The following is a 116,592-nucleotide window of genomic DNA, read 5'->3' on the forward strand; positions in this document are numbered from 1 at the left end:
AAGATCACCCCTCATCCTCCTGCGATCAAAGGACTAGAATCCCAGCATACTCAACCTCTCCCTATAGCTCTGGCCCTTCAAGTCCTGGCAACGTCCTCGTAAATCTTCTCTACCTTTTCCAACTACATCTTTCCAGTAATGTGGTGTCCAGAACAGAACGCAGTACTGTGAATGCAGTCTCGACAACGTCTTGTACAGCTGCAACAATGACCTCCCAACATCTAGAATCAATTAATCTTGCCCAACGAAGGGGTAGGTATGGGAGGTTTAGACTTTAGTTTAGAGGTACAGCACGTAAACAGACCCTTCAGCCCATTGAGTCCGTGCCGCCCAGCGTACACTAGCACTATCCTACACAGGAAGGACAATTTACGAATTTAGCAAAGCTATTTTATCAAAAAACGACACCTTTGGAAGTGAAAGGAAACCCATGCAAGTCACGGGGAGAATGTACATACTCCTGCAATCTCGGCCTCCCCACTGTCACATGTGCCTGGATTAAGGATTTCCTCACAAACCGGCCCCAGATTGTGAGACTGTGTGCTAAGCCCCCTCTTATACTGTCTCTACACCTACGACTGTAGTCCGGCCCACAACAACAACCGCATCGTCAAATTTGCTGACGACACTACTGTGGTCGGACTTATTTCAAAGGGAGACGAGGCAGCCTACAGAGAGGAAGTCCTGAAGTTGACAACCTGGTGCTCAGAAAACAATCTGGCTCTGAACACCAGGAAAACAAAAGAGCTCATTGTCGACTTCAGGAGGCACAGCACCGACTTAGTCCCCCTACACATTAACGGCGAGTTTGTGGAGAGGGTCAACACCTTCCGGTTTCTCGGCGTCCATATCGCTGCTGACATCTCCTGGACGGACAACACGACGGCGGTCATCAAGAAGGCTCAGCAGCGGCTGCACTTCCTGAGGGTCCTCAGGAAGCACAACCTGGACTCTAACCTGCTGCTGACCTTCTACCGCTCGTCCATCGAGAGCCTGCTGACATACTGCATTACAGCATGGTATGGCAGCTGCACCATGGCAGACAGGGAGAGGCTTCAGAGGGTAACCAGGACAGCGCAGAGGATCATTGGTTGCCCTCTCCCCTCCCTGATGGACATCTACACCTCCCGCTGCCTCAGCAGGGCAAAGAAGATCACCAAAGACAGCTCCCATCCTGCGTTTGGACTGTTCGACCTGCTGCCCTCTGGAAGGCGCTATAGGTGCATCAAATCCAGGACAAACAGACTCAGGAATAGCTGCTTCCCGAGAATTATATCTACCATAAATTCAAATCCACACATGCACTGACTACACCGCCCAACACGGACTTCCATCTGTATATATGTATGTAGCGCCGTAGAATTTGTGCACCTATTCCCCCCCCCCATCTCCCTTCTGTTTTGTTTTTCTGTTTCTTGTTTTTTGTGTAAAATTGTATGTATGCACTGAGTACGAGCAGCTTTCAGTTTCACTGTACATGTACAGTGACAATAAATGGCATATCAGAAGCGTACAGGAACAGGCTCTTCAGCCCACAATGCGTTTTAGTTTTAGAGATACAGTGCGGAAACCGCCCCACCGACCAGCGATCCCCGCATGCTAACACTATCCTAGGGATGATTTAAACTTCTACCAAGCCAATTCACCTACAAACGAGCAATTCAGATTCAATTTTCAATTTTAATTGTCATTGTCAGTGTACAGTACAGAGACAACGAAATGGGAGGAAACCGAAAATCTCAGAAAACCCATGTGGTCACGGGGAAAACGTACAAACTGCATACAGACAGCACCTGTAATCGGGATCCAACCCTGCTCCACCGCTGTAAGGCAGCAACTCCATCGTGCCGCCCACCAAAAGCTGCTGCTCCCTGACCGGCAGTCGAACCCGGGCTCTGACGGTGAGAGCGTCGAATCCTAACCACCAGACCAGGGGGCTCCAAACTATGGCCTGCGGGCCACAGCCGGCCCGCCACCAGATTTTTTCCGGACCCCAGCAAGCTCTTAATATGTTCCATGCGGCGGAAATTAGAGCACTCAGAGAAAGCCCACGCAGGTACAAACTACAGACAGCACCCAAAGTCAGGTTGAAGAGGTTACTAGGGAAATTGACGAGGGTAAAGCAGTGGATGTTGTCTATATGGACTTTAGTAAGGCCTTTGACAAGGTTCCTCATGGAAGGTTGGTTAAGAAGGTTCAACTGTTGGGTATAAATGCAGGAATAGCAAGATTGATTCAACAGTGGCTGAATGGGAGAAGCCAGAGGGTAATGGTGGATGGCTGTTTGTCGGGTTGGAGGCAGGTGACTAGTGGGGTGCCTCAGGGATCTGTGTTGGGTCCTTTGTTGTTTGTCATGTACATCAATGATCTGGATGAAGGTGTGGTAAATTGGATTTGTAAGTATGCAGATGATAACAAGATAGGGGGTGTTGTGGATAATGAAGAGGATTTCCAAAGTCTACAGAGTGATTTAGGCCATTTGGAAAAATGGGCTGAAAGATGGCAGATGGAGTTTAATGCTGATAAATGTGAGGTGCTACACCTTGGCAGGACAAATCAAAATAGGACGTACATGGTAAATGGTAGGGAATTGAAGAATACAGTTGAAGAGAGGGATGTGGGTATAACCGTGCATAGTTCCTTGAAGGTGGAATCTCATATAGATAGGGCGGTAAAGAAAGCTTTTGGTATGCTAGCCTTTATAAATCAGAGCATTGAGTATAGAAGCTGGGATGTAATGTTAAAATTGTACAAGGCACTGGTGAGACCAAATCTGGAGCATTGTGTACAATTTTTGGTCGCCCAATTATAGGAAGGATGTCAACAAAAAAATAGAGAGAGTACAGAGGAGATTTACTAGAATGTTGCCTGGGTTTCAACAACTAAGTTACAGAGATAGGTTGAATAAGTTAGGTCTTTATTCTCTGGAGCGCAGAAGGTTAAGGGGGGACCTGATAGAGGTCTTTAAAATGATGAGAGGGATAGACAGAGTTGATGTGGACAAGCTTTTCCCTTTGAGAATAGGGAAGATTCAAACAAGAGGACATGACTTCAGAATTAAGGGACAGAAGTTTAGGGGGAATATGAGGGGGAACTTCTTTACGCAGAGAGTGGTGGCGGTGTGGAATGAGCTCCCAGTGGAAGTGGTGGAGGCAGGTTCATTGGTATCATTTAAAAATAAATTGGATAGGCATATGGATGAGAAGGGAATGGAGGGTTATGGTATGAGTGCAGGCAGGTGGGACTAAGGGAAAAAAAAATTTGTTCGGCATGGACTTGTAGGGCTGAGATGGCCTGTTTCCGTGCTGTAATTGTTATATGGTTAACCTGGGTCTCTGCAGCAGCTCACAGCGCCAGGGGGTGATCCTTGAACAGACCCGGGGCTCCGCACTGACCTGGACCCTTTGACCAGGTCTCTGTTGATGCGTGCTGGTGCGGCCAGGGGAATTCCCCCTTCTCTCCCTCCCGCTCTCTTTTTCCCCCATCTTTCCCTCCCTCATTGTTCCCCTCCCTGTCTCCCTCCTCTCGATCTCTCTCCGTCTCCCTCTTCCCCCCTCCCCAGCTCTATGGAGATCGGCGGATCAGTAGCCTGTGTGTGTATGCATGATGGATGAGCATTTTGCGTGCATGGGTTTTTGTTAACATGCCTGAGTGTGTGTGAGAGAGGGAGATAGTGTGAGGGAGCCTGAATGTGTCTGTCGGTGTGTGTTATGTGGGAGTCCACGTGTGCGTTTCTGTGTGTGACATTTCTTTATTTTTTACCTACGGCCCACAAAAATGTACCCTCCTGCTGAAAAGTTTGGAGGCCCTGCACTAGACCACCAGAGAAGCTGCCCCTGAGGCAGATATTGTACTACTGCCTCTTGCAATTACTCATACTCATTCTCACCACTTTCCACAGCTACAACACACACTAGCTGAACAAATGTCTCCTCATCCCTAACTGCTAAGATTACAGCTTCAATATTCTGCCTACGTCTGCTCTCCCGATTCAGGCCACAGTGTGTCTAGGAGGAAGACAAAACACAGGCTGCATCTCTGGAGAACGTGGATAGGTGACGTTTTGGGTCGGGACCCTTCTTCACACTGATTGTCCATATCCCCACCTCAAACTTCACCTGTCCATGAAAGTTCACCTATCCATTCACGTTCTCCACAGACGCTGCCTGAGCCGCTGAGTTACTCCAGCACTTTGCGTCTTTTTTTCCCAGACCAGCACCTGCGGTTTCTTGTTTTTCCGGACCACCGTGTCCACATTCCCTCCCTTCTAGCGGTGAATCTGTGGAATTCGTTGGAGGCCAAGGCAATGGATATTTTTACAGTGGAGACGTAACTGATTTTTGATTAGTACAGGTGGGGGTGGGGGACTATGGGTAGACGGCAGGAGAATGGGGTTGAGAGGGAAAGATGGATCCGCCACGATTGAATGGTGGAGTAGACTGGATGGGCTAAATGGCCTAATTCTACTCCGACAACTTGTCATTATGCACACCTGCAATCTCCAGTCCTCTGTAGAACAGTACAGCATAGGAACAGGCCCTTGGGCCCACAGTGCCCATTCTGAATATAATACCAATTTTAATCTGCCTGCACATGATCTCTAACCTCCCAGAGGTCACTGTTTCGAGTGAGGCCACAAGCAAATTGGAGGATCGCCACCTCATATTTCACTTGGACAGCTTACAGCCCAGCGGTATGAACATTGATTTCACTAGTTTTAACTAACCTCATGGTGGAAGGAGCTGCAGATGCTGATTTAAAGTGAAGATAAATCACTAAAAGCTGAAGTAACACAGTGGGACAGGCAGCATCTCTGGAGAGAAGGAATGGAGAATGGTCTTGACCCGAAACGTCACCCATTCCTTCTCTCCAGAGATGCTGCATGTCCCGCTGAGTTACTCCAGCTTTATGTGTCTATCCTTGCACGCCCTCTCTACCCCCCTTCCCCACCCTAGATAACAAGGGAAATCAGGGTTAGAATCAAAACAAAAGATGAAGCATACAAATTAGCCAGAAAAAGCAGCCTACCAGAGGACTGGGAGAAATTCAGTCCAGCAGAGGAGGACGGGTTAATTAGGAAATGGAAAATAGATTATGATAGAAAACTGGCAGGGAACATAAAAATTGACTGCAAACGTTTTTATAGATATGTGAAGCGAAAAAGATTAGTCAAAACTAATGTATGTCCCTTGCAGTCAGAAACAGGTGAATTGATCATGGGGAACCAGGACATGGCAGACCAATTGAATAACTACTTTAGTTCTGTCTTCACTAAGGAAGACAAATAATCTGCCAGAAATAGCAGGGGACCGGGGTTCAAATGAGATGGAGGAACTGAGTGAAATCCAGGTTAGTCGGGAAGTGGTGTTAGGTAAATTGAATGGATTGAAGGCCGATAAATCCCCAGGGCCAGATAGGCTGCATCCCAGAGTACTTATGGAAGTAGCCCCAGAAATAGTGGATGCATTACTGATAATTTTTCAAAACTCTTTAGATTCTGGAGTAGTTCCTAAGGATTGAAGGGTGGCTAATGTAACCCCACTTTTTAAAAAGGGAGGGAGAGAGAAAATGCGGAATTACAGACCAGTTTAACATCGGTAGTGGGGAAAATGCTCTAGTCAGTTATTAAAGATGGGATAGCACATTTGGAAAGTGGTGAAATCATTGGACAAAGTCAGCATGGATTTATGAAAGGTAAATCATGTCTGACGAATCTTATAGAATTTTTCGAGGATGTAACTAGTAGAGTAGATAAGGGAGAACCAGTGGATGTGTTATATCTGGACTTTCAGAAGGCCTTCGACAAAGTCCCACATAAGAGATTAGTATGCAAACTTAAAGCACATGGTATTGGGGGTTCAGTATTGATGTGAATAGAGAACTGGCTGGCAGACAGGAAGCAAAGAATAGGAGTAAACGGGTCCTTTTCAGAATGGCAGGCAGTGACTAGTGGGGTACCACAAGGCTCAGTGCTGGGACCCCAGCTATTTACAATATATATTAATGATCTGGACGAGGGAATTGAATCCAACATCTCCATGTTTGCGGATGACACAAAGCTGGGGGGCAGTGTTAGCTGGGAGGACTGGTTAGCTGGGAACTTACAAAATTCTTAAGGGGTTGGACAGGCTAGATGCAGGAGGATTGTTCCCGATGTTGGGGAAGTCCAGGACAAGGGGTCACAGCTTAAGGATAAGGGGGAAATCCTTTAAAACCGAGATGAGAAGAACTTTTTTCACACAGAGAGTGGTGAATCTGTGGAACTCTCTGCCACAGAGGGTAGTTGAGGCCAGTTCATTGGCCATATTTAAGAGGGAGTTAGATGTGGCCCTTGTGGCTAAGGGGATCAGAGTGTATGGAGAGAAGGCAGGTACGATATACTGAGTTGGATGATCAGCCATCATATTGAATGGCGGTGCAGGCTCGAAGGGCCGACTGGCCTACTCCTGCACCTAATTTCTAGGAGGATGCTAGGAGGCTGCAAGGTGACTTGGATAGGTAACTTGGATAGAGTGGGCAAATGCATGGCAGATGCAGTATCATGTGGATAAATGCAAGGTTATCCACTTTGGTGGCAAAAACAGGAAAGTAGACTATTATCTGAATGGTGGCCGCTTAGGAAAAGGGGAGATGCAACGAGACCTGGGGGTCATGGTACACCAATCATTGAAAGTAGGCATGCAGGTGCAGCAGGCAGTGAAGAACGCAAATGGCAAGTGCTGGAGTTTCTCAGCAGGTCGGGCAGCATCTGGTCAGTTCCCTTCTTTAGACTTCTTCAGAGTTGGCAGGAGAGAGCTGGAAAAGACGTCGGGGCTAGACAAACCTTGGCAAGTGTTTAGTTTATTGTCACGTGTACCAGCATACAGTGAAGAGCTATTTTGTTGTGTGCTATCCAGTCAGTGGAAAGACAATAAATAATTACAATCAAGGCATCCACAGTGTACAGATACATGATAAGGGAATAATGTTTAGTGCAAGGTAAAGCCAGTGAGGTTAACAGCTCAGGACCACTCTCTAGCTGTTGGTAGGATGTTTCAGTTGCCTGATAACAGCTGGGAAGAAAACTACCTGTATCTAGAGGTGTGCGTTTTCACACTTCAATACCTCTTGCCCGATGGGAGAGGGGAGAAGAGAGAGTGGCCGGGGTGAGACTGGTCCTTGATTATGCTGCTTGCCTTGCCCTGCTGAGGCAGTGTGAGGAGGCAACGGAACTGAGGTGGGTGCACGGGTATTCATAAGTTGTAGGAACAGAATTAGGGCATTCGGCCCATCAAGTTTACTCCAAATCATTACTGATCTATCCTTCCCTCTCAACCCCATTCTCCCCTGACACATGTACTAATGAAGAATCTATTTCTGCCTTAAAAATACCCATTGACTTGGCCTCCACAGCCGACTGTGGCAATGAATTCCTCAGATTCACCGCCCTCTAAAGAAATTCATCCTCATCTCATTTCTAAAGGAACGTCCTTTAATTCTGAGACTATGACCTCTGGTCCTATACTCTCCCACCAGGGACACAGGATGCAATAGAGAGGTTGTTGTAGGTGCACACGGATCTCTGTCTCACCTGCATGGACTCCTGGGGTCCCTGGATGGAGGTCAGGGGAGGAGATATGGTTTAGAATACGTTCGAGATACAGCGCGGAAACAGGCTCTTCGGCCCACCAAGTCCACGCCAACCAGCGATCCCCTAACATTAACATTATCCCACACATTCTAGGGACAATTTACATTTACACCAAGTCAATTAACCTAACCTTCAAATCTGTACGTCTTTGGATGGTGGGAGGAAACCGGTGCACCCGGGGAAAACCTATGCAGGTCAAGGGGAGAACGTATACAAACTCCATACAGGCAGCACCCGAGGTCAGGATTGAACCCGGGTCCCTGATGCTGTGAGGCAGTAACTCTACAGCTGTGTCACCGTGCTGCCCAAAATAGGGACAGGTGTTGCATCTCCTGTGGTTGCAGAGGAAGGTGCCTGGGGAGGGGGTGGTTTGGGTGGGAAGGGACGAGTTGACCAGGGAGTTGTGGAGGTAACGGTCTCTGCGGAAAGGGGTGGAGATGGGAAGATGTGAGCGTTGAAGGTGATGGATCCATTCCCTCCACTGTCAGAGTGAGGTCATATATCGCTCACACCGCGGTATGAACATTGAACGGGTCTCGACCCGAAACATCACCCATTCCTTCTCTCTAGAGATGCTGCCTGTCCCGCTGAGTTACTCCATCATTTGTGTGTCTATCTTTGTTATGAATATTGACTTCTCTAACTTCAAGTAACCCTTGCTTTCCCCTCTTAGTTTAGTTTAGAGATACAGCGCGAAAACAGGCCCTTCGGCCCACCGAGTCTGTGCAGGCCAGCGATCCCCGCATCCTCCCCACACTATGGGGCAATTTACACATACACCAAGCCAATGAACCTACAAACCTGCACCCCTTCGGAATGTGGGAGGAAACCGTAGATCTCGGAGAAGACCCGCGCAGGTCACGGGGAGAACGTGCAAACTCCGCACAGACAGCACCCATGGTCGGGACCGAACCCAGGTCTCTGGTGCTGTAAGGCAGCAACTCTACCGCTGCACCACCGCGCTCCATCCTCATGGGCAGCTTCTCCTAGCGAACAATAACCCAATCTACATTTTCCTCGAAAATGTCTTGTTTTCACACCTTACACTTCCTTATCTCTGAGTCTCCCTCTCCCCTGACTCGCAGTCTGAACAAGGGTCTCGACCCGAAACGTCACCCAATCTTTTTATGCTGCCTGACCCGCTGAGTTACTCCAGCATTTTGTGTCTGCCTTTGGTGTAAACCAGCACCTGCAGTGCCTTCCTACACATTGCACCATGTGTACCACGGCCATTCACGTGGTGGCCTGCAGATGGCAGCACCCGACAAGACCTCTACTCCAGGACCAGCCCAATAGACCAGCAATGAGCCTAGACCCGGAATATCACCCATTCCTTCTCTCCAGGGATGCTGCTGCCTGGCCCGTTGAGTCACTCCAGCATTTTGTGCCGACAATGAGTCCTCTCAAGCCGGGCTCACTGGCAACAAAGAGTTAGATTTAGCTCTCAGGGCTAAGGGATTCAAGGGATATGGGGAGAAAGCAGGAACGGGGGTACTGATTTTGGATGATCAGCCATGATCATATTGAATGGCGGTCCTGGCTCGATGAGCTGAATGGCCTACTCCTGCGCCTATTTCCTATGTTTCTCACCCATATAATGTACACAAGCAGGGTTGGGAGTAACACTGTCATTGTGTTCCTGAGAAAACGTCAAAACTGCATTCCCTACCTCATCCCCCCCCACACACTCCCCCCCTTCCCTCCCCAGTCATCCCCCTCCCTCCCCCTCCCCACTCCTCCCCTTCCCTCCCTAGTCCTCCCCTTCCCTCCCTCCCTTCTCCTCCCCTTCCCTCCCTCCCGTCTCCCACTCCTCCTCTCCCCTTCCCTCCCGATGTCTCACCACCCCTTCCCTCCCCTCTCCCCTCCACACTCCACCCCTTCCCTCCACAGTCCTCCTCTCCCCACCCCATCCCTCATTACTCCTTCCCTATCCCTCTCCTTCCTGTCCCTCCCAACCCCACCTCCCCCCACCTCTCCCATCCTTAATCATCCCCACCCCTCCCTAATCCTCTACAATCCTCCTCCCCTCACCTCCTATTCCACTCCTCTCCTCCAGACCCTTCTAATCTCCACCCTTTCCCTCTGCAACCCTCCTCATTGAAAGGGTACAGAGAAGATTTACGAGGATGTTGCCAGGACTCGAGGGTCTGAGCTACAGGGGGAGGTTGAGCAGGACTCTATTCCTTGGAGCGCAGGAGGATGAGGTGATCTTATAGATGTGTATAAAACCATGAGAGGGATGGATAGGGTAAATGCACACTTTTACCCAGAGTAGAGGAATCGAGAACCAAAGGACATTGGTTTAAATTGACGGGGGGAAGATTTAATAGGAAGAGGGGTAACTTTTTCACACAGAGGGTGGGTGTATGGAACAAGCTGCCAGAGGAGGTCGTTGAAGCTGGGACTATCCCAATGTTTAAGAAACAGTTAGCCAGGTATGTTTGTCATGTTAGTATGTTAGACAATTAGACATGGACAGGACAGGTTTGGAGGTATATGGGCCAAACGCAGGCAGGTGGGACCAGTGTAGCTGGGCCATTGTTGGCCGGTGTGAGCAAGTTGGGCCGAAGGGCCTGTTTCCATGCTGTATCACTCTATGATATGATTTGACTGGATAGCAGAACAAAGTTTTTTACATGACACATGACATTAACAACCCGATTTCAACTCTAGTATCTTCCCCACTTCTCTGTTTCTAGTTGACCATGTGACACTGTAATGGTGGAAGGCGCTTTCAAAAATTGCTCCCTGTCATGTATAACTAACTCTGCAGGGCGGCACGGTGGCGCAGCGGTAGAGTTGAGGCCTCACAGCGCAAGAGACCCGGGTTCGATCCCGACTACAGGTGCTGTCTGTACGGAGTTTGTATATTCTCCCCGTGACCCGCGTGGGTTTTCTCCGGGTGCTCCAGTTTCCTCCCACACGTACAGGTTTGCCGGTTCATTGGCTTGGGTAAAATGTAAAATTGTCCCTAGTGTCTGTATAGGATAGTGTTAGCGCGCAGGAATCGCTGGTCGACACGGACTCGATGGGCCGAAGGGACTGTTGCCGCGCTACTAACCAGCTGCGCTTCCAGCTGTGGCAATTATTTTTACACTTTTATTCGAAAACATTGGAATTATTAGCACTTGAGAGAAATTTCAAACAAGACTAGAGGCAGCATCAGGGGTGAAGCAGTTGAAAGGCAAGGTACTGAGCTGGGATCTTTGCACAATGTTGTGTGGGCCAGTACACAGTCACAAACATAAAACACTCACGATTCATAGACTCAGCGCGGATATTTAAGGATGCCATTAAGCTGGAAAGGATGTATTAGACTTTAGACTCCGGAGAGCAATGCTAGAAACATAGAAAAATAGGTGCAGCAGTAGGCCGTTCGGCCCTTCGAGCCAGCACCGCAAATCAGCCATTCATTGCGATCACCCCCCATATTCTTTGCTGATGAACCATAAGAGCTAAATCTGACCTTGAAGACATCCAATGAATTGGCCCCATGCCTTCTGTGGCCAGAGATTCTCAACTCTCCATGAAATCCCTTCTCATCTCCGAAATAGGCCGGCCCCTAGACTGTGTGTGGCCCCTGGTTCTGGACTCCCCCAACATCGGGAACATTTTTCCTGCATCTAGCCTGTCCAATCCCTTTCTATAAAATCCTAAATTCCAACGAATACAAGCCCTTGACCCATTCTTTCAATGTGATAGAGACTGAAACCCTCTGAGGCCATTTGGAATTCCATAAATTGCGATCACGGCTGATCGTCTCCCTGCCTTCTCCCCATATCCCTTGACTCCACTGCCCATAAACTATCTTTTTCTAAATCCTCCAGTGACTTGGCCTCCACTGCCCTCTGTGGCAGGGAATTCCATAAATTCACAACTCCCGGGTGAAAACGTTTTTTTTATTCTAAGACCTCCCCTTTATTCTAAGACTGTGGCCCCTGGTTCTGGACTCGCCCAACATTTTTCCTGCATCTAGCTTGTCCAGTCCTTTTATAATTGTATATGTTTCTATAAGAAACCCACTCATCCTTCTAAACTCCAGTGAATACAAGCCTAGTCTTTTCAATCTTTCCTCATATGACATTCCCGCCATCCCAGGGATCAATCTCGCGAACCTACGCTGCACTGCCTCAATCACAAGGATACCCATCCTCAAATTAGGTGACCAAAACTGTACACAATACTCCAGGTGTGGTCTCACCAGAGCCCTATACAACTGCAGATGACGCTGCAGTGATAGCAGTGCTGAACTACTATCTACCTCTTTGGTGTCCCACGGACTATCCTTGACCGGATCCACTCAATGTTATTCCCTTATCATTGTAAATGGGTATTTTGTAACTAGGGAACAATACACAGAAGCCAATTCACCTACAGACCTGTACGTCTTTGGAATGTGAGAGGACACCCACACAGGTCACGGAGAGGTCTCCGCAAAGACAGCACCCTTGGTCGGGATGGAAGGCGGGTCTCTGGCGCTGCAAGGCAGCAACTCTGCCGCTGCCCATGTGTGGAAGGTGATACATATCCCCTGTCTCATTTTAAAGCTGCGCCCTCTCATATTTGGCATCTATCTCCTCTCTGTGGGGACAAGGGCTCTGACTGTCTACCCTGTGTCGTATGTGTATGTGACAAATAAACTTGACTTGACTTGACTGTCTCCGCCTCTCATGCTTTTATATCAGGTCTATCAGAAGAGTTTACGAGGAAGGTCTCCGCAACCTCCGCTGTTCTAGAGACAGCAATCTAGGTTTGTCCAAGATAGAGATACGAAATGCTGGCAGTACCCCTGGTCAGGATGGAACCCAGGTGAGTGTGGCTGTGAGGCAGCAACTCTGCCGCTGCGCCACCGAGCCGCCCATTGTAGGGGACAGGATAGTGAGGGCCAATATTGGCGCAGCAACACACCGGGGGGGGGGGGGGGGTGGGGGGGGGGGGGGGGGGGGGGGGGGGGGGGGGGGGGGGGGGGGGGGGGGGGGGCAATCTACAGGCGTGGCGGGGAACCGGAGCACCCGAAGGGAACCCTCGCAGATCACAGGGAGAACGTGTAAACTCCACACAGACAGGGAGTGTAGAGGGAGGGAGGGGAGTGTGGAGGGAGGGAGGGAGGGAGTATGGATGGGGGGGGGGGAGGGGAAGGAGGGGGCGGACGGAGGGAGGAGGGGGGGAGAGGGAGGGGAGAAGCGTGTAGAGGCAGGGGGGTATTTAGGGGATAGGGGGAGTGTGGAGGGAGGGGGTTTATTTAGGGGGGAGTGTGGAGGGAGGGAGGGGGACAGTGGAGGGAGTATGGGTGGAGAGAGTAGGGAGGGGAGGGAGGGAGGATGGGAGGGGGTAGAGGAGGGAGGGGGCATGTAGAGGGGAGGGGGTATTTAGGGGGGTGTGAGGGAGGGGAGGGTGTAAGGGGGGTGTGTGGAGGGAGGGAGTATGGAGGGAGGGGGGAGGGAGGGGGGGGAGCGGGGAGGGTCGTGTAGAGGGGAAGGAGGTATTTTAGGGGGGGGGTTGATTGAGGGAGGGAGGGAGGGGAGGGTACAAGGGGGAGGGGTGTGTAGAGGGAGGGGATAATCGCGCTATAAAGCCGGGTGTTTCCGGAGCGGCTCCAGTTGTAACGCGCTCCCTGTGCAGGTAAGCCCTCGGCCACGTCCCGTTACGGGATCGTCCGCGGGATCGAACGAACTGAAATAACCCAGAGAGGAGGGAAGGGGACGGGAGAGGCGAGAGTGGAGGAGGAGAGGAGAGGGGAGTAGGGGGAGCGGGGAGAAAATGGGTGAAGGGGAGGAGAGGAGTCGAAGGGAGGGGAGGGGAGAGAGGAGAGGAGAGGAGGAGGAGAGAGGGAGGGAGAGGGAGAGAGAAAGGGGGAGATGGGAGAGATGAGAGAGAGAGAGAGAGGGAGAGAGGGGGGGGGGGGAGAGAGAATGGGGGAGATGGGGAGAGAGGGAGATGGGGAGAGGGGGTGGGGAGGGGAGGGAGGGATGAGAGAGAGAGAGAGAGAGAGATGTGGAGAGAGAGGGAGGGAGACGGGGAGAGAGAGAGAGGGAGATGGGGACGGGAGAGGGGGGGGAGAGAGGGAGAGGGGGATGGGGAGAGAGGGAGATGAGGGAGATGGGGAGAGGGGGGGAGGGGGGGAGGGGGGGGGGGGGGGAAAGGGGTGGGGGGGAGGTTGGGGGGGGGGGGGGGGGGGGGGGAGAGGGGGAGATAGAGAGAGATTGATAGCCGGGGAGAGAGATGATGGGTTTGAGCAGAGGTTTACCAGAATGCTGCCTGGATTAGAGGATACCACTACTAGATTAGTGTGTAGGAAGGAACTGCAGATGCTGGTTTACACCGAATTGGTGGAGTAACTCCGCGGGTCAGATAGCCAACGATGTTTTGATCGGTCGTTTTCACACCATAGCCTTCCATATCTCTGATCTCCCTCTCCCCTGACTCACAGTCTGAAGAAGGGTCTCGACCTAAAATGTCGCCCACTATTTCTCTCCAGAGATGCTGCCTGTCCCGCTGAGTTACTCCAGCATTTCGTATTGATCCTGGAAAAACCTAGATTGCTTCTCTAGATCAGCGGAGATTGATGAGGGAGATAGTGATACAGCGTGGAAACCGGCCCTTCGGCCCATCTTGCCCACGCTGGCCAACATGTCCCATATACCCTAGTCCCACCTGCCTGCGTTTGGTCCATATCCCTCTAAACCTGTCCGATCCATGTACCTGTCTAAATGTTTCTTAAACGTTGGGATAGTCCCAGCCTCAACTACCTCACCTGGCATCTTGTTCCATACACCCACCACCCTTTGTGTGAAAATGTTACCCCTCAGATTCCTATTAAATCTTTTCCCCCTCATCTTAAATCTGTGTCCTCTGGTCCTCGATTCCCCAACTCTGGGCAAGAGACTGTGCGTCTACCCGATCTATTCCTTTCATGTTTTTGTACACCTCTATAAGATCACCCCTCATCCTCCTGCGCTCCAATGAATAGAGTCCCAGCCAACTCAACCTCTCCCTGTAGCTCAGACCCTCGAGTCCTGGCAACATCCTCGTAAATCTGTGCAGGTTTGTAAGTTAATTGGCTTCTGTATATTGTCCCTAGTGTGTAGGATGGTGCTAGTGTAGGGGAAGATCACTGGTCGGCACAGACTCGGTGGGCCGAAGGGCCCGTTTCCACAATGTGTCTCCAAACTAAACGAGATGAAACTTATCAGGGCTAAACTCCATCTGCCATTTCTCTGCCCACTCCATCAATGTGATCCATTCCAGGAAGAATGTGAAAGGGTGCGGAGAAGGTTTAACAGAATGATATTGGAAGGAAGTGCAGATGTTGATTTAAACCGTAGACAGACAAAAAAATCTGGAGTAACTCAGCGGGTCACGCAGCATCTCTGGAGAAAAAGAATAGGTGACGTTTCGGGTCGAGACCCTTCTTCAGACTGAGAGTCAGGGGAAAGGGAAACGAGAGATATAGATGGTGATGTAGAGAGATATAGAACAAATGAATTAAAGATATGCAAAAAGTGATAATGCTGGGTTGTAAACTGCCCAGAATGATACCTGGATTCAAGTGTATTCGCTACAAGGAGAGGGACAAACTTGAATTTATTTTCCCGGGTGCGTCGGAGATTGAAAGTTGAACTTATAAAAGTTTATACATTTGATGAGAGGCAAAGATATGGTGAAAAATAATCCCACGAAGACCTTTCATCTTTAGGGTATAGGAAGGAACGGCAGATGCAGGTTTAACCCGTAGATAGACAAAACAAGCTGGAGTAACTCAACGGGGCAGGTAGCATCTCTGGAGAGACGTATTGGGTGACGTTTTGGGTTGAGAAACATCTTCTGAGTTACTCCAGCATTATCTGTCGTTCTTCAGTCTTTAGAGCTTAGCTTTAAGGGGGAGAGGGAGAAGGAGATGTGCGCGGCAAGTTTTATTTTACACATAGGGTGGTGCTGGAGGCACATACGATAGTGGCGTTTAAGAGGCTTTTGGAGTTAGGAGGTAATGGAGGGATATGGATCACTTGCAGGCTGATAAGTGATGGCCTCGGCATCATGTTCAGCATGGACATTGTGGGCCGAAGGGCCTGCTCCTGTGTTGTACTATTCTATGTTTAGTTTAGTGTAGAGATACAGCGCGGAACCTTCGGCCCACTGAGTCCGTGCCGACCAGCGATTCCCGCACACTAACACTACCCTACACACACTAGGGACAATTTACAATTTACCGAAGTCAATTAACCTACAAATCTCTACGTCTTTGGCGTGTGGAAGGAAACCGAAGATCTTGGAGAAAATCATGGAGAGAACGCCATACAGACAGCGCCTGTAGTCGGGATCGAACCGGGGTCTCTGGTGTTGCAAGCGCTGTAAGGCAGCAACTCTACCGCCGCGCCACTGTAACACCCTTAGCCAAGGAATGGCAAATGCAGTTTAATGCAGATGAGCGGCACGGTGGCGCAGTGGTAGAGTTGCTGCCTCACAGCGCCAGATACCCCGGTTGGATCTCGACTACGGGTGCTGTCTGTACGGAGTTTGTATGTTCTCCCCGTGACCTGCGTGGGTTTTTTACGAGATTCTCTGCTTCCTCCCACAACCCAAAGACGTACAGGTATGTTGTAAGTGAAGCGGCTTGGTATAAGTGTAAATTGTCCCGAGTGTGTGTAGGATAGTGTTAGTGTGTGGGGGTCGCTGGTTGGCACATTTGGTGGCCAATGGGCCGGTTTCCGGGCTGTACAGTATCTCTAAAGAAAACTAAGCTACAGTGCGGGATGTTGCAATTTGGGAAGTTAAACCAGGGCAGGACCTTCACAGTGGTACAAGGTACAAGGTTGTGTTGGCAGAGCAGGGTACAAGTACATAGTTGTACATAGATGTAATGCTGAGGCTCAACAAGGTGCTGCTCAGAGAATTTGGAGTATTGTGAGCAATCTTGGCCACCATATCTGAGGAAGGATGTGCTGCCTCTGGATAGGATCCAGAGGAGGTCTATAAGAATGATCCCAGGAATGAGTGGGTTAACCTATAATGAGCGCTTGTCAGCACTGGGCCTGTACTTGCTGGAGTTTAGAAGGACGAGGGGACACCTCATTGAAACTTACTGAATAGTGAAAGGCTTGGATGGAGTAAACGTGGAGAGGATGTTCCCCTAGTGGGAGAGTCTAGGACTAGAGGTCGTAGCCTCAGAAGGAGATGAGGAGGAATTTCTTGTGTCAGGGGGTGGTGTTCTTTGCCAGAAGACTGTGGAGGCCAAGTCAGTGGATATTTTTTAGGCAGAGATAGATAGATTCTTGATTAGTACAGGTGTCAGAGGTTACAGGTGTTAGGCAGGGTAGATAGATCAGCCATGATTGAATGGCGGAGTAGACTTGATGGGCCGAATGGCCAAATTCTGCTCTACCACATGATATAGTTCCCAGAAAGTGGTTTTGCAGGTAGATAGAATGGTAAAGAGGACTTTTAGACACGTTGACCTCCATCAGTCAGGGAATTGAGTTTAGAAGATTGGAAATGATGTAACAGTTGTACAAGACGTTAGTGAGGCCACACTTGGAGTATTGTGTTCAGTTCTGGTCACCGTGCTGCAGGAAGGATACTGTTAAAGGTACAGAGAAGATTTATGAGGATGTTGCCGGGACTCGAGAGCCTTTGCTACAGGGAGAGGTTGGGCAGGCTCGTACTTTATTCCTTGAAGCACAGGAGGCTGAGGGGTGATCTTATTGAGGTGTATAATATCACGAGGGGAATTGATATGACAAATGCATATGGTCTTTTTTCCCCAGAGTAGAAGAATCAAGAATTAGAGGGTAAAGGTTTAAGGTGAGAGGGGCAAGATTTAATAGGAACCTGAGGGGCAAGTCTTTCACTCAGTAGGTGAGTAGGTGGGTGTAAGGAACGAGCTGTAAAGAAGTATTTGAGGCATGGACTATAACAACATTTGGACATGAACATGGAGAGGAAAGGTTTTGTGGGACTTGGGAGCTGGTGCAGGATTCCCAAAAAGTTAATCTGCAAGTCGAATCAGTATTAAAGAAAGCGAACTCATTTATTTCAAGAGGGCATGTTTACAAAAGCACGGATGTAATAATGAGGCTCTATAAGGCGCTGGTGAGGCCACATTTGGATTATTGTGAGCAATTTTGGGCACCACATCTGAGGAAGGATGTGCTGGCTCTGGAGAGGGTCCAGAGAAGGTTTACAAGAACGATCCCAGGAATTTGTGCGTTAACATATGTTGGATGGCTCTGGGTCTGAACTCGCTGGAGTTTAGAAGAATGAGGGGGGACCTCATTGAAACATACGGAATAGTCAAAGGCTTGGATAGAGTGGATGTGGAGAGGATGTTTAATCTAGTGAGAGAGTCTAGGAATTAAAGGACCTTCTTTTCGGAAGGAGATGAGGATACATTTCTTTAATCAGAGGGTGGTGAATCTGTGGAATTCCTTGCCACAGAAGGCTGTGGAGGCCAATGGATATTTTAAATAGATTCTTGATTATTATTGATTGTTTTAGATGTTGGTGAGACCGCATTGAGAATATTGTGTTCAGTTCTGGGCACCATGTTATAGGAAAGATATTGTCAAACTAGAAAGGCTTCAGAAAAGATTTACGAGGATGTTGCCAGGACTAGAGGGTGTGAGCTATAGGGAGAAGTTGAGTAGGCTGGGTCTCTATTCCATGGAGCGCAGGAGGGTGAGGGGAAATCTTATAGAGGTGTATAAAATCATGAGAGGAATAGATCGGCTAGACGCACAGGTAAATCGGGCAGATGCACAGAGTCTCTTGCCCAGAGTTGGGGATTCGAGGTCCAGAGGACATAGGTTCAACGTGAAGGGGAAAAGATTTAATAGGAATCTGAGGGGTAACTTTTTCACACAAAGGGTGGTGGGTGTATGGAACAAGCTGCCAGAGGAGGTAGTTGAGGCTGGGACTATCCCATCATTTAAGAAACAGTTAGACAGGTACATGGATAGGGCAGGTTTGGAGGGATATGGACTAAGTGCAGGCAAATAGGACAAGTGTAGCTGAGACATTGTTGGCCGGTGTGGGCAAGTTGGGCCGAAGGGCCTGTTTCCACACTGTATCACTCTATGACCCTATGACTCTATGATTAGTACAGGTGTCAGAAGGCAGGGGAATGGGGTTATGAGGGAGAGATAGATCAGCCATGATTGAATGGCAGAGTAGACTTGATGGGCCGAATGGCCCAATTCTACTCCTATCCCTTATGACATTATGACCTGGGCAAAATGCAGGCAAGTGGGACTGGTGTAGATGTGGCTTATTGGTCAGCAGGGTCAATTTGGGCCGAGTGGCCTGTTTCCGTGCACAGAGGTAGAGCTGCTGCCTCACAGCGCCAGAGACCTAGGTTCAATCCCGACTACGGGAGCTGTCAGTACGGAGTTTGTAGGTTCTGCCTGTGACCGTGTGGGTTTTCTCCGGGTGTTCCGGTTTTCTCCCACACTCCAAAGATGTACAGGTTTGGAGGTTAATTAGCTTGGTATAATGGTATCAATGTAAAATTGTGCCTTGTGTGTGTAGGATAGTGTTAGTGTGCCAGTCGGTGTGGACTCGGTGGGCTGAAGGGCCTGTTGCCACACTGTATCTCTAAACTAAACTAAACTAAACTAATTTGGACAGGTACATGGATAGGACAGGTTTAGAGGGATACGGGCCAAATGCTGGCAGGGGGACTAGTGTAGATGGGACATGTTGATGGGACATGTTGATGGGACCTAGTTTGAGGAAGGACATTCTTGCTATTGAGGGAGTGCAGCGAAGGTTCACCAGGTTAAATCCCGGGATGGCGGGACTGACATATGATGAAAGAATGGATCGACTGGGCATATTCACTGGAATTTAGAAGAATGAGAGGGAATCTTATAGAAACATCTAATATTGGACAGGCTAGATGCTGGAAAAATGTTCCCGATGTTGAGGGAGTCCAGAACCAGGGGTCACACACAGTTTAAGAATAAGGGGTCGGCCATTTAGGACTGAGATGAGGAAAAACTTTTTCACCCAGAGAGTTGTGAATGTGTGGAATTCTCTGCCACGGAGGCAGTGGAGGCCGATTCACTGGATGTATTCAAGAGAGTTTAATATAGCTCTTAGGGCTAACGGAATGAAGGGATATGGGGAAGAAAGCAGGAACGGGTGTAGATTTTGGATGATCAACCATGATCATATTGGATGGCGGTGCTGGTTCGAAGGGCCGAATGGCCTACTCTTGCACCTATTTTCTATGCTTCTATGTTGGTCGGCGTGGGCAAGTTGGGCCAGGGTCTGTTTCCACGCTGTATGACTGAACGTAACTCCAGCTCTTGGGCTAAAGGAAAGCTGTAGAGAGGGGATGGTGAGTATGAAAAGAGTCTCTACAGAACAATGAAACGGTGGCTTGTTTTTCTTGCCCTGTTGGGGTCCTGGTCTTATTAATAGATGTCAAAGCACGACGCCACGTGTAAAGGAACAGCCTGGGGTTTAATGAGCCCCTCGTTAGAGCCAAGGATATAGATCAAGGGAAACGTGGAAATAAAAGATCAGGATTGAGAACAGGTGTTCAGAAGAAAGCCAAGACTCTCATTTGCACCGAGCTTTTATGTGGTAAAGTTTCCAACTCTGCCTGTCCTTTCATGCCCCTGTCCCACTTAGGAAACTTGAACGGAAACCTCTGGAGACTTTGTGCCCCACCCAAGGTTTCCGTGCGGTTCCCGGAGGTTTTTGTCAGTCTCCCTACCTGCTTCCACTACCTGCAACCTCCGGCAACCACCTGCAACCTCCGGGTCTACATTCTACATTCTACATTCCATGTTTCCTGGGCACTCTTTTGGCTGAGTTTCGAAGTTAGGAGGTCACGTTGCAGTTGTATAAGACGTTGGGTGAGGCCGCATTTAGAGTATTGGGTTCAGTTCTGAGCAACGTGTAAATCCCACTTTCCTGCCTTCTCCCCATAACCCTTAACACCCGTTCGAAATAAAAATCTATCTATCTCTGCCTTCAAAATATCCACTGACTTGGCCTCCACAACCCTCTGTGGCAATGAGTTCCACAGATTCACCACCCTCTGACTAAAGAAGTTCCTCCTCACCTTTCTAAAACAGCACCCTTTAATTCTGAGGCTGTGACCTCTGGTCCCAGACTCTACCATCAGTGGAAACATCCTATTAATCTATCAAACCCACTCTAGCTATGCCTTTTGTTATTCTGTAAGTTTCAATGAGGTCTCCTCTTAACCTTCTAAACTCCAGCGAGTACAGGCCCAGTGCTGTCGAATGCTCATCATATGTTAACCCACTCATTCCTGGAATCATTCTTGTAAACCTCTCCGGAGCCAGCACATCCTTCCTCAGATATGGGGCCCAAATGTGCTCACAGTACGTCAAATGCGGCCTCACCAGCACCTTTGTAAAGCTTCATCGCAGGTGTCCTTTGACCTGTTACTGAGGTTGGGAAATCTCATGGTTTCTTGGCTTTCATTGTAAAGGGATTTAGTTACTGGAGGAAGGGAAGTTTGTTTAGTTTGAAGGGGCTGTCCCACTTTGCTGTCTTTTGCGCGCCATTTACGTGACCTGCTGGCGTGTGGGTAGAGTGTGGGTAACGTGTGGGTAGCGTGTAGGTAGCGTGTGGGTAGCACGGGACGGGCGCATGGAGTGGCGTGGACTTCGTCCTGCACAAAATCTTCGCGCGCCACCGGCCTGTTGCGTAACTGACGGCCAAGGTGGGACAGGCCCAAGACCCTGGCGCGGCGCAACGTCTCACCTCCAACAGCAGCAGAAGCAGCAGGCAAACGATCGCTGAGCTCGGCCTGGGGCTCACGGCTGTTGCGGAGCCGGATCCGCTCCCACTCCCACTCCCAGAGCGGAGCCAAGAAAATTGAAGATAGACACAAAATGCAGGAGTAACTCAGCGGGACCGGCAGCGTCTCTGGAGAGAAGCAATGGGTGACGTTTCGGGTCGATACCCTTCTTTCAGTCTGAAGAAGGGTCTCGACCCGAAACATCATCCGTTCCTTCCCTCCAGAGATGCTGCCGGTCCCGCTGAGTTACTCCAGCATTTTGTATCCATCTTCAAATGATGTCACACGGTCCGGACGGCTGTGCGGGCGAATGATGACTCTCGTGGGACCGGCACGCAACCGTCACTTACCGGCCTGTCGCAGGAGTGACGGCCCAAGTGGGACAGGCCCTTTGTTTTCAAGATGCAGTGTGGAAACAGGCCCTTCGGCCCACCAAATCCATGCTGACCATTGAAACCTGGAGTTTGGGCTTTCTCCCCGTACAGAGTTTCTACGATGTCCCCGTGACCTGCGTGGGTTTTCTCCGGGTGCTCCGGATTCCTCCTGCACTCCAAAGATGTACAGGTTTGTTGGTTAATTGGCATTGGTAAAATTATAACTTGTCCCTTGTGTGTGTAGGATAGTGTTAGTGTGCGGGGATCGCTGGTCGGCACAGACTCGGTGGGCCAAAGGGCCTGTTTCTGTGCTGTGTCTCTAAACTAAACTAAATTAACTAAACTAAACTAAACTTTCCAGCTTCTGTGCTTTCTGCCGGACGGGAGCGGGGAGAAGACGGAATGACAGGAGTGGGATAGGGACAAGTCTTTGATGATGTTCATAGCCATAGTCATAGAGTGATACAATGTGGAAACTGCCCCATCGGCCCAACATGCCAAGAGCTGGGAACTCGTAAAGACTTGTCGGCACTGAGCCTGCACTCGCTGGAGCTCAGAAGGATGAAGGGGCACCTCATTGAAACCCACGAATAGTGAAAGGCCTGGATAGAGTGGATGCGGAGAGGATGGTTCCACCAGTGGGAGAGTCTAGGACCAGAGGGCACAGCCTCAGAACTCCTTTAGGAAGGAGATGAGGAGGAATTTCTTTAAGGAGAGGGTGGTGAATCTGTGGAATTCATTGCCACAGACGGCTGTGGAGGCCAAGTCAGAGGATATTCTGAAGGCAGAGATGGTCTTGATTGGTACGGGTGTCAGGGGTTATGGGGAGAAGGCAGGAGAATTGCGTTGAGAGGGAAAGATAGACCAGCCATGATTGAATGGTGGAGTAGACTGGATGAGCCGAGTGGTCCAATTCTGCTGCTATGACTTTTTTTAGTTTAGTTTAGCTTTTGAGATACAGCGTGGAAATGGGCCCTTCGGTCCACCTCGACCGCATGGACCAGCAATCTCCGCACACTAACACTACCCTACAACCACTAGGGACAATTTATATTTATACCAAGCAAATTAACCTACAAACCAGCACGTCTTTGGAGTGTGGGAAGAAACCTGGAGTATTGTGTGCAGTTTTGGTCCCCTAATTTGAGGAAGGACGTTCTTGCTATTGAGGGAGTGCATCGTAGGTTTATAAGGTTAGTGGGGGGGGGGGGGGGGGGGGGGGGGAGGTGAGGGGGGGGGGGGGGGTTAGGAGAGCTGGAAGAGAGGAGGAGCAGAACATAGACCGGTGAGTGATAGGTGGATACAGATGAGGTGGGGTGTGTGTTGATAGGCAGATGGTTGAAAAAAGGCCAGAGATGATGAGATAAGGGTAGGTGAGGTGAGATTTGTGAAGCTGGAGGAAGGAATGTAGGTGGAAGGGGTGGGGGAATGGCGGGGAGAAATGGGTGCGAGTCCAGGTGGGGCACAGGGAAGTTCCTAGTGCAACCGCTGGAGTTTGTAGTGTGAAGTTTAGTTGGAACTAGTAGTGATGGTTTGCAAATTCACAAATTATAGAAATAGAATTAGGCCGTTCGGCCCATCGACCCTATTCTGCCATTCAATCATGGACTGAGATGAGGAAAAACTTTTTTCAGCCAGAGAGTTGTGAATCTGCGGAATTCTCTGCCAACTGAAGGCAGTGGAGGCCGATTCTCTGAATGTTTTCAAGAGGGAGTTAGATTTAGCTGTTAGGGCTAACGGAATCAAGGGATATGGGGAGAAAGCAGGAATGGGGTACTGATTGTGGATGATCAGCCGTGATCATATTGAATGGCGGTGCTGGCTGGAAGGGCTGAGTGGCCTCCTCCTGCACCTATGTGTCTATGTTCCAGTGTGGACCATGTCTTGTGTCTTTGCTCGCCAGGTGTCACGTGACGAGGTGTGATCACGTCTCCGACAGGCACCATGGCTTGGCGTTTGCTCGTCCCCACCGTGCTTGCTCTCGGCATCATCTTGCCTGGTAAGTGACTCCATCCCCCATTCCCTCCCCCCCCCCCCACCCCACCCCCCCCCCTCCCCAGATCTCATCCCAATCTAAGTCTCTCTCCCCCCCCCCCCCCCCCCCCCCCACAACCCCACCCCTCCCACAGCTTTGCCTTCAGGTTTAAGGCCATTGTTTGTTGTAAATGTTCCCTTCTGTCTGCTCCGCCTCTTCCCCTTCACAGCAACTGGAACTGGGATGGATTTCTAACTAGTTCTGATGAAAAGTCTTGTGTCCATTCATCTGCAGATTTCTTCCAGTATTTCCTACTATTTTTCATCAGTGATAGGAGCAGAATTAGGCCGTTCGGCCCATCAAGTCTATTGCCATTCTGTCGTGGCTGACCTATCATGGTTGATCTAACTCTCCCTCCTCACCCCATTCTCCTGCCTTCTCCCCATAACCTCTGACACCCGCACTAATCAAGAAACAGTCAATATATATCCACTGACTTGGCCTCCACAGCCTTCTGCGGCAAAAAATTCCACAGATTCACCACCCTCTGTCTAAAGAAACTCCTCCTCATCTCCTTCCTAAAGGAACATCTTTAATTCTGAGGCTGTGACCTCTGGTCCTAGACTCTCCCACTAGTGGAAACATCCTCTCCACATCCGGGATGTGGTGAAAGATTTTGTCATCCCCGGTAGATCAAAGCTGTTCCGGTTTATCTGTGGGGATCGGTAACGTGTGTACGGAGGGGATGAGGCAGAGGGTCACTTGTCCGGTCCTGCTCTGGGTAACACAAACCTCCCAAACATTCCTTGCAGATTGCACCCAAGCCATCAGCATCCTGGACCTCTTCACATCTGGTAAGGACCAGCCTTCACCTCTGGAGCAGGGATGGGGGAGGGGAGGGATGAAGGGACGGAGGGATGGAGGGAGAGATGGAGGGAGGGAGGGGTGGATAGGAGGGGGGGAAGTCGAAGGGAACAATGGAGGGAGGGAGTAAGGGAAGGAGGGGTGGGGGAGTGAGGGGGGAAGGGGAAGGGATGGAGGGGAGGGAGAGAGGGAGGGGGAGGGAGGGAGGGAGGTGAGGGAGGGAGGTGATGGAGTGGATGTGACTGTGGTGGGTGCCTGAGCTGTGAGTGGGCAGGGTGCAAGATTTTCTAATTTCAGTTTAGTTTGGAGATACAGCACGGAAACAGGCCCTTCGGCCCACCGAGTCCACACCGACCAGCGACACCCCCCCACACAAGCACCATCCTACACACACCAGGGACAATTTACAATTTTACCAAAGCCACTTAACCTACAAACCTGCATGTCTTTAGAGTGTGGGAGGAATCTGGAGCACCCGGAGAAAACCCACGCACGTTACGGGGAGAGCGTGCAAACTCCCTACACACAGCACCCGTGGCCAGGATCGAACCCGGGTCTCTGGCGCTGTGAGGCAGCAACTCTACCGCTGCACCACCGAGCCGTCTTGTTAAACCACAGAAACAGGCATTTGTTAGTTTGCTCCCTGTAAAACCCTGTATAATCATGAAATCATTGTTTGTAGGTTAATCGGCCCTTTGTAAATTGTCCCCTAGTGGGTAGGGAGCTGATGAGAAAGTAGTACTAGTGCGTACGGGTGATCGATGTTCGGCGTGGACATGATGGGCCGAAGGGCCTGTTTCCGTGCTGCATCTCTAAACTAAACAGAGAAGGAATGAATGGATGGGAGAAAAGAAGGGTCTTCGATTATTGTCAAGGCATCTTGAAGTTAAACTGAGTGTGTGGTGGAGTGTGTGTGTGTCTGTGGTGTCTGTATGTGTGTGGTGTGAGTGTGCCTGTTGTATGTGTATGTGTGTGTGTGTGTGTGTGTGTATGTGGTGGATGTAGTGTGTGTGTGAATGTGCCTGTAGTGAGTGGGGTATAGTCTGCCTGTAGTGTGGGTGTAGTCTACCTTTAGTGTACAAGAATGTTGCCTGGGTTTCAGAGAAAGGTTGAACAAGTTAGGTCTTTATTCATTGGAGCACAGAAGGTAAGGGGGAACTTGATAGAGGTCTTTAAAATGATGAGAGGGATAGACAGAGTTCACGTGGATAAGCTTTTTCCATTGAGAGTAGGGAAGATTCATGACTGGAGAATTAAGGGACAGAGGTTTAGGGGTAACATGAGGGGGAACTTCTTTACTCGGAGAGTGGTAGCTGTGTGGAATGAGCTTCCAGTGGAAGAGATGGAGGCAGGTTCGATTTTATAATTTAAAAATACATTTTATAGGTATACTACACTAAGTGGGACCCGTTGGGTCCCAGCATCACATGGGAGAGCTGGCCCTCCAACGCAATATTCCACCTCTCAACCAATTCCAATATTGGTGGCCAGTGGGGGTGGGGGATTTCTGGAGAACTAGTGGGCTGAAGGGACTGGTTTACAGAGGGCTAGTATGGACATTGTGGGCTGTTGTGCTGGCAGCTCACTCACTCACGGCTGGTGGGCTGGCAGCTGACTCACGGCTATTCCTTGAAATTCCATTTCAAGCAGGGTACAAGGCCACCAAATGCAAGTGCAGCTTCATACCATTTCAAGCAGGGTGCAAGGCCACTGAAGACAGCTAGTCGTGAACTCTCTCTCCAACATCCTGCAGAGACTGAGCCACGCCCACACTTTTGGGTTTTATAGTACCTCCCCTCCCACCAGAAGGGGCGTGGCCTTCATGGCATCATAGACAGGAGAGAGAATCTCAACATTTTTTAAACTCTAAAAACTCTTTTATTTTTCATCGATGGGAAAAATTCTCGGCACCTGATGAGCGGAGGGGGACTCTGAGTAAGATGGCTAAAAATCACAGCTGTACGTGGTAGCGTTTTCTTTCTAAAATCAATATAAAACGCAAACATAAGTGGTCAAGATTAGACTTTTAATTATACAGAAGGCAAGGCAACTTTAATTGGGCAAGGCAACTTTAATTGGGCAAGGCAACTTTAATTAGGCAAAGCAACTTTAATTAGGCAACACAGCTTCAGCATTTCCAACCCAAAGGCAACACAGCTTTAGTATTTCCAAACCATATTTCCAAAACCACAATAAGGGCACTGACAGGCCAGTAAAACCACTCACGGTTTAGTAGACAAGTGTTCAGTGTTACTCACTGCTCAGACTGAGAGACCCTCTCGCTTCCCCCATCTTGCAGAGACTGCCTGAGGCACTCAACACTTCCGGGTTTTATAGTCCCTCCGGAAGGGGCATGGCCTTCAGGAGAGAGAATCTCAACATTTTTTAAACACTAATAACTCTATTATTTTTCATCGTTGGGAAAAATCCTCTTGTCCTGCCCAGCTGTCCTGAGTAAGATGGCCAAAAATCACAGCCGTAAGTGGCAGCGTTTTTTGTAATATCAATATACAGAACAACAGGAAGTGGTCAAGATCAGACTTTAATAATATAGATGGACGGGAAAGGAATGGAGGGTTATGGTCTGAGTGCAGGTAGATGGGACTGGGGGAGAATACGTGTTCGGCACGGACTTGAAGGGCCGAGATGGCCTGTTTTCCGTGCTGTAATTGTTATATGGTTGTATGGTTATAGTGTGTAGTCTGCCTGTATTGTGTGGGGATGCAATTTAGTGTGTGGAGTGCAGTCTTCCTGTAGTGTGTGTTGTTGTGTGCACCCACACTCTATTACCCCTTGCACTCTGCCCTCTCCTCTCCCCTCTACTCTCTCTCCTCTTCCCTCCTCTCCTCTCCCCTCTCTCCTCTTCCCTCCTCTCCTCTCCCCTCTCTCCTTCCCTCCTCCTCCCTCCTCTCGTCTCCCCTCCTCTTCTCTCCCCTCTCCTGACCTCTCCCCGCTCTCTCCCCAGCAGTGAAGGGTGAGGAGGGGGTGAGGCTGGATTCTCGGGAGGCCGCGGACTTCCTGCAGAGTGGGTCGGGTCGATCCCGACGCCACGTCAAGTGGTACCAACAGAACCCGGACTTCCAGTCCTGGTACAAATACTACCAGACCATCGGGCACAATGAGGGGGTGAGTCAGGGGGCGGCCCGAGGATGGGGGGGAGTTCCGGGGTGATTCACGGGTCACACACACCCTTCCTCTCCCCCCCCTCCTCCCCTCCCCTCCTCTCCCCCTCCCCTCCCCTCACCTCCCTCCCCTCCCCTCCCCTTCCCCTCCTCCCTTCCCTCCCTTCCCGCTCCCCTCCACTCCCTCTCCCCCCTCTTCCCTCTCCCTCACCCTTTCCCCTCCATTTCCTTCCCCCTGCCCCTCCCTCCTTCCCCCTCCATTCCCCTCTCTTCACCCTCCTCTCTCTCCACTCCCCTCCCTCCGCACCTCCCCCACCCCTCCTCTCCTTTCTCCTCCCCTATAACGTTACTAATAGAAGTGTGCAAACTCAGGTAGGTAATGGAGAATAAATATAGTAAGTGGGAACGGTAACAGGCCCATCGGCCCACCGAGTCCATGCTAACCACTCCGAGATCTTCAGTTTCCTCCCACATTCCAAAGACATACAAGTTTGTAGGTTAATTGGCTTGGTAAAGATGTAACTTGTGTCGAGTGTGTGTGTGTGGGGTAGTGTTAATGTGCGGGGATCGTTGCTCAGCGTGGACTTAGTGGTTAACCAGTTCATGACTCAGGTAGGATTAATGGAGAATGGACCAATATACCAGTGTAACGTGGCCGAACTGGTAACAGAAACATAGGCAGGAGTAGGCCCATCGGCCCATTCGAGTCCATGCTAACCACTCTGAGATCTGATCATGGCTGATTCCAACTCAGTATCCCACCTGCCTTCTCTCCATAACCCCCTGATCCCCTTAGCCACAAGGGCCACATCTAACTCCCTCTTAATTAGCTTGGCCTCACCACCCTCTGTGGCAGAGAGTTCCAGAGATTCACCACTCTCTGTGTGAAGTTCTTCTCATGTTTTAAAGGATTTCCCCCTTATGTGCTGTGACCCCTTGTCCTGGTAGTCCCTAACATCGGAAACAATGTTCGGGCATCGCCTTCCAACCCCTTCAGCGTGGTAACTTAGTCTAGAGAGTATTAACCAGTTCTTTGATCCTAAGACATGTCCCAGGAATCATCTGCTGAACCGGCACTCCCTCTACACATTCCCGAGACGAAAACACCAGGTGTGGTCTCACCAACCCGCAGGCAGTAGAACCTCCCTGCTCCTGACTCAAATAGTGTGCAATGAAAGCTGGCATACCATTCGCTTTCTTTTGCCTGCTGGTGCATGACCTTCAATGACGTTGACACCCAGGTCTCGCTGCATCTCCCGAAGGACCACACTGTATCTCTCTATCATTCTATGCCTCTAATACAGGTGGTTGCATTACCAGCAGACCTCGTAAACCACAAAATCGTGCCCAATTATGACAAACGGGGAAAGGGGTGATGGGGGCGAGAGAATTTTCAGACTCGCAGTAGCGCAGAAACAGGCCCTTCAGCCCAATCTGCCCACCCCCGGCCAACATGTCCCATCTACATTAGTCCCACCTGCCTGCGTTTGGCCTATATCCCTCCAAACCTGTCCTATCCATGCACCTGTCTAATTTCTTCTTAAACGTTGCAATAATCCCTGCCTCAACTACCTCCCCCAGCAGCTTGTTCCATACACCCACCACCCTTTGTGTGAAAAAGTTACCGCTCAGATTCCTATTAAATCTTTTCCCCTTCACCTCAAACCTATGTCCTCTGGTCCTCGATTCCCCTACTCTGGGCAAGAGACTCTGTGCGTCTACCCGATCTATTCCTCTCATGATTTGATACACCTCTATAAGATCTCCCCTCATCCACCTGCTCTCCAAGGAATAGAGTCCCAGCCTAGATCTCTCCCTATAGCTCAGGACCACCTTGTCCTGGCAACATCCCCGCCCGGTCTCGATCCCGACTATTCTCCCTGTGACCTGCATGGGTTTCCTCTGAGATATTTGGTTTCCTCCCACACAAAGACATACAGGTTTGAAGATTAATTTGGCTTTTGTAAAAATTGTAAATTGTCCCTAGTGTGTGGAGGATAGTGTTAATGTGCTGGGATCGCTGGTGGTCTCCATGCTCCATGCTGTATCTCTAAACTAAACTAAACTAAACTAAAGTTTAAAAAAAGTGAAGAAAGCAAATGGTATGTTAGCATTCATAGCAAAAGGATTTGAGTATAACAGCAGGGAGGTTCTACTGCAGTTGTACAGGGTCTTGGCGAGACCACACCTGGAGTATTGCGCACAGTTTTGGTCTCCACAATCTGAAGAAAGACATTCTTGCCATAGAAGGAGTACAGAGAAGGTTCACCAGACTGATTCCTGGGATGGCAGGACTTTCATATGAAGAAAGACTGGATAGACTCGGCTTGTACTCACTAGAATTTAGAAGATTGAGGGGGCTGATCTTATAGAAACTTACAAAATTCTTGAGGGCTTGGACAGGCTAGATGCAGGAAGATTTTTCCCGATGTTGGGGAAGTCCAGAACAAGGGGTCACAGTTTAAGGATAAGGGGGGAGTATTTTAGGACCGAGATGAGTAAATCATTTTTTACACAGAGAGTGGTGAATCTGTGGAATTCTCTGCCACAGAAGGTAGTTGAGGCCAGTTCATTGGCTATATTTAAGAGGGAGTTAGATGTGGCCCTTGTGACTAAAGGGATTAGGGGGTATGGAGAGAAGGCAGGGATGGGATACTGAGTTGGATGATCAGCCATGATCATATTGAATATCGGTGCAGGCTCGAAGGGCAGAATGGCCTCTACTCCTGCACCTATTTTCTATGATTCTATGTTTCTAAATCTCCATTATTGAGGTATGTCCTTTTAGTCTGAGACTGTGCCCTCTGGCCCTAGACTCTCCCACTAGTGGAAACATCCTCTCCACATCCGCTCTGTCCAGGCCTTTCATTATCTCATCACAACTCAACCCCATCTCTCCAGCAGCTCATGAACTAGCCTCACAGACAAGGACATCCTTCCTTGCCTAGCGAGATCAAAATTGCAATTGTCCATTTGTAGCAAGAGATTTAAGGGTGGCATGATCCGCTGAATTCGCAGCGACCAGCGATCCCTGCACACGACCATTATCCTACACACACTCGGGCCAATGTACGATATTACTGATGGCAAATGTCTTTGGACTGTGGGAGGAAACCGGAGCACCCGGAGAAAACCCACGCAGGTCAAAGATATCTAGAAACAAGAAACAGCAAATGCTGGTTTACCAAGGAAAGACAAAAGCACTGGAGTACCTCAGCGGGTCAGGCAGCATCCCTTGAGAAAATGGATAGGTGACATTTCGGGTAGGACCCTTCTTTAGACTGATTGATCACCTTCCGACCCGAAACCTCAGCTTTCTGTGTTCTCCAGAGATGTTGCCTGACCCACCGGGTCACTCCAGCACTTTGTGCCTTTCCTACTTAAAAGTTCCAATGGAAATTGATATGCAGAAAAAAAGCTGTCTTGGAAAAAAAGCTGTTTCCATGTAACCTCCCAGTAGCAATCAGACTGTATTGCCTCCCAAGAACACAGTTTGTCAGTTTCACCGTGGGAGGTCATTCGAATTGACAAGCGATTGGATTTATTGACACTAATGCAATGGGACTCTATTAAACAATGTAATACATGACTTCAATCTGACCCAAAACATCGCCTGTCCATTCCATACACAGATACTGCCTGACCCGCTGAGTCACTCCGGCGTTTTGTGCCTTAACTCAGGATTCCAGCACCTGCAGTTCCTTCAAGGAGACAACGAGTAGGGAACAGGGGGGATGGGGAGTGTAGAGAAGGGGCGAGGGGGATAGGGGAGGGGAGTGCAAGAAGGAAGATGATGGAGACAGATATGTGTGTGTTGCTCAGACCACACCAGTTGTGCATGATCCCATTTCCCCATCCACTCCCCACACACTAGGGGAGGGGAGCAATTTTACAGAGGGGCCCGATTAACCTACAAACCCCCACGGGAACGTCTTTGGGATGCGGGAGGAAACCGGAGCACCCTCTCCGGAGGAAACCCACGCGGTCACGGGTAGAACGCGCAAACTCCGCACACACACACACACACACACACACACACACACACACACACACACACACACCACACACACACACACACACACACACACACACACACACACACACACACACACACACACACACACACACACACACACACACACACACACACACACACACACACACACCACACACACACACACACACACACACACACACACACACACACACACACACACACACACACACACACACACACACACACACACACACACACACACACACACACACACACACACACACACACACACACACACACACACACACACACACACACACACACACACACACACACACACACACACACACACACCACACACACACACACACACACACACACACACACACACACACACACACACACACACACACCACACACACACACACACACACACACACACACACACACACACACACACACACACACACACACACACACACACACACACACACACACCCAGACAGCTCAGAGGTCGGGCCCCACCGAGTCCGCACCAACCAGCGATCACCGTGCACTAGTCCTGTCCCACTCACACTAGGGACAACTTACAGAAGCCATCGAACCTACAAAAACACGCACGTAGTTGGGATGAAACCCACGCAGCTCACGGGGAGAGTATGTGAACTCTGTACAGAGAGCACCCGTGGTCGGGATCGAACTCTGGCCTCTGGTGCTGTAGTCTAGTTTAGTTTAGTTTAGTTTAGTTGAGAAATACAGCGCGGAAACAGGCCCTTCGGCCCACCGAGCCTGCGCCGACCAGCGATCCCCGCACATTAACACTACTAGGGCCAATTTACACTTATACCAAGTCGAGTAACCTGCAAGTCTTTGGAGTGTGGGAGAAAACCAAAGAACTCGGAGAAAACCCACGCGGTCACGGGGAGAATGTACAAACTCCGTACAGACAGCGCCCGTGGTCGGGATCGAACCTGGGTCCCCTGTGCTGTGAGGCAGTAACTCTACCACTGCGCCACTGTGCCGTTCCTGTTGCATTACCAACTACGCCACTGTGTTTTTTTTTAACTTCTAACCCTCCCCACCCCCCTTCCCTCCCTCCCTCCCCCTCCCTCCCTCCCCCTCCCCCCTCCCCCTCCCCCCTCCCTCCCCCCCCCCTCCCCCTTTTCCCTCCCCCTCCCTCCTCCGCCCCTCCTCTCCCGCTCCCTCTCCCCCTCCCTCCCCCCTCCCCTCTCCTCCCCTCCCTCCCTCCCCCCCTCCCTCTCTCCTCCCTCCCTCCCTCCCCCACACTCCCCCCCCCCCCCTCTCCCCTCCCCCCCCTCCTCCCTCCCTCCCCCCCCCCCCCCCCCCCCCCCCCCCCCTCCCCTCTCTCTCTCCCTCTCCCCCACCTCTGCATCTCTCTCTATCTATCTCTCCCTCCCTCCCTCCCTCTCACTCCCTTTCTCCAGCTCTACGAGATTGACCGTATCCGACTGACCTACCAGCACATGAGGCACTTGGAGAGTGTGTACGGGAAAGATGCCCCTTACTACCAGCATACGCTGGGCATGGGGCCCGGCCCCAGCAAGCCCAAGGGCCCCTGCGACCCCAAGAAGGACGGGGGCTGCAAGCGGCCCTCGATGGGGCCCACTCCCCACCCCCCCCCCGCCCCCAAGGCCCAGCACCGGCCCCACGGCCCGATCCCTTGCAACCCGCAGGACCCCGCCTGCCTGCTCCAGTACGTCTACCGTTTCCTGGGGCCCGCCCAGGGTGGCCACCCTCCCTCCACGCCCCACCAAGACCAGCAGGACCAGGAGGACCAGGAGGATGAGGAGGAGGAAGAGGAGGAGGATGACGAGGTGGACCCCTACGATCCACGTTACCACGGCTACTACGGGGACCCCCGCTCATACTACGGCCCAAACTATCCACATGGATCTCCTTCCAAACCAAAGCCAAATCCGTACAGTTCCCCAGATCCATACAACCCCAATCCCGACCCTTATAATCCCTATCCTTATAACCCCAACCCTAATCCTTACAATTCCCCAAATACAAATCCATATGACTCCCCGAGACCCTACGACTCTTCCAATCCCTACGGATCGCCCAACAACTACCCCTACCCCAACCCCTACAATAGCCCTTACAGCGCTCCCTATGGATCCCCCTATGGGTCTCCCTACAAGCCCCCCTACCACGAGGATGAGGATGAGGATGACGAGTATTAGTTTGGGCGCACGTTGCCAGGCTACGAGACATTTGGGGGGCAGAGACGGGGCAGAGACGGGGGCACCCTTCCCTGCAGCTCTCCACCCGATATCACCTTTACTATAATGGCCAGAGAGGGGGCCTCCTAATCCCAGTTAAACCCCACCGAACATAGAATTGTATCGGCACGGCAAAAGGCCCTTCGGCCCACAATGTGCGTGCCCAACATCCCCTCTCCCCACCTCTTAACCCGCCTTCCATAAGCTCGGCTACTGTCCAACTCACCTCCACCCCACGGCGGACATTAGACTTTGTCCCTGGAACTGATGCGCTACAATGCTGAGAACTATATTCTGCACTCTGTATCTTCCCCTTTGCTCCACCTATTGTACATGTGTTTGACGCAATTGTATATATGTATGGTATTATCCGATCCGTTTGGATAGCACGCAGATGCTTATCGCTGTTACTTGGTACACGTGGTAATATTAAACCTAGACTTAAGCGCGATGCCGAGTTAAACTAATCTCTGCCTGCACGTGATACATATCCCGGCCTTTCCCTGCATATCCATTCAGACGTTAAGGGAATGGGCTCGGTGAAACATAGAAACATAGAAAATAGGTGCAGGAGTAGGCCATTCGGCCCTTTGAGCCTGCACCGCCATTCAAAATGATCATGGCTGATCATCCAACTCAGTATCCCGTAACTGCCTTCTCTCCATACCCCCTGATCCCTTTAGCCACAAGGGCCACATCTAACTCCCTCTTAAATATAGCCAATGAACTGTGTGGCCTCAACTACCTTCTGTGGCAGGGAATTCCACAGATTCACCACTCTCTGTGTGAAAAATGTTTTTCTCATCTCAGTCCTAAAAGATTTCCCCCTTATCTTTAAACTGTGACCCCTTGTTCTGGACTTCCCCAACTTCGGGAACAATCTTATTGCATCTAGCCTGTCCAACCCCTTAAGAATTTTGTAAGTTTCTATAAGAGCCCCCCTCAATCTTCTAAATTCTAGCGAGTACAAGCCAAGTCTATCCAGTCTTTCTTCATATGAAAGTCCTGCCATCCCAGGAATCAGTCTGGTGTACTTTCTCTGTACTCCCTCTATGGCAAGAATGTCTTTCCTCAGATTAGGAGACCAAAACTGTACGCAATACTCCAGGTGTGGTCTCACCAAGACCCTGGACAACTGCAGTAGAACCTCCCTGCATGAAAGATCAGCCATGATCCTGTGGGATAATCCAGCAGGAATAATGGGTTAAATGGCCTTAACCTGCCTCTGATGTTCTCTAGTTTAGAGGTACAGCATGGAAACAGGCCCTTCGTCCCACCGAGTCTGTGCTAACCAGTGATCCCCGCACACCAACACTACCCTGCACACACTAGGGACAGTTTCAACTTATACCAAGCCAACCTGTACACCTCTGGAGTGTGGGAGGAAACCAAAGCTCTCGAAGAAAACCCCCAGGTCTCAAGCGCTGCAAGCGCGGTAAGGCAGCAACTCCACCACTGCGCCCCCGTGCCATCACATATTGTTATATCACATTAGAATTAGGCTCCAACACTTGCCCATCAGAGTCACAGAGCAGCCCAGCACGGAAAGAGGCCCTTCGGCCCACCTGGTCCGTGCTGCCCAAGTTGGCATTCATACCTTTTAGGAGCATAATTAGGCCATTTGGCCCATCCACTCCACGTTCAATCATGGCTGATCTATCTTTTCCTCTCAACCCCCATTCTCCTGCCTTCTCCCCATAACAATAGACAATACACAATAGGTGCAATAGTAGGCCATTCGGCCCTTCTGATCATCCCCAATCAGTACCCTGTTCCTGCCTTCTCCCCATATCCCCTGACTCCACTATCTTTAAGAGCCCTATCGAGCTCTCTCTTGAAAGTATCCAGAGAACCGCTCTCCTCTGAGGCAGAGAATTCCACAGACTCACAACTCTCTGCGTGAAAAACTCTAACCCCTGGCACCCGTACCAATCAAGAACCTGTCAATTTCCGCTTTAAAAATATCCATTGATTAACCTCCTGTGGCAAAAAAAATCCACAGATTCACCACCCTCTGACTGAAGAAATTCCTCCTCATCTTTCTAAAGCCCATTCTTGTCGAGTCCCATTTGCCTACATTTGGCCCATAGCTCTCTAACCCCATCCTAACCATATATCTGTCCAAATGTCTTCTAGAAGTTAAAAAAATATTTGATATTTTATAATTTTGGTTTCATTGATTTTAAGTAACTGTTACTAGATTTTAGTTACTGGTTTAGTTTTGTTATCAGTAAACTGCCGTGCCAAAACAAAACGCTATGAAAACTGAGAAGATTTTGACTGAATTATCAATTCACATTATATTATATTAAATATGGGTGAAAAATCCAAATGTTTGACCAATTTTCTGCCTTGGATGTAAAAGATCACAAGTGATAGGAGCAGAATTAGGCCATTCGGCCCATCAAGTCTACTCCGCCATTCAATCATGGCTGATCTATCTCTCACACCTAACCCCATTCTCCTGCCTTCTCCCCATAACCCTTGACACCCAAACTAATCACGCTGCACTCCCTCAATAGCAAGAATGTCCTTCCTCAAATTAGGAGACCAAAACTGCAACAATACTCCAGGTGCGGTCTCACCAGGGCCCCGAACAACAGCAGTAGGACCTCTTTGCTCCTAAACTCAAATCCTCTCGCAATTAAGGTCAACATGCCATTAGCTGACTCCACTGCCTGCTGTACCTGCATGCTTACTGATGTACAAGGACACCCAGGTCTCGTAGCACCTTCTCTTTTCCTACTGTGACACCATTCAGATAATAATCTGCCTTCCTGTTCTTGCCACCAAAGTGGATAACCTCACATTTATCCACATTATACTGCATCTGCCATGCATCTGCCCAGTCACCCTGCAGCCCCATAGCATCCTCCTCGCAGCTTACTGCGCAACACAGCTTTGTGTCATCCGCAAACTTGGATTTCATTCTCTCATTTAAATCATTAATATCTATTGTAAATAACTGAGGTCCCAGCACTGAGTCTTGCAGCACCCCACTAGTCACTGCCTGCCAGTCATTGCTGTAGCCTTTCACTATACGGTATGTTTCAATGAGGTGTCCCCTCATCCTTCTGAACTCCAGCCAACAAGCATTCATCTTCTAATGCGGGGCAATAGACAATTTCTTTCTCCACTGCCTGCTGTACCTGCATGCTTATTCTCAGTGACTGATGTACAAGTCAGACAGAAGCAGGGACAATCACCTTGACAGAGGATGTGGGAGGAAACCAGAGCCCCTTGAGGAAATCCACGTGGACACAGGGAGATCATGCAAACTCCACATAGACAGCACCCCAATTTAGTTCAGCAGGACAGGCGGCATCTCTGGAGAGCAGGAATGGGTGACGTTTCGGGTCAAGACCCTTCCTCAGACGGTCATCATCCATTCCTTCTCACCAGAGATGCTGCCCGTCCTGCGGAGTTGCTCCAGTGGGACGGGCAGCTCCTAACTTCGGTTTAAACCCAGCAGTTCCTTCCAACACACCCCAGTTTAGTTTCTTTGTTTAGAGATACAGCGTGGCCCACCGAATCCGCGCCATCAAACGATCCCCGCACGCTAACACCACCTTACACTGCACACTGGGGACAATTTTACATCAACTGCGGACCTACACCTCTTTCGAGCGTGGGAGGAAACCGAAGATCTCGGAGAAAATCCATGCAGGTCATGGGGAGAACGTACAAACTCGGTACAGACAAGCACCAGTGGTCGGGATCGAACCCTGCTCTCTGGAGCAGTGAGGCAACAACTCTACTGCTGAGCCACCGTGGCGTACGGATGCGCTTTCTTTGATCTACCTCCAGGATGAGCTATTGGCTGAGTCACCTTTGGTCAATGGTCATATTATTGTTACTTGCATCAGGTTCAGTGAAATACATTTGTTGCTGACAGATCAGCAAGACTATGCTTGTGCATAAACACAATCACCCCCAGCCAGGCCTGTGTATACAGAACAACACACACAGTCCATATATTAGAGGCTCCATTTTACGATATGATACATAGTCAGTTTTTCGGAGCCCCGCGCGATGTTGGGACCATAGAAACATAGACATAGAAAATAGAAGCAGGAATAGGCCACTCGGCCCTTCAAGCCTGCACCGCCATTCAATATGATCATGGCTGATCATCCAACTCGGTATCCCATCCCTGCCCCTGCCTTTTCTCTGTCGGGTCTCCGTTGTTGTTGGGGCCTAGCACCGTGGAGCGGCCTCCAACCGGAACGACCTGGGGCTCCAGTCGCGGAGGTGCAGAATTACCATCATCCTGGCCGAGTTCGGAGCGGCGGTGGCGCGCTGCTGCGGCCCAACCCAGGAGATTCGGGGGCTCCAGCCGCCGGCCCGGTGGACGGTGACACTGGGAGCCCGCGGGTCCCTGGTGGGAGACCGCTTTTCGGGGCTTTCACAATGGCGACTTCTCCCGCCCGAGTTGCGGGGTTGAGGATGACCTGGAGCGGGGCCTTGCATCACCCGGCGCTACTTTAAATGGCCGCGGGACTTGTTAGCGCACGCCGGGGGCTTGGGGGCTCCAACACCAACACACCGGGGGCTCTGGGGCCTCCAACACCAACACACCGGGGGCTCCAACACCAAGACCGGAGCGCGGCCTTGCATCACCCGGCGCGGCTTTATAATTGCCGCGGGACTTATTTACCATTGCCCACCGGGGGCTTTGACTCTGACATCGGGAGGAGAACAAGGAGTGCAGGGGAGAGATAGACTTTGCCTTTCATCACAGTGAGGAGGAGATTCACTGTGATGGGTGTTTGTGTAAATTGTGTTGTGTCTTGGTTCTTCTTGTTGTGTGTATGACTGCAGAAACCAAATTTCGTTTGTACCTCTGGGTTCAAATGACAACAAATAAATTGTATTGTATTGTATTGAATATGTGCGTCCATCTGTGTGTGTGCATGTCTGTCTGTATCAGGGTGCGTGTGTGTCTTGTCTGTGTGTATGTATACAGTGACAGGATGCATCTGGCTGTGTGTGAGTGTGCCTGTGTGTCTTTATATGTGTATTTGGCTTTGTATGTGTGTCTCTATGTGTGTATGTGTCTTTGTGTATGCCTTTATGTGTGTAAGTGGCTTTGTGCGTGTGTCTTTATGTGTGTGGGCCTATGTGTGTATGTGCCCTGGTGTGTATGTGCCTCTGTGTGTGTGTGTGCGTCTCTTTATGTGTGTGTGTATGTCTTTGGTGTCTCTATGTCTGGTGCTATCGAAACAGCCTGGAGCTCAATGCTCTTAAGACAGTGGAATTGATTGTAGACTTTAGAAGAGCTCCCCCTCTCCTCGGCCCACTCACCATCAACACCACAGTCACATCTGTGGAGTCTTTTAAATTCCTGGGAGCCATCATCTCCAAGGAACCTTAAGTGGGGGGCTACCATCGATTCCACAAGGCCCAACAGAGGATGTACTTCCTACGGCAGCTGAGGAAGCACAATCTGCCACTGGCAATGATGGTCCAATTCTACACGGCCATCATAGAGTCTGTTCTCACCTTCTCCATCATGGTCTGGTTTGGCTCAGCCACCAAGCACGACACCTGGAGGCTGCAGCGAATCGTCCGATCAGCTGAGAAGGTTATTGGCTGCAACCTTCCCTCCATTAATGAACTATACACTGCAAGGGCCAGGAAGCGAGCGGGCAAGATCATCTCTGACCCCTCTCACCCTGGCCACATACTCTTTGAATCACTTCCCTCTGGAAGGCGACTCCGGACTGTCAAAGCTACCACAGCCAGACATAAAATCAGCTATTTCCCCCACGAGTAGTTGCTCTACTCAACAGCCAAAAATCTGTAGCCTCCTTTTGCTCTGGTATTTTGTGCACATGTTTAATCAATAATATTTTATTATTAATGTTTAATGTGTCATTCCTAACTGTTACTGTATGTCATGTTGTCACTTGCAGGCGGAGAACCAAGGCAAATTCCTTGTATGTCAAAATTTGGCCAATAAACTTATTCATTCATTCATTGTGTGTATGTCTTTATATATGTATGTATCTTTGTGTGTGTGTGTGTCTTTATGTGTGTATGTTTATCTTTATGTGTGTATGTTTATGTGTGTATGTGGTTTTGTGTGCGTGTGTTTGTGGCTTTGTGTGTGTGTGTGTTTATGTGTGTGTGTGTGTGTGTGTGTGTGTGTGTGTGTGTGTGTGTTGTGTGTGTGTGTGTGTGTGTGTGTGTGTGTGTGTGTGTGTGTGTGTGTGTGTGTGTGTGTGTGTGTGTGTGTGTCTTTGTGTGTGTGTTTTTGTGTGTGTGTGTGTGTGTGTGTGTGTGTGTGTGTGTAGGTGTGTGTGTGTGTATGTGTGTGTGTGTGCATGTGTGTGTGTTGTTTGTGTGTGTGTGTGTGTGTTTATGTGTGTGTGTGTGTGTATATGTTTGGGGCTTTGTGTGTGTGTATGTGGTTTTGTGTTTATGTATGTGTTTTTGTGTGTTTGTGTTCGCTTGTGTGTGTGTGTGTGTGTGTGTGTGTGTGTGTGTGTGTGTGTGTGGTGTGTGTGTGACGCATGTCACTGTGTGTGTGTTTGTGGGCTTTGTTTGTGTGTATGTGGCTTGTGTGTGTTTGTGTATGTGGCTTGTGTGTGAGTGTGTGTTTGTGTGCGTGTGTGTGTGTGTTTGTGGCTTTGTGTGTGCGTGTGTGTTTATGTGTGTATGTGTTTTTGTGTGCGTGTGTCTGTTTCTTTGTGTCTGTGCATGTGGGTGTATGCATGTCTGTGTGTCTGTCTGTGTATGTGTGTCCAGTAACAGGATCTGGCGGTGTGTGTGTGTGTGTGTGTGTGTGCGTGTATGTGCAGAGAGGATGCAATGGTGGAGCTGCAGTCAGGGAATGTGACGCTTTCACTGCAACTTGTATCAACTTTATTACTCCTGCATGTGGGCCAGGCGTATAACACGGAACTCCACGCCTGCTCTACGGGTACACAGACACACACACACAGAACATACGTGTGCATGTGCATATTCACACACACACACACACTCACAGTCAGATGTAACCAGTCATTCAAAACAATCATAGACACAACACACACACACACACACACACACACACACACACACACACACACACACACACACACACACACACACACACACACACACACACATATCCTGTAACTGGCCATACATACACAGACCACACACACACATACACACACACACACAGACAAGACTTGCATACACACTCAGACAAAGACACAAAGTCACAGACGCGCGCACACACACACATACCCTGTCAATGGACATATACACACACACACAGAAAAGACATATACACAGACATAGACACACAGTCAGATATATCCTGCAACTTGACACACACACACTCAGATGCACACAACGACACACAGGCATGGCACACACACACACACACACACACACACACACACACACACACACACACACACACACACACACACACACACACACACACACACGGCCAGATGTAACATGTTACAAACAAGGAGGCAGCAGAGCCAGAGGGCAACAGGGGGCAAACAACGTGCGGAGCTGGAGCGGCACGGGGGCATCAGCCTCTCTCCAAAGAGCACTCGGGCAGCGGGGAGGGGGTAGGTATGAGGGGAGTAGTTTGATGGGAGGGAGGGGAGTGGTTTGATGGGAGAGGGTAGCAGTGGAGCTGGGAGGGGACGGGGGTGTCTCAGACTTCAGGCGGCTGACATGCCCACCCAACAGAGGCCCGATGGGGAGGGAGACGGGGATGGGGACGGGGAGACAGGGGAGGGATACAGAACAGTCTCAGTGACTCAGAAGAAGAGGCCCCGCATACGACGGCCAATGCCCTGGCGATCGTACAGGATGTTGAACTTGTTGACAAACTGGTTCATGGTGTTGCAGGTCTTGGTGATGGTGCCCAGGTACGCCATCAAGCCCACGTCGTTACATTGCTGTGGAAGAGAGGGGGAGATATTGTACATTGAGGATTACAGCACAGGAACAGGGCGGCACGGTGGCGCAGCGGTAGAGTTGCTGCCTCACAGCGCTAAAGACCAGGCTTCCATCCTGACTACGGGTGCTGTCTGTACGGAGTTTGTACATTCTCCCTGTGACATGCGTGGGTTTTCTCCAAGGTCATCGGTTTCTTCCAAAGACAGGTTTGTAGGTTAATTGGCTTGGTATATATGTAAATTGTCCCTGGTGTGTGTGTGTGTGTAGGGGTAATGTCAATGTGCGGTCGGTGTGGACTCAGTGGGCCAAAAAGCCTGTTTCCGCAGTGTATCTCTCAACTAAAGCTAAACAAAACAGGCCCTTTGGACTACAAGACTCGTGCCAAACTCAATGTCAAGTTAAACAAATGCCCTTTCCCTGCATGTGTTCCTTTGAAAGTGGCATAACAGGCAGACATGGTGGTCAAATGTTGGTGAGGCTGCATTAGGGTATTGTGTTCAGTTCTGGGCACCTCAGACAACTTAACCATCCTACCAACAACTAGAGAGCAGTTCTGAACGACCATCTACCTCATTGGTGACCCTCGGACTATCTTTGATCGGACGTAACTGGCTTTATCACGCACTTTATTCATGTTATTCCCTTTATCATGTATCTGTGCACATTGGGCGGCTCGATTGTAATCATGTATTGTCTTTCCGCTGACTGGTTGGCACGCAGCAAAAGCTTTTCACTGTGTCTCGGTGCACGTGACAATAAACTAAACTCAAACTCATATTGTGCGATGGGTTTGGACAGGCATTACGGTTAGCATAGCCACAGTGGGCCGAAGGGCCTGTTCCTGTGCTGTTGCATGTCCATTGAGTGGTGGTTAGTTTAGTTTATTGTCACGTGCACCGGGGTACAGTGAAAAGCTTTTGTTGCATGCTAACCAGTTAGCGGAAAGACAATACATGACTACAGTCTGAAGAAGGGTTTTGGCCCGAAACGTTGCCTGTTTCCTTCGCTCCATAGATGCCGCCTCACCTGCTGAGTTTCTCCAGCATTTCTGTCTACCTTCGATTTTCCAGCATCTGCAGTTCCTTCTTAAACATGATTACAATCGTGCCGTTTACAATGTATAGATGCATCACAAAGGAATAACGTTTAGTGCATGGTAAAACCAGCAAAGTCCGATCAAAGATAGTCCCATGGTCACCATTGAGGTAGATAGTAGTTCAGGACCTCTCTCTGGTTGTGGTAGGATGGTTCAGTTGCCTGATAACAGCTGGGAAGAAACTGTCCCTGAATCTGGAGGTGTGCGTTTTCACACTTCTGTACCTTTTGCCCGGTGGGAGAGGGGAGAAGAGGGAGTGGCCAGGATGCGACTGGTCCTTGATGATGCTGCTGGCCTTGCCGAGGCAGTGTGAGGTGTAGACGGAGTCAATGGAAGGGAGGTTGGTTTGTGTGACGGTCTGGGCTGCGTCCACAGCTCGCTGCAATATCTTGCCGTCTTGGATGGAGCTGTTCCCAAACCAAGCTGCGATGCATCCCGATAAAATGTTTCCGTGGTGTATCTGTACAAAGTTGCTGAGCGTTGCTGGGGACATGCCGAACTTTTTAGTTTAGGTTATTGTCACGTATACCGGAGTACATTGAAGAACTAGAGAGGGACTATGCACTGCCCACCGGCACCAAGGGGGATTTCTTGGATTGATGGCCCTTCGGCCCAACTTGCCCACACCGGCCAACATGTCCCAGCTACACTAGTGTTCAAGAAGGATCTGCAGATGCTGGAAAATCGAAGGTAGACAAAATTGCTGGATAAACCCAGCGGGTACGGCAGCATCTATGGAGCGAAGGAAATAGGCAACGTTTTGGGCCGAAACCCTTCTTCAGACTGAAAAAGGGTTTCAGCCCGAAACGTTGCCTATTTCCTTCGCTCCATAGATGCTGCCTTACCCGCTGAGTCTCACCAGCAATTTTGTCTACCAATTACACTAGTCTCACCTGCCTGCGTTTGGCCCATATCCCTCCAAACCTGTCCTATCCATGTACCTGTCTAACTGTTTCTTAAATGTTGGGATAGCCCTAGCCTCAACTACCTCCTCTGGCACCTCTTTCATTGCACCCACTGTGTGAAAAGGTTACATCTCAGTTTCTCATTAAATCTTTCCCCTTCAACCTTTGTCCTCTGGTCCTCGATTTCCCAACTCTGGGTACGAGATTCCGTGCATCTATCTGATTTATTCCTCTAAAGGATTGTAATATAGTTGTTGAAGAGTGTAAAATGTTGGGAATATTAGTTTAGATAATTGGGTAATTTTGTATTATGGTGGTGGGTTTGTTTGGTATTGTTTTGTATTCTATATATTATAACAATAATTGATTAAATTTAGCTTTAGTTTACTTTAGAGACACAGCACGTAAAAAACAGGCCCTTCGGCCCACCGAGTCTGCACCGACCAGCGATCCCCACACACTAACACCATCCTACACACATTTGGGGCAATTTACACATGCACAAAGCCAATTAACGTACAAATCTGTACGTCTTTGTAGTGTTGGAGGAGACCGAAGATCTGGGAGAAAGCCCACACAGGTCACGGGGAGAACGTACAAACTCCGTACAGACAACAACCGTAGTCGGGATTGAACCCTGGTCTCTGGCGCTGCAAGCGCTGTAAAGGGCCTGCCCCACGAGCATGCGACCTGCATGCGGCAAGCGCGACCAAACCGGAAGCGGGGACCGCGCGGAGGTCGAGTGAGTGACGTGAAGTTCGAGCGAAGTCCGCGGGAAGTTCGCGCGTGACATACGGCGTCTAGACGCTGCGTATGGCGTCGAGGCGGTGCATACGCTGTCGAGGCGGCTGCGGGCCTGCGTTGCCGTGCGGAGGTTTTGAACACGGTCAGTTTTTCGGAGCCCCGTGCGATGTCGGGACCAGCTCCGCACAACTCCATACGGCTCCGGCGATCGAAGTGGGACCGGCCCCGCGAGGCCGTACGGCTCAAGCGACCACGTTAGGTTGCGCTTGCCGCATGGAGCCGCATGCTCGTGGGACAGGCCCTTAAGATCGCAACTCTACCGCTGGCCAGATTTTATTTTAAAATTAATTTTTGTTTAAATAATATAGATTTTTTAAACGGCATAAAGTTATTCGTGCAGCGAGCTGAGACTCACATCGTAGAAGTCGGTCTTGAACTTGTCGGTGCTGAGCACGGGCAGGCGGTGGCACAGGGCATAGGCCTCTCGCAGGATCTCGTGGTTGAACGGCACTTCACCTGTCGGAGACAGCGAGAGGGGACATGGTTCCACAGGGAGCGACACACACAAACATCAAACACAGCCAGCCAGCACCGCCATTCAATATCATCATGGCTGATCATCCAAAATCCGTACCCCCATAATCCCTTCATTCTATTCGCCCTAATGCCCCTGTCCCACTTAGCAAACCTGAGCGGAAACCTCTGGAGACTTTGCGCCCCACCCAAGGTTTCCGTGCAGTTCCCGGAGGTTGCAGGTGGTTGCCGGAGGTTGCAGGTAGTGGAAGCAGGTAGAAGAGACTGACAAAAACCTCCGGGAACCGCACGGAAACCTTGGGTGGGGCACAAAGTCTCCAGAGGTTTCCGTTCAGGTTTCCTGTGGGACAGGGGCTCAAGAGTCTGAAGAAGGGGCTCGGCAAAGAAAGACACGAAACGCTGGAGTAACTCAGCGGGACAGGCAGCATCTCTGGAGAGAAGGAATGGGTGACGTTTCGGGTCGAGGGCACTCTTCAGAAGAAGACATTTCTCAACCCGAAGCGTCACGCATTCCTTCTCACCAGAGATGCCGCCTCTCCCGCTGAGTTACTCCAGCTTTTTGTGTGTCTGAAGAAGGATGGCCCAGAGAAAACCCACGCACAAACTCCGTACGGACAGCACCCCTAGTCAGGATCGAACCCGGGTCTCTGGCGCTGTAAAGCACCAACTGCTGAGAGTTGCTGGGGACATGCCGCACTTGGTAGTTTAGGTGTATCGAGGTACAGTGAAAAGCTTTTGTTGCGCGCTAACCAGTCAGCAGAAAGGGTGATGGGGAGAAGGCAGGAGAATGAGGTTGAAAGGTAGATCAGCCATGATTGAATGGCGGAGTAGACTCGATGGGCTGAATGGCAAATGGATGCAAACTCCACGGAGACAGTACCCGAAGTTAGGATGGCGAACCGCGTTCCTGGAGGTACGAGACGGCGGGTGTACCAGCCACCCCACAGTGCCCCCCCATCAGCCTTTGGTCCGCAGGGAGAGCAGGGTGGGTGAGTGGGTGGTGGATCGCCTACCTGACTCCACGGCCTTGACGTACTCCAGGATCACCCGCACCCGACTGTGCAGCATTTTGATGGCGCTGTGCTGGGCGATGAGGTGTTCGGCCACTGTGAGCGGGGGGGGGGGGGCAGAAAGGAGAGAATTCTGAGTATCAGGAGGTGGGGGCGGTGAGTCGCAGGAGTATCTGCGGCACGAACGGTGGGAGTCCCGGTACGCTGCCGGGACTGAGGCTCGGCGACGCTGAAGAGGACCCAGCAGCGGTCGAGATCGAGGTCGGGCCCGGATGTTCGAGTTCGCGGTAAACGACCTTAGAAATGTAACCGCATTCGGCCGACAGCCGTCACCTGTCCGTGTAGCCACACATCATCCAGGCCGGGGAGGTCGGGCAGTCCAGGGCGAGGCTACGAGGTGGTCGGATGCAACGCTGAGAACAAAGGAGGACTCGGAGTACAGGGGTCCACCGAGAACAAGGCAGGACCCGACGTGGGGGGCGGGGGAGGTGGTCATCGAGAACAAACGGGGACTACTGGCTAATTAATGGAAAGCTTTCTAACTTTGTTGGTGCCCTGTAGGTGGCGACTCTTCGCATACCTTGTGTACTGGCCCTATCTACTATTCTTATTCTTGCATTCGATATTGCTATAGAAACATAGAAAATAGGTGCAGGAGTAGGCCATTCGGCCCTTCGAGCCTGCACCGCCATTCAATATGATCATGGCTGATCATCCACTCAGTATCCTGTACCTGCCTTCTCTCCATACCCCCTGATCCCTTTAGCCACAAGAGCCACATCTAACTCCCTCTTAAATATAGCCAATGAACTGGCCTCAACTACATTCTGTGGCAGAGAATTCCAGAGATTCAACACTTTCTGTGTAAAAAATGTTTTTCTCATCTCGGTCCTAAAAGATTTCCCTCTTATCCTTAAACTGTGACCCGTTGTTCTGGACTTCCCCAACATCGGGAACAATCTTCCTGCAACTAGCCTGTCCAACCCCTTAAGAATTTTGTAAGTTTCTATAAGATCCCCCCTCAATCTTCTGAATTCCAGCGTGTACAAGCCGAGTCTAGCAGTCTTTCTTCATATGAAAGTCCTGCCATCCCAGGAATCAGTCTGGTGAACCTTCTCTGTACTCCCTCTATGGCAAGAATGTCTTTCCTCAGATTAGGAGACCAAAACTGTACGCAATACTCCAGGTGTGGTCTCACCAAGACCCTGTACAACTGCAGTAGAACCTCTCTGCTCTTATACTCAAATCCTTTTGCTATGAATGCTAACATACCATTTGCTTTCTTCACTGCCTGCTGCACCTGCATTCCTATTTTCAATGACTGGTGTACCATGACACCCAGGTCTCGTTGCATCTCCCCTTTTCCTAATCGGCCACTGTACTGTATCTAGGTTAATGGAGTCAAGATCCACTTGATAGAGCGGATGTAGATAGGATGTTTCCACTAGTGGGAGAGTCTAGGACCGGAGGTCAAAGCCTTGAAAATACAGGGCGCTCTTTTAGAAAGGAGGTGAGGAGGAACTTCTTTAGTCAGAGGGCAGTTAATCTGTGGAACTCATTGCCACAGAGGGCTGTGGAGGGCAAGTCAGTGGATATTTTTAAGGCAGAGATAGACAAATTCTTGATTAGAACGGGTGTCAAGGGCTAAATGGAGAAGGCGGGAAAATGGGGTTGAAAGGTAGATCAGCCATGATCGAATGGCGCAGATTCAATCGGCCGAATGGCCTAATTCTACATTGATAATGTGAACTATGTGGCAATAAATAAAGCTGGATACTGTGGAGCAGATTCGATGGGCCAAATGGCCTAATTCTGCTCCGACGTCTTATAGCACTGACCATGGGAAGTGTTGAAGGACAGGAGTTAGAGTCATAGAGACAAGCAGCGTGGAAACAGGCCCTTCAGCCCAGCCTGCTCATGCTCACCAACATGTCCCACTCCAAAGACGTACAGATGTATAGGTTCATTGGCTTTGGTAAAAAATTTAAATGATCCCTAGTGTGCTGTAGGATAGTGTTCATGTGCAGGGATCGCTGGTCAGCGCGGACTCGGTGGTCCGAAAGGCCTGTTTCTGTGCTGTATCTCTAAACTAAACTAAACACTACTCCCACCTGCCTGCATTTGGCCCATATACCACAAAACCTATACTATCCCTATACCTGTCTGAATGTGTAGGAAGGACTACAGATGCTGGTTTACACCGAAGGTGGACACAAAATGCTGGAGAAACTCAGCGGGACAGGCAGCATCTCTGGAGAGAAGGAATTGGTGGCGTTTTGGGTCGAGGCCCTTCTTCAGATGGGTAAAGGTGGATAAAGATTTGAAGAAGGGTCCAGCCTATCTACCTGTGATGCCACTTTCAGGGAACTATGTTCCTGTACTCCTAGATCCCTCTGCTCTACAACTCTCCTCAGTGACCTCCTGCCCAACCGATCAAGATCCTGCTGCAATTTGTGACAACCATTGTCACTGTCTCAATACTTTTGTATCGAAAGGTTAGCCAGTGGTCGGGCAGGTGAGTTGAGGATTAGTTGATCGAACTTCATGCAGAGGAAGTTTGAGGTGTTGCATTTTGAAAATACTAACATGGGCAGGACCGACACAATGAATGACAATAGACAATAGGTGCAGGATGAGGCCATTCGGCCCTTCAAGCCAGCACCGCCATTCACTGTGATCATGGCTGATCATCCACAATCAGTACCCCGTTCCTGCCTTCTCCCCATATCCCCTGACTCTGCTATCTTTAAGAGCCCTATCCAACTCTCTCTTGAAAGCATCCAGAGAATTGGCCTCCACTGCCTTTTGAGGCAGAGAATTCCACAGATTCACAACCCTCTGTGTGAAAAAGTTTTTCCTCATCTCCGTTGTAAGTGGCTTATCCTTTATTCTTAAACTGTGGCCCCTGGTTCTGGACTCACCCAACGTCGGGAACAATGGTAGGGCTCTGGGGAGTGTTGAGGAGCAGAGGGATTGGGGAGTGCAGGTACTTGGTCCCATGAAAGTGGGGTCAGAGGTAGACAAGGTGGTCAACAAGGCTTTTGGCACATTAGCCTTCATTGGTCAGAGTATTGAGTAGAGAAGTGTTCTCAGGGATGCCCATCCTCGCCCCATCCACCGACCCCCCACCTCCCCGTGCCACTCCGCGCCGGGCAGCCGTTACCTGTGGAGTTCTCGCCCGTGCCAGTGGCTGTCATGCGGGCCACGTGGTCGACCCCGATGCGTTCAGCCTCCTCGGTGGCCAGCGTGTAGGTCAGCTCGGCAAACAGCACAGTGGCCTGGACACAGGGCAGAAACAGGTCTGAGTGCACGGCTCATTCACCGACAGGAAATGTTCTAAAGAAGCTAATTAGAGTCATAGAGTGATACAGCGTGGAAACAGGCCCTTCGGCCCAACCTGCCCACCATGTCCCAGCTTCACCATATAACCATATAACAATTACAGCACGGAAACAGGTCATCTCGACCCTTCTAGTCCGTGCCGAACACATAATCTCCCCTAGGTTCATCTACCTGCACTCAGACCATAACCCTCCATTCCCTTCCCATCCATATAACTATCCAATTTATTTTTAAATGATAAAAACGAACCTGCCTCCACCACCTTCACTGGAAGCTCATTCCACACAGCTACCACTCTCTGAGTAAAGAAGTTCCCCCTCATGTTACCCCTAAACTTCAGTCCCTTAATTCTGAAGTCATGTCCCCTTATTTGAATCTTCCCTACTCTCAGTGGGAAAAGCTTTTCCACGTCAACTCTGTCTATCCCTCTCATCATTTTAAAAACCTCTATCAAGTCCCCCCTTAACCTTCTAACCTTCACTGCCTGCGTTTGATCCCGCCAAACCTAGTTATGTTTAGCTTGTTATGTTTTGTTTAGTTTAGTTTTAGAGATACAGCGCGGAAACAGACTATTTTGGCCCACTAAGTTCCACACCGACCAACGATCCCCGCACACTAACACCGTCCCACACACACACACGGGACAATTTACTTTTACACCGAGCCAATTAACCTACAAACCTGCATGTCTTTAGAGTGTGGGAGGAAACCGAAGATCTCAGAGAAAACCTAATGCAGGTAACGGGGAGAACGTGCAAACTCCGTCCAGACAGCACCCGTGGTCGGGATTGAACCTGGGTCTCTGGCGCTGTAAGGCAGCAGCTTTACCGCTACGCCACTGTGCCACCATTATGGAAGGCATTAAATCCAGTCTACATAGTGATAAACCCACTTGACCCACTGCAGTTCACCTACCGCCACAACAGGGCCACAGACAATGCTATCGCCCTGGCCTTGCACTCATCCCTAGAACACCTGGATAAGAGAGACACCTACGTCAGAAGACAGCTCAGCTCTGCCTTTAACCAAAGATCCTATAGCGAGCAAGATAGTCCACTCGACGAAAAAGACGTAGTAGGGTCATGGGTAATCTTCGGCGCCATTTCCGTAACCGGCTTCCGTCTCCGCACTCGTATCCAAAGATCCGAGTCTGGCCCGGATCAGCACGGCTGGGACACCAGGGTGAAGTTGCGGGGAGGTTTACAATGTTTTTTTATTTAATGTAGTCCGAAATAAAGTTTATCTATAGATATAAAAATCTGGAGAAATATATATGTGTGTGTTATATGATTATATACATCTATATCACATTCATATACGTGTGTATGTGTGTTCTTTCCTACACAATCTAATCAGTTGTATGGTCGCTGAATAAAACCATCCTTAAGTTATACATCGTTTGTAAATCTTGCTCAAAACAAATTTTATTTTGTTAAATACTTCATTTAGATAACCCAACCATTACAGACAGATCTCATCCACTCTCTGGCTATTGGGAAGACCAGACCCATTTTATTGTTGAGAAACAATTCCAAAGACACAAAAAAACATTAAGGAACATTGCAAGAGAGCAACTGCAATCTTCATATTGCTATTATTTTTCCAAATACTGCAGTTGTGAACAGTGTGATTAGATGAATTACAGAGTATTACAAAAATCAACTCAAACACAGCACATGAGCCATTTAAAAACAAACGTTTAAAAAAAACATTAAAAAATGAAATTAACAGAATCGTAATTTATAAACATATTAATCTTTAACAAAAAATAACAGAATTATGAATTAACAGAATTATGAATTATGAATCTAACCCTATATCACACACATAAACTGTTCCCCTGCAATGCTGATTACACTGCAAGAGGGATAACCAAAGTCGGGTCGGGATTACTGAAATGGCCGATGAAATGGCCCACGTTCCGCTCCGTTGCGTACTACACGTCAGCCCATTGGATTTAGCAGGGGTGGACTACCTTACTCGCTATAGGATCTTTGCCTTTAACATCATCCAAAGTTATCACCAAACTCGCGGGACTTGGTTTCAGTACTCGTCTCTGCAACTGGATCCTCGACTTCCTGACCAACTGACCCCAATCAGTGAGGATTGGGGACAAGTCCACAATAATCCTCAAGACTGGTGCCCCATAAGGACGTGTTCTCAGCCCCCTTCTTTACCCCTTGTACACCCACGACTGTACAGCTATGTACAAATCTAATTCAAGTTTCAGATTCGCAGACGGCACCACCATTGTGGGCCGGATGTCAAATAATGATGAGACGGAGAAAAGGAAGGAGATTGAGAACCTCATGTACTAGTGTCGAGACAATGACCTTTATCTCAATGTCAGCAAGGCAAAGGAGATGGTGACCAACGTCAGGTCGTGAAGCGGTTCACACGCCCCAGTCTACATTGATGGCACCAAAGTAGAGATGATTGAAAACTACAAACTCGTCGGAGTGAATATCACCAACACCTTCTCCTGGACCACCCACATTCAAGCAACGACCAAGAAAGCACACCAACGCTTCGACTCCCTCAGAAGGCTTAGGAAGTTTGGCATGTCCCCTACAACTCTCACCAACTTCTACAGATGCACCATGGAAAGCATTTAATCAAGACGCATCACAGCTTGGCTTGCGAACAGCTCCATCCAAGACCGCAAGAAATTGCAGCAAATGGTGGCCTCAGCCCAGTCTGTCACACAAACCAACCTCCCTTCTACTGACTCCATTTATACCTCGGCAAGGCCAGCAGCAGAGTCGCACCCTCTTCTCGCCTCTCCCATCAGGCAAGAGGTACAGCAGTATAGAAATGCGCACCTCCAGATTCAGGGACAGTTTCTTCATCAGGCAACTAAGCGATCCTACCACAACCAGACTGCAGTGCTGAACTACTATCTACCTCATCGGTGACCCTCGGACTATCCTTAATTGGACTTGACTGGCTTTATCTTGCAAACAATGTTATTCCCTTATCCTGTATCTGTACACTGTGAATGGCTCGATTGTAATCATGCATTGTCTTTCCGCTGACTGGTTAGCACGCAACAAATGCTTTTCTCTCCGAGCTTTCCCCTTATCTCCTTCCTGTCAATTTTGGGCACCATATCTGAGGAAGGATGTGCTGGCTCTGATCCCAGGAATGAGTAGGTTAACCTATGAGGAGCATTTGTCAGCACTGGGCCTGTACTCGCTGGGGCTTAGACGAATGAGGGGGGAACTCATTAAAACACACAGAATAGTGAAAGGCTTGGATAGAGTGGATGTGGAGAGGATGTTTCCACTAGTGGGAGAGTCCAGCACCTCTAGTCATAGCCTCAGAATTAAAGGACGTTCTTCTAGGAAGGAGGAATTTCTTTCGTCAGAGGGTAGTGAATCTGTGGAATGCTTTGCCACAGAAGGCTGTGGAGGCCAAGTCAGTGGATATTTTTAAGGCAGAGATAGATAGATTCTTGATTAGTACAGGTGTCAGGGGTTATGGGTGGAAAGCAGGAGAGAGGGGATAGGGGGGAGATCAAGGAAGATTTGATCTCTTGAATGGCTATTGAATGGCGACTGATAGTCCGAATGGCTTAATTCTTCTCCAATCACTTTTGACAAAGGCCAGAGATGGGGAGAAGAAAAGAGGCCGTAAGATGAAGAGAGGAGGGAGGAGGCATGAAAAGTGAAGCCTGAGGAAGCGAAGCAGGTGGAAGGGGAAGGGGAAGGGGAGAGGAGGTGAGACAGTGGAAGAAGTGTGTGGCACATTGGCGCAGCGGTAGAGTTGCTGCCTTGTGGCTCCAGAGACTCGGGTTCAATCCTGGCTTCGGGTGCTTGTCTATACAGAGTTTGTACGTTCTCTCCGTGACCACCAAGATTTTCGGTTTCCTCCTACACTCCAGAGACGTGCAGGTTTGAAGGTTAATGGGCTTTGGCATAAATGTAAAATTGTCCCTAGTGTGTGTAGGGTAGTGTTAGCGTGCGGGGGTCGCTGGTCGGCGCTGACTTGGTGGGCCGAGGAGCCTGTTTCCGCACTGTATCTCTAAACTAAACTAAATCCAGCGTAGGAGAGAACTGCAGATGCTGGTTTAAATCGTAGACACAACATGCTGGAGTAACTCAGTGGGACAGGCAGCAAGCATCTCTGGAGAGAAGGAATGGGTGACGTTTCGGGTCAAGGCCTTGCTTCAGGTGGGGCACAGCAAAGGGGGGCGGAGGAGGGGAGTCGGAGGGAAGGGGGTGGGGTGTTGTTGATTCGTTACCTAATTTTACCAAGCCCTTACCTCATTCTCAAAGATAGAACATTGAGCAACAGGCACAGATGGAGGGGCATGGTACAACTTGCAGAGACACAGAACGGAAACCAAAGCCAACTTGGGGCAGCCAACGCCAAGGCTCTGTGGGGAAGGACCACAGTCTAGGGTCATTGCTGGACATTGTAGGCAGGGAACGGGTGGGATGTACCTAAAACAAGTTGGTTTTAGTTTAGTTTATTGTCACGTGTACCGAGGTACAGTGAAAAGCCTTTGTTGCGTGCTAACCAGTCGGTGGAAACACAAAACATGATTACAATCGAGGCGTACACAGTGCATACGATAGGATAGGATAGAACTTAATTTATCCTAGCAGGGAAATTGAGCAGCCAACAGTCATAAAACACAAAGTACATGAAACATGAAATTTAAAGTGACGAGAGGAAAGGATTGGGGCTGTGCAAAGATTTGGGGGGTGTGAGGGGGGCGGAAACAGTCTACCCCATGACAGAAGGAGGAGGAGTTGTACAGTTTGAGAGCCACAGCAGAGAAGGATCTCCTGTGGCGTTCTGGGCTGCATCTTGGTGGAACCTGTCTGTTGCTGAAGGGTGAGCTTAGCATAGAGACATAGAAAATAGGTGCATGAGGAGGCCATTCGGCCCTTCGAGCCAGCACCACCATTCATTGTGATCATGGCTGATCGTCCCCTATCAATAACCCGTGCCTGCTTTCTCCCCATATCCCTTGACTCCACTAGCCCCTAGAGCTCTATCTAACTCTCTCTTAAATCCATCCAGTGACTTGGCCTCCACTGCCCTCTGTGGCAGGGAATTCCATAAATTCACAACTCTCTGGGTGAAAAAGTTTTCTCGCACCTCAGTCTTAAATGACCTCCCTTTTATTCTAAGAAGCTGTATTGTCCAGGCTCATCCTCCCCTCCAAGACCACCTCCCGTGAACCCAACTCTGCCTCCAAGATGGAGACAGCCTTCCTGATGAGTTTGTTAATCCTATGTAATACACGATAAGGGAATAACGTTTAGTGCAAGGTAAAGCCAGTAAAGTCCGATCAAGGATTGTCCAAGGGCCAATGTGGGGACATCACCGCAGGGGGCCACATGAGTGGCAAGGGTGCTGGGTATAATGTGTAGGAAGGAACTGCAGGTACTGGTTTAAACCGAAGATAGACACAAAATGCTGGAGTAACACAGGCAGCATCTCTGGAGCGAAGTGTAGGTTCGTTCACCAGGTTAATTCCCGGGATGGCTGGACTGACATGATGAAAGAATGGGTCACCTGGGCTTACATTCACTGGAATTACGAAGGATGAGAGGGGATCTTATAGAAACATATAACATTCTTAAAGGATTGGGCAGACTAGATGCAGGAAGAATGTTCCCCATGTTGGGTGAGTCCAGAACCAGGGACACAGTTTAAGAACAAGGGGTAGGCCATTTGGGACTGAGATGGGGAAAAACGTTTTCACCCAGAGAGTTGTGAATCTGTGGAATTCGCTGCTGCAGAAGGCAGTGGAGGCCGATTCACCGGATATTTTCAAGAGAGAGTTAGATTTAGATCAAGGGATGTGGGGAAAAAGCCACATTTTGTATGATCAGCCATAATCATATTGAATGGTGGTGCTGGCTCGAAGGGTTGAATGGCCTACTCCTGCACCTATTTTCTATGTTTCCATGAATGGGTGACGTTTCGGGTCGTGACCCTTCTTCAGACTGAACATCACAGAAAAGGGAAACGAGAGAGATATAGACGATGATGTCGAGAGACATGGAACAAATGAATGGAAGATGTCCAAAAAAAAGTACAATGATAAAGGAAACAGGCCATTGTTAGCTGTTTGCTAGGTGAGAACGAGAAGCTGGTGTGACTTGGGTGAGGAACATTCAGCCTCTGAGAATGTCTGGAGAGTTTTAGCACAGTTCTTCTGTAAAGTATGTTTTTAAAAATCTGAATATAGTTTATTTTTGTATTTTTTAAACAAATAATGAATTCACTGACCTCTCCGACGATGATATCAATGACAGACTCGTAGACGCTGACTGGAAGCTGCAAGATAAGAGAGAGACGCCAAGGGTTTAATACGACCAGTCTTTTTTTTCTGCAGCCAAGTTCTTCCCAATTAAGGGTTACAAGGCGAGATCACGCTGTGCTGCCTTCAGAACAGAAACCTGGCTTCAATTTTCAATCTGGTACCTTTTTATACTTCCTGTAATTACCTGCTGCCAACAATATCAAAGGCAGCACACCCCCCCCCCCCCCACCCCCCCTCCGGGTTCCTTGTATTCAAACATCCCCCACTTTAAAAAAAAATTCCACGATCCTCCTCCGTCCATGTTCCACTTGTTTGGAGTTTTTTACAGAACCGTGGCATAGAAACATAGGTGCAGGAGTAGGCCATTCAGCCCTTCGAGCCAGCACCGCCATTCAATATGATCATGGCTGATCTAGCCCTGTCCCACGGTACGAGTTCATTCCAAGAGCTCCCCCGAGTTTAAAAAAGAATCAAACTCGTGGTAAGCACGGAGAATGAACGTAGCAGTACGTCGGAGCTCGGGGACGTCTCTTACCGCTAACGCTAACGGCAGGTACTCGGGAAGACTCACTAACGGCAGGTAAGCACGGGAAGACTCGTGAAGATTTTTGAACATGATGAAAAATGTCCACGAGAGCCCCGACTACCGACGAGTGGCCGTTACCATAAATCTCCGAGTTCGAATCAGGGCAAACTCGGGAGAACTCTTGGAATGAACTCGTACCGTGGGCCAGGGGTTTTAATCAGTAGCTCATTCCTGCTTTTTCCCCATATCCTCTGATTCCTTTAGCCTTGAGAGCTATATCTAACTTGAAAACATCCAGTGAATTGGCCTCCACTGCCTTCTGAATTCCACAGATTCACAACTCTCAGGGTGAAAACGTTTTTCCTCATCTCAGTCCTAAATAGCCTACCACTTATTCTTAAACTGTGTGACCCCTGGTTCTGGACTCCACCAACATGGGGAACATTTTTCCTGCATCTAGCCCATCCAATCCCTTAAGAATTTTATATGTTTCTATAAGATTCCCTCTCACCCTTCTACATTCCAATGAATACAAGTCCAGTCAATCCATTCTTTCATCATACTGTATACCAGTCCTGCCATTCTGGGAGCTAACCTGGTGAACCTACGCTGTACTCCCACAATAGCAAGAATGTCTTTCCACAAATTAGACCAGAACTGCGCTCAATACTCCAAGTGTGGTCTCACCAGGGCCGTGTACAACTGCAGTAGGACCTCCTAATAATAATAATAATAGAGTTTGGGCAAGATGGGGGCACAACCGGAGTTTGCAGCGGCCTCTCCCAGTGAAAGTTTCGGTGTTTTCGCGGGTTTTTGGAGCGAGTGGTGTGTATGAGAGTGTGTGTCGGAGGAGTGTGTGTATGTGTGTAAATACGAGCGACAGGTTCTTTTAAAAATCGGCAACAAGGCTTCTTGTTGCAACATTACCTTACGGAGCGTCCTGGTGGAGCTGAGACTTCTGCGTCACGTAGGCCCATGGAGGCGTGTAGGCCCACGGAGGTGTGTAGGCCCACGGAGGTGTGCAGGCCCATGTGTTCAGGCCCATGGAGGTGTGCAGGCCCATGGAGGTGTGCAGGCCCATGGAGGTGTGCAGGCCCATGGAGGTGTGTAGGCCCATGGAGGTGTGTAGGCCCACGGAGGTGTGTAGGCCCACGGAGGTGTGCAGGCCCACGGAGGTGTGTAGGCCCACGGAGGTGTGTAGGCCCACGGAGGTGTGTAGGCCCACGGAGGTGTGCAGGCCCACGGAGGTGTGCAGGCCCATGGAGGTGTGCAGGCCCATGGAGGTGTGCAGGCCCACGGAGGTGTGTAGACCCACGGAGGTGTGTAGGCCCACGGAGGTGAATAGGCCCACGGAGGTGTGTAGGCCTACGGAGGTTGGTAGGCCCATGGGGGTGTGTAGGCCCACGGAGGTGTGTAGGCCCACGGAGGTGTGCAGGCCCACGGAGGTGTGTAGGCCCACGGAGGTGTGCAGGCCCACGGAGGTGTGTAGGCCCACGGAGGTGTGTAGGCCCACGGAGGTGCGTAGGCCCACGGAGGTGTGCAGGCCCACGGAGGTGTGTAGGCCCATGGAGGTGTGTAGGCCCATGGAGGTGCATAGGCCCACGGAGGTGTGTAGGCCCACGGAGGTGTGTAGGCCCACGGAGGTGTGCAGGCCCACGGAGGTGTGCAGGCCCACGGAGGTGTGTAGGCCCACGGAGGTGTGTAGGCCCACGGAGGTGTGGCGGCCCACGGACGTGTGTAGGCCCACGGAAGGGTGTAGGCCCACGGAGGTGTGTAGGCCCACGGGGTGTGTAGGCCCACGGAGGTGTGTAGGCCCATGGAGGTGCATAGGCCCACGGAGGTGTGTAGGCCCACGGAGGTGTGTAGGCCCACGGAGGTGTGCAGGCCCACGGAGGTGTGCAGGCCCATGGAGGTGCATAGGCCCACGGAGGTGTGTAGGCCCACGGAGGTGTGTAGGCCCACGGAGGGGTGTAGGCCCATGGAGGTGTGTAGGCCCACGGAGGTGTGTAGGCCCAGGTGTGTAGACCCACGGAGGTGTGTAGGCCCACGGAGGTGTGTAGACCCACGGAGGTGTGTAGGCCCACGGAGGTGTGTAGGCCCACGGAGGTGTGTAGGCCCACGGAGGAGTGTAGGCACATGGAGGTGTGTAGGCCCATGGAGGTGCGTAGGCCCACGGAGGTGTGTAGGCCCACGGAGGTGTGTAGACCCACGGAGGTGTGTAGGCCCACGGAGGTGTGCAGGCCCATGGAGGTGTGTAGACCCACGGAGGTGTGTAGGCCCACGGAGGTGTGTAGGCCCATGGAGGTGCGTAGGCCCACGGAGGTGTGTAGACCCACGGAGGTGTGCAGGCCCATGGAGGTGCATAGGCCCACGGAGGTGTGTAGACCCACGGAGGTATGCAGGCCCATGGCGGTGTGTAGGCCCACGGAGGTACGTAGGCCCATGGAGGTGTGCAGGCCCATGGAGGGAGGTGTGCAGGCCCATGGCGGTGTGTAGGCCCACGGAGGTGTGTAGACGCATGGAGGTGTGCAGGCCCATGGCGGTGTGTAGGCCCACATGGAGGTGTGCAGGCCCATGGCGGTGTGTAGGGCCACGGAGGTACGTAGGCCCATGGAGGTGTGCAGGCCCATGGCGGTGTGTAGGCCCACGGAGGTACGTAGGCCCATGGCGGTGTGTAGGCCCACGGAGGTGTGTAGACCCATGGAGGTGTGCAGGCCCACGGAGGTGCGTAGGCCCACGGAGGTGTGTAGACCCACGGAGGTGTGTAGACCCACGGAGGTATGCAGGCCCATGGCGGTGTGTAGGCCCACGGAGGTACGTAGGCCCATGGAGGTGTGCAGGCCCATGGCGGTGTGTAGGCCCACGGAGGTACGTAGGCCCATGGAGGTGTGCAGGCCCACGGAGGGATGCAGGCCCATGGCGGTGTGTAGGCCCACGGAGGTACGTAGGCCCATGGAGGTGTGCAGGCCCACGGAGGTGTGCAGGCCCACTGAGAGCCGCGGCTGCACCCGCACCTGGAACAACGCTGGTGGGGAAACATCGCAAGCGGTGTAGCAGGGGGCAGAAGCGGGGGAAGCGCGCAGGAGCCTACGCTAGGCTAAACGCGAACCCTCACAAACCAGCAGTGCCTACAGTCATGTTGGCAAATGTCCGCTCCCTCGACAACAAGATGGACTACCTCAGAGCGTGTAGAGCAGTGGTTCCCAACGTGTGGCGTACGCCCCACAGGCGGGCAATTTGATTTTTAAGGGGGGCAATTGAGCACGACTGAGGAGGCCTGGGTCCAAATTTTCAATTTTTATTTTTTTGGATTTTCCATCAGGTAAATCCCATGGAGGTGTGTAGGCCCATGGAGGTGTGTAGACCCACGGAGGTGTGTAGGCCCACGGAGGTGTGTAGACCCACGGAGGTGTGTAGGCCCACGGAGGTGTGTAGGCCCATGGAGGTGTGTGTAGGCCCATGGAGGTGTGTAGGCCCATGGAGGTGTGTAGGCCCATGGAGGTGCGTAGGCCCACGGAGGTGTGTAGGCCCACGGAGGTGTGTAGACCCACGGAGGTGTGTAGGCCCACGGAGGTGTGCAGGCCCACGGAGGTGTGTAGACCCACGGAGGTGTGTAGGCCCACGGAGGTGTGTAGGCCCATGGAGGTGTGTAGGCCCATGGAGGTGTGTAGACCCACGGAGGTGTGCAGGCCCATGGAGGTGCATAGGCCCACGGAGGTGTGTAGACCCACGGAGGTATGGAGGCCCACGGCGGTGTGTAGGCCCACGGAGGTACGTAGGCCCATGGAGGTGTGCAGGCCCATGGCGGTGTGTAGACCCATGGAGGTGTGCAGGCCCATGGCGGTGTGTAGGCCCACGGAGGTGTGTAGGCCCATGGAGGTGTGCAGGCCCATGGCGGTGTGTAGGCCCACGGAGGTACGTAGGCCCATGGAGGTGTGCAGGCCCATGGCGGTGTGTAGGGCCACGGAGGTACGTAGGCCCATGGAGGTGTGCAGGCCCATGGCGGTGTGTAGGCCCACGGAGGTACGTAGGCCCATGGCGGTGTGTAGGCCCACGGAGGTGTGTAGACCCATGGAGGTGTGCAGGCCCATGGAGGTGCATAGGCCCACGGAGGTGTGTAGACCCACGGAGGTGGGTAGACCCACGGAGGTATGCAGGCCCATGGCGGTGTGTAGGCCCACGGAGGTGGGCAGGCCCATGGAGGTGTGCAGGCCCATGGCGGTGTGTAGGCCCACGGAGGTACGTAGGCCCATGGAGGTGTGCAGGCCCACGGAGGTATGCAGGCCCATGGCGGTGTGTAGGCCCACGGAGGTACGTAGGCCCATGGAGGTGTGCAGGCCCACGGAGGTGTGCAGGCCCACTGAGAGCCGCGGCTGCACCCGCACCTGGAACAACGCTGGTGGGGAAACATCGCAAGCGGTGTAGCAGGGGGCAGAAGCGGGGGAAGCGCGCAGGAGCCTACGCTAGGCTAAACGCGAACCCTCACAAACCAGCAGTGCCTACAGTCATGTTGGCAAATGTCCGCTCCCTCGACAACAAGATGGACTACCTCAGAGCGTGTAGAGCAGTGGTTCCCAACGTGTGGCGTACGCCCCACAGGCGGGCAATTTGATTTTTAAGGGGGGCAATTGAGCACGACTGAGGAGGCCTGGGTCCAAATTTTCAATTTTTATTTTTTTGGATTTTCCATCAGGTAAACATATGTAGTTTATGTTTCAGATGTTATTTTTAGTACATAATTTATTTTGGGTAAAAAAGGTCTTTATTGTGTAGTTATTACATAATCACCACAATGTTCTTTTGAAGCTTGTTTAAACCAAGGTATTGGCGTTTTAAGCTTCTTCAGCTGAAACGGAGTTCACTTTTTAAATTATAAGAATTATATATCACCACATGGGGGGGGGGGCATCAGGATTTTAGAGGTGATTAGGTGGGGCATGGCCAAAAAAAGGTTGGGAACCACTGGTGTAGAGCCTCCCAACGAAGCGTGAAGAACTGCTGTGTCTACGTTAACGCAGACCTGGCTGAATCAGAACATCACAGACGCTGCGATCCAGTTGGAGGGACTTATGCTATACAGAGCTGATAGAGTAGCTTCACTAGCTGGTAAGGCAAGAGGAGGGGGTTAAAAACAGCACCCAGACACGTGCACTACTGCCATCTCCCAGTGACCAGTCGCTCAGGCTGTCCGCAGCCGGAGTTAAAAAGGCCTTTGCCAGCATCAACCCACGCAAAGCTGCAGGGCCGGACAACATTCCTGGATGTGGTTTAAGAGACTGCGCCGAGCAACTGAAAGATGTCTTCACAGACATTTTTAACATCTCACTCAGCCAGGCAGTAGTGCCCAACTGTCTTAAGAGTGCCACCATCGTCCCTGTCCCGAAGAAATCAAACCCAGCCTGCCATAATGACTTTCGACCAGTGGCTCTAACACCCATAGTAATGAAGTGGTTATGCAGCATATCAAAAATAGTCTACCTGCCGACCTAGAGCCACTGCAGTTCGCTTACAGAGCCAACCGATCCACAGAGGACGCAGTCTCAACAACACTGAACCTCGTACTGTCACACCTTGATCGGAAAAATACTTATGCCAGGATCCTCTTCATAGACCTCAGCTCTGCTTTTAACACAATCATTCCGCAGCAGCTGGTGGAGAAGTTGGAGCTATTGTGGGTTGATGCTGGCACATGTAACTGGGTCCTGAACTTTCTATCGCAACGGCAGCAGACAGTCAGGGTGGGCAGTAGGACATCAAAAACCATAGCCGTGAGCACTGGCTCACCCCAAGGCTGTGTCCTAAGCCCCCTGCTGTTTAGTCTGCTTACACACGACTGTACTGCTAGACTCAACAACAACTTCATCAACAAGTTCGCAGATGACACAACAGTGGTGGGTCTCATCAGTGACAATGATGAGTCGGCGTACAGGATGGAGGTGGAGCTACTCACAGGTTGGTGCAAATCCCACAACCTCATTCTCAACGTGGGAAAAACTAAGGAGATGGTGGTTGACTTCAGGAGGGCGGGAAAACAACACCATACACCTCTGCACATCGATGGAGCTGATGTGGAAAGGGTCAGCAGTGTGAAGTTCCTAGGACTCCACCTGTCAGATGACCTGACGTCCACGGCCAACACCACAGCACTGGTCACGCGAGCCCACCAGCGACTACACCCTCTCCGAAGACTACGTAAAGCAGGTCTCCCCACTACACACCTACGGACTTTTTATAGGGGGACAATCGAGAGCACATTAACCTACGGCATCACTTCCTGGTTCGGGAGCTGCAAGGCGTACGAACGGCACCAACTAGACAGGATTGTGAAGACCGCCAGCAGGATTATTGGTGCTCCACTCCCTTTCCTGCTGGACATATACAGGAAGAGATGTATCAGCAGAGCCATCTCCATCATCAAAGACCCCTACCACCCATCGCATCACATATTCTCCATCCAGCCATCTGGGAAGAGGTACAGGAGCATTAGCTGCAAAACCAGCAGGATGCTCCTCAGCTTCTTCCCGCAGGCTATAAGACTGATAAACGGACTTTGCCCCCTGCCAAAGTATCGCGCACCAACCACCAACCTGGACACAGTGCAGCAGAGCCACTGTCGTGCCGCTGCCGATCGGAACGCCTGTTGATGTTTAGTAGAGAATAGAGTGTTTAATTTGTTCATGATATATGTATTTTTATTTCTATTTATTTTTTACTGCACTCTGAATGGACACTGGTTGAGCAACGTTTTTTTGTTTCCTCTGGGTATGTGAGTACTCAGGAAATGACAATAAAGATATACTATACTATAATAATATATTTTATTGTCATTGCACATCAGTGCAACGAGATTTGGTATGCAGCTTCCAACTGATGTAAAAAAAACCCCAAAAAAACTATGCGACGTGACCATCTGAGGGAGACAGTCCAGGGGGGTGGGGGGCACTCAGCAGGGCCGGTTCAGAGCCGCTATAGCTCTGGGAATAAAGTGTTTCTGAGTCTGGAGGTTCGGGCGTAGAAGGCCTTGTAACGTCTGCCGGAGGGAAGTAGTTCGAACAGTCCATTACAAGGGTGTGAGGAGTCTTTATGTCCTTGCTCCTATACTCAAATCCTTGCTCCTATACTCAAATCCTCTCGCAATGAAGGCCAACATGCCATTAGCTTTCTTCACTGACTGCTGTACCTGCATGATTACTTTCAGAGACTGATGTACAAGAACACCCAGGTCTCGTTACCATTCAGATTTAAGCCCAGTCGATCCATTCTTTCATCATATGTGGATGACTGGGCCATGCCTAGTCAGTACTTACTGACATTCCTCAGCGCGCACTTTGCCAGGTTGCTGTAGAGTCCAAGAGTGTGGAAACAGGCCCTTCGGCCCAACTTGGCCACGCCGACCAACAATCACCCCGTACACCAATCCCATCCTACACTCTAGGGGCATTTTCCGAAGGCCATCTACACATTACTTTTGAAGATGGATGACAAAATGCTCGAGTGACTCAGTGGGAGAGGCAGCACCTCTAGAGACAAGGAAGGGGTGACGTTCTGGCTCAAGACCCTGCTTCAGACTGGATCGGTGGTTGGCGCGGACTCGGTGGGCTGAAGGGCCTGTTTCCATTTGGGTCGAGTCTGAAGAAGGGTCTTGACCCAAAACGTCACCTATTCCTTCTCTCCAGAGATGCTGCCTCTCCCGCTGAGTTACTCCAGCATTTTGCGTCTATCTTCAGTGTAAACCAGCATCTTCCTACACTTTACTTTAGACTTTGGAGATACAGCGCGGACACAGGCCCTTCGGCCCAACTTGCCCACGTCGACTAACATGCCCCATCTACACTTTACTTTAGACTTTGGAGATACGGCATAAAAGCAGGCCCTTCGACCCACTGAGATGCTGCTGAACTCAGCGGGCGGGCAGCATCTCTGGAGAGAAGAAATGGGTGACATTTCGTCTTAAATCCTTTTCCATTTACCCATGCCATTTGCTTTCCACTGACTGCAGTATCTGATGACCTTTCAGATCCTGATGTACAAGTGCCCAGGTCTCGTTACCATTCAGATTTAAGCCCAGTCGATCCATTCTTTCATCATATGTGGATGACTGGGCCATGCCTAGTCAGTACTTACTGACATTCCTCAGCGCGCACTTTGCCAGGTTGCTGTAGAGTCCTAGAGTGTGGAAACAGGCCCTTCGGCCCAACTTGGCCACGCCGACCAACAATCACCCCGTACACCAATCCCATCCTACACTCTAGGGGCATTTTCCGAAGGCCATCTACACATTACTTTTGAAGATGGATGACAAAATGCTCGAGTGACTCAGTGGGAGAGGCAGCACCTCTAGAGACAAGGAAGGGGTGACGTTCTGGCTCGAGACCCTGCTTCAGACTGGATCGGTGGTTGGCGTGGACTCGGTGGGCTGAAGGGCCTGTTTCCATTTGGGTCGAGTCTGAAGAAGGGTCTTGACCCAAAACGTCACCCATTCCTTCTCTCCAGAGATGCTGCCTCTCCCGCTGAGTTACTCCAGCATTTTGCGTCTATCTTCAGTGTAAACCAGCATCTGCTGTTCCTTCCTACACTTTACTTTAGACTTTGGAGATACGGCATAAAAGCAGGCCCTTCGACCCACTGAGATGCTGCTGAACTCAGCGGGCAGGCAGCATCTCTGGAGAGAAGAAATGGGTGACATTTCGTCTTAAATCCTTTTCCATTTACCCATGTTTGGGCCATATCCATCTGAACCTTTCCTATCCTCGTACAGTGCCCTCCATAATGTTTGGGACAAAGACCCATCATTTATTTATTTGCCTCTGTACTCCACAATTTGAGATTTGTAATAGAAAAAAAATCACATGTGGTTAAAGTGTACATTGTCAGATTTTATTGAAGGCTCTTTTTATAGATTTTGGTTTCACCATGTAGAAATTACAATTCTATGGACTGTGTTCATACATAGTCCCCCATCTCAGGGCACCATAATGTTTGGGACACATGGTTTCACAGGCGTTAGTAACTGCTCAGGTGTGTTTAATTGCCTCCTTAATGCAGGTATAAGAGAGCTCTCAGCACCTAGTCTTTCCTCCAGTCTTTGGAAACTTTTATTGCTGTTTATCAACATGAGGACCAAAGTTGAGCCAATGAAAGTCAACAATGCCAATATGAGACTGGGAAACAAGAATAAAACTGTTAGAGACATCAGCCAAACCTTGGGCTTACCAAAATCAACTGTTTGGAACAGCATTAAGAAGAAAGAGAGCACTGGTGAGCTTATTAATTGCAAAGGGACTGGCAGGCCAAGGAAGACCTCTCTCTATATGGCAGAAGAATTCTCTCTATAATAAAGAAAAATCCCCAAACACCTGTCCGACAGATCAGAAACACTCTTCAGGAGTCAGGTGTGGATTTGTCAATGACCACTGTCTGCAGAAGACTTCATGAACAGAAATATAGAGGCTTACTACAAGATGCAAACCACTGGCTAGCCGCGAAAATAGGATGACCAGGTTAGTTTGCCAAGAAGTTCTTAAAAGAGCAACCACATTTTTGGAAAAAGGTCTTGTGGATAGATGAGACAAAGATTAACATATCAGAGTGATGGCAAGGGCAAAGTATGGAGGAGAAAAGGAATTGCCCAATATACAAAGTGTACCACCTCCGTGTTATGGCTTGGGCATGTATGGCTGCTGAAGGTACTGGCTCACTTATCTTCATTGATGATACAACTGCTGATGGTAGTAGCATAATGAATTCTGAAGTGTATAGACACATCCAATCTGCTCATGTTCAAACAAATGCCTCAATACTCATTGGCCGGCGGTTCATTCTACAGCAAGACAATGATCCCAAACATACTGCTAAAGCAACAAAATAATTTTTCAAAGCTAAAAAATGGTCAATTCTTGAGTGGCCAAGTCAATCGCCCGATCTGAATCCAATTGAGCATGCCTTTTATATGCTGAAGAGAAAACTGAAGGGGACTAGTCCCCAAAACAAGCATAAGCTAAAGATGGCTGCAATACAGGCCTGGCAGAGCATCACCAGAGAAGACACCCAGCAACTGGTGATGTCCATGAATCGCAGACTTCAAGCAGTCATTGCATGCAAAGGATATGCAACAAAATACTAAACATGACTACTTTCATTCACATGACATTGCTGTGTCCCAAACATTATGGTGCCCTGAAATGGGGAACTATGTATAAACACTGCTGTAAATTCTACATGGTGAAACCAAAATGTATAAAAATGGCCTTTATTAAAATCGGACAACGTGCACTTTAACCACATGTGATTTTTTCTATTACAAATCTCAAATTGTGGAGCAGAGGCAAATAAATAAATGATGGGTCTTTGTCCCAAATATTATGGAGGGCACTATACATGAAACATGAAATTAATGTGACCAGTGAAAAGGATCTGTGCAAAGATTGAGGGGGGGAGGGGAGCTGCATCAGCATCTGTTGCTGAAGCTGCTCCTCAGGATGACCAGTGTGTCATGGCGGGGATGAGCTGTATTGTCTAGGATGCTCTGCAGTTTGAGGAGCATCCTCCCCTCCGAGATCACCTTAGTTAGTTAGTTACTCCAGAATTTTGTGTGTTTTTTCAGTGTAAACCAGCACCTGCAGTTCCTTCCTGCTCCTCTAGCTGCTCGTTCCATATGCCCGCCACCCTCTGTGTGAAAAAGCAGCCCCTCACATGCCTGTTAAATCTCTCCATGCTCACTTTAAACCTACGGTTCTGGATTGCCCTACTTTGATTGAGTTTACGATGATGTCCCTTTTCAGCCTTTCAGCATTTTTTATTAAATTCCCTCCCACTGAAGACCTAGGCTTTAACGGGAAACAAAAATACTCTTTCAGCGCCAGCCATAACGCAAAATCCACAACATGTCCCACTGATTTCCTCGCCAAGATGTGGCGTGAACAACTGCTTGTTGTGCTGTGGAATGGGGTGGAGAAGGAACACCCATTGTTTTACTCCAGGCAAACCGCAGGTATAAAATATTTACAAAGACGCGCTGTCTATTACAAACAGCTGAGGTGCAGCTGTAATCGGCAGCATCTGTGCCAAGCAAAGCACAAAGGGCCAGAGGAGGCCAGCGGGTCAGGCAGCATCTGTGGAAGGAATGGGGCAGGCGACGTTTCAGGTTGGAAGAGACACAGAACGCTGGAGTAAAGGGCCTGCCCCACGAGCATGCGACTCCATGCGGCAAGCGCGACCTAAAGGGCCGGTCCCACCAGCATGCGCCTGCATGCGGCAAGTGCGACCTAACCAGAAGCGGGGGCCGCGCGGAGGTCGAGTGAGTGACTTGAAGTTCGAGCGAAGTCCGCGGGAAGTTCGCGCGTGACGTACGGTGTTGAGGCGGCTGCGGGCCGGCAGGCTGTTGCCGCGCGGAATTTTTAAACACGGTCTGTTTTTCGGTGCCCCGTGCGATGTCGGGACCAGCTCCGCACAAATCGGCTCCGGCGATTGAAGTGGGACCGGCCCCGCGAGGCCGTACGGCTCAAGTGACCACGTTAGGTTGCACTTGTCGCATAGAGTCGCTTAGGTCGCGCTTGCTGCATGGAGTCGCATGCTCGTGGAACAGGCCCTAAATCATGAGAGGAATAGATCGGGTAAATGCACTGAATCTCTTGCCCAGAGTAAGGGAATCGAGGACCAGAGGACACAGGTTCAAGGTGAAGGGGAAAAGATTTAATAGGAAACTGAGGGGGTAACATTTTCACACAGAGGGTGGTGGGTGTATGGAACGAGCTGCCGCAGGAGGTAGTTGAGGCAGGGACTATCCCAACGTTTAAAAAACAGTTAGACAGACACATGCACAGGACAAGTTTGGAGGGATATGGACCAAACGCAGGCAGGTGGGACTAGTGTAGCTGGGACATGTTGTCCAGTGTGGGCAAGTTGGGCTGAAGGGCCTGTTTCCACACTCTATGACTCCAGAACTCAGCGGGACAGGCAGCGTCGCTGGAGAGGGAATGAGTGCCGTTTCGGGTCGAGACCCTTCTCCCTGCTTCAGACTTGCGGAGAAGAGACAAGGAGGTTTATGAGAATGATCCCAGGAATGAGAGGGTTAACATAGGTTGAGCTTTTGACGGCGCTGGGCCTCCACTCGCTGGAGTTTAGAAGGATGAAGGGAGACCTCATTGAAACTTACAGAATAGCGAAAGACCTGGATAGAGTGGATGTGGAGAGGATGTTTCAACTAGTGGGAGAGTGTAGGACCAGAGGGCACGGCCTCAGAATAAAAGGATGGACGTTTAGGAAGGAGATGAGGAGGAATTTCTTTAGTCAGAGGATGGTGAATCTGTGGAATTCATTGCCACAGATGGCTGTGGGGGCCAAGACAATAGATGTTTTTAAGGTGGAGATTGACATGGTGTCAATTGGTTGGTACGGGTGTCAGAGGTTATGGGGAGAAGGCAGGAGAATGGGGTTGAGAGGGAGAGATAGATCAGTCATGATTGAATGGCGGAGTAGACTAAAGGGGCCAAATGTTGAGGCAATCTTTCGCTGCTGATTCTCCACTGACTGGTTAGCACACAACAAAAGCCTTTCACTGTTGCTCGGTACACATGACAATAAACTAAACAGAACTGTCACCTCCATACAATAGCAATGTCACTCTCCTCCTCCTGACCCGATTTACCGGGTGTGGAAGTTGTTCACTTTAGGATACTGCAGCCACAGTCTTTCCACTACCAGGATAGCATGCAACAAAAAGGCTTTTCACGGTACCTCGGTAATAAAGGGCAGTGAATCTGTGATATTCATTGCCACAGACGGCTGTGGAGGCCAAGTCATTGGGTAATTGTGAAGCAGAGATTGACAGATTATCGATTACAAAGGTTGTCAAAGGTTATGGGGAGAAGGCAGGAGAATGGGTTGAGAGGGAAAGATAGATCAGCCATGATCGATGGGCAGAGTAGACTCGATGAGCCAAATGGCTTAATTCTGCCGTCAGGTGCTGGTTTAAATCGAAGATAGACACAAAATGCTGGAGTAACTCAGCGAGACAGGTAGCATCTCTGGAGAGAAGGAATGGGTGACGTTTCGGGTCGAGTCTGAAGAATTGTCTCGACCCGAAACGTCACCCATTCCTTCTCTCCAGAGATGCTGCCTGTCCCGCTGAGTTACTCCAGCATTTTGTGTCTATCTTCGGCTTAATTCTGCTCCAGTATATTACGGTCAAAAGGGCACCACGTAAATTTGCTCTTTTTAAAAAAATGGGGTTGTCCAAAAAACACAAACTTGGCCAAAAACTCAAACTTTCCAGTCAATAAAAAATAATAATTGTACTATGGCACAAGATTTTGGCTGCAGATTTTGCAATTAATGCATACATTGTTGGTTTAAAGGGGCTGTCATTGAGGGAAAGAAAGAGTTCTACATTCTAGGACGGCACGGTGGTGCAGCGGAAGAGATACAGCATGGAAACAGGCTCTTCGGCCCACCGAGTTCGGGCTGATCACCCCGTACACTAGCACTATCCTACACACTAGGGACAACTTACACATTACAGAAGCCAATTAGAACATAAAAATTAGGTGCAGGAGTAGGCCATTCGGCCCTTCGAGCCTGCACCGCCATTCAATATGATCATGGCTGATCATCCAACTCAGTATCCCGTACCTGCCTTCTCTCCATACCCCCTGATCCCCTTACATCTAACTCCCTCTTAAATATAGCCAATGAACTGGCCTCAACTACCCTCTGTTGCAGAGAGTTCCAGAGATTCACCACTCTCTGTGTGAAAATAGCCTGCAAACCCATACGTTTTGAGTATAGGAGCAGGGAGGTTCTACTGCAGTTGTACAGGGTCTTAGTGACACCACACCTGGAGTATTGTGTACAGTTTTAGTCTCCTAATCAGAGGAAGGACATTCTTGCCATAGAGGGAGTACAGAGAAGGTTCACCAGACTGATTCCTGGGATGTCAGGACTTTCATATGAAGAAAGACTGGATAGACTCGGCTTGTACTCGCTAGAATTTAGAAGATTGAGGGGGGATCTTATGGAAACTTACAAAATTCTTAAGAGGTTGGACAGGCAGATGCAGGAAGATTATTCCCGATGTTGGGGAAGTCCAGAACAAGGTGTCACAGTTTAAGGATAAAGGGGAAATCATTTTTTACACAGAGAGTGGTGAATCTCTGGAATTCTCTGCCACAGAATGTGTAGTTGAGGCCAGTTCATTGGCTATATTTAAGAGGGAGTTAGATGTGGCCCTAGTGGCTAAAGGGATCAGGGGAGAGAAGGCAGGTACAGGATACTGAGTTGGATGATCAGCCATGATCATATTGAATGGCGGTGCAGGCTCAAAGGATCGAATGGCCTACTTCTGCACCTATTTTCTATGTTTCTATGTCTTTGAAGTGTGGGAGGAAACTGGAGCACCCGGAGAAAACCCACACAGGTCACGGTGAGAATGTGCAAACTCCGTACAGTCGCCAGGATCATCCATTGTCAGGATCGAACCCGGGTCTCTGGCGCTGTAAGGCAACACTGGTGCGGCACGTTGGCGCAGCGGAAGAGTTACTGCCTTACCGTGCCAGGGAGCCAGGTTTGATCCTGACTGCGGGTGCTGGTTGTGCGGAGTTTGCATGTTCTCCTTGTGACCACGTGGGTTTTCTCCTGATGCTCTGGTTTCTTCCCACACTCCAAAGACGTACAATTTTGTAGGATAATTGGCTTTGTAAATTGTCGCCAGATAGAACTAGTGTATGGGTTGATGGCTGATCAGCGCGGACTTGGTGGGTCAAAGGGCCTGTTTCCTCACTGTATCTCCGGAGCCCCGTGAGAAAGCCCAAGTGGTCACTCCATTCAGGCAGCACCCGTAGTCAGGATTGCTCGGGTCTCTGGCACTGTAAGGCAGCAACTCTACTCTTTGTTTCTGCATCTATCTGTCCAAATGTCTTTCATAAAAGTCGATAATGTATTAGCTTCTACAACTTCCTCTGACAGATGTAGAATAAATTGCAAAATGAATCACCAGGGGGCAGTGTCAATGGGATGTCACCAGGTTACGTAAAATAGCACAATGGGATTTAATGATGGACAAAACGTAAATGCATCTAGATTAAAAACAGGAAAAACAGAAATTTAATGAAGAATAGTCTGCACAGTGAAAAAAGGCGATCAGAAGTAGTGGGTTTAATATGGGGTTGTTGAACATAAAGTCCTAGAGTCATTCAGTGTGGAAATAGGCCCTTCGGCCCAACATGCCCCATCTACAGGACACAAAGTGCTGGAGTAACTCAACGGGCCAGGCAGCATCTCTGGAGAACATGGATAGGTGACGTCTTGGGTCAAGATCCTTCTTCAGCCTCATTAGTTAGCACGCAACAAAAGTTTTTCACTGTACCTCGGTAAACGTGAAAATAAACTAAACGTATCTAAACTTGGACCCACGTGGTCACGTTTGGCCTATATCCCTCAAAATCTTTCCTATCCTTGTACTTGTCCAAATGTCTTTTAAATGTTATTAAAGTCCCTGCCTCAACTACCTCCTCTGGCAGTTCGTTCCATTCACCTACCACCTTCTGTGTGAAAAAGTTGCCCCACAGGTTCCTATTAAATCTTTCCCCTCTCTCACCTTCAACCCATGTCCTCTGGTCCTTCATCCCCCTAAATAAGACACTCTGTGAATTCATCCTTCTTCAGACTCGACCTGAAACATCACCTATTCCTTTTCTCTAGAGATGCTGTCTGTCCCGCTGAGTTACTCCTGCGTTTTGTCTATCTTCGGTTTAAACCAGCATCTGCAGTTCCTTCCAGCACAACCTACAAAACCCTTTGGAGTGTGGGAGGAAACCGAAGATCTAGGAGAAAACCCACGCAGGTCACCTTGTGAAGGTACAAACTCCGTACAGACAGCACCCGTAGTCAGGATTGAAGCCTGGCCTCTGGCGCTGTAAGGCAGCAGCTCTACCCGCTGCGCCACCGTGCCGCCCTGACACAGCGCTGATTAATACAGTGGGATTTTGACAAGGGGCAAGGGGCCCAACTTGCCCACACCGACCAACATGTCCCATCTACACTAGACCCACTGCAGCCCCCCTGCAGGAACTATACATCAGGAGGTGCAACTCCAGAGCCAACAAGATCATGGGAGACCCCTTCCACCCCAGCAACGGACTGTTCCAGCTGCTACGGTCAGGCAAACGCCTCCGTTGCCATGCTGTGAGAACGGAGAGGACGAGGAGTTTCTTCCCAGAGGACATTAGGACTGTAAACTCCTATCTCTCCAGGGACTAACTTTACTGTACCATTTTACTGTTCTGTGGTGTCTTTTTTAAATGGTTGTTTTTTCCTTTCTCTTCCCTCCCACAAATATGTAATATGTGGATATGTGATTCTGTTCCATTCTGTCTGTAGTTTGTTTGCTTGTTTTTTTGCACAGTTCGCGAGCATTGCCACTTTTCATTTCACTGCACATCTCGTATGTGTATGTGACGAATAAACTTGACTTGACTTGACTTGACTTGCGTTTGACACTTAGTTAAATCCTTAGTTTAGGTTTGTTTAGTTTAGAGATACTGCATGGAAACCGGCCCTTCATCCACGCCGACTAGCGATCACCTCGTACACTAGCATTATGCTACACACTAGGGACAATTCACAATTTTACCAAAGTCAATTAACTTACAAACCTGTATGTTTACAAGTTCTCAAGTTATAGGAGTAGAATTAGTCCATTCGGCCCATCGAGTCTACTCAAGAGTGATTTATTGTCATATGTCCCAGGTAGGACAATGAAATTCTTACTTGCTGCAGCACAACAGAATATGTGGGGTGGGAGATTGCAACCTTCACGAGGTCCACCCTGTTTCGCCGAATGCAATCAACCTGGCGTGCACAATCAAGTAAGATCAAATAGAACAAGTGGTCCTACAACATTAGGCTGTGCACGCTATACGCAAGAAGAACAGAATATGTAAACATAGTACAGAACAGAAGAAAAATAGTGTGTATATATACACACATACTCAATAAACAAAACAAATATAGTGCAATAATAATAATAGTGTGTTGTAGTTCAGAGCTTATTTGTTGTGGTGACAATGCCATGCTTTAAACGAGATGTTCAACTTACGTCTGTGTGTTTCGTCATGGGGTTTAGCTTCAGGAAGAGTGGGCTTTCAATGATTTCACACACCTGCGGAGGACAGAGAGGAGAGACAGGGATGAGCGGAAAGTTGATCAACAGAGAAGAGAGAATCCCTCACATTTAGCAGCTGCCCGTATCTTCACAGCGACATAGTAATTAGCACCAAACATTCTATTACCACATGGTGACGCAACAGTAGAGTTGCTGCCTTAAGGGCCTGTCCCACCAGCATGCGACTACATGCGGCAAGCGCGACCTAACGTGGTCGCTTGAACCGTACGGCCTCGCGGGGCCGGTTCCACTTCGATCGCCTGAGGCATATGGAGTTGTGCGGAGCTGGTCCCGACATCGCGCGGAGCTCCGAAAAACTGACACTGTCCAAAAATTCCGCGCGACAACGGCCTGCCGGCCCGTAGCCGCATTGAGGCCGTACACACCGCCTCGACACCGTACGCAGTGTCTTGACGGCGTTGCGCGATGATGTCACCGCCCCGGTGTGCCGTTGCGTGATGACGTCACCGCCCGACGTCCAAATTCAGTCGGCCCGCCTCCTGCCCAGCTGATTGTTGAGTGTGATGTCGGAACCACCCCCGCACAACTCCAGGCGGCTCCGCAGTTGGAAGTGGGACCGGCCCCGCGAGGCCGTACGCCTCAAGCCACCACTTTTGGTCGCGCCAGACGCCTGCAACCGCATGCTGGTGGGACAGGTCCTTAATAGCGCTTACAATGTCAGAGACCCGACAGGTGCACAGTGTCTGTACAGAGTTTGTACGTTTAGTTTAGTTTAGAGATACAGCGCAGAGACAGGCCCTACGGCCCACCCAGTCTGCACAGACCAGCGACCCCCGCACACTAACACCATCCTACACACACTAGGGACAATTTTACACTTATACCAAGGCAACTAAACTACAAACCTGCATGTCTTTGGAGTGCCGGGTGGAACCAAATATCTCGGCGAAAACCCACGCAGGTCACAGGGAGAACGTACAAACTCCATAGAGACAGCACCCGTAGTCGGGATCGAACCCGGGTCTCCGGCGCTGTAAGGCAGCAACTCTACCGCTGTGCCACTGTGCCGGCCCAGTACGTTCTCCCCGTGACCTGTGTGGGTTTTCTCCGAGTTCTTCGGTTTCCTCCCACACTCCAAAGACGTGCAGGTTTGTTGGTAAATTGGCTTGGTGTAAATGGTGTAAATTCCTCTCTCGTGTGTGGAGGAATTGAACTGCCAACAGTCATAAAACACAAGATACATTAAATTAAAGTGATGAGTGGAAAGGATTGGGGATGTGCAAGGATTGGGGTGGGGTGGTGGGGGGTGGAGGGGAAGTCAGTCTACCCCATGTCAGAAGGGGGTGAAGTTGTACAGTTTGATAGCCACAGGGAAGAACGATCTCTTTCAGTGTGTCAACCAGATGCTAGATTCGAAGATGGGTCCTGATCCGAAACATCGTCTGTCCATTCCCTCCGCAGATGCTGCCTGGCCTGCTGAGTTTCCCCATTACGTCATGTTTATGTTCAAGATGCCTGCATCTGCAGTTCCTTGTGCCTCCTTATATTATGTCATAACTCAGCGGGACAGGCAGCATCTCTGGAGAGAAGGGATGAGTGACGTTTCGGGTCAGGACCCTTTTTGTGTCAGCCTTGGTTGGCTAAATGCAATGGTTCCCAACCTGGGTAGACAAAAATGCTAGAGAAACTCAGCGGGTGAGGCAGCATCTATGGAGCGAAGGAATAGGTGACGTTTCGGGTCACGAGACTGTGGGAGGAAACAAAAGATCTCGGAGAAAACCCACGCGGGTCACGGGGAGAACGAACAAACTCCATACAGACAGCACCCGTAATCAGGATCGAACCCGGGTCTCCGGCGCTGCATTCGCTGCAAGGCAGCAACTCGACCGCTACGCCACCGTGACCGCTACCCTAACCGCGCTGTACCTTTGAAACCTAAAGTAAACATCAAAAGACTATGTAACTGTCTTCCATCCGATTACATACTACAGTAGACTGACCTGCTTGTGAACATGGATATCAGATTCATCTGGAGGACCACCAGTGGTATACCAGCCCAGGAACTCCATGTCCTTGAATACCTGCTTGACTGGAGGAGGAAGAAAATCAATCAATGACTGGAAGATCGCAGACAAAATGATTTAATGTTTAAGTTTACTACTGTCATGTGTGCTGAGGTACAGTGAAAAGCTTTGCTCTGCAAGGTATGTGTACATAGAAACATAGAAATTAGGTGCAGGAGTAGGCCATTCGGCCCATACAGCCTGCACCGCCATTTAATATGATCATGGCTGATCATCCAACTCACTCTCCCGTACCTGCCTTCTCTTCATACCCTCAGATCCCCTTAGCCACAAGGGCCACACCTAACTCCCTCTTAAATATAGCCAATGAACTGGCCTCGACTACCCTCTGCGGCAGAGAGTTCCAGAGATTCGCCACTCTCTGTGTGAAAAAAATTCTTATCATCTCGTTTTTAAAGGATTTCCCCCTTATCCTTAAGCTGTGACCCCTTGTCCTGGACTTCCCCAACATCGGGAGCAATCTTCCTGCATCTAGCCTGTCCAACCCCTTAAGAATTTTGTAAGTTTCTATAAGATCCCCTCTCAATCTCCTAAATTCTAGAGAGTATAAACCAAGTCTATCCAGTCTTTCTTCATAAGACAGTCCTGACATCCCAGGAATCAGTCTGGTGAACCTTCTCTGCACTCCCTACATAATCATGAGAGGAATAGATCGGGTAGACGCACAGAGTCTCTTGCCCAGAGTGGGAGAATCGAGAACCAGAGGTCATAGGATTAGGGTGAGGGGGGAAAGATTTAATAGGAACCTGAGGGGTATCTTTTTCACGCAAGGGTGGTGGGTGTATGGAATGAGCTATCGGAGGAGGTAGTTGAGGCAGTAAAGAGACACAGAACAAATGAATGAAAGATGCGCAAATAAACTGATACAGGCCATTGTTAGCTGGGGACAAGGTGAAAATGAGTTGCAGACAATGAGACTCAACAAGAAGATTTTGAAGCTGGTACGACTTGGGTGGGGGAATGGAGAGCAGGGTAACGCAAGGCTTACTTGAACTTAGATAAAACAATATTACTACCACCACGTTGTAAGCTGCCCAAGCAAAATATGAGGTGCTGTTCCTCCATTTTGCAGAGTAGGTTAATCGAGAAGCATAGAAACGTAGAAAATAGGTGCAGGAGTAGACCATTCGGCCCTTCAACCAGCACTGCCATTTAATATGATCATGGCTGATCATCCTAAATAAGTACCTCATTCCAGCTTTTTTCCCCATAGCCCTAAGAGCTAAATCTAACTCTCTCTTGAAAACATCCAATGAATTGGCCTCCACTGCCTTCTGTGGCAGAAAATTCCACCGATTCACAACTCTCTGGGTGCAAAAGTTTTTCCTCACCTCAGTCCTAAATAGCCTACCCCTTATTCTTAAACTGTGACCCCTGGTTCTGGACTCCCCCAACATTGGGAACATTTTTCATGCATCTATTCTGTCCAATCCTCTAAGAATTGTATATGTTTCTATAAGATTCCCTCTCATCCTTCTAAATTCCAGTCTAAATCCCCAGTCGACCCATTCTTTCATCATGTGTCAGTCCCGCCAACCCGGGAATTAACCTGGTGAACCGACGCTGCACTCCCTCAATAGCAATAATGTCCTTCCTCAAATCAGGTACCCAAAATTGCACACAATACTCCAGGTGCGGTCTCACCAGGGACATGTACAACTGCAGTAGGATCTCCTTGCTCCTAAACTTATATCCTCTTGCAATGAAGGCCAACATGCCATTAGCTTTCTTCACTGCCTGCTGTACCTGCATGCTTACTTTCAGTAACTGATTATACAAGCACACACATTGCACCTCCCCTGTTCTTGCCACCAAAGTGGATAACCTCACATTTATTTACATTATACTGCATCTGCCCATTCACCTAACCTATCCGTCAGTCTGCAGCCTCATAGCATCCTCCTCTCAGCTCACACTGCCACCCAGCTTTGTGTCATTCGCAAACTTAGAGATGTTACATTTAATTCCCTCGTCTAAATCGTTAATATATATTGTAAACAACTGGGGTCCCAGCACCGAGTCTTGCGGCACCCCACTAGTCACTGCCTGCCTTCTGAAAAGGACCCGTTAATTCCTACTCTTTGCTTCCTGTCTGCCAACCAGTTCTCTATCCATGTCTCAATACCCTACCCCCAATAACATGTGCTCTAATTTTGCACACTGCTCTGTTGAGTGGGACCTTGTCAAAAGCTTTTTGAAAGACCAGATACACCACATCCACTGGCTCTCCCTTATCCATTCTACTTGTTACATCCTCAAAACATTCCATAAGATTAGTCAAGCATGATTTCCCCTTCATGAATCCATGCTGACTTTGAACAGGTACATGGATAGGACAGATCTTTGGCGATATGGGCCAAATGTGGGCAGGTGGGGCTAGTGAAGATGGGGCATCTTGGTTGATATGGGCAAGTTGGGCCAAAGGTCCTGTTTCCACACTGTAGGACTCTATATGACCCCACATAGTCCTCGTGTTACGCAGACCCTCAGGATCATCCTCGGTGATCAGTTGAAGTCGAGTATGGTTGTCCTCTTGGTGGGAGCTTCCTGTGGGTCTCGAGATGGCTGAAGAGGCCAATCCTGAGCCAGAAACTGGGAATCCCCAACCAAGCCACAGAACCTACGTCCTCTGGTTCTTAATTCCCCTACACTGGGTAAAAGCCTCTGTGCATTCGCCCCACCTATCTGTTGTGTTACCTGGCGTGTTGAGGGCAGAACGCCAAGGGAAGCTGACAGAATCGGGACTCGAGATTGCCAGAGCCTTAAAACAGGGCACAGTGGCATAGCTGTAGAGTTGCTGCCTCACAGCGCCAGAGACCCAGGTTTGATTCTGACTACGGGTGTTGTCTGTACGGAGTTTGCACGTTCTCCCCGTGACCTGCATGAGTTTTCTTTGGGTGTTCCGGTTTCCTCCCACACTACAAAGACGTACAGGTTTGTAGGTTAATTGGCATTGGTAAAAATTGTAAAATGAACCCTAGTGTGTGTAGGATAGTGTTAGTGTGCGGGGATCGCTGATCGGTGCGAACTCGGTGGGCCGAAGGCCTTGTTTTCACGCGGTATCTCCAAACTAAACTGTTGGGGGGAATGCGATGTGCTGAAGTTAAATTCTCACATTGTTCCTCCTTGGTGTAGTAATATTCTTTATCGATGATGATCTTCTCCTCCACCGTGTGTGAGAGAAGCTCAAACGAGTTCATCACTTCGATGTTTCTGCCTTCTTGCTTCCCGATCAGTGCCCCGATTACTGAAAGCACAAGAACAGCAGATTCACAACCGATAGATGGGGTGAATGCACAGAGGCTTTTACCCAGAGTAGGGGAATCAGAAACCAGAGGACAAAGAACAGAGGTACAAGGGGGCTGGAGTAAGCAGAAACCCAGCCCCGAGCAACTCAGTGACTTGGACAGCATCTCTGGAGAGAAGGAATGGGTGACGTTTCGTGTCGAGAGTGGGGGTGGGGGAAGAGGGAAACGAGAGATATGAAAGGGGATAAATGAAAGAAAGGTATGAAAAGAACAAACCAAAGCCAGCCAGATGATCAATCAAAGGTGGAGCCTACAAGAATGATCCCAGGAATGTGGATTAACGTATGATGAGTGTTTGTTGGCATCAGGCCTGTGCTCGCTGGAGTTTAGAAGAATGAGGAGGGGGAACTTATTTAAACGTACAGAATAGTGAAAGGCTTGGATATAGTGGATGCGGAGAGGAAGTTTCCACTAGTGGGAGAGTCTAGGACCAGAGGTCATAGCCTCAGAATTAAAGGACGTCTTTTAGGAAGGCGATGAGGCGAAATTTCTATAGTTAGAGGGTGGTGAATCTGTGGAATTCATTGCCACAGACGGCTGTGGAGGCCAAGTCAGTAGATATCTTTAAGGCAGAGATAGATAGATTCTTGATTAGTACAGATGTCAGAGGTTATGGGTAGAAGGCAGGAGAATGGGGTTAGGAGGGAGAGATAGATCAGCCATGATTGAATGGCGGAGTAGACTTGATGGGCCGAATGGCCTAATTCTACTTCTATTCATTGTTGGCTGTGGAGAAGGTGATAATGGCAGGATACAAACAGAGAAACTAATCAGGATGACAGTGAAAGTAGTAGGAGGACCAGGGTGGGGGTGGAGAGAGGGGGATGCAAGGGTTACTTGAAGTTGTAAGCTGCCCAAGCAAAATATGAGATGCTGTTCCTCCAATTTGCGTTTAGCCTCACTGACAATGGAGGAGACTGAGGACAGACAGGTCTGTGTAGGAATGGGAAGGAGAATTAAAGCGTCCAGCAACCGGGAGAGCAGGTTTGTTCACGCAAAACGATCGCCCATTCTGCGTTTGGTCTCGCCGATGTATAGTCCACATCTTGAACAACGGATACAGTAGATGAGGTTGGAGGAGGTGCAAGTGAACCTCTGCCTCACCCGAAAGGACTGTTGAGGTCCCTGGACAGTGTCGAGGGAGGAGGTATAACGACAGGTGTTGCATCTTCTGCGGTTGCAGGGGAAGGTACCTGGGGAGGGGGTGGTTTGGGTAGGATGGGATGAGTAAACCAGGGAGTTGCGGAGGGAACGGTCTCTGCAGAAGGTGGAAAGGGGTGGAGATGGGAAAATGTGGCTAGTGGTGGGATCCCCTTGGAGTTTGCGGAAATTTCGGAGGATTATGTGTTGTGTGCGATGGTTGATGGGGTGGAAGGTAAGGACTAGTGGTACTTTGTCTCTGTTGCGACTAGGGGGAGGGGGATCAAGGGCGGAGCTGCGGGGTGCCGAGGAGACACAAATGAGGGCCTCATCTATGATGGGAGGGGGGAACCCCCGTTCCCTAAAGAATGAGGACATCTTGGATGTTCTAGTATGGAACACCTCATCTTGGGCGCAGATGTGGCGTAGACTGAGGAATTGGGAGTAGGGGATGGAGGGGGTAGGGGATTATCTGAATGGTGTCAGATTTGGAGAAGGGGAGGTGCAACGAGACCTGGGTGTGCTTGTACATCAGTCACTGAAAGTAAGCATGCAGGTACAGCAGGCAGTGAAGAAAGCTAATGGCATGTTGGCCTTCATTGTGAGAGGATTTGAGTCTTGAAGCAAGGAGGTCCTCCTGCAGTTGCACAGGGCCCTGGTGAGACTGGAATATTGTGTGCAACTTTGGTCTCCTAATTTGGGGAAGGACATTATTGCTATTGAGTGAGTGCCGCGTAGGTTCACCAGGTTAATTCCCGGGATGGCGGGACTGACAAATGATGAAAGAATGGGACGACTGGGCTTGTATTCACTGGAATTCAGAAGGATGAGAGGATATCTTATAGAAACATATAAAATTCTTAAAGGATTGGACGGGCTAGATGCAGGAAAATTGTTCCCGATGTTGGGGGGAATCCAGAACCGGGGGTCACAGTTTAAGAATAAGGGGTAAGCCATTGAGGACTGAGATGAGGAAAAAACTTTCACCCAGAGAGTTGTGAATCTGTGCAATTCTCTGCCACAGAAGCCAGTGGAGGACAATTCACTGGCTCTTTTCAACAGAGAATTAGATTTAGCTTTAGGGCTAAAGGAATCAAGCGATATGGGGAAAAAACAGGAACGGGGTACTGATTTTAGATAATCAGCCATGATCATATTGAATGGCGGTGCTGGCTGGAAGGGCCAAATGGCCTACTCCTGCACCTATTTTCTATGTTCCCCCTGTGACCTTGTGGGTTTCCTCCGGTTCCGGTTTCCTCCCACATCCCAAAGATGTGTAGGTTTGTTGGTAAATCCGCTTCTGTAAATTGTCCCGTAGTGTGTAGATTGAAAATGGGCAGCAGGGCTTGTTTCTGTGCTGTAGTTCTAAATTACGTGCTGCGTATTCTCGATAGCTTATGTGATTTGTCTACCAGATATGGTAGATAAGGGTGTCTTCTCAGTCTCCCAATATTTAAAAAGTACAGGTTCACCACCGATTTTTCAACAACATATTATAACACGAGGAATCAAATATAGGAGCAAAGAGGTCCTTCTGCAGTTGTACAGAGCCCCCCAGTGAGCCACACCAGGAGTATTGTGTGCAGTTTTCGTCCCCTAATTTGAGGAAGGACATTCTTGCTATTGAGGGAGTGCAGCGTAGGTTTACAAGGTTAAATACCGGGATGGCGGGACTGCCATATGCTGAGAGAATGGAGCAGCTGGGCTTGTACCATCTGGAGTTTGGAAGGATGAGAGGAGATCTCATTGAAACATATAAGATTGTTAAGGGCTTGGACACGCTAGAGGCAGGAAACATGTTCCTGATGGTACACAAAAAAGCTGGAGAAACTCAGCGGGTGCAGCAGCATTTATGGAGCGAAGGAAATAGGCAACGTTTCGGGCCGAAACCCTTCTTCAGACATGTTCCTGATGATGGGGGAGTCTAGAACCAGGGGCCATAGTTTAAGAATAAGGAGTAAGCCATTTAGGACGGAGACGAGGAAACACTTTTTCTCACAGAGAGTGGTGAGTCTGTGGAATTCTCTGCCTCAGAGGGCAGTGGAGGAAGGTTCTCTAGATGCTGTAAAGAGAGAGGTAGATAGGGCTCTTAGTCAGGGGATATGGGGAGAAGGCAGGAAAGAGGTACTGATTGGTGATGATCAGCCATGATCACATTGCATGGGGGTGCTGGTTCGAAGGGCCAAATGGTCTACTCCTGCACCTATTGTCTACTGTATAACCTCCTTCAATCTGAACAAAATTACACAGAGAGCGCGCTTGAAATCCCCCCTGGATGACCCACTGATGAAAACGTGGCACCTGGGCCGGGCCGGGTGAGGCAGCTGTTCTCGACCCCATCGTGGTTTCCGTGGCCCCGTTGATCGAATTTGGGTGGGGCTCTGGTGGGGCTCTGCAATGGCTAGCCGGAGCCATTGGAACGTTTTTTCGGAGGCCGTGACCTCTGTTGGTCCGGCATCACGGATAAACCGACAAGGCTCTGGACCCAAGGGGGGCGTAATATCGGTGGTGGACTTGTATTAATTTTTTCCTCCATTCTTTTTTTCCCCATCAACGTTGAAGCTGATTTTCCGTTGTTATTTCCCACCTGGCTGGGACTCTATTCCTTGGAGCGCAGGAGGATGAGGAGTGATCTTATAGAGGTGTATAAAATCAAGAGAGGAATAGGTCGGGTGGACTCGTGGCGGAGATGTCGAGGACCAGCGGACATAGGTTTAAGATGAGGGGGAAAAGATTTAATAGGAAACTGAGGGGCAACTTTTTCACACAAAGGGTGGTGGGTGTATGGAACGAGCTGCCAGAGGAGGTAGTTGAGGCTGGGACTATCCCTACGTTTAAGAAATAGTTGGACAAGTACATGGATAGGACAGGTTTGGAGGTATATGGGCCAAACGCAGGCAGGTGGGACTAGTGTAGATGGGGCATGTTGGTTGACGTGGGAAAGTTGGGCCGATAGATGGGAAGGGAATGGAGGGTTATGGTCTGAGCGCAGGTATATGGGACTAGGGGAGATTATGTGTTCGGCACGGACTAGAAGGGTCGAGATGGCCTGTTTCCGTGCTGTAATTGTTATATGGTTATATGATAGGCCTGTTTCCACTCAGTATCACTCTATGACCGGCGTTGGAACTCAAGTTGCTGCAGTTCTGTACACCCAACCCAAGGCTCACCTCCCACCAGTTTCACACAACCTACCCTGAATTGGTCTGCCTTCCTGCGATCGCATCCGGATCCAGTGGTCGGAGATGTTGAGGATGACCAACGGGTGCAGCGCCACCGAGACGCTGCCCGTCACTCCCGAAGCCATCACGCTCGGCGTTGCTGCAGTGGGAAGGAACGAGAATGAAGAGAATCGAGAATGCTCATTCTTCCATAAAATCATCCCACGGAGGCCGCGGGGGGGAAGCTCCATCGTGGAGGCCACGGGGGAAGCTCCGAGGTGGGGACAACGCGAGGGAGCTCCGAGTTGAAGACTGCAGGCGAGAGCACCGAGGTGGGGACCACAGGGGGGGGGGTGTGAGAAGCTTCATTGTGGAGACCGCGGGGAAGCTCCGAGGTAGGGACCACGCGAGGGTGCTCCGAGTTGGAGACTGTGGGCGAGAGCTCCGAGGTGGGGACCGCGGTGGGTGGGAGCTCCTAGTTGGAGACCGCAGGGGGAGCTCTGACGTGGAGACCGTTTGCAAACCTCCACGAGAAGAGCTGACTGGCTTGCGGAAAGGCCACATGCGAGGGCAGTGGCGCTCTGCTACCATGATGCACGATTCGGAAATAAAGCAGTGGGGCTTAAAGAATTGGTGACGCAAATGCGAGTTTATGCAAGTTGCCTGTTATAGCTCAACCACTGATGTTCCGGCAACTGGTGGTCTGGCAGCTCCTTTAATCCGGACTAAATTACGAGCGCGCACTTGAAACCCACCACAAAGCCCCCGTGGAGATGTGGCACCTAGGCCGGGTGAGGTGGCCGATCTCAACCTCATCGATTTCCGCGGGCAATTAGCGGGTCAAATCTAACTGCAGCCTCTGTTAGTCGGGCAAAACGGATAATCCAGATGCTCTCTGGCGGTGGACCTGTACATAAGTTGGGGAGTGTCTATACAGATAAATCTTTCCCCGAGGTGGCACCAAAGGTAGATAAATGGTGAAGATGTGTTTTGGCACATTGGTCTTCATCAGCTAAGGTATTGGGACATAATGTTACAATTTCAGTGTGTAAGGCCGCAATTTGAGTGCTGTGTTCATTTCTGATATCGAGGGAAGTCATTCACCTTGATAGACGCTGAGAAGATTTACGAGGATGTTGCCAGGACTCGAGGAAGGTTGCTTCTCGAACTGGAGGCCCATGACTAGTGATGTGCCTTAGGTTTTAGTGCTGGGCCCATTACTGTTTGTCGTCAATATTAATGATTTTGATGAGAATGTACATGGCAAGATTAACAAGTTTGCAGATGATACAAAAGTGGTTGGTTTTAACATGGACCTACATAGTGAATGGTCGGGCAGGTGCATGGTTCCTTGATGGTGGCGTTGCAGGTAGGGTGGTCAAAAAGGCATTTGGCACATTGGCCTTTATAAGTCAGAGCATTGAGTTCAGAAGAAGATTTGAGGAAAGGTCTCAACCCAAAACGTCACCCATTCCTTCGCTCCAGAGATGCTGCCTGTCCCACTGAGATTGAGAGGGGATCTTATAGAAACTTACAAAATTCTTAAGGGGTTGGACAGGCTAGATGCAGGAAGATTGTTCCCGATGTTGGGGAAGTCCAGGACAAGGGGTCACAGCTTAAGGATAAGGGGGAAATCCTTTAAAACCGAGATGAGAAGAACTTTTTTCACACAGAGAGTGGTGAATCTCTGGAACTCTCTGCCACAGAGGGTAGTTGAGGCCAGTTCATTGCCTATATTTAAGAGGGAGTTAGATGTGGCCCTTGTGGCTAAGGGGATTAGAGGGTATGGAGAGAAGGCAGGTACAGGATACTGAGTTGGATGATCAGCCATGATCATATTGAATGGCGGTGCAGGCTCGAAGGACCGAATGGCCTACTCCTGCACCTAATTTCTATGTTTCTATATTTCCTCTGCCTGTTCCTTTCGCCATAGCAACAGGGAAGGCGGCCAATCAGACCGGCCCGTTTCCGGTCCTCCCACCGCCTGCTCCCGGTCCTCCCACCGCCCCTTTCCGCTCTCCCCGCGGCCTGGCCGCCATGGGGACCTCTCCCGCCCGCCCCGGACTGCGCCGTTCCCCTCCCGGCCGCCTCCCCCCCGTCGCCGGGCGGTCACCAGCGGGGTCGGAGCCCCCGGGCGGCGCGGACACAGCGCGACTCACCCGCCGGCTCCACCTCCATCCCGTTCGTCGCCATAACGCCCGGCGGCACCCCGCACGCATGCGCCGCGTTCCCAGTTGACGTCACACGCAGAGCCGGCGTGACCAATCAGACGAGACGTCGCCGCCATGTTGGTAAAGGTCACCGTTGATGGTGAAGGTAGCCATCTTGGTATAGGCGGCCATTTTAGTAAAGGCAGCCATGTTCGTGACGGCCGCCATGTTAGTAAAGGCCGCCATAGTAGTAAAACCCTGTAGATGCTGGGAATCTAAGTCGAAATCAGTTCCTGTGGATGCTGGGAATCTGAGGCAAAATCTTGCACACGCTAGGAATAAGAGGCAAAGATGAATCCTGCAGATACTTGGTATTTGAGGCAAAAACAAATCCTGCAGGTGCTGAAAGACTAAGTCAAAGAACAAATCCAGCAGATGCCAGAAATATGAGGCAAAAATAAATCCTGCAGATGCTGGAAATCTGAGTTTAAATATCCCGTAGGTTCGGTGTAAAGGTAAAATGTCCCGAGTGTATGTGGGATAGTGTTAATGTGTTAGGATCATTGGTGGGCCGAATGGGCTGTTTCCGCACTGTGTCTCTAAACTAAAACTAAACACTAAAAACTAAAAGTTGGAGTGACACATAGTCATACAGCATTCAAATGAGCCCTTCTACTAAACTTGCCCACACCGGCCAACATGCCTGGCCTACACTAGTCCCACCTGCCTGTGTTTGTTCCGAATCCCTCCAAACCTGTCCTATCCATGTAGGTTGACAAAAATGCTGGAGAAACTCATTGGGTGAGGCAGCATCTATGGAGCGAAGGAAATAGGCAACGTTTCAGGCCAAAACCCTTCTTCAGACTGATGTGAGGGTGGAGGAGGGGGGGGGGGGGGGGGGGGGATAGAGGGAGGGGAGGGGGAGGGGGGGAGGGTGAAGGGAGGGTGAACCAGGGGGGGGGGAGGGTGAAGGTGTAACAATAGGATTGTTTATTTAAGTACTGTTGTACGGGGGACTGTTTTAGAGGTGACACTGGGCTTGTGGCCCAGTTGCAGATAAGGGTACAGAGGCAGATGGATGAACTGCACAAAGCCAATAAAGTTCAAGTAAGCAAAGCTGCTTTAATCATCCATTATGTATCGTCCAGATAGAGACAGAACATAATGAAACAAAGGGGAGGGGGAAGAAAGGAAGAGGTGGAACCAGTGGGCTGAGGGAGAGCTGAGAAGGGGAGGAGAAAGTAAGGACAACCTGAAATTAGAGAAGTCAATGTTCATACCGCTGGGGTGTAAACTGCCCAAGCGAAATATGAGGTGCTGCTGCTCCAATTTACGGTGATCCTCCCTCTGGCCATGGTGGAGGCCGAGGACAGGAGGGTCAGATTCGGAATGGGAGGGGGAGTTGAAGTGCTGAGCCACCGGGAGATCAGGTTGGTTATTGCAACCGGGCGAAGGCGTTCGGCGAAACGATCGGCAAGCCTACGCTTGGTCTCACCGATGTAGAGCAGCTGACACCCAGAGCAGCGGATGCAGTAGATCAGGTTGGAGGAGGTGCAGGTGAACTTCTGCCGCCCCTGGAAAGACTGCTTGGGTCCTTGAATGGAGTCAAGGGGGGAGGTAAAGCGACAAGTGTAGCATTTCTTGCGGTTGCAAGGGAAAGTGCCCGGAGAGGGGGTGGTTTGGGTGGGAAGGGACGAATTGACCAGGGAGTTACGGAGGGAGCGGTCTCTGTGGAAAGCACAGACGGGACGAGATGGGAAAATTGCAAAAATTCTATCCATGTACCTGTCCAAATGATTAAATCTTATCTATCTATCTATCTATCTATCTATCTATCTATCTATCTATCTATCTATCTATCTATCTATCTATGCTGTACAACACCGATCCCTGCTGGAGCAAGGTAGGAAGGGCAATCAGTGAAGACAGTGTTGGAGTAAGTAGGCGGCTCAGGCAGTATCTCTGGAGAACGTGGAATTGGCGAGGTTTCAGGCTGGGACACATCTTCAGTCTGTTCCGTGTTCGTGCCCGAGAGAGATTCCTTGTGTGAAGGGCAGCAAAGCAGTGGGACCAAAAGCTGCCTTTCCCTGACCGGGAATCGAACCCGGGCCGCGGCGGTGAGAGCGCCGAATCCTAACCACTAGACCACCAGGGAAGCTGCCACTGAGGCAGACATTGTACTACTTCCTCTTGCAATTACTCACACTCATTCTCACCACTTGCCACACCAAAAACACACACTAACTGAACAAATGTCTCCTCATCCCTAACTCAACTCTATGGGGCTTTGCTAAGATTACAGCCGCAATATTGAGGGAGAGGGAGTGAGGGGAGGGGGGAGAGAAGATGGGGGCGGAGAGGAGGGAAGAGCGGGAGGCGGGAGGGGGGGGGGGGGGGGAGTTAAAGAGAGATGGGGGAGGTGTTGAGGGGGAGAGAGGGTAGAGGAGATGGCGAGTCAAGAGTGAGTAAGAAAATGGAGGGGTGGGAGGGGAAGAGATAGGGGCGGGATAGGGGTGTGTGTGGTGAGCATGGAGTATAGAGAGGGGAGCCGGGGAGGAGGGGAGAGAGAGGATGAGAGGGGGTGGGGAGAAACAGAGGGTAGTGGAGAGAAGGGAGACGGTGGGAGAGGCATGGATTGGGGAGGGGAAGGGAGATGGATGGAGAGGGAGGTGGGGAGTGGAGGAGAGGGGGAGAGGAGTGGGGAGAGAGGACAGGGTGAGAGTGCGACAGGGCGACCATGAGTAAATGGCTCTGTCATTGAAATCTGTGTACATTGTCAGAGATGACGCAGGGGATTGGAGATGCAGGAATCTTCAGCAACACAACACACAAACTGCCGGAGGAAGCAGTTCGGGGAGGCAGAGGAACAGGGGGTGTTTCAGGAGGAGTGCCCTGCCTCTCACAGAGCTGCCTCCAGCAGTGAAGGATGCCCCAGGGGAGAACCAACACCATGCCGTCTGGTGCCTTCAGAAGGTCTGGTGTGTGGGTGGAGATGGAAGGAGAAGTTAGACACAAAAAGCTGGAGTAATTCATCGGGACAGGTAGCATCGCATGAGAGAAAGAATGGATGATGTTTTGAGTCAAGACCGGTCTTATACACCAGTTTAAAAAAAACCCATCATGTTTATTCCTTGAAATTACTTAAGTCATAGAGTGATACAGCATTCAACAGGCCCTTTGACCCAACTTGCCCACACCGACCAACATGCCCTCACCTCCCCTTCAATTCCTCTCCCCATCACCCCCCTCTTCCCTCAATATTGCAGCTGTAATATTGGCAGAGCCCCATAGAGTTGAGTTAGGGATGAGGAGACACTTGTTCAGCTAGTGTGTGTTGCAGGTGTGGAAAGTGGTGAGAATGAGTGTGAATAATTGCAAGAGGAAGTAGTACAATGTCTGCCTCAGTGGCAGCTTCCCTGGTGGTCTAGTGGTTAGGATTCGGCGCTCTCACCGCCGCGGCCCGGGTTCGATTCCCGGTCAGGGAAAGGCAGCTTTTGGTCCCACTGCTTTGCTGCCCTTCACACAAGGAATCTCTCTGGTGCCAGAACAAGGGAGAGACTGAAGAAGGGTCCCAACCCGAAACGTCACTTATTTCACTTTCTCCACAGATGCTGCCTTCGCCGCTGAGTCTTTCTTTGTGTCTCTCTTCACTTACTGCACCTCCCTCCTTGCACCAGCAGGAGTCGGCGTTGTACAGCATCGCTCTGTAAACACCACACCACAACACAACACCATTCAAATCGTCACACAGCGTGGAAACAGGCCCTATGTCCCATCTGCACTAGTCCCACCTGCCTGTGGTTGGCCCATATCCCTTTAAACCTGTCCAATCCGTGTACCTGTCTAATTGCTTCTTCAGTGTTGTGATAGTCCCTGCCTCAACTCCCTCCTCCGGCAGCCCGTTCAATACACCAACCACCCTCAATGTAAATAAAAGTCATGTTATTTTATATTGGTGAATCTTTCCACTTCACCTTGAACCCATGGAGTCTTGTTCTTGATTCCTCTCAAGAGATTTAGTGCATCTACCCAATCTATTCCTCTCCTGATTTTATACACTTCCATTAGATCACCCCTCATCCTCCTGTGATCCAGAGAATAAAGCCCTAGCCTGCTCAACCTCTCACTATAGCTCAGGCCATCAAGTCCTGGCAACATCCTCGTAAATGTGCTCTGCACCTTTTCCAGCTTGACAACATCTTTCCAACAAAATCTGCAGTTCCTTGAGTCCCACCGAAAGCTTTCATAAGTTTGTTAATGTTAGGAGCAGAATTAAGCCATTCGGCCCATCAAGTCAACTCAGCCATTCAATCACGGCTGATCTATCTTTCCCTCCTAATCCCATTCTCCTGCCTTCTCCCCATAACCCCTGACACCCGAACTAATCGAGAATCTGACAATCTCCACCTTATAAATATCCATTGGCCTGGCCTCCCCTGCCTTCTGTGGCAATTAATTCAAATATATTGATCCATTTATTTATTTATCATTTTTTATCATCTGTTTTTTTATCTGTCTTTTTCACCCACACATTTAATCAATCAATTAATTAATTAATCAACCATTAAATGATTACACAATTAAATAATTGATTATTCCCCCTCCTCAGGTCCATTTCCATTCCACAGATGCTGCTTGACCCGTTGAGTTACTCCAGTACTTTGTGTCTGCCTTTCGGGTTGTGGTGTTAACAGAGCGGTGGTGCACAACGCTGGAGCAAGGCGGGAGGTGCAGTCAGTAAAGATGGACAAGACACAAAGTGCTGGAGTAACTCCGTGGCTCAGGCAGCATCTGTGGACAACGTGGAATAGGCGATGATTCGGAGCCCGGGACCCTTCTTCAGTCTGTGCCGTGTTCTGGAGCAGGAAGATTTGGCCCTTTGGTCCAACTTGCCCACACTGACCAACATGCCCCCCCCGCCCCCTTCAATTACTCTCCCCATCACCCCCCTCAATATTGCAGCTGTCATCTTAGCAGAGCCCCATAGAGTTGTTAGGGACGAGGAAACATTTGTTCAGCTAGTGTGTAAGGCAGGTGTGGAAAATGGTGAGAATGAGTGTGAGGAAGTAGTACAATGTCTGCCTCAGTGGCAGCTTCCCTGGTGGTCTAGTGGTTAGGATTCGGCGCTCTCACCGCCGCGGCCCGGGTTCGATTCCCGGTCAGGGAAAGGCAGTTTTTGGTCCCACTGCTTTGTTGCCCTTCACACAAGGAATCTTCCTGCCTATTCCACGTTGTCCACAGATGCTGCCAGAGCCGCGGAATTACTCCAGCACTTTGTGTCTTGTCCGTCTTTACTGACTGCACCTCCCGCTTTGCTCCAGCAGGGGTCGGCGCTTTTCAGCACCGCTCTATTAACACCACAACCCGAAAGACAGACACAAAGTACTGGAGTAACTCAGCGGGTCAAGCAGCATCTGTGGAATGGAAATGGACCTGAGGGAGGGGGGAATAATCAATTATTGAATTGGGTAATCATTTAATCAATTGGCTGGTTAATTGGTCAATTGATTGATTAAATATGTAAGTAAAAAGACAGACAGATAGATGATAAAAAATGATAAATAAATAAATGGATAAATATGTTTGAATTAATTGCCACAGAAGGCAGTGGAGGCCAGGTCAATGGATATTTTTAAGGCAGAGATTGTCAGATTCCCGATTAGTTCGGGTGTCAGGGGTTATGGGGAGAAGGCAGGAGAATGGGGTTAGGAGGGAAATCAGCCATGATTGAATGGCTGAGTTGACTTGATGGGCCGAATAGCTTAATTCTGCTCCTAACATTAATGAACTTATTATGAAAGCTTTCGGTGGGACTCAAGGAACTGCAGATTTTGTTGGAAAGATGTTGTCAAGCTGGAAAAGGTGCAGAGAACATTTACGAGGATGTTGCCAGGACTTGATGGCCTGAGCTACAGTGAGAGGTTGAGCAGGCTAGGGCTTTATTCTCTGGATCACAGGAGGATGAGGGGTGATCTTATAGAGGTGTATAAAATCATGTGAGGAATAGATTGGGTAGATGCACAAAATCTCTTGAGAGGAATCGAGAACAAGAGTTCAAGGTGAAGGTGGAAAGATTCGCCCATAAAATAACATTACTTTTATTTACACTGGGTATATGGAACGAGCTGCCGGAGGGGGTTGAGGCAGGGATTATCACAACACTTAAGAAACAATTAGACGGGTGCACGGATTGGACAGGTTTAAAGGGACATGGGCCAACCACAGGCAGGTGGGACCAAAGCTCTAAGATCTTTGGGTGGGACTAGTGTAGATGGGATATGATGGTCAGTGTGAGCAAGCTGGGACATAGGGCCTGTTTCCACGCTGTGTGATAATTTGAATGGTGTGTTATGGTGTTTACCGAGCGATGCTGTACAACGCCGACCCCTGCTGGAGCAAGGAGGGTGGTGCCATCAAGTGAAGAGAGTCACAAAGAAAGACTCAGCGGCGAAGGCAGCATCTGTGGAGAACGTGAAATAGGAGACGTTTCGGGTCTGGACCCTTCTTCAGTCTGTCCCGAGATTCCTTGTGTGAAGGGCAACAAAGCAGTGGGACCAAAAGCTGCATTTCCCTGACCGGGAATCGAACCCGGGCCGCGGCGGTGAGAGCGCCGAATCCTAACCACTAGACCACCAGGGAAGCTGCCACTGAGACAGACATTGTACTACTTCCTCTTGCAATTTACTCACACTCATTCTCAAAACTTTCCACTCCGACAACACACACAAGCTGCACAAATGTCTCCTCAAAGGTACACAAAAAAGCTGGAGAAACTCAGCGGGTGCAGCAGCACCTATGGAGCGAAGGAAATAGGCAACGTTTCGGGCCGAAACCCTTCTTCAGACCGTGTCTCCTCAACACTAACTCAACACTATGGGGCTCTCCTAAGATTACAGCTGCAATATTCTGCTCTCCCAACTCAAAAATCAGTGTGTGCAGGAGAAAGACAAAACACAGGCAGCATCTTTGGAGAACATGGATAGGTACACTTTCTGTCTGTATTAGTAAACCAGCATCTGCAGTTCCTTGTATTAGAATCTGGAATAAGTGCCGGAGGAACTGAGAGGGTTGGTAGCATCTGGGGAGGGATTGAATGGTCAGACCAAGTAACCGAAAGGTAAAGACACAAAGTGTTGGAGTAACTTTGTGTCTGTACATCACTCCAGCATTTTTTTCTTTTTTTGAAAACCAGCTTCTGCAGTTATTTGTATCTGACCACGGACGCTGCCTGACCCGCTGAGTTCCTCCAGCAATTTGTTTGCCCCGGATTCCAGCATCTCAGAGTCCTATTCATGTACGTGTCTGATTGCTTTTTAAAAGTTGCAATAGTACCTGCTTCTATTACCCCCTCCAGCAGATCTTCCATACACCCACCAATCTTTGTGTGAAAAATTCTACCTTTCAGGTTCCATTAAATATTTTCCTCCTCACCATCAACACATATCCTCTGGTCCTTGATTCCCCTAGTCATGGAGTCACACAGCATGAAAACAGGCCCTTCGGCCCAGCTTGCTCACACTGGCCAACATGCCTCATCTACACTAGTCCCATCTGCCTGTATTTGGCCCATATCCCTCCAATCCTGTGCTATCCATGTACCTGTCTTTAAACTGCGATAGTCAACTACCTCCTCCGGCAGTTCGTTCCATACACCCACCACCCTCTGTGTGAAAAATGTTACTCGTCAGGTTTGTATTAAATCTTTCCCCCTTAAACCTATGCTCCCTGCTTCTCAATTCCCCTATACTGGACACGAGACTATGTGATATCTACCCGATCAATTCCACTGCTGATTTTATACACCTCTCGAAGATCATCTCTCATCCTCCTGTGCTCAAGGGAATAAAGCTCTAGCCTGCTCAACCTCTCCCTATAACTCAGGCCTTCTAGGCCTGGCAACATCCTCGTAAATCTTCTCTGCACCCTTTCCAGCTTGACAACATCATTCCGATAAAATCTGTAGTTCCTTGGGTCGAAGCGAAAGGTTTCCCTTCCATGTCCCCCCAAAGATGCTGCCTGGCCCGCTGAGGTCCTCCAGGTTGTGTTTAGTTCCAGATTCAAGCATCTTGAGTCTAACCAAAATATTTCATGTTCATAGGTGATAGGAGCAGAATTAGAACATCGAGCCCATCAAGTCTACTCCGCCATTCAATCTTGCCTGCTATATCTTTCCCTCCTACCCCATTCTCCTGCCTTCTCCCCATAACCGCTGACACCCGTATTAATCAAGAATCTTTCTCTGTCTTAAAAATATCGATTGACTTGGCCTCCGCAGCCGTCTGTGGCAATGAGTTCCACTTTAGTAATGAATTAATTAATTCACTCATTCATTTATTTATTTAGTCAGCGATTGATTAATTAATTAATTATTTAATGCCAATGAATTAATCAAATAATCAATCGATAGATAATCGATGAATTAATGAATGTCAATTAATTCATCAATCATTCGATAGATAGGTAACTCAACTCAATCAATCAATCAACTCAATCAATCAATCAATCAATCAATCAATCAATCAATCAATCAATCAATCAATCAATCAATCAACAATTGATTATTTCCCCGACCTCCCTCGGGTCCATTCCCTCCCCCAAAGATGCTGCCTGACCCGCTGAGTTGCTCCAGCACTTTGTGTCAAAGATGCTCCTCTGGTATCTTTGCTTTGTGTCTGTTTAATTAGGATTTACAGAGCGATGCTGTACCACTCCGGCCCCTGCCGGAGCAAGACGCGAAGTGCAGCCAGTCAAGAGATAGTTACAAAGTGCTGGAGTAACTCAGCGGGTCAGGCAGCATCTCTGGAGAACGTGGAATAGACGACGTTTCGGCCCGGTCCCTTCTTCAGTCTGTTCCTTGTTCCTGCCCCAGAGAGATCCCTAGTGTGAAGGGCTGCAAACCAGTGGGACCAAAAGCTGCCTTTCCCTGACCGGGAATCTGGAGAACATATATCGTTACATAATCTGTCTATATTAGTAATTCAGCATCTGCGGTTCCTGGCATTTACACATGATAGAAACATAGAAACTTAGAAAATAGGTGCAGGAGTAGGCCATTCGGCCCTTCGAGCCTGCACCGCCATTCAATATGATCATGGCTGATCATCCAACTCAGTATCCTTCTCTCCATACCCCCTGATCCCTTTAGCCACAAGGGCCACATCTAACTCCCTCTTAAATATAGCCAATGAACTGACCTCAACTACCTTCTGTGGCAGATAATTCCACAGATTCACCACTCTCTGTGTGAAAAATGTTTTTCTCATCTCGGTCCTAAACGATTTCCCCCTTATCCTTAAACTGTGACCCCTTGTTCTGGACTTCCCCAACATCGGGAACAATTTCTTGCTCCATCTAGCCTGTCCAACCCCTTAAGAATTTTGTACGTTTCTATAAGACCCCCCTCAATCTTCTAAATTCTAGCGAGTACAAACCGAGTCTATCCAGTCTTTCTTCATATGAAAGTCCTGACATCCCAGGAATCAGTCTGGTGAACCTTCTCTGTACTCCCTCTATGGCAAGAATGTATTTGGTGATGGAACCACGATGGGTCTGAAGAAGGATCCCGACCCAAAACGTCACATATCCATGTTCTCCAGAGATGCTACCTGACCCGCTGAGTAACTCCAGCACTTAGTAAGTCAGTCTTACAGAATCTTTGGAATAAATCTGCATCTGCAGTTCTCTCTGTGAGTTACATCAATAATTCTGAGTCACTCCAGTACTTTGTGTCCTTTTTGTCTATCAACCAACCTCTGCAGTTCCTTTTCTCCAGGTGTGCCACTGAATTTCTCTCTATTTTCGGCACAAATCATTTTTCATTCATTACACGATTCACGTGCCGTTAGTTCCATCGGAGAAATTCCTGTAAAGCATGTGAGACCAAAAGCTTCCGTTTCCTTCCCTGACCGGGAATCGAACCCGGGCCACGGCGGCGAGAACACCGAAACCTAACCAGGCAAGCTGCCACTGAGGCAGACATTGTACTGCTTCCTCTTGCAATTACTCACACTCATTCTCACCACTTTCCACAGCGGCAACACACACTAGCTGAACAAATGTCTCCTCATCCTTAACTCTAGTCTGAAGAAGGGTTTCGACCTGAAACATCACCTAGTGTTTTTCTCCAGAGCCGCTGCCTGAGCCGCTGAGTTACCTTTCTGTCCAAGTTCTCCAGAGATGCAGGAGAACACGGATCTGTACACGTCTGAAGAACACTTTGTTTCTATATTAGTAAACCGGCTGGTTTATACCAAAGATGCTTTAGTAATCTCTGGAGAACATGGATAGACCTGGACTTTTCTTCAGACTGATCCCAATCCAGAACCAGCGTCATTCTCCCCGTGACCGAGTGGGTTTTCTCCGGGTTCTCGGGTTTCCTTCCACACCCCAAAGACATGGAAACATAGAAACATAGAAATAGGTGCAGGAGTAGGCCATTCGGCCCTTCGAACCTGCACCGCCATTCAATATGATCATGGCTGATCATCCAACTCAGTATCCTGTACCTGCCTTCTCTCCATACCCCCGATCCATTTAGCCACAAGGGCCACATCTAACTCTTAAATATAGCCAATGATCTAGCCTCAACTACCTTCTGTGGCAGAGAATTCCACAGATTCGCCACTCTCTGTGTAAAAAATGTTTTTCTCATCTCGGTCCTAAAAGACTTTCCTCTTATCCTTAAACTGTGACCCCTTGTCCTGGACTTCCCCAACATCGGGAATAATCTTCCTGCATCCACCCTGTCCAACCCCTTAAGAATTTTGTAAGTTTCTATAAGATCCCTTCTCAATCTTCTAAATCATAGCGAGTACAAGTTTGTAGGTTAATTGGCTTTGTATAAATGTAAATTGTCCCTAGGATAGCGCGGGGATCGCTGGTCGGCACGGACTCGGTGGGCCGAAGGGCCTGTTTCCGCGCTGTATCTCCAAATTAAACCTGCAGTTTCGTATTTCTGCACCAGAAAATTTCATGAAAATAGAAAAGCTGCCGTTCCCTGACCGGGAATCGAACCCGGGCCGCGGCGGTGAGAGCGCCGAATCCTAACCACTAGACCACCAGGGAAGCTGTAAACGCAATAGAGATTATACAGATTGCTCCCGCAATGATTCACACAGCATGGGTTGCATTACAGCGCAGGGTAAGGTTCTTTGCTGCAGCGGGTAGCGAGTAATCTTCTGCTGCTCCCCTCTAGGTACGACGATCTCGCTGCCGCCCAGGGTGTGGGTAAAGGGGACGGGGATAGGGCAGTTGTAATCTCGTAATCTCCCTCTGGGATCGTCCTCTCCTCTCCCCTCCCCTCTCCTCACCCCCATCCTCCTCCCACCCCCCATCCTTCCCCTTCCCCGGGGTGTCTGGGCTCGAACCCCCGGCACCGTTTGTCAAAGGGACCGAGGGTGAAATCTCACTCGTCAAACACTCGTCAAACAGGAACAAAGAACTGCAGATAGACACAAAATGTTGGAGTAACTCAGCGGGTCAGGCAACATCTCTGAAGAACATGGTTAGGTGACATTTCGAGTCGGTACCTTTCTTCAGACTGATTGTAGACCCCCCCCCCCCCACCTCCCCCAACACCTCTCCTGTCCATGTTTTTCAGAAAAACATGGATTTAAAGAGAGATGGATTTAAAGAGAGAGTTAGAGCTCGAGGGGCTAGTGGAGTCAAGGGATATGGGGGAGAAGGCAGGCACGCGTTATTGATAGGGGACGATCAGCCATGATCACAATGAATGGCGGTGCTGGCTCGAAGGGCCGAATGGCCTCCCCCTGCGCCTATTTTCTAAGTTTCTAAACATAAGGAACTACAGAGGCTGTTTTAGAGAGAAAGAATACCCCAAAGTGCTGGAGTAATACAGCGGGTCAGGTAGCATCTCTGGAGAATATGGACAGGTGACGTTTTGGATCGGGACCCTTCTTCAGACTCTTCAAGGTTCCATCTGACGTGGATAGGAGGAACAGCAGATGCTGAAATACTGATATAGACACACGGTGTCAGATTCCCGGTCCGGGGAAGGCAGCTTTTGGTTCCACTACGTTGCTGCCCTTCACACAAGGAACCTCTCTGGTGCGGGAACAAGGAACGGACTGAAGAAGGGTCCCGGCCAGAAACGGCGCCTGTTCCACGTTCTCCAGAGATGCCTGGCCGCTGAGTTACTCCAGCATTTTGTGTCTTGTCTGTCTCCACTGACTGCACCTCCCGCCTTGCTCCAGCAGGGGTCGGCGTTGGACAGCATTTACTGCAGCACTTGGACAGGAGAAGTTTGGGTGGGGGGGGGGGGGGGGGGTCTACAAATTAATCTTGAGAAGGGTGCAGGCTCGAAACGTCACATATTCACGTTCTCCAGAGATGCTGCCTGACCCGCCGAGTTACTCCAGCGCTTAGTGTCTATCTGCAGTTCTTTGTTTCTGTATAACGAGTGAATATTTGGCCAGTTCAGCTCTCCTTAAGGTAGGAGCGGGGAGGGGAAAGGGGCAAACGTCCGGACGCGAGGAGGGGAGAGGATAGGGAGGGTAGGGGAGGAGAGGAGATTACAGCTGTGCTGGTCTTGTACGCGAACCCCTTGCTCTGTCCCCTTTACTCACAGCCCGGGCGGCAGGGAGACCGCCGAGCCTAGAGGCAGGGAGCCGGAGATACTCGCTACACGCTGCAGCAAAGAACTTTTCCCTGCTATGTAATACAATCCATACAAGTTTCATGCTGTGTGAGTCAATGCAAGAGGAATATGTGCAATGTTCGCTGTGCTTACAGTTTCCCTGGTGGTCTAGTGGTTAGGATTCGGCGCTCTCACCGCCGCGGCCCGGGTTCGATTCCCGGTCAGGGAACGGCAGCTTTTGAATTTCTCTGGCGCAGAAATACGAAAGTGCAGATTTAGTTTAAGAATAAGGCGGTGGGCCATTTATAGGTCTGAGATGAGGAAAAACGTTTTCACCCAGAGAGTTTTCAAGAGAGCGTTAGATATAGGGGGGACAAGGGCTCACAATTTAAGGACAAGGGGGAAATCATTTAGGACCGAGATGAGAAAAACATTTTTCACACAGAGAGTGGCGAATCTGTGGAATTCTCTGCCTCAGAAGGTAGTTGAGGCCAGTTCATTGGGTATATTTAAGAGGGAGTTAGATGTGGCCCTTGTGGCTAAAGGGATCAGGGGGTATGGAGAGAAGGCAGGTACAGGATACTGAGTGGATGATCAGCCATGAGCATATTGAATGCCGGTGCTGGCTCGAAGGGCCGAATGGCCTATTCCTGCACATGTTGTCCATATTTCTGTGTTTAATGTAGTATTGTCACGTCGTCTAGATACATGGTGCCTGAATCACTACGGGAGGACATTATGTAATGTTCACGGCCCTTATAGCTTCCCTGGTGGTCTAGTGGTTAGGATTCGGCGCTCTCACCGCCGCGGCCCGGGTTCGATTCCCGGTCAGGGAACGGCAGCTTTTGGATTTTCATGAATTTCTCTGGTGCAGAAATACGAGATTGCACATTTTGTTTAGATTAATGTAGTTTTAGTACCGAGATACACTGCAGAAACAGGCCCTTCGGCCTACCGAGTTCATGCCGACCAGCGATCCCCACACATTAACACTATCCTACGCACACTAGGGACAATTTGCATTTATACCAACAATTAACTGCAAACCGGTTCGTCTTTGGAGCGTGTGTAACCAGAGCACCCGGAGAAAACTCACGTGGTCACGGGGAGAATGGTGTTGGTTCTGGGTTGGGATCAGTCTGGAAAAGATGCAGCCTTTCCATGTTCTCCACAGATGCTGCCCGAGCCACCGAGTTACTTTGTGTCAATCTTTGGAACAAACCAGGATCTGCAGTTCCTTCCTATAACCATATAACCATATAACCATATAACAATTACAGCATGGAAACAGGCCATCTCGGCCCTACAAGTCCGTGCCGAACAATTATTTCCCTTAGTGCCACCTGCCTGTACTCATACCATAACCCTCCATTCCCTTCTCATCCATATGCTTATCCAATTTATTTTTAAATGATACCAACGAACGTGCCTCCACCACTTCCACTGGAAGCTCATTCCACACCGCTACCACTCTCTGAGTAAAGAAGTTCCCCCTCATGTTACCCCTAAACGTCTGTCCCTTAATTCTGAAGTCATGTCCTCTTGTTTGAATCTTCCCTATTCTCAAAGGGAAAAGCTTGTCCACATCAACTCTGTCTATCCCTCTCATCATTTTAAAGACCTCTATCAAGTCCCCCCTTAACCTTCTGTGCTCCAGAGAAAAAAGACCTAACTTATTCAACCTTTCTCTGTAACTTAATTGTTGAAACCCAGGCAACATTCTAGTAAATCTCCTCTGTACTCTCTCTATTTTGTTGACATCCTTCCTATAATTGGGCGACCAAAATTGTACACCATACTCCAGATTTGGTCTTACCAATGCCTTGGACAATTTTAACATTACATCCCAGCTTCTATACTCAATGCTCTGATTTATAAAGGCTAGCATACCAAAAGCTTTCTTTACCACCCTATCTATATGAGATTCCACCTTCAAGGAACTATGCACGGTTATTCCCAGATCCCTCTGTTCAACTGTATTCTTCAATTCCCTACCATTTACCATAGTCTCCACCAGACTGGCCGGGAAGCTAATGGAATTGGGGTTCAACACCTCCCTGTGTGCCTGGGACCTGGACTTTCTCACCGCCAGGCCCCAGGTAGTCAAGATGGGAGGGAATACATCGGAGTCCCTCACCCTGAGCACAGGATCGCCCCAGGGTTGCGTCCTCAGCCCCCTATTGTACTCCCTGTACACACATGACTGTGTGGCTAGGTTCAGCTCCAATTCAATAATTAAGTTTGCTGATGACACTGTGGTGGTGGGCCTGATCTCAGACAACGATGAGAAGGCCTACCGGGAGGAGGTGGCTGATCTAGCACTCTGGTGCCAGGATAACAGCCTCCTCTTGAACATCAAAAAAACGAAGGAGCTGATCATGGACTTTAGGAGGGCACATCATCCGAGGACGTACACTCCATTGAGGATAAATGGTGATCCTGTGGATAGGGTGAACTGTTTTAAATATCTGGGAGTCCACATCTCCGAGGATATGACATGGGCATCACACGCCTCAGCACTCGTGAGTAAGGCAAGGCAGCGCCTTTACCACCTCAGGCAATTGAGGAAATTCAGAGTGTCTCCGAGGATCCTCCAGTGCTTCTACGCAGCGGCGGTGGAAAGCATCTTGTCCGGGAACATTACCATCTGGTTTGGGAATTGCTCTGCCAAGGACAAGAAGGCTCTGCAGAGAGTAGTGCGTTCGGCCGAACGCACTATGGGAACTTCACTCGCCCCCCTGCAGGAACTATACAACAGGAGGTGCAACTCCAGAGCAAATAAAATCATGGGAGACCCCTTCCACCCCTGCAACGGACTGTTCCAGCTGCTACGGTCAGGCAAACGCCTCCGTTGCCATGCGGTGAGAACGGAGAGGTTGAGAAGGAGTTTCTTCCCAGAGGCAATTCGGACTGTAAACGCCTATCTCACCAGGGACTAACTCTACTGAACTTCTTCCTTCCATTATTTATTATGTAAAAGAATATGTGTGTTATGATTGTGTTTATAATTTGTTTGGTTGTTTTGTTGTTTGTCTTTTGCACAAAAGTCCGCGAGCATTGCCACTTTCATTTCACTGCACATCTCGTATGTGTATGTGACAAATAAACTTGACTTGACTTGACTTGACTTGTACGTCCTATTTTGATTTGTCCTGCCAAGGTGTAGCACCTCACATTTATCAGCATTAAACTCCATCTGCTATCTTTCAGCCCATTTTTCCAAATGGCCTAAATCACTCTGTAGACTTTGGAAATCCTCTTCATTATCCACAACACCCCCTATCTTGGTATCATCTGCATACTTACTAATCCAATTTACCACACCTTCATCCAGATCATTGATGTGCATGTCAAACAACAAAGGACCCAACACAGATTCCTGAGGCACCCCACTAGTCACCTGCCTCCAACCCGACAAACAGCCATCCACCATTACCCTCTGGCTTCTCCCATTCAGCCACTGTTGAATCCATCTTGCTATTCCTGCATTTATACCCAACAGTTGAACCTTCTTAACCAACCTTCCATGAGGAAACTTGTCAAAGGCCTTACTAAAGTCCATATAGACAACATCCACTGCTTTACCCTCGTCAATTTCCCTAGTAACCTCTTCAAAAAATTCAAGCAGATTAGTCAAACATGACCTTCCAAACACAAATCCATGTTGACTGTTCATAATCAGACCCTGTTTATCCAGATGCTTATATATATTATCTCTAAGTATCTTTTCCATTAATTTGGCCACCACTGAAGTCAAATTAACAGGTCTATAATTGCTAGGTTTACTCTTAGAACCCTTTTTAAACAATGGAACAACATGCGCAGTAGGCCAATCCTCGGGGACTATTCCCGTTTCTAATGACATTTGAAATATTTCTGTCATACCCCCGGCTATTTCTACACTAACTTCCCTAAATGTCCTAGGAAATATCCTGTCAGGACCTGGAGACTTATCCACTTTTATTTTTTTTTAAAGTGTCAGTACTTCTTTTACTTTGAACCTCATAGTATCCATAGCTTCCCTTACCTCACATAATTCAATATCCTTCTCCTTGGTGAATACCGAAGAAAAGAAATTGTTCAATATCTCCCCCATCTCTTTTGGCTCTGCAGATAGCTGTCCACTCTGTCTCTCCAATGGACCAATTTTATCCCTCGTTATCCGTTTGCTATTAATATAGCTGTAGAAACCCTTTGGATTTACTTTCACCTTACTTGCCAAAGCAACCTCATATCTTCTTTTAGCTTTTCTAATTTCTTTCTTAAGATTCTTTTTACATTCCTTATACTCCTCAAGCACCTCATTTACTTCATGCTGCCTATAATTATTGTAGATCTCACTCTTTTTCCGAACAAGATGTCCAATTTCCCTTGAAAACCAGGGCTCTTTCCAATTTTTATTGTTTCCTTTCAACCGAACAGGGACATAAAGATTTTGTACACTTAAAATTTCCCCTTTAAATGTCCTCCATTTCTCTTCAACATCTTTCCCATAAAACAAAATGTCACAGTTCACTCCTTTTAAATCATCTCGCATCTCATCAAAGTTAGTCTTTCTCCAATCAAAAATCTCAACCCTAGGTCCAGTTCTGACCCTCTCCATAATTATATTGAAACTAATGGTATTGTGATCATTGGACCCGAAGTGCTCCCCAACGCATACCTCCGCCACATGTCCCGTCTTATTTCCTAACAGGAGGTCCAGCACTGCCCCTCCTCTAGTAGGTACCTCTATGTATTGCTGCAAAAAACTATCCTGCACACATTTTACAAACTCCAAACCACCCAGCCCATTTACATAATGTGTTTCCCAGTCTATGTGTGGAAAGTTGAAATCTCCCACAATCACTACCTTGTGCTTACTACTAATATCTGCTATCTCCTTACATATTTGCTCTTCCAATTCTCGTTCCCCATTTGGCGGTCTATAATACACCCCTATAAATGTTGCTACACCTTTCCCACTTCTCAGTTCCACCCAAATAGCCTCCCTAGATGGGCCCTCCAATCTATCCTGCCAAAGCACTGCTGTAATATCTTCCCTGACTAGCAATGCAACACCTCCACCTCTTGCCCCTCCAATTCTATCACACCTGAAGCAACGAAATCCTGGAATATTTAGTTTCCAATCACAGCCCTCCTGCGACCATGTTTCACTGATCGCCACAACATGATACTTCCAGGTGTCTATCCAGACTCTAAGCTCATCCACCTTTCTTACAATGCTCCTAGCATTAAAATATGCACATTTAAGAAACCCCCCGTCTCTTATTCTCTGTTTATTTCCTTTTTTTCTTTCTCCTCTTGTGTCCGAGTGCTTCCCTTTTCTGCTTCCTGCCTCCCATTCTGTCTACTAGCTTTCTCTATTTGAGTCCCTCGCCCCAACCATTCTAGTTTAAAGTCTCCCTTGTGTATGGCCTCTCTCCGGTGTGGATCTACAGGTGTCGGTGAAGGCTCCCTGCCCACGTGAAACACTTCCCACATTCGACACATTCATGCCATCTCCCCTTTCTCGTTCTTGTTGATCACCAGATTTTCCAATTCCACTCCTTCCTTCAGATGGTGTGAACGGACTCTGCCCACGTTTACATTGTGAATCTGGGTTATCCAGCTGACATTGGTCTGGGGGCTTTAGGATGCCTTCTTAAATGCCGTGTAAGAAACTCTGCCGTGGTAAATGCAACAGTGCAGTGAGGGCAGGGGCGAAAGCCTCCTTGGGTCACTCCTGACTTGCGGCAACAAAAAAGGTTGATTTATCAATCGCCGTGTTGATGAACTGAGTGCGACAACCAGACTGCATCACAACAGGACCGATCCCGCACAGTCAGAATATCCCAGTGGGGGCAGTTTATCCCAGTCAGAAGATGCAGTCTGTTCCTGTATCTGTATCTTGACGTATAGTCGCCATCATGGGTTGTCGCATACATTAGGTGTGTCATGTGCAAAGTTGCAATTAAATATTAAAGTGGGCCTTGGAAGTCAGCATCTTTAAATTAATTGTTTCCAGGTTGGTCTTGAAAGTCTTGATTGTCGGGTGCGGTGCGAATGATTCAATTTGCGTATTGTCTTTGGGTGCAGTGAACACCTATAACAGTCTGTATTTGTTGGGATGATGTTGTATTTGATAACCCCCGATTGCCAGGTCTTTGGTTGACTGGATGAATTTGTAGATCGATGATGACTCTTGATGTTGCTTGGAATAAACCCGTGCGTTTCATTATAGATTGTCGTCAGATTTAGAAACATAGAAAATAGGTGCAGGAATAGGCCATTCGGCCCTTCGAGCCTCCACCGCCATTCAATATGATCATGGCTGATCATCCGACTCAGTATCCTGTACCTGCCTTCTCTTCATACCCCCTGATCCCTTTAGCCATAAGGGCCACATCTAACTCCCTCTTAAATACAGCCAATGAACTGGCCTCAACTACCTTCTGTGGCAAAGAGTTCCAGAGATTCACCACTCCCTGTGTGAAAAATGTTTTTCTCAATTTTATCAATCTCAATTTCTCAAATTTAATTTGGTCCTACAGTCTTGAGGGGTTTCCCACTCTAGATCAGCAAGGATTTTAGTGATACTGGACTCCATGCTGTAATCATCAACGATAAACCCTGCAGCTCTATTTTGAATTATTTCTAACTTTTCCCCATCTGTTTTGTTTTGTGGATCCCAGGCATGGATCCCAGACAACCCCAGACATTTGTTGAGCAATACTCAAGTTTGGGTCTCATCAGAGTCTTGCAGGCTATACACTTGGTTCTGTTATTGCAACCATAAATATTTTCCTTCTGCAATCCCAGCATTCTGTTAGCCTTGGTGATTCTTTGGTTGATGTGAATAGACCATTTCAAATCACTGCTAAGTTCCACTCCCATGTAGGGATGATGTTTCACCTCTTCCTGGGTGGAGTGACCCATCTTGTACTTCATGGTAACCGGTTTCCTCCTGTGGGTGACTCACATACTAAAAGCACTTGGAAGAATTGAAAGACTATTGGACCGACTCTGACCATGGACTGTAAGACTAAATATAATCATCCAATTAGGAACCACATTGTTGGAGGGCTCATACATTCGACTTGTCAAGGCTTACTCGATCTTCTAGTGGTGAACCATTTTAACTCCTCTTCCCATTACCATACCAGACATTTCTGTCATGAGACTCCTCACTTAACAGAGTGAGACCACACGCAAGTGCCGGCAACAGCACCTCTTATTTAGTTTAAACACAAACCACCCGTAAAACATCCCCCCTCCTCCATTAAAAGTGGGTTAGCCTGTTCGCAGCTCACAACGATGTATTTCTCTTGGGATCACACAGTCACTAGCCTTGGCGGCCAATCTTCCTCCAGTCGTGGGGGTGGGGGATTAGGAGGGGCCTCACAAGTGGAACAGTTTAGGGCCTCTCTTCATCTAAATCCAGCCCTGCCTTGGCCTTTCAAAGAAACACCCTGATTGAGGTAGCCTGTTACTGGCGCTCGTTTGTCCTGGTCTTTGCTTGCTTTCAGCGCAGCCCACCCCACAATCAGTCAGCAGAAGGTTCCCGAGTTAATCTTATACTTGGTCCTCTCCTCTGCCTGTTGACTGCGGAATTTGCACTTTCGCACGCTGACTATGTAGGTTTAGCCCGGTTTCCGGCAATCCGCATATTTCAATGATGAGGCGGAGCGCATTTCCCCGACTAGCCTGCTGAATTTTGAATCGAGGGAGTGGTGGGATATGGGGATAATAGCATATATCGAGAATGCAAAAGTAGTCAGATTAGTGTAAATAGCAGGTTGATGCTCGGCGCGGTCTTGATGAGTGTAGATGCTGTTTGCGTGCTGCATTTAAAAACCTGTGCGTACCACCTGGCTGGAGTTTTTACGCACATTTTCAACCTCTCACTTCTGAGGTCTGAGGTACCCACCTGCTTTAAAAGGGCATCAATTATACCAAAACCAAAGAACTGATTGTGGACTTTAGAAGGAGTAGGAGGGGGACCCACAGCCCCATTTATATCAACGGGTCGATGTTTGAAAGGGTCAAGAGCTTCAAATTCCTGGGCGTGCACATCTCTGAAGATCTTTCCTGGTCCGAGAACACTAATGCAATTATCAAGAAAGCTCATCAGCGCCTCTACTTCCTGAGAAGATTACGGAGAGTGGGTTTGTTAAGGAGGACTCCCTCCTAACTTCTACAGGTGCACAGCAGAGAGCATGCTGACCGGTTTCATCGTGGCTTGGTTCGTCAACTTGAGCGCCCTGGAGAGGAAAATACTACAAAAAGCAGTAAACACTGCCCAGTCCATCATCGGCTCTGACCTTCCTTCCATCGAGGGGATTTATCGCAGTCGCTACCTCAAAAAGGCTGGCAGTATCATCAAAGACCCACACCATCCTGGCCACACACTCATCTCCCTGCTACCTTCAGGTAGAAGGTGCAGGAGCCTGAAGACAGCAACAACCAGGTTCAGGAATAGTTACTTCCCCACAGCCATCAGGCTGTTAAACCTGGCTCGGACAAAACTCTGATTATTAATAACCCATTTTCTGTTATTTGCACTTTATCAGTTTATTTATTCATGTGTGTATATATTTAAATTATGGTATATGGACACACTGATCTGTTTTGTAGTCAATGCCTACTATGTTCTGTGTGCTGCAGCAAAGCAAGAATTTCATTGTCCTATCAGGGACACATGACAATAAACTCACTTGAACATGAATTTGAACATTTCCCTATAAATCTACGATTCTAACTATTGAGTATAACACTTTAATTGTCTCAGCCTTGATCATTCTTCAGTGTTTAATTAATCTTATCGGTAGAGTAAACGGATATATTAACACAGTCAAATACTGCTCTCTAAACTTTGTCTGTGTTACTGCATAGATGCACGTGTTTGTGCAACAACTAAGCAGCTGCAGCATAAATCCTATTTCTGATACAAAGGTAGGAAGGGAAAAACCTGGATTTCTCAAATGATATATTCGTCGCCATATTAAATAGAATGTAAATACCGCCCATAACAAAATGAAATTCCCGGAAATAATGAACAACAATATCACAGATTTCCTTCGATTCTCCATTTCGGGATCACTGGAGCTCTTCGCATTTTTCTGATCTCGGAGTCTCCTGCGGGCTCTACTGACCACCAAAATATGTCTGACCGTTAAAGTATTGAGCAGCAGAATCAATACAAAAGGGACACAGGGGGTGAGAATATAATGAAGAAACGCAATCGTTGCCCAGGTAGGTGAAATCATAACACGGACATCCATGAAACAAAACCAGGGAGTATTCGCCAATCTGTACCAAGATGTGTACATAAAATACCAGTAAACATTTTTTACACTGCTCAGTGCACTCACCGTGCCCAGAACCACAGCCGCCGTTTTCTCACTGCAATATCTATGCTTCACCTTTTGGCAACAAATGGCAACAAATCGGTCAAAGGTGAAGGAGATGGTGAACCAGACAGAACAGTCGGTCGCTGCGTAAAGCATGACTGCGTGGATATTACACAGGGGGATGGTCTTAACAAATGTCATTTGATGAGCAATCGGAATCTGTCTCAATATCAGGTCAAAGATAATGACCAGTAGATCCGCCGCTGCCATGGCCACCAGGTAGCGAGTCACACAGCTGGAGAGACCACACTTTCCTCGACACAGGATCACAATTGTCACCAGGTTCACTGTGATGCAAAAAGAATGAACATATTACCAGCGCATTGTGTGGTTGACATGAGTTAAGCGCACACTACTTTGATAAAGTTCAGCAGGAATTCCACCAATGCATCTGTGTGATTCTGAAAACAAAGATCAGTATGGGTCTCAACGTATAAGGATTAATAATACCATATGGGTATTACACTGCTCAATATCAACATCGGTAGCAACGACATGGCCCTGTTATGTTTACGATGCCGAGTCTATCCAGACTTCATATGAAAGTCCTGACATCCCAGGAATCAGTCTGGTGAACATTCTCTGTACTCCCTCTATGGCAAGAATGTATTACCTCAGATGTGGAGACCAAAACTGTACGCAATACTTCAGGTGTGGTCTCACCAAGACCCTGTTCAACTGCCGTAGAGCATTCCTGCTCCTATACTCAAATCCTTTTGCTATGAAAGCTAACTTCACTGAAAGCTAACTTGGCTTTCTTCACTGCCTGCTGCACTTGCATGCCTACTTCCAATGACTGGTGTACCATGACACCCAGGTCTCGTTGCATCTCCCCGTTTCCTAATCGGTCAATCGTAACTGTCACTGTATGTCATGTTGTTACTTGTGGGCGGAGCACCAAGGCAAATTCCTTGTATGTGAATACTTGGCCAATAAACTTGCTTACTTACTTCAATTAAAGTTTTGGAAATCAGTCAATTTAACTAAACGGCAAAATGATATTTTATCTGGAGGGCAGGTTTTAGTTCCACGATAACCACAGAGATGTTCAGTTGACGCAAAGAGGAGACGGGGGTAATTTCGACAGAAACATGATTAGGTTCGAGATGTTTAATCATTCTATATCCGCTCCGCAATACTCCTGCACCTGCTGGAATAATGTGATGCCGGAACCCAGCCAGTGTAAGGGCACTAATTTGAAACACTGGCCAGGCCAGTTGCCGCCGCACTTACTCCTTTAACATTTCACATTTTCTACTATCCACTGTGACTTTGTGTGTTCCACCAATTTAGCTGGAACAAGGGAACCCACTACAACGTCACTGTACACGATATCGAACAGTGCAAACACGGGGAAGTTGCCGATCTATCTTCGTTTCATCCCGTAAAATGCACTGGTGAACGTGGCCGTCACGGTAAGAATTACTCGCGCCTTAATAATCCGTCAGCAGAGGGCGATCACTGAACTTGAAATGAATATAGGGAGTTTCGTGAGACATACAGCCAGTTTGTCAAATATTCAAGCACAAACGACAATTCTTCTTACTTACCGGGCACACCGAGAATAGCCAGGATGGGGTAGTATATCTTTTGGATCGCATATATGACTCTAACAATCCATATTTCGTTCATTTCATTGACACCGTTTATCCTCCAATGGCGTTTAGGTTAATTCCTTATTTGATTGTGGAATGGCTCATTGGAAAGGTTCCCTTATTTGAAGGAACGGGATTATCCCTGCGGGACCTTTGTGTGTCATTAGCTCCATGTTGATCACAGTCCCCGAGCAAGCCTGTTGTTCACAGAATGTTGCATAATATTGTGAAGAACCACGTGATATTCAGGTGAAGATCCACAACGCCTTACAATTGTTCGGGCACGTCGGAGAAAACAAATATTGACCGCATATGTATTCTCCCTCATCGCGAGTCTGCAAACCGCTCACCTCCCACGCCCAGTCGGTTGACGTTGCCTGTCAAAGTTAAATCAAAACCTCTATATCTACACGGAAAGTTGCGATACGAGCCCTATTTTTGTTGCATCTTTGCTTTCGCCATTATTTTTTGTACATGAAAAACTACCCACATTAATGATATGCGGCGCATTGAAGAATGCGTTCGTGGTGATTTTTTCTGCACAGAGACGCTCACGATTCCATCATCAGCGGTTCTTTAAATGCCCAGTCACTGATTTGTCTTAACTCAAAATTGGCCAATCCTATACCGAGATTCATATACTTGGTCGGACTATACCGAGATTCATATACATGGTCGGACTATATTGTAATAGTTAAACGTGATCTCCATGCATTTTTGAAATAATGTTTAACACTGACTGACTCGCGAGTTTATTCGTTTATGAAAGAACTGCAGATGCTGGAAAAATAGAAGGTAGACAAACATGCTGGAGAACTCAGCGGGTGAGGCAGCATCTGGGGAGAGGAAGAATGGGCCACGTAAAGAAGGGTCTCGAAGAGGGGTCTCGTCCCGAAACGTCGCATATTCCTTCTCTCCTTAGATGCTGCCTCACCCGCTGAGTTTCTCCAGCATTTTTGTGTATCTCCAGCAATATTTGTGTATCTCATCGAGTTATAGCGTATTACAGTGTGCAAACAGGCCCATCGACACAACTCACCCACACAGGCCAACAATGTCCCAGCTATATAAGTCCCGCATGCCTTAACCCCCTAAACCTGTACTATTCATGTAACTGCCCAACAGATTTTTAAACGATGGGACAGTCCCTGCCTCAACTATATCCTCTGGCAGCTTCTTCCATACACCCACCACCCTCTGTGTGAACAAGTTATCCCTCCGATTAGTTATTAAATATTTTCTCCTTCACCTTGAACCTATGTCCTCTGGTCCTCGATTCTCCTACTCTGGGTAAAATACTCTGCACATCTACTCGATCTATTCCTCTCATGATCTTGTATACTTCTATAAGGTCTCCCATCCTCCTCCGTGGAATAGAGACCCAGCCTACTCAATGTCTCCCTGCAGCTCACACCCTCTAATCCTGCCAACATCCTCTTAGAAACATAGAAACATAGAAATTAGGTGCAGGAGAAGGCCATTCGGCCCTTCGAGCCTGCACCGCCATTCAATATGATCATGGCTGATCATCCAACTCAGTATCCCGTACCTGCCTTCTCTCCATACCCTCTGATCCCCTTAGCCACAAGGGCCACATCTAACTCCCTCTTAAATATAGCCAATGAACTGGCCTCGACTACCCTCTGCGGCAGAGAGTTCCAGAGATTCACCACTCTCTGTGTGAAAATTGTTTCTCCACCCTTTCAAGCTTGACAACATATGTCCTATAACATGGTGCCCAGAACTGAACACAATATTCTTAATGCAATCTCACGAACGTCTTATACAACTGTAGCATGACCTTCCAAACTCCAAATTCAATACACTGACTGATGAAGGCCAAAGTGCCAAAAGCCTTTTTGACCACCTTATCTACCTGCGACTTGACCTTCAAGGAACCATGCGCCTATACTCCTAGATCCCTCTGCTCTAGAACACTGCGCAGAGACCTACCATTTACTGTTTTTATTTCAGATTGTCAGCATCTGAGGCTTGCCGATGACCCCTAGCCTTTGTTCGACGTCAATAAATGCCACACCTCACACTTTTCTGTATTAAATTCCGTCAACCATTCCTCCGCCAACCTGGCCAATCGATCTAGATCCCGCTGCAACCTTTCACAACCATTGTACTAACTGCAAAACTACTAACTTTTGTATCTTCAGCAAACTTGCTGATCATGCCCTGTATGTTCTCATCCAAATCATTGATGGAGATGACTAACAGTAACGGGCCCAGCACCGAATCCTGAGGCACACCACCAGTCACAGGCCTCGAGTCTGAGTAGTGACTTTCCACCATCACACTCTGCCTCCTTCCATGGTGCCAATGTTCTATCCGTTCAGCAATCTCTACTTGGATCCCATGCAATCTAACCTTCCAGAGCAGCCAACCATGCGGAACCTTGCCGAACGTCTGACTGAAGTCCATGTACACAACATCTACAGCTCTGCCCTCATCAACCTTTTTGGTCAAGTCTTCAGCAAAAACCAATAGATTTGTGAGATACGACCTCCCACGTACAAAACCATGCTGACTATCCCTAATCACCCCTTGCCCATCCAAATGTCTGTATAACCTATCCCTCCGAATATTCCCCAGCTACTAACCGCTACAGATGTTAAACTCCACTAGAAATGTTAAACTAAACTAACCACTACAGATGTGAAACATATTTTCTATGTTTCTATGTAACTCACCAGATGACGCCAGATGAGATGGTAACGTTCTGACATGTGCCAATGATGCCGACATGACAAGATGGAAATGAAGATGCAACAGACCAATGGTGGACAGAAAGCAGCTCAGGCCCTGAGATTTGTTTCACATTAACCCCATGCCATTTATGTTGTACACAGAAAACTAGCAGATGATTGTAGAATGGCGACATCACTCGACCGAAACCCCATTGTATCAGGCCAAGAAATGGTGGGCAGAAAGCAGTTTAGGCCTTGAGATGTATTCTCCATCAATTCAATCCAATTATTTTGTGACCGGCAAACTAGCAGGTAAGTGAACGGAACGGTACCGTGTCCGAATCCTCAAAAACTCTGACATGTCGAGATTACCGTTTATATATAGTGTTGGACCGAACCTTTTCCAAAGCAGCTCATTCCCACCCAATGGGATTTATACTGAATCACTCGTGTGACCTTCAACATTACCTGGTGGCCTTTGACACTGTTACCGAACGTGTCACTCACTGACGTTGATGATTTACTGAGAGGGGGACCGCCCACCGCCAGCAGGCACAGTGATGATGAGCGGTCAAAACATGGTGGGAGATACGACAAGGAAAACAATGCAAATACTGTTCTCCTGTAGAGGTCGAGTGGCGGAATATTAGAATCAAGGAACTTGAAGAAAACCGAACGAGACCGTTTGGACATCGGTTGGCAATGGTTCAAAATATGAATCCACCTGAATCGACCTTCCAGATCTGTGTCCATGGCCCCGGGGCAGGGGATGGAAGTGAGGTGAGGATGATGAGGTAAATGAGGAGGAGGGAGATGGGCGGGGATTAGCGTGGAGATGGGAAATATACTGGGGGGTTGAGGAGGGAGCGTGGTGGGATTGAGGGGGAGGAGGGGGTAGGGAGGGTAGTTGCCACGTCTACACTCCCTCTTTCGCCCCTCCCTCTCTACCCTCATTCCCCACCTCTACCCCCTCCCTATCTACCCCATCTCCCTAGCTATCCTTCTTCGCTACCCTCTCCCTCTCCACCCCGTCCCTTGCTACCCCCTCTCTCTCTCTCTGCCCCTCCCTGTTTATCACCCCCTCCCCCCATGGATTGAAGAGGGAGGGTGAAAAGAGGAAAGGGTGCTGGGGGGGTGAGGAGAAATGAGTCGCGTCTGCGCAGTTGTGGGCGATGCGTGAGTGGTGTAATATTGCGTTGGGGGAACGTGTGAGTGGTGGAATCTGGCGTTGTGGTCGCGAACCCAACGGGTCTGCACTTGGTCAAGGTCACATTAAACTTGTCGTAAATAATTTGTTGCACGGCAATCCACGATGTAACCGACTGAAGCGGTTCTGTCCGAATCCACAGATATTCTGAGTTGTTGAGATGCTGGTCCATGGATTGTTTTGGGCCGAACCTTCTTCAAGGCAACTCAAACCCGCCCATTGAATTTGATACCGAGTCACTCTGGTTTCCGTTAATTTTACCTGATGGCCTTTCACATTGATACCGAGTCTGTCAGTCAGTGATGCTGTGGGCTAACTTAGTGGAGAACCACCCGCCGCCCTCATGCACAGGGGTGAAGAGTGTGTCATTCCATCAATAATATCCCATCGTGCGTCATGCTATCAGTTCTACCCCATTGTGGATCACTCCATCAGTACTGCACAACAATGTGTCCGTCAATTAGTACTACCCCACAATTTGTCCCTCCGTGACTACTCCTGTGCGGATGGGATATCGAAGGACGAGAAGTCGAAGCCAATAAATGGAAGCTAGGGTACCGAACGGACACCATGCCGAAAGGATACCAAACAGAACGGGTATGACGTCATTCCATCACTAATACCCCATAGTGTGTCAATCATTCAGTAAATCCGCACTGTGTGTCACTCTGTCACACGATGTTTCATTCTATCAAGCCCAGAATGCGATAATCGATCAGTACTGCCCCATAGTGTCTCGTTCTGCTGTACACCCCATAGTGTTTCATTCCATCTGTAATACCCCATAGTGTGTCTATACATCAGTACTACTAACGGTGTCACTCAAACAGTATTCCCCACAGTGTGTAACCGCATCAGTACTGCTACATGGTGTGTACATCCATTATTTCTCGGCAGTGTGTAACTGCCGCAGGCATTCCCACTTTGTCACTCCATCGCTTCCACTACACCGTGTGTCATTTGATTGGTACCATAACACAATGCTTCGCATTCTTAGTATTACCCCACTCCATCAGAATGACCGCATATTATATCACTTCATCAGCACTACTTCACAGTGTGTCACTCCATTAGTACTACCCCACAATTTGTCTCTCTGTGAGTAAAAACATAGAAACATAGAAAATAGGTGCAGGAGTAGGCCGTTCGGCCCTTCGAGCCTGCATCGCCATTCAATATGATCATGGCTGATCATCCAACTCAGTATCCTGTACCTGCCTTCTCTCCATACCCCCTGATCCATTTAGCCACAAGGGCCACATCTAACTTCCTCTTAAACATAGCCAATTAACTGGCCTCAACTACCTTCTGTGGCAGAGAGTTCCAGAGATTCACCACTCTGTGTGAAACATGATTTTCTAATCTCGGTCCCAAAGGATTTCCCCTCTATCCTCAAAATGTGACCCCTTGTCCTGGACTTCCCCAACATCGGGAACAATCGTCCTGCATCTAGCCTGTCCAACCCCTTAAGATTACTCCTGTGCGGATGGGAAATCGAAGGACGAGATGCCGAATCCAATAAATGGAAGCTAGCGTACCGAACCGACACGATGCTGAAAGAATACGAAACAGAAAGGTAATGACGCCGAAAGGATATCTAGATTGGTTATTTCCTGTAAGTTAATTGTAGTACTTGTTAGTAGTGGCTCCGCCAAATATGTGTTTTATATTAACAAGAGCTTGCCTACGCCATTCAGTATGAGCAGCTGCTAGGAACTGTAATGTCATGTAGATCTACGCTATAAGTAGATTTAATAAACATGTGTTGTATTTTGATAAGTGTTTGACTCGACTCATTACATGGTGTCAGAAGTGGTGCAACAGGTACAAAGCATGGTTTATTGGCCTGGTATGACCAAGTACATACGCGACAAAACCGAAGTTTGCGCTGTCTGTAAAACCCTGACACCACATCAGCAGAAACAGCCTATACTGCCGCACCCAGTTCCTCCTCTCCCGTGGTCCACGTAAGCCACTGATATATTCGAATGGCGTGGGAAACACTATCTGGTTCTTGTTGACTCTTATTCATTCGGGTTGGTTCGACATCGATTTACTCAAAACCATTACACATGAAGCGTGTAGAGTTTTGGTCTCCTAATTTGAGGAAGGACATCCTTGTGATTGGGGCAGTGCAGTGTAGGTTCATGAGATTGATCCCTGGGATGGCGGGACTGTCATATGAGGAAAGATTGAAAAGACTAGGCTTGTATTCACTGGAGTTTAGAAGGACGAGGCGGGGTCTTATAGATACATATAAACTTATAAAAGGACTGGACAAGCTAGATACAGGAAAAATATTCCCAATGTTGGGCGATTCCAGAACCAGGGGCCACAGTCTTAGAATAAAGGGGAGGGTATTTAAGGCTGAGGTGAGAAAAAAAAACGTTTTCACCCAGAGAGTTGTGAATGTAAGGAATTCCCTGCCACAGAGGGCAGTGGGGGCCAAATCACTGGATGGATTTAAGAGAGAGTTAGATAGAGCTCTAGGGGCTAGTGGAGTCCAGGGATATGGGGAGAAGGCATGCACGGGTTATTGATAGGGGACGATCAGCCATGATCACAATGAATGGCGGTGCTGGCTCGAACGGCCGAATGGTCTCCTCCTGCACCTATTTTCTATGTTTCTATGTTTCTATGAATCGGTTATTGAGAAGTTGCGGCGTCACTTCTCCTTGCACGCCTCCCCTGCAAGTCATCTGTCCAACAATGCCAGACAGTTCACGAGCCAGTCTTTCAAAACCTGGCAAAACTACGGGACTTCCGACATATTACCATCAGCCTTCAGTTCCCACAGTCCAACTGATTCGTCGAACGCGCAGTCCGAGGCGCTAAACAACGAATGGAGTGGTCATATCTTGCAAAATCGGACGTATAGCAGGACCTGCTCAACTTAAGGAACATTGCAAGAGATCCCATACTGGGTTTCCCAGCCCAACGAGCCAAAGCTGTGCTCCCCTGCCTGTGTCCCATCAGCTTTTGCAGCCACCGGTTCTATCTCCGCCTGCAGTCCAGAAACAACCACAATTCGAACGCAATACCTTGAAACGGTTTTTTTCCCTCACGAATCCAGTAAGCCACTTAAAACCTCTCGTCAGTGGACAGGTGGTTCATCTCCAGACGAACAGGGGCTATGGCCGTCTGAGTCTACGGCCCTGCCAAAGAACCGCGCTCTTATCTGGTTGAAGCGGATGGAGCCATTTACAGATGCAACCGTCAACAAATCTTTCCAGTGAAGGAACCGCGTCCTGCGACTCCATATCCTGTTGTCTCGCGTTTTTTGTGTAGCCTCTCACTGCCGGTCCTGCTGCTCCACTATCAGCGAACGTTTCCACCGCGCCCCCCCCCCCCCCCCCCCCCCCCCCCCCCCCCCGGGCGTTCGGCGACCAGCTCGCCTATCTCATCACCTCCCCCCCCCTCCCCACCCCACGGCTCCCCGGTCATTTCCCCCCTTCCCTCCCCGGTATCTTCCCCGGTTGAAGGAGGTGAGGTGGATTCGTACCGGACGGGTTAGCAGGCCACCCATTAGATCCTGTGATTTTGTGTAACTATACAAACTTCCCCGTCTGCGTTATTAAAGTTCTGCCACCTGCTAAGCCTCTTGTGAGTGAATTTATGAACCTGGTTGAATCCTTCAATCGGACTCTACTTACCAATGGACCCACGCACAAGCTTGGCCACACATTAGACCTGGTGCTATCGCCTGGTCTCCCAATTTGTAATATAGAAATTATTGATGCTTATCTGTCAGTTCATGGCGCATTTATGTTTGCGGCATTCTCTCCCTCAAAATCTCATCTCCCTGT

General features: G+C 49.1%; 2 protein-coding genes, 1 long non-coding RNA gene and 7 other non-coding genes across 10 annotated transcripts; 6 read left to right on the plus strand and 4 right to left on the minus strand.

Moving 5' to 3' along the window:
• The first annotated feature begins 23,725 nt into the window (after positions 1-23,725).
• and3 (actinodin3) lies at positions 23,726-38,439 on the plus strand. Its single transcript, XM_055630850.1, has 4 exons — positions 23,726-23,780; positions 24,569-24,610; positions 27,586-27,746; positions 33,185-38,439. Exons 1-4 carry the CDS (start codon positions 23,726-23,728, stop codon positions 33,944-33,946), a joined length of 1,020 nt encoding a protein of 339 aa, XP_055486825.1. The 3' UTR covers positions 33,947-38,439.
• Positions 38,440-41,113: 2,674 nt separating this feature from the next.
• Positions 41,114-85,390, minus strand: cops6 (COP9 signalosome subunit 6). Its single transcript, XM_055630853.1, has 10 exons — positions 85,311-85,390; positions 83,186-83,311; positions 78,658-78,789; positions 75,459-75,547; positions 73,432-73,494; positions 55,780-55,827; positions 49,352-49,466; positions 46,192-46,284; positions 45,060-45,160; positions 41,114-41,898 (listed from the first exon to the last, which is right to left on the minus strand). The coding sequence occupies exons 1-10, from the start codon at positions 85,342-85,344 to the stop codon at positions 41,758-41,760; spliced, it is 942 nt and encodes a 313-aa protein (XP_055486828.1). The 5' UTR covers positions 85,345-85,390; the 3' UTR covers positions 41,114-41,757.
• Positions 85,391-87,384: 1,994 nt separating this feature from the next.
• Positions 87,385-87,456, minus strand: trnae-cuc (transfer RNA glutamic acid (anticodon CUC)). Its single transcript has one exon. It is a non-coding gene; the product is annotated as a tRNA-Glu (tRNA).
• Positions 87,457-88,714: 1,258 nt separating this feature from the next.
• Positions 88,715-88,786, plus strand: trnae-cuc (transfer RNA glutamic acid (anticodon CUC)). The gene has a single exon. It is a non-coding gene; the product is annotated as a tRNA-Glu (tRNA).
• Positions 88,787-90,396: 1,610 nt separating this feature from the next.
• trnae-cuc (transfer RNA glutamic acid (anticodon CUC)) lies at positions 90,397-90,468 on the plus strand. The gene has a single exon. It is a non-coding gene; the product is annotated as a tRNA-Glu (tRNA).
• A 1,400-nt stretch (positions 90,469-91,868) lies between these two features.
• trnae-cuc (transfer RNA glutamic acid (anticodon CUC)) lies at positions 91,869-91,940 on the minus strand. Its single transcript has one exon. It is a non-coding gene; the product is annotated as a tRNA-Glu (tRNA).
• A 4,353-nt stretch (positions 91,941-96,293) lies between these two features.
• Positions 96,294-96,365, minus strand: trnae-cuc (transfer RNA glutamic acid (anticodon CUC)). Its single transcript has one exon. It is a non-coding gene; the product is annotated as a tRNA-Glu (tRNA).
• Positions 96,366-98,053: 1,688 nt separating this feature from the next.
• Positions 98,054-98,125, plus strand: trnae-cuc (transfer RNA glutamic acid (anticodon CUC)). Its single transcript has one exon. It is a non-coding gene; the product is annotated as a tRNA-Glu (tRNA).
• Positions 98,126-98,660: 535 nt separating this feature from the next.
• trnae-cuc (transfer RNA glutamic acid (anticodon CUC)) lies at positions 98,661-98,732 on the plus strand. Its single transcript has one exon. It is a non-coding gene; the product is annotated as a tRNA-Glu (tRNA).
• A 12,171-nt stretch (positions 98,733-110,903) lies between these two features.
• LOC129694120 (uncharacterized) lies at positions 110,904-113,391 on the plus strand. The gene is made up of 2 exons (XR_008722959.1): positions 110,904-112,359; positions 112,929-113,391. It is a non-coding gene; the product is annotated as an uncharacterized LOC129694120 (long non-coding RNA).
• Positions 113,392-116,592: the final 3,201 nt, after the last annotated feature.

This window comes from Leucoraja erinacea, unplaced genomic scaffold (assembly GCF_028641065.1).
Source record: "Leucoraja erinacea ecotype New England unplaced genomic scaffold, Leri_hhj_1 Leri_54S, whole genome shotgun sequence".
In the NCBI taxonomy this organism is placed as follows: Eukaryota; Metazoa; Chordata; class Chondrichthyes; order Rajiformes; family Rajidae; genus Leucoraja; species Leucoraja erinaceus.

What these genes read in the sequence shown, in the direction of transcription:
- and3 (XM_055630850.1), top strand. Translation starts at nt 23,726, where the DNA reads ATGGCTTGGCGTTTGCTCGTCCCCACCGTGCTTGCTCTCGGCATCATC. An exon ending in CCTGGACCTCTTCACATCTG is followed by an intron (nt 24,611 to 27,585) that starts GTAAGGACCAGC and finishes CTCTCTCCCCAG; the next exon opens with CAGTGAAGGGTGAGGAGGGG. An exon ending in CCATCGGGCACAATGAGGGG is followed by an intron (nt 27,747 to 33,184) that starts GTGAGTCAGGGG and finishes CCCTTTCTCCAG; the next exon opens with CTCTACGAGATTGACCGTAT.
- cops6 (XM_055630853.1), bottom strand. Translation starts at nt 85,344, where the DNA reads ATGGCGACGAACGGGATGGAGGTGGAGCCGGCGG. An exon ending in TTGATATCATCGTCGGAGAG is followed by an intron (nt 49,467 to 55,779) that starts GTCAGTGAATTC and finishes CCCTGTGTCCAG; the next exon opens with GCCACTGTGCTGTTTGCCGA. An exon ending in CGTCAAGGCCGTGGAGTCAG is followed by an intron (nt 45,161 to 46,191) that starts GTAGGCGATCCA and finishes TGTCTCCGACAG; the next exon opens with GTGAAGTGCCGTTCAACCAC.